Source organism: Prinia subflava, chromosome 3 (assembly GCF_021018805.1).
Source record: "Prinia subflava isolate CZ2003 ecotype Zambia chromosome 3, Cam_Psub_1.2, whole genome shotgun sequence".
NCBI classification, from domain to species: Eukaryota; Metazoa; Chordata; class Aves; order Passeriformes; family Cisticolidae; genus Prinia; species Prinia subflava.
In genome coordinates this window covers 50,039,162-50,183,340 of record NC_086249.1, presented here as the reverse complement: position 1 = coordinate 50,183,340, position 144,179 = coordinate 50,039,162, and the positions used below count along the sequence as shown (strand labels likewise).

The window sequence follows — 144,179 nt, the reverse complement described above, 5'->3', positions numbered from 1 at the left end:
TGTCCTGTTTTGTGCATCTTCTTTTTTTTTTCTTTTTCTTTCATAATGCATCTTATAATCTTCAAATTCTTATGTCAAACTTAAAATATTCAATAGGGATCCTACTAAATAGACTCCTGTAGGATTTTCGATTTTGACCATCTTTAAATTATTTTCTCTCACAGCATTCTTTTATGAGAGAAAGATATATTTTTCATTTCACACATGGAAAACGAAAGCATTGAGAGTCTAATGATATTGTGGGAGGAGTGGCAGATTCCGACAAGCCCTGTCTTAGCCTTAGGTTTTGGAAACAGTTTAAATTTAAAAAATCACTACGGTCTGCAAGCTCTTATGATGGCAAATCACGACTATTTATAAAAATGAATTTGTATTAAACAGTCAAGACGCAAAAGATGAAATACCTTAATCTGAATTACTCATTATGCAGTATAAAACCAAAGGGACCACTAGTCGATCTGCCCAATATAAAACAGTGCAGGGCATTGAGGTACCCATATTAAAACCAGTGCAAGAAATAATATTGATTTGGAGTCAAATGTAACTTACCACCAAACCCACAATAACGTACAGAGTCTTTTCCCTTAAACCCTGAGTGGTAACCTCACCCACAGCAGAAACTCGACACGTTTTCAGGGAAGGTGTAGAAGACTTCTGCCTTGTGGAAGTTTGGTGTTGCTTCTATAGGTCTTAAAGTGAAGTGTCTGTTGATCAGAAATCCAGCTTATCTTTCCAGATCTCACTTCAGCCGTGAGAGGTTTATTGGCAGCTGGGAGATGCCAGACCAATGTTAACCCCATGGCACCAAAACAACTCATTGTAAGACAGCTTGTCCTGTTTGAGTTATCTCACCAGTAAGCAAGCACTAAATAAGCTCTTGGCAGGGCCTGAGATGCCCTGCCACAAATTAATAGACCAAAAACATAATTCAGGCATCCAACATCAAATACACATGCAGTTTAGAAATCATCATCCCCAAGTCATTACCCTTAAGGCTCCCACTTAGAATATCTTAGAAATTCCCATATTTCAACGATTCTTTACTTTGTGACCTTTAAAAAATCTTCCCAGGCAACTGATGCTGAATTGTAACACATCTACTTTAGGCACTCAAACTCTAAAAATTTTGAGCCACACAACACCTAGACATTAAATAAAGCTGTTCAGAGACACCAGGCACTCTTTCCCTTAAATTCCATGGGGAATTTGATCTTACAGACTACTGCTACTCTAGGAGTAAGACAAATGTGCATATTAAGCTTCTAGCATGGAGGACAGAACTTGAAAACAAACAGAGCTCGAAGACCAAAGATTAATTTGAACACTAATATGGTCACTTCTGTGATTGGGTTTGTTTGGTTTTTTTCCAGAGCTGACTCTCAGATATTTTTTTGCTGACTTTATTAGTTCATCTAGTTAGGGAATAAATAAAAACAAATTATGAAGTGTTTAGTTAGGCTGATAAAGTTTAGGTGCTTACATTTGTCAGGCCTTTTCTCTGTTAGAATAAGATGTATCTCAATATATTTACAGTTATTTCTTTTTTAATTGCAGTTTTAATAAGCTCAATAACTTTTATTATTTTGAAGGAGCATGTCATGAGGCAGAAATGAATGGTGGCAGTAGAGGGACAACATAATAGTGGAAGATCAATAGAATTTCAGAGACATTTTTTCCTCAGTGAGGTGGCATCTATGTATTATTTTCCCAAGTTTTTTTTCCTTTCTCTCTTTCTCAGATGATCCTAAAGTCCCACATGCTATTACACAATAATTCCCACTTTGACAATTATGTCTTTTCAATGTGAACATGCTGTTCTGAGAAGTTCATTGGTTTTTTTCCTAGTAATATTTATTTAAAACTACATAGGCAATAATAATGCTTCTTAAATTCTTCCATGCTTTACATATTTTAACAGCCTTTCTGAGTTAGTAAGCCTGCACACTTATACCTCATAAAATCTGAATCTGAGCTAGAGTATGTGCCTGCTTTTGCTTTACTGAAATTTGGAGTTTTTCTGCTGGTTTCCACAAGAAAACAGTTTGAGGCCTAGTTGTGGATAAAAGAAATCATTCTTTAGCCAGTACATCTCAACCAGTCCATAATAACCTGTTGGGGTGAGAAAAGTTCAAGCCAAAAGCTGTTGATTTCCCTAGAGCCAATCAAAATGATAGATGCAGTGGTGGAAGATCACAGCTGACTGGGTTTAGTCCTCTCATCACTAGCTGCAGATGGCATGCAATTTAGGGATGCCCATTTGGTAAAATTTACCAGTTTCTCTTGAGACCACGCATATGGGTTTGCATTTAAAAAACAATTGTATCAGAAGTAGCATTTTAAACAACAGATGTAAGTATTGACAGTGAAAGAACGCCCAAAAAGCAGAATATATCCGCACCAGAGAATGGAAAGAACATGTGTTATGCTTTACAGAACTCCACTTGACGTTTTAACTTAAAAAAAAAAAAAAAAAAGGACAGAAAATGACCATAAAAACACAACTTGCCAAACTTCATAAATTAGATACAAGCTTTTGTCTTTACAGTTTATGGGCTTTGGGCATTTGGCTTTTTTTTTCCAAATTTGTATTTCAAAACTGCAATCTCAAATCCTCACATAGCAAAAGAACTGGATTCAAAAGAATTATGAGTTGGGTTGATGTCTTTGCTTGCTTTTAAATTCTAGATTTTACTAAAAGGAAGCAGATTGTTTACTGTAATCTTTCCTTAATTCAGAGCAGATCTTTTTCTAGTGTTTAGATTTTGACCGAATGACTAGTGCAGAATTTCAGTCAGTTGCATGACTAAAATAAAATAAAATACATTAATAATTAACCGTGCAAAGTTATCAGTAAAACAGCTGTCAGGGTAAATCATGACACTGAACTAAGATAGTTAAAGAAACAGTTATGTTCCCTGTAAAAATCCACAAAAGCCTCCAAAAAACTCAATTTATATAGCACAGCAACAAAATCACTTTTGCAAGTAATCTGATTTCCTTTTTTCTGTTTATGTAGTTATGAGCACTTCCTGATGAGAAACAGCTGTTTATTCAACAATGTAGGCCAATAAGTCTCTCTATGCTAACACTAAAAATGAGAAGATAACATAAGTAAGAGGTTTGAACATGTACCTTTCACAGTGATTAGTCCTTCAATGACATGCGTATGTATTCCTTTTCTCAGTCCCCTGATTCAAATAATGTGGGCTACAAGAAGACACAATAATTATGTCATCAGAAAGTAATATTCATAAGTTACATAACTTTTTAAAATGGTAGGATTTGGTTTGGTTTTATTTGTGAGGTAGAAAAATGGGAAATGACTGTTCTACAGATTCAGTGAATGTGAAATTGTTTTTTACAAAAGAGAAAACAAAATTATCTCAGTGATGAAATATTTATAACACCATTATGAAAGGAAAACCATGAACAAGCAACAATAGGACCTTTAATATTCTATATTATGAAGGCAAATCAGTTGCTGTCATCCACTTCTGCTATGTTGTTATGTATATTTCGACCTAAAGCATTTTCACCTTAACCTATTGCCTTGGCAAACTGCTAACAACTTTTGAGCATGCTAAACTCTGTAAGTAGTCTTCATGTGTCTAGAGAAGGCAGAGAGAAAAGCATTGCTGTGGAAAAAAGAAGAGAAATGTGTAAAAATCTAAAAAATCATTTAAAAAATGCTATTTACAAGTTTTACTGGTTTTGTTGGCTCAAAGAGAAAAGTGTTAGAAGAGCTTATGGCTCAAGTGTGAAAAACATACGAGCTTCTTAATCTAATACAAACCAGATTCTGAGAACCATTACAGATCCTACAATATAGTCTGTACAATCAGGTTAAAAAAAGATAATGTTTTGAGAGAACAACAACATTAATTTAATCTCTGATTTCAGTTACCTTCTTCTGTTGATACTAAATAAATAAGACTAGATCCTAATCTTTTTCTTTTTTTCTTTTTTTTTCTTTTTTTTTCTTTTTTTTTTTTTTTTCAGGTCTGTTTTTTTTTCACCTTCTTAAATACCTTTGGCCAGATATGCAGCTGGCAAGGACTGGAAGAGACAGACAACACAACCAGTCTCCAGAGCCTGAGGCTGGGTCACTTAATGTTAAGTCATCTTCAGACTGAGATAAAACCAAGTGTGTAAGGCTATGTATAAAGAGAGGGGTAAGAAAGAAAAATAATGTAGAATAAGAAAGACACATTACAGGTAGTCAAAACTGTTGATAAATAAAAACTACATATTTGAATTTACACAAAATAATAGCATTTTATGAATTCTAGAACTTTGTAATATAGACAGCCTCATAATTATTAATCTATACTATTATTGCTTTTTAAATAAGCTGATTAAGATCTTTTGCAAAATATGAAAAGAACTGATGTGCCAGTGAACTTCTGATCCTTTTGTTGATGAAGAATGATATAATCAAGGGAAACAAACTCATTGTCCTGAAGGCACCAAGCAGTCTGGGAGTACCTCATAGGTCACAACAAATGGAGCATACCACAGACAAGGAAGGAGGATCCCTGGGCTTTAGAATCTTGATAAAAATGCCTTTTAAGACCTGTTAGAAATGTATTCAGTTATGTCCTGAAATACATCATTTCCATGTCAGAAAGGGAGGTCATTAGCAAATCAATATTGGAGGGAGACCTTGCAGGATAATTGAAGGAGCTGAAGGGAAAGGAAGCAGAAGAACAGTGATGGCCTCTATAAGCATCCCTCACTACATCAAGGTCAACATGAAAACTAGATTTGCCTCTCTATTTCTAGGATGTTTTTGGTGCACAGCTGTTTGTGGAGGAGATACCTTGATCTTTTGTTTCCTGAAAGAACTGGGGTTACCAGTGGGATTATCCACTACAATTGTATCATTGACTTCAACTGAGGTTTTGTTCTACACTCTCAACTGGCCATATTCAAACCAGAACCCAAGCATTTAAAGTGGGATAAACAAAATCTAGATACTAAAAATACAGTCACAGTCCAGCTTGTATCTGATCTCACAGGTGACCCAACATCCACAGATACTCCAGTGTTAGATGATCAACTCTCCTATTTGTCTAGGGACAGGTTCATCCTGCCTACATCAACATGAAAATTAGGCACCTAACCACCTTAGTTATCCTCTTTAACAGTTGGTGACATATAGATGCCCACAGAGAACAAGTCACAATCCTAAGCTTTAGATTCTCTACACTAAAACAGATCAGTTTTAAGTGACTGGAAAATTCATCACACATAGATCTGGTATTCAGATGTTAGATGGTTTTCCTATTATGTTCATATTAATGGTTCAATCCAGAAGATTTCTACAGAACATGTGTAACACATCCCATTAGAATTGGTTTCATCCCAAAAGGTAAAGTCAGAGCTTCATCCTTAGTTTATAATGGGCTAAGTAGTAGTACCCCTCCTTCCCCTTAAAAGCAGGACACATGAGCTAAAATTCCTTCAAGTCTGGTAACTTTCGATCACAATCCTGTCATGATCCAACCCAAGGTCCTTACCTAATGGGATATAGTCTTTCTGAAATATTGGTACAGACATTCTTACTGTCGACACTGATCAGCAAGAAATGCAAGATTCATTGGCACTGACAGTGTTTATTATATGTCACCTGCACTGCCTCTTTTCATACAATTTTTTCCAACATGAGGCACCAGTAATATGAGGCTGCTTAACATCTTTTCATTGATTAGATCAATATCAGCATCTAGACTATTGTAGCTGTCTCTATTAAACCAGGTGAGAGATGTTTTAAAGAGAATAAAAGGAACAAGTTTGAAAATTGTTGATGGTAGGTGTAGCACAAATTATTTTTAATATTAAAGATAGACTAAGGGAATAAAACTGACAGAATTGGTTAAGAAATAGAAAAGGTGACGATTGAAAAAATGCCAGTGCATTAACAGAGAGGTGCTTCATGGTTTCATATTAAACTCCATGCTTTTTAATACATTTTATTAATGATCTGAAAGAGAAGATTGTGCAGTGAGGTAGAAAGATGACACAAAGTTGTCAGTAAAGACCAGAAGGTTCTGCAAAAATCATTAGCAAAGGAAAAACACCTGATATCTAATTTTAAGCTTCCTGGTTTCACAAATGATAATTACTTGAAAACTACCTAAAACCGTTGGAAGTAGGAAGAATTTGCTGCAGTGCATTTCCATGGCTTCTGGGATCTCTTTGTATCCCAGCTGGAACATAGGAACTCCTCAGACCTAGAAAAGTCTGTAAATAAGTTAATGAAATATTTGCATCAAAAATGTCACCGAGCTATTTGGAGGAATAGCCTGATAATAATTAATGTGGTAAAAACTAAGAGGTTTTTCCATGAATCAGAAGTGTAATCTTAATTCTAGCAAGTGTTGTACCAATTAGTACCTACCAGAAAGATTGTTTGGGAATTAAAGCATGTAGAAGAAAGGCAGCAATAACTAGAATTCAGAAAAAGAAAATCTAAAAAAGAAAAGTAAGTTTGGCAGAGGGAAGATAATACTGAAAATCAGCAGAGAATTAACTTGCATATTAAATTTCTATCATGGGTGTCCTTATAGGTTTTAATGGCCTGGATCAGTCTCACCTGGCTGCTCCACTGCCACTTTGACCACATGCCCAGGAGCCAAATTCCAGCTCAGCCTTGGGCCTCCAAACACTGCCTAGGATACATTATAGGGGTTCCTGTTGCCAGCGCTGCCTCCTGGATTGACCTCATCCTTATCCTATGGGTAGTTGTCCCATGGAGGGATCCCTTAGATGTACTCTCTATCTTGCCTCAGAGCCTGTCTCTGTCCCATGCCTTGGTGTCCCTGATGGGACCCTTTGGATGATTTCTGGAGCTGATGGATTGATTGGCATGTTGGGAGCTAGTGATGGACATTGAAATCAACCTGTAGTTCTGCCCACTGTGATCAGGACCTCCAGGACTGCATCCCATAGCGAGAGCACTGCCTGCTACAGGGTCACCATGGCTCCCTGCTGGTGTTACTTCAGCCTGCTGCTGCCATTCCTTATTCATCTGGGAAGCAAATTCTTAGATGTCTATCTTTAGAAGATCCAAATTAGCCTGAGACCCCTTGTTTAGTCTACAAAATAGCCTTATTCACATTAGTCTGTTATGGAAAACATCCAGAACTGCCATTGGCTTGGCTGACAATGTGAAGGGGTGAAGACCTGTTGGTTTGTTAGTGTTTGAGACTCTGGAGAAGAAAGATATATAGTAACATGAGAATAACTCAGTGTTCAGACCAGGGTCTGAAAAGTGTGTGCTAAACAAGGCTTTACATCACTCATTTTGAATAATGGCAATAGTCAATGAACATCATCCCCAACTTTGTATTAAGTGAGTGACACCATTGATTATGTCAATGAAGGCAGTGCCACAGGAGGAGATCCAGTTACTGTAAATGATAGATGCACCCAGCTTAGGTTTGGATGTTTAGTGATTCTGTTCTCTTGAAATTAGTGGTTTTTAAATGGATAAATTGAGTGTCCTTGAGAACATTCAGGGAAAGATTGGTTCCATCTATGTGTAGACATCTAAACATAAATCTGATTTAAAGTAACCTCATTACTGTAATTTTGCAACTTTGTATTGTTTGATTTTTATATTCTTTATGATTATCTTTCAGATATATTTTTTTTCCTACAACATATTCAATATGCAGATGAACCATTATCTGTTAACATCCTGAATTTTATTCTAAAATGTGAAATGGATTTCTTCTTCCTATTATTGTACAGTAAGAAAGAATCCCAGCCATTACTAATATCCATCACATAATGCTTTATATACTCTTTTCTTTTCTGGCTTCATATACTTATCACTTGATGAAATGTAACAGTTGTTGTAAATATGATCCTCCATGGTCACTTTTTCAGAATTGCTCACATTTATAGCAAAACATTAGGGTCATATGAGAAGTTACAGTGCAGAAAACAATTCATATCTTGTTTACTCCTGGCTTTTTCTTTTACTTTCAGGCAACTTTATGTATCTGACACTGTACAACTTGTTTATTTTGCAACACCATTGCATCTTTCACAGCTGTCTCTGTGGAAATCTTGGTTGCAGGTTTTAAGGTTAAGTTCCTCTTAAAAGCTGCATCTTTGAGAACTCATTACCATGCACAGTGGGCAATGATTATCTTTGGGTATCACTACAGTTATAAACAGACTTGCAGGATTCAACCACTCACCTTAGCTTTACTATGACAACTGTAGTACACTCACTTTTTGACTGAAATTAGTTGGTAAAAACAACAAGACATTACAAAGATTTATGCTTTAAGTCATAGAGAAAGATAAACTATGTCCTTTCTTGTTCCATCAAAAATCTTCCATTTATTTTAAACTCTTTCTAAGTGTCTGAATCAGTTTACCTTACCCAAAAACTCAAACTGTGTTTGGGCAAAACCCTCTCTCATAATGTGGTGCAGATAATACTGAACTAGTCCAAGTTTGCATCCCAGTCTTCCAAATCTGACCAATCCCAACATCTGAAAATGAACCTACTCACCAGAGACAGTTTCAGATTCACGGGCACACTGGAGGCAATGCTCCACAACTGCTCCTGAAGCCCCAGCGCCAGAGTGGCCACCAGGGAGGAACTCCCATCTGGGGGGAGGGCCCAGCAAGGCCAAAGGCTACTTAAACCAAAGCATGAGGAAGCATAAGTCTTGACCCTGCCTCCTTTTGGAAGTTATGTCAGCTGAGCACCGCTGGAACCGGGAGGGGTGGCTATATTTGTTCTTTCCATGTCTTTCCTGTCTTACTGGCTTTTTCCTTCTAATTCCCTCTTCACAGTGTTTTGAGCAACTTAAAATTTAACAGGCTTCGAGTTTGCTAAGTTGAATGGACAGAGCTAATGCTTTCAGATGTGTTTTATGTTGAATGAACGCTGCTCTAAGCTTTTACCAAAGTTGTCTCATTGTCTAAAGTTGCCAATAAAGTTTTTTGTTTTGACCACTTGAGAAATACCTTGTTGGTATTTCTTCCACAAAGCTAATTCAGAATACATAAAAACCACACAAGCCCTTTTAAGAGGCTTTTTGAGAGAATCTTTGGGGGTCTTACATAAGGGTAAGGCAAATAATACGTAGAAGGGACTAACTGAACAGTTTGAGCACAAGTCACTGTACTTGGCCCTGGAGAACAGGAATCACTCCCTTGCAGTGTGTAATTACTGCTATCTTAATATCATCTGGGCTACGCTAATAGAAATCACCCCAAGTCAAATTTAATGCCTTATGTTAAGAGAAAAACAGACAGAAACATTCATTGTGTTCAACTTAGGGTAGAACAATGCTTGAGTTTTATACAGAAAGAAGTATGCATCATATAAGTAAATTTGTATATATTTATTTATATAACACCAGTATCACACACCATCAGAAAATATTGTTTTCATTCAATTAATTTGCATGGGCACTGTGGTAGAGTACATAATTTATCATTTCTTGAATGAATGAATCCATCTCAGGTGGGAGATAAATAATTTCAGTACTGAGTTCAGTCTATAAGGTGGCATTTGTGAAAATCCTCCACGTCTCCCAAGAACATTAGTGTCCCCACAGCAGAAAGCAAGAGATGATGCATTTAGAACAACATCCCATAGGCTGCAGTAAATGATTAGAGGAAGATGACAAACAAGACAAGGTTAAGTGACATTTTCTCTGGTCTTGCTTTCCTGTTCCAGGTATCAACTGTCATAGGTTTCTAGAACTGGAAGTTTCATCCAGACCTCTGTCTTATGTAAGTACTAACTGAACTTCACCCTCTCAACATTTTTGGCATTTTATGAGATTTACTGAGTTCCTGTGAAAATGAAATTCACTTTTTAGTTACATACTGTATGAAAAAATACTTCTTTTTGATCTTTATAAAGATACTGTTTCTTTATCTGCTGAAGTATTTGTTAGATCTTAAGTTATGAACAATTACAAATAAAGTTCACCATTTACTATATTTTTAAAATTTTATTTCTTTTTGAATATCTATTTGACTGTTTGTCTTTTCCTTAATCAGCTTTTCTCAATACCCATTAATTTACAATTTCTGTAGATGACATTTTCCCCACTCTCTTTTAGAAGGCCAATTATAAAACTTAAGTTTCAAAATCTGTGGGAGATACCCTACAACAGGCATCTACAGGAGCTGAACTCTAATCTGAACTATCTCTCTCAAGACAGCTGCTTCCCATCTTAAGACAGCATAGCATAACAGTCACTGGAACTCAGAGGATCAGTTTCCCATCACTTCTCTGACTCTGAAGAATTTGGGCACTGGTTCTCTTTCCAGATCATTGCACATTCTCCAGGCTGCAGTTCTCGTTTCCAGACCTTATTCTGAGACTCAGTAAATGCAGCTGTTCTGGAGCTTGCAGCTCCCAGAGATTTTGTGGTTTCAGAGTTTTTCCCAGAGTCTTCTGGGTATCCTGAAATACAGTTTACCTCTTCAAGAACTTGTCTGTCAAAGGAAAAGATAAATTTTTTACATAAATGAACTTTTTAAAATAAAAATAGTTATCTATACTTCCTCCATCATGAAAGGAAAGAAATGATGCTCAGGTTTCTTGTAAACCCATGTCCATCATCACTAATGAGCACTTTTAGCAGACAGATCAAAGACTTGAGGTAAGAATGGAGAATGCCTTCTCTCAAATCTCCAGAAAAGAATCCCTTTGATAAGTTTTGTCATGGCTGGTCAAGACAAGGAGAAACATTTGCTGTCAGTCTTGCTTAAGAAGAGTAACCTGACTGACAGCATGACCACTGCAGGTAACATTAGGCATAAGACCGTTCACAAGGTGAAATAGAGCATAGTAGCTTGAAAGGATATAGTAAAATCCTTAACAAATACACCTTTGAAACACTAAATGTGTTTGTTCTATAAATCATGTTCCTTCTGGTTTCTGTGAAGTATCTTGTTCTCATGATCCTATGACTCCTTATCAGCCTGGATTCAAAAACACTCTTCTTGAACTTCCAGCATGGGGTATCCCCTGAAGATATCACTTCAAGTATTCTTTATTAAAATACTTTCCCCCCACCAAACCCACCCCACCTGCCCCTTTCATAGGCAAAGACTACTTAGCAGTGGGATTGTGGGATCCAAAGGGCATCACACAGCCTGTAGAGGAGACCTGAGGCTGAGGGATTTGTGACCCATGAGACCAGTGTATTCTGAAGGACACAGCTAGCTATGAAAAATAAAAATGTGAGCCAGCCTGTCCCTTAGGGTTCAGGACTGCCCTCAGCCCTGTTTTGTTTAGCAGTATTGACATAAGGTGCATGATGTGGGTTAGGGAAATATAGACAAGTGAATTTAGAGAGGAAGAAGTTTTCTGTAATATTAGATGACAGTAGCCTCAAATGGAATATTTTAGCCACTGTATGATGCTATGCCCTACCATATCATAAAAGCTGATTTCTTTTTAAGGTAATTTAAAAATGGAATTAATGAGGAAAAAAATCACACCCACAAAATGCCTAAACATTTTCTTTGACATCTGTGTGTTTATGTACTCTTTGTATAAGCCTAAACTTCTGGTGATAACAGGCATTCAAAATCTAAATTATACAAAGAGCGGGATACTATAAAAAACATAACTACAAAAAAACCCCAACCCTAAGGATTAGTTTAAATAATGATGTATTTGTGTTGCATAACCAAATATAATGGTCAAATATTTATGAACAGAGTAAATAAGCCCATCCAGCACCTTTGTTTATAACACAAAAAAAAGTGTCAAGAAGCTTTTTGTGTAGCACTCTGATTAGATGAATCTGTGAACCTCCTGACTTTCTGGATCAGAGCAGAAGTCTGTTCAACATGATGTTCTATTCTGACATGTCCAGTGTCAAATGTTTCAGTGGAAGCAGCAGTAGTTCCCTAGAGTGAAAAGTTACTGCTCATTAAAGAGTTTTCCTCTTGCCTGTTACAATTTGGAAATAGCAGCATGCTCCAAGATATGAGATTATCATAAATTCATCAGTGCTGAGGCTGCAAAGCATTAGTGTAAACCATCTAGTTTGTCCTTCTGCATATTGCAGAGAGCCTTTCTGTAATCTTTCTATCAACTATCACTAAATAGCATAACCAAACCATTGTGGTTTTGATCGTGTTTAGTATGTAAGAAAATGTTCTTTATCCAAGTAAATGAGTGAAACTCTTTTCTTGGAGTTGACAGTAGTTTCTTCTTATTGCTATAATTATTTTTTTGTTTTTAAGGAACAATGATTTGTATGGTTGAATAATCATGTCATTATTATTTTAAATTATAATTTCATTGTTGTCTGCTTAATGTTCAGTGATTGTTCCTACTGAATGCATGTTATGAACAAAATTTTTCTAAAGTGACTGATTACTTTGCAAGACTAGAAGCTATTTATTTAGGGAAATCTCTGTCATTTACATTTCTGCACAGAAAATTTCCAGAAGCTAATCCATCTTCCCAAAATTATTTTAAAATTCCTTATTCCTGCAGTCTACAATGCCATCTACCAGAAATAAAGATTCTTTCCTGAAATAAAGTGAAAAAATCCTGTATGACTCTAAGAGCTGTGTCAGAAATCTGAAAGGAAAGGCCGAATGGCAGTCTGTCTCTGATAAAGCCAATGCTGAAAAATTGTTCTTCATTTGCAGACAGGATATGCTCTGAAAGCTTTATACAAAATGAAAATGCACCTTCTATTGTGGAGTAATAAATTTATTTTGTTCATAGTCCATTTCTTTCTGTAGCACAGTGTTAAAGGAAATAAGTGTTCCGTTCATCCCATATGGCATGTTAGGGCCCATATTGTGCCATACTAAGGATGTATTTGCAGCAGGATCAAATATTACCCAGCAAAAACCTCTGACTTGCATTTTTAGCTACATTCTAGATCTAGTACTAGCCTGGAAATAATTTAATATGCTAAAAGGGGACTAAGGAAAGGAAGAAGCTGCTTGCTTTTACGACCAAAAAACAAACCACATGAACGGAAGAAGAGGAAGGAAAAAAAATTGATGAAATATCTGAAAGTTTGATAAAAAGTTGCTGAAGGTTTTTCCAGTTTTGTCTACAGAAGAAAGAAATTTGTTGTAGTGAGTAAGGCAGACAGCAGCTGTCAAATTTCTAAGCACTTGAACCCCTTCTTTGGGTGCTAGATGAGAATGTATTCTCAGGGTGAAAACAATGTTATCATTCTCGAGTATCTTTTCCACCATAATGTTAATGCACCTTTTGGACAGTTCATTAGTTTCAAGAACTAGTCATGCAAATTAGCCTAAACATCTTATTTTGACTTGCCACCACATTCCTGTTAAAATAGATCAGATCATTACATTAATTCATCATCAAGTGGCTGTGAGGTTCCAGGATTCCAGAAATAGTAAACACTTGTGGAATCTACAATAATTGAGAGCAACAATGAATTACGTTTTAAGTGCTCATCAAGGTGAGAACAAGGCACTTCATGACTCTTCACACACCCTCGTTAGGAATGTTGCCAAGCTGGGAGAATGTCTATATAAAAGGTGCTATGAGTGCTTTTGTGCTGGAGGAAACCAGTGATTTTTTTAGAAACATCTCTCCTAGATTTTTTTTTTTTTAAACAAACAAAAGAAGTGAAAACAGATTTCTTTGGATGGAGATTTGTGCTAAACCCTCTAATATATAATGCATTTGTATTCAAATTTGATAATGTAAAAGGTGGTGTGGATAGCTGCTTCATTTTCTTTGGGGTTCAGGCAGGATGAAATCCTGCATTTAGCTGCAGCTTCCTACAAAAATCTTCCCTCAGCAAGGCACAACATCAATAACTTAACATTGAATATTGCAAATAAAGCAGCTGTTGCTTAATTTGTCAACACATGTATATGCTATAGAGCTGGTAGAAACAACATTGTAGAACAACTGTCTGCTTTTTTCACAGTTCCACCCTTATGAAATTCAAGGAGCTGAAAAAGTTTGCCTTTGGCTTTAACAGGACATATTGGCAAGACATAATTTTTGGAGTATCCTCTAGCTGGAAACTTCATTGCTTGGTCTTGAAAAATTCAGTTATCATTCCATTTGTAAAACCTACTTGATCTCTTCTTGCCATAAGAAAGATATCAGCTTAATCACATGCTAAATTAATTGTGTGTTGCTCCTTCGTGTTAGCTTTGCTGGTATTCCACTATGCCTGCAACCCAATGATTTTGGCCAACAAAGTCCCAAGGGATCGAAGGTGCTGTGTAGCAACCAAGATGCGAAGGATTTGATCACTCATGCCAGGAGATGATGACAGGAGATCCAGGACATGGCAGGGCCTCATCTTTGCTTTCCCACCTGTCCTGGTTTGAGGGGAAGTGAGTTTTTCAGGAAGCTGAGGTCAAACCAATCAGTGGTCAGGTTTGAATGTTGGCACCTTCGGTGGCCACTGAGAGGTTGGACACGCCTGTGAGGACACAAGGGGTTAAAAGCAAGGACTCCCAGAGGGACGCCCTCTTTCCTGGCTCCAATTTCAGCAGTGGAGCATCCTCCTCTCCCCTGCCCAGGCTGGGCGGGGGAGGGGAGCCAGGTGGGCCTGGCTGAGGTAGGCCCGGGCCCCAGGGGGTGGGAAAAGAGAGAGAACGGGACTGGAGCTGGGCCAGCCCCATCCAGGATGGAGGGTGGAGAACTCTGGAGGTGCCTTCCATCCCTCCGTCCCATTCCCCCCTCTCTTGTCCCGTCTGCCCCCGCCCAGGGAGAAGGTGCTGAGCTGTGTGTGGGAGCTGCCGGAGCCTGCCAGTGCCTGAGCCTGTGGCCTTGCTGGGAGATACAAGCTTTTAACTCTTTCTGAGGCAGAAGAAAACTATTCCCAGACATTGATTCTCATGGCTGGTGGTTTCAGAAGAGGGACAGAATTGTTTTCAGAATTGGGACAGCCTGGGATCGAGATGATAAAGGACGATGGAAAAGACCCCCAGATCAGCTAGAGATGAAGAGGAGTGGCCCTTTGGGCTGGACTTTTCCTGCGTAATGTTAGCCATAGACGGACCCTGAACTCTCCTGTACATAAATAAGACTGTATTTGGGTGGATGCTTTTTGGTTCAAAACCAAAGACTTTTTGGCCTGTTCTTGGAACCCTCGGCCCCAGGGGTAAATGTGGGGGGGGGACTGCTTGTCCCAATATGAGAAGATGGCTGGCTTTTGGTACTTGTCCAAACATCCTTAAAAGAGCCCTATATGCGGTTTTGGTCCATGGACGGCGGTGAGAGCACTGGACATGGAAAGGAGGGTGTCACCCTGGCAGACTGCCCCCGCGCGGTGCCATGGGTTATGTGGGAACAAGGGAGTTTGAAAAACCTGTGTTTCCTGTGGGGGTCTGTAGTACAAGAGAGACTCCTCTCTCCCTGGATGGATTGAAGATTGTTTTTTTAAAGGATGATGATTTTGATGGGGACCCAGGGTTGTGGAAGGTTTAAGCAAGTAAGACGAGGGTAATGTGCAAGTGTTAACTGTTGAGCATGTAAGGGTTGGAAATAGCGGGGAGGACAAGAAATGTTCTGGGAGGTTTTCATTTCTGTTTCTGGGTCTTTGGGTTTTCTTTTCTTTTCTATTGTCTGTTGTTATGTAGTTTAATAAAGTTGTATTTCTGTTTCAAGTTTGGGCCTGCTCTGCTCTGTTCTTGACCACATCTCACAGTAGCTCATTAGTAAAAACATAACTCATGAGTGCACTGGCATTTGGACAGCGCCAACCCATGACACCACCCTTGCCCCTTCATCTACTTCCCAAGGGTTTGGCCAAATCCAGAGCCTCAGGCAGCATTGCCCACAGCAGATTGTCTTCCTCAAGAGTACTCTGGGCATATGGGGGCTCAGATCACTCTGGGAGTGAGAGGGACAAGAGACTGCCACCAGACTGCCATCTTCTTTCCAGACCCTGGAGGCCATGAAAAGCCTCCAGTTCCTTCTTTATTGCCCCTGGAACATCAAGAGTGAAAAGGATATATACTGTTTCTAAAATCTCTTGTTCTTATAGAAAGGTGTGGGGTGGTTTTTTTGTCTTCTAATGGTTCTCTCTAACTGTACTGTTGTAAGTGGCTCCAGGTGAGTGGGCTAAGAAGTTGATAGTAATAATTATTGAAGATGTTATACAGGAAGCATTAGAATAAAATGATGTTTTAAAAATGTGTATGCTGCACTGAATGCAAATTGCATTTCTAAGATGCACAGGTCCTTCTTGAGTGTGGTCATATATTATCAGGTGACTTCGAAAAACCTTGAGAAAGCATAATAGACACAGAGATCCACTTTGAGATAGTCTGAGTGGAAATTGCTTCTCCTTTTATTCTCTCAGCAAAGAAGACAAACAGCTTTAGAAAAATTTTTGAAAGGTTTTGTCCTATAAAGATAAAAATCCAAGGCCTCCCACATATCTTGTTTCTTCTCTTTGCAGCTGACATGTTTTGGTAAATTATTAAGTTGACAGAATACTGAAGCTATTGAAACAAAATTTCAGGCAGAAATATTACCACAACATGGTTTTGGGTAAGGAAATCTGGTATTGTCTCTCCCTGGAACTTCCCATCATTCTTCCTCTTGTCTTAAAAAAACTCATGAATGGCATGCTGTGAGAAAAGAAACGGACAGAGAAAAACTTAATCATGAGGTGATGGTACAGGACATCTGAAATACTTCTGGATGCCCATGTGTATTTAATTAAATTCACAGGTTTCTAGATGTTAACTGCATTCAGAGAGACCTATTAGCAAAAACGAGTGTATGCTCAGAGTTCTGACTTAACAAAGGCACCACAGTTAAGTGAGAAAAAAATTAAATACAGACATGCTAAGCATATACTTGGTCTAATGAATAAATCTTTGAAAGCAATGACTGGATGTGAAACAGAAATAGTTTGTTTAGTCATTTCAGGTTTAGAACTAATATTTCTCTAATTTTTGCCTGAGTTTGATTTTGGAAATGTTGGAATGTTGACCTTTCCAATTTTGGAATTGGAAAGGTCAGGCAATTTCTACTATCTGTTATTCTCTCTCTTTCCTTGTTGACAATGAGATTGAAATGCTGTTGTGCCCAGTTTTGTGGTGGTTTGATCTGATTAAAGGCCAGGTGGCCAAGAAAGCTGCTCTACCACTCCTCAGCTGAACAGGGGAGAGAAAACATGAAAGGCTCCTGTGTCAAGATAAAGACAGGGAGATATCACTCACAATTACCATCAAAACAGGGCCAATTTTGAGAAATTAATTGAATTTGTTACCAATCAAAATCAGTGTATGATAATGAGAAGTAAAACAGAATTCAAAAACACCTTCCCAGACTTAGCTTTATGCCTGACTCTTTTTCCTCAGTTCCCTTCAATGGATGCCCCTGAGATGGACAGTGGGGGTTGTAATCAGTTAATCACATGCTGTTTCTGCTGCTGTTTTGTCCTCAAGAAGAGTCCTTCCCCCTTCTCAATTGTGGCATTCCTCCCATGGGAGACAGTCCTCCATAAACTTCTCCAATGGGAATTATTCCCATGGGCTATAGCTCATCCCTCCATTAGATCCTCTCCAATTCCATTTTTATCTCTCTTAAACTGAGTAGCCCTAAACCGGATGTGGTATTTTATATTTAAGCTCATCGGTGCTGAGTAGAAGGGGAGAATGACTTCTCTTGATCTTGTGGCCAGAGTTGTATATGTAGTACATAACAGTTGCATACTCAGTATGTAGTTTGTCTTATTTGGAAAGAAAGAGCACCGTGGAACTGTCTCCAACCTCGTGTACACCGTAATCCTCAATCTCTCTTCAGAAGGGCTCTAACTCACCTAGTCCCTTCCTAACCTCTGTTAATGTATGGCATTCATTTCTCCCTTAAATCAGATCATTTGGCTTGTTCTTATGGAACCTCAAGAGCTTTCATTTGCTCTGTTGCTGAAGTTTATGGCAATCTCTTTGGATAATGAAATTTTTCATGGCCACAGTAACCCTTTCCAGTTTATTTCATCTGCAAATGTTCTAAGTGCACACTGTGCTACTATCAAGGTCACAGAAAATGTTGAATTTAACAGATCTGACCATGGACTTCTATGGTACTGAGCTCCTCTCTGATCTCCAGAAAGACATTTAACCATTGGTCATTGCTGTGGCTGAGTCCAGTCAATAGTCAAACCCCCCAAAAAACCCACTCAACTATTTTCTCAGCACGTACATCCTCATCTGTAGAGAATGACAAAAAAACCTCACTAAAGTCAAGGAAAATTTCATACAACATTTTGTCTTCTTGTGTACTCAGTCATTAAATTGCACACTGGTAAAAGACTTTCTATGCACACTTCACTCTTGAAAAATCCATGCTGACTATTTCTGATTACTCCTCTTATCTTTCACGTACTCGGATGTGGATATGAATTCCCAGAACATGTGTTTCTTGATTTTCCCAGGGACTGAGACCAGCCAAAGTTTATTTGATTCTATGATTAACTTCTGAGCTGTCTTTAGGCTCTCCTAAAAAGTCACCTAGCTTTCCTTGATATCCTTCTCCTTCATGGCAGCCGCCCAAATAGTTCCCAAGCAACATCCTGATTTAGAAGAAATATGCAGTTGTAAAGTTCAGAATCCAAAATATGCTGCTTGCCTTTCCATTTCACCTCCAGGTCCTTAACTTAATAATTTTGGAGACACTGCAATTCAGGCCATATCTAAGACTGCCAGCAGGTCTTCCCTATTTGTGACTAGAGCACTATCCCTGGTCATCCCAGCCAACACTTGCATTAGGAGATATGCTAGAAGTATAATTACACCATTCCTGGAGAGTTTTGAATTTTCCCTGAGGATATGAAATCTTTCCCTGGCTAGTATAATTACACTGCATGTAAAAAGAATACATGGTTAATGAGAGACAAAATTTTACATGGGTATAAACTACTGTTATTCTCTTTTACAAGACTTCCAAGAGATACATTTCATGGCCAAATACAAGGAAGGTTTTTTACCTACCAATTACATCTCACACAGGGCAGTGTGGTCACACAGGGCAGTATGTGCATTACAGGTTTTTTTTGAGATTTGCTTTCTAATATTCTGTAAATAATTTTCATTCACATAGTAACTGTACAAACATTTGTTATAATGAAACTATCTGCATGAACAGAAACAGCAATTTTCCTGAAGAGCTTCATTGTATTTCTGAAGATAGGAAACCTTTTTTGGCTAATATAATAATTCAAATTGAAATCTGGTCCAAAAATCTGCAGAAGTAAATATAACTTATCTACAAAAACTTCCTTTGAGCCATTAATAATCAATGACATGTTGTTTTGCTTCCAATCCAAAAATAAGCAGCTCAAGGCAAGACAAGATCTCCATTCTTCCCCAAACCAGGATGGCAGTAGAAATGCGGCTTTGGATGAACCCACTTGGAGCAACAGTAATAGTTTCTTCTACTTCTGGCAGCCATGTAATAGATGCTCAAGGCTGTGGAATACTACAGTTGACAGAACATTTGGAAAGAGTCCATATAAACTTAGAACATAATTTTCAATTCATCTTAGTATAAGAAGGAGGAGAATGATGACTTCCCCTATAAACTCTGAAAAGGCAGGGAACTTACTGAGTGGAATAATTTTGACTAATATTGATTAGTTTAGTGTTGACATGGAAGAAAAGAACAGTATCACCTGGTAAACAGTCTAGTTTACTTGGTAGAGCTCTCTGTTTTCCTTGGAGATGTCCCAAGAATTGGTTAGGGTGAGTTCCACTTAGCTGATTGGATCTGGCACAATTATATCAGGTAGTAAAATATTTTTTATGTACACTGAAAATCCAGACTAGCCAAGATGTAAATCTCTCATGGTCATATATACTTAAAAAACCCTCAGTGGTTGTCATAAAAGAAACCATAGTACCTTAAAGGAGCAATAAAAGTATAATGTGTGAGAAAATTTACAAAATAATTTGGATTAGTAATGTGGGCAGAAACAAATAGCTCTGTTACGCTGAAATGCTGATTATAATCCAGACTTTTTATTGTGTTATGATAAGAGTATTTAGATTATTTATCTAGGTTTCAAAAATATTTCATCAATATGAAAATGCAAGCAAAAAACATCTACAGGGAAATAAATAATGTCTAGATGCCATTTCAATATTTTTAAATTAATGGATGCTCCAAAATGTGATTAAAGATGTGCAGATGAGAATAAAAAGTTTTGATTAGCTAACCATGTAGTAGTATAGAATTTGTCCTTTGTTATAGGTGAATACATCTATGAAAAAGGTTTGTCTCAGAATGTAGTTTAGCTGAATCTGTGTAACTTGGTTTTAAATCTTTTACCTTCATGTGGTTCTTCTCCTTGAGTGCATGTGTTGCTAGATTTTAAATTTTAATTTTCACATTCCATTAAAAGGCACTTTTTTCATGATGCCACTTTCCTTAGTTACTTAGAAAGCCAGAAGAGAATATATTTCTTGATATTATTTAAAACAAAACCCTTGGCTCCTATAGGGATTTTACTGTCACACTCATTCATGTTCTATTGTGAGTGTCAGGTGCTAGTTTTGGTATCCAACTTGAGATAGAAATAAAGCTTAATCAAATGGTTTTATACAGATTTTTTGTGCAAAGATAGTTATAAATGATCTTGAATATTATACATGGAGGTCAATTAATTATCTTAAATCAAGACTAGTAATTACAGTGATATACTACCTATTTATCTAAAATGTTATTAAAACAATATTCTTCCTGCCAGAAAATGTGACTTTGAAAAATCCATAGTTTAAGCAACTATCTGAATCATATAACCAGACTCAATTACACCAGGTGGTATTGACTGATATATTTGGTAATGTAATAGAGATGCCAACTCTGACAAAATTTGTTAGTTTGAAAATAGGGCAAAATGCCATTTTATTGCAAAGCTAATGAAAAATATTGCTTACAGAATGATGAGACCCATCAAGTAGATTTATAGTGTACAACATTTTTAAGATCTCAAATATTTCAAAGAGATTGGAAGGGCAATATGACTATTGTCTACTCAGTACAATGAACCAAAGAAAAAGGATCTTTGACATTCAGACTTGGATGGCAGAGGGCTAGAAGCTTTCTGAATAGTAGAACTCTCAAAGAGAACAGGCTGTTTCTTGGGCTTATGCAGACGCTGTCATGGCTGGACCACCACCTGGATGTTTTGCAAGCTCCACAATTCAAAGAGATACTGCTTGTGGGGATTAAAGACTGTGAGTCGGATTCAGTGAACCCAAATCCCAGCAGAAGTTTGGCAGAGGAATGAGTCAGTTCCTGGGATGCCAGCATTAGTGGCTGAGGTCCAGACACTAATCTCAGATGCACGGCACGTGTCGCCTCCTATCTCGATTAAGCCACGTCTGCGGCTTGCACACACAGCGCGTAACAGCAGATTTTCCAAGGCATATGCTGCTTCCAGGGCCATGCGTTTTAGTTTAAAATTTGGTCCATAAGGTATGAGTAGTTTGTTGTTTTTTGGTTTGTTTTCTTCAGTTGTTTGATGAAGAAATAAAAAACAACAACAAAAAAAGAAAATGAAAATTTATTAACAGAACTCACCCTGTTTTACCCCTCTGGCTTCTTCATCTTTTATTCCCCACCTTCAAAAGGATTCAATTAGAAGCACTAAAGATGCAAAGAAATTAAAGTAATAATAGAAGCAGCACAGGAAGATTATTTTCCTTCATTTGTTCTTCGGTATATGTGAGACATGACAGGATTCGATAAACTCACAAGTATTTACTCTTTAAGCTAATTCTGCAGTGTTGTAAAACATGCAAACTGCAGGCTAGAGAGAAATAAGAGAGTCAGCATAGCAAAACTCGATTAGAAAGTTTGATTTGATTATCTGTTCCTTATTTGCATCACACTGCTGTTTCACTCTGAGCTACCTGACTGGAATATTTTCACTGTAATCTGAGTGTGGAAACCAAAGCTATCGGCAGAATAACAGGCTGCAGGAAGCACAGTGTTTTATGCTGGAACATTCCAGCACACTAATTGCTACTTTGAAAATCATATTCCAAACATTTTCTTGCTTCATTTAATCTCTTGGTTTCAGTGGAAAATATCCAGAAACAATGCAGTTGAGCTTGAAGATGCGAAATGGGAGACCAAGTGGCTGAAAGGTACCGTGTGAGTGGATTGATGCAGTGCCTTAATGGACTGGCCTTGAGCTGTACAAACTTCATGGTGAATTCAGGCAGATTAAAGAGAGTGAGAATCAATCAGTTTCAGATGGCTCTAAAAGTGTCAGTAAAAAGGAAGATGGTGGTCCACTCGTTGTCTAAGACCTACATGGAAGACCCTCTTTTGTAATATAAAAAGACTCAATTAGAAAGGTTAGTTTGAAAAACAAGGCAGAAAACCACCTGACCCTTCTGTTCTTAGAAGAAAGCACATTAGCTAAATGATTTTGTGCTTAAATTTTTTTTTTCTTTTTTTTCTTTATTTCTCAGCAAGTATTGATCTCATTCTCTGTATTGCATTAAACACCCCAAAGTATTATCAGTTGCATACTTAGCCCAAATTGGGAGAGCTAAGTGTGACACTCACTTAAAAAAAGTCCAATCATATCAATTTTTACTTTTGGATAAGCTATTTTTAACCTTTCACATTAAAGCATGACAGGACCAGAAAACAACCTACTTTTGGATATTTTTTATATTAAGAGTCTGTATAGGTTACGTGCCAGTTTTTAAAACCATGTGCCTGTTTTGCTTGTGTATAACCACCAAAAAAGAAACAAACATTTGAAAGGAAAAAGACACAACTCTGCTTCTGAGGTGATGTAACAAAGAATGATCTTTACTGTCAGTGTCCCTGATTTTGCATAAGCTTCTCTCTTGCACACTGTCATCATATATAATGTAGATGAGATTGATAGGGCCAGAAATCTTTATTTATTTATTGTATAAGCATAATACCAGCCACCTCCTGTTTTCATTATACCAGTCTAATGCCAGCCATTTCCTGTTTTCATTAGACCATTGTAATGCTAGGCTCCTACTGTTCTCATTAGTGCAGGACTGTGTAATGGCAACCACCTCATGTTTTCATTATAGCAGAACTGTATGGTGCCAGCTGCCACTTATTTTACTTTACAGAAGAGCACTTGAATAGTCCATACTTTTTTCAAGAGAATATATACAGAAGTGTCAGGAACCCTAGAGATCTAAGGCCCCTAAGAAAATTGTGGGAAATACCCCTCCTGACAATTTTGTTGCTGGAAGAATTGTCAGAGTTTATACAGTGTGTACAGAGAAGAGGTCAAAGGCTGGGGTTTAAAAACTATTGTGGAACAGGTTTAAATTCTAGGAACTGCCTTTCTGATCAATAACCTACCTGATCTTCCTGAAAAAGATAAAAAGGTGGTTGCAATAGTTCAAGGTCTGGATTAGAATAATAGGAAAATGCAAGTTAAATTCCTGGCTCCAGTACACATTGCCTGTGGAGACCATAACCTATAAATTCTGTCATATAACTCCAGTTGTGACTGGTATGGAGATAATAAGATTCTCTCTATCTGAAATATTGTTTTGTTTTGCTTTGCTTTGCTTTACTTCTATAATACTTTTACAATATGAAACATTTCACTGCTTATCAATAGTGTTAAAAAGAAGCTGTGACTCCTCTACGGTCTTCAAATGCTATTGTAATGATACTAAATAGTACTAAGAACTGCCTGATGACAAAAATCTTCAATTGAGACTTATTAAAAATATAGTTTGGAAGTTGAAAGGGTTCTGTTACTAAGGTACAGTTAAGTTGTTGTTACACTGAAGAACATTAGGGCTATATTTACTTTTTATAGTAGGTATCAAAATAAAATTTCATCTAACTAAATATATATATATATATATATATAAGGTGTTGTAAAACTATTTTTTTCTGAAAAGGTATTCTATATTATTTTAAAAAGTTTTTATTTAGATGTTCAGGTTTCTGCTCATATTGAATACAATATAGATGTCAAATCCTCCAGAACATCCCATTATCATAGCTCTGTAAAAGCTATGTAACTTCTATGTGGATACTTGTAACATCCCAGCAAGAACATACCTGGTTTCCATAAGGGCCCTGCAGCCCCAGTTCTATAATGAATGAATGAGCTGCGTATTGATTACGAGGTAGAGCCACCACATCTACTGGCACACACACATCTGCTGCCTCTATTCTGAAGCCTTGGGAGCTTCAAGTGCTCGCTATCAGGACCAGAAAAAGCAGCACAGTGAAGGCCATTACTCTGTACCTGACCAAAATTATCACTTCTGCACAGTGACTTTGATTTTAATTATTTGTGTGATGCCAGCTTGTCATGTTTTATCCGTTGTATGTTTTAATGATTTATAGCTTCACTGTAGCTCAGGAGGGGAGAAGAAAAGCTCTGTGGATATGTATTATGAAAATAAAATTTTACTGTTACTCTAAATGCTGGTTGTGGGGGGTTGACCTTGGCTAGACTCCAGGTGCCCACCAAGCTGCTGTAACAGTCCTCTCCTCAGGAGGACAGGAGAGGGAGAAAATAAGATGCAAAAAATCCTCATGGGAAAAGATAAGAGCAGTTTAATATAGCAAAAGCGAGACCATATGCATTAGCTAAGGAAAACAAAAGATTTATTTTCTACTTCCCATCAGCAGGTGATGTCCAGTCTTTTTTGGGAAGTAGGACTTCAGTACATGTAGCAGTTGCTTCAGAAGACAAATGTCATAAATAATGGATCCCTCCAGCCTCCTCCTTTCTCTTAGCTTTCATATCTGAGAAGACATCATATAGACTACCCCTCTGATCATCTGCCCTAGTTATGCCCTGTGCCATGGTCTTTCCCACCCCCAGAGTACTTTTGGGGGTGGGAGTGAGTGTGGAATGTTGGGGAGACAGCGCTGAGGCTGAGCCAGCCCTGCTCAGCAGAACCCAAAACACCGGTGTGTTATCAGCACCTTTCCAGCTACCAGTGCAGAGCACAGCACTGAGAGGGCTGCTGGGGGAAATGAACTCCATCTCCACCAGCCCAAATACCCAGCCCAAAACCCACTGATTTGTCTGGGAGAAAAGAGCTCCTCAAAAGTGTTTTTGATCTGTGTTTCCAGTCTTGATGGAAAAGTTGTGTTTTCAAGAAAAGAAGAGTGTTCTTTGTCATTCTCAGATTGCTGTATTATTAACATCACTGAATAGAGTAATTGACAGATGTGTATAAGTGTTGCTAAAATGATTAAAAGCTCGGGAAATCATAACCTGTCAGTGTTCTCTGGGAAACAGAGACCTTTCCATCTGTTAGGGGACTCTGTAAAGGAATGTAATGAGTCACCTTTAAAATGACAGCTGCCACCTTAGGATTTGAACCTCAAAGTGCAAAAGTATATTGAAATACATATAAACTGTCAATCAATATATCCTTAATTTGTTATTATTTTGATCACCTCACTCTGGGCAGGGTGTGATAACTTGTAATTTTTCTATGATCTGTAGTGTCTGGATTAGGTCCAAGTCAATTGGAAGACAGTTATGTTTAGCAATGTTATAGTTTGATAAAGCACTATATCCCCGCATATGTCTTTGCACATTTTCTTTCACAGCCTTCACAATGAATAAAATTTTACAAGGATAATGGCATGTGATAGCAGCACATTTGAAAATTACTTCTGAGTTTTGGAAACCCAATAAAATGGAAACTGAGTGATGGAACTGAAGGATGAGTGGAGTTGATACACTTTTTGTTCGCTTGCAAAAATAGTATAGTCTACATGTACCACTGCACCTTGCCCTTTCATATCTAAGTTGTTTTAGTAAATGTAAGTGGTTTGTCATTTCTTTGCTTGTACCATTTTCTCCGGTTTCTGATACATTTTCTGAACTAGGGCAGGTGGAGACATAACATTTTTTGTGATATAAAATTCAAATTCCGTTATGCTAATGGACCACTAAGAACTGAATTAGATTAAGCTCTGGTGGTAAATCGGCAATTATACTGTTTTTTCTTTGTTTTGGTTTTTTTAATAGCAAGATTCCAGCAGAAATAAAATTCAGTGGTAGTCACCACTAGAGGAGAAAGCCTGGGGCTGCTGATGTGCTTTACTGAATTTAGTATACATTTTACCACCATTCAGATGCAGTGTTTAAAACCAGGGATGCTGAGCAAAGTGTTTTGAGTCATCTGGTAACACAGTATATTAATTACAGCTCATAATAACTTCCATTTTACATAATTGTTGCATGGTTGTACATGTTATGCCAAATAAAATCCTCAGTCTTGACTGGTGATTGTGATTAATATTTATGCTACTGCTAAAAATGAGCATGCTTTTAGCTTCACTGATGCTGAAGATTTTCTGGATTATTTATAAAATGCAACAAAAATAATAACCAAAGAAATTCCCAAACTGAGCAAACAGGTGGTTCTTCAAATAGGGTTCTGATTTTTATCTGTCTGCAAGAAAGCATTCTATGCTAACAAATACAGGCATCGAACCAGGGATTGGTCTTTCTCCAGACCACCCTTCAAGGCTTGGAAGTGTCAACTAGCATTTGCTAGTATGCCTTATAAACACTCAGGATGAAGGGAATAAAGTGAATGAGGGGAGCTGGCATGCACTTACAAGAAACTATGGGATTCAAGATTTGGCAGCTGCACCTGGTGGCTCCTTGCAGTTGCGTGTTGTCATTGCCCATAGAAGCTTGAAATTTTTCCAGGCAGGAGGTGATGTGAACATCACCTTAGACTACAGGAATTACTGGTTAATGGCAGAACTGTCTCAGGTTTACATTCTTGATCCCACAGTAAGCTTGGCAAATCTCCATGAAAGCTTTTCGAACAAGAGTGCCTGAATCAGACGTCCTCCAACTGTTTGTACTTCTCCTACTGTTGCCATAATATGATGGGCCCTTGACATTTCACCTCTGCTAAAGGGATAAGATGTAACAGGAACTGGAAGTCTGCCTAAAGCATAGTATTCCTTTTCCTCCTCTATCTTGATTTCCACTGCCAGCAACATTAACACTGCAGCTGCATTAGTTTTACAATTTTGGAATGCACAGAAGGTTATTAATAAGTGCAGAAGTAGCAATCTTTTAAAAAGATGATTCATTTGGAAATTAAAGGACTAATTATGCTTGCTATCATTATACAGGCTTTACCTGGGTTTCTAAAACTTCCATTACCCTCTACTGTTGTAGTTCACTGGAACTATTTAGAAAAAATGGTGGTGGATTTATACTCATCAATAGTGTTACTCAACTGTGTTGTGGAGGGAAGAGTGTTATATGTAAGGCTATGTTTAGTATTTTTCCTGTTTTTTTGTTTTGTTTTGTTCTGTTTTCTTTTGCTTTATTTGTTTGCTTTTGTGGAGGACGGGGATGGTTCTGGAAAGTACTTTTTCAAAACTGTTACTTTTTCCAAAAAGTGGATGTTCTTTTCCTTTAGAAGGATTGCTATGTCTTTGACACTTTGACACGTCCAAAAAGATGTACTAACAAAACTGAGCTTTTGCCCATATTGGATCCCTGAATGAGTTACCTAAACAGATCCTGCTAAGGTGACATCAGAGCACTGAGTGGCAGTGTGGCAGTGAGCTGCCATATACCAGGGAGCATAGTTCACTTGCACTGGCTGATGGAGGTGCAAAAATTATTATGGAAGCATAATTACCAGCCTCTGGAGTCTCTTCCAGAAGAATACAGCACAAAAGAAACCTAGAGTCTGACCAGGACCCTTATTCTGGTGCTCTCCACTAGTACTACAACCCTTGAACTGAGGCAAAGCCACAGTGCTTTTAAGAAGCTTATCTTGTGGTCAAAGATAAAGGCTTATTAACAGTTGCTAATCTCTGTTCTAAATCTCTTATAATACAATGGTACTATAATGTTGTTAAAATAGTTTTGCATGTATTCGTCTCTGTTGTATTTACTATATTCACGTAGTATTCTACAAATCCTTATTAGATGGTATAGGAGTGCTTATATTACTTTTGTTCTCAATTTAAAATGAGGCACAAAGGAGTACAGAATCATTCATATAGCCAATGCATCTTCAAGCATAGAGACTCAAAGGGTATTCAGAGTAAATTCAATTTCTCTTCTGGTCTAAGACAGTCCCTAAACTCATAATGAAATATATCTCATAATGAAATACCACTACTTTCAACTATGTTATAGTTAGAGGATGTTAAATGTATTAGTTAACCAGAATACACATATCCGATTATTTGTTATAATTTCAGCACAAAAAATCCCAAAATAAATATTTTTCACTGAAGACAAAATGGCTATATGTTTAGTTTTCAAGAAAAGATTATTATTTAGAGCTGACTAGTTTATTGCATTACTCATAACAAGATTCCCCATTGAACTCACAAGAGTGAATGAAGAATTTGTTCATAAAAAATATTTAAATCAGAAAATAAAAATATTGTTTTAATATAGTTCAGCATTTTTAATCAAATTTTTAAACCAAAGAACTTCAAGAAACAAATTGAAGTCTTATCTACAAATATTATGATGAATATTTTTTATTATATGGTAAGAAGTGTGAAGACGAATAAGAAATCTACTCTAAATTCTCCACATTAGATAAATTTTCAGTGTAAAGAATTTTAAATTGACATATAGAAAGAAAGGAGTGGTGACTGATAGGGTCACTTGTAGAAATCATCACAGCATGCAGCATCATAATTGATGCCTGTTGTAAAAGTCTTAAAGAATAATGCATGGAACATTTTCCTACAGACAGTAATAACAGAAATAGGTGTCATTTCCTGATGGTCAAACATGTACAGTGTTTTTATTTCAATGCTGATGCCAGCCTAGTGATCCATTTTTATTGCTCTCAAATCAAATCGTTGAAAAGACTTCTTCTGTGTGTGATTGCCCTTAAAAAGATGGAAAACCTACAGGTATTACAAAACGTAATCGCAGATTTGTTAAGGTGTATTTCTTGTTGCAGACATTTCTATACTGCTACAGCAATCAATTGATTTCCAGATACAACTTCTGTGTTGCTTTTAATTTGGAAAACATTGAGGATTACTGGCCAACTGTTCCCCTAGTTCCCTGGTAGCAGTTCAGTAGGTGCACTACAACAAAATTTCCATAGAGTTAGTGTTCAAAGTATTAAATAAAATATGTTTACAGAAATGGAATTTTCATTATTCCTTTCTTCAGTAGGTCAACATCTGAATCTGCTGTCCAATCATCTGTGTTTCAAGCTAGTCCTATACTGTTATAAATTTCAGAATTTTACAGACATTTTGGAGTCTTGCCCAAATCAAAGGTCTTATCTCTAATGTAAAGAACTTAAAGGGGGAAACCATGTCAGAATACTATTTTCACAAGGTAGCAAAGGGCCCAATATTTGATTCATATGTTTTTAGGAAAAAAAAATTCTTAAAAATATTAAAAATAATTTGTCGCCCATACAGAGAAAAATATTTCCCCAAAATTTGAACTAAATATCTTTGAAAGCCAGGCATTATCAGGAACCATCAACAATAAATAAACCAAGATGCTGTGCTCTTTTCCCTGAATCATAACATATGCATTATGGAATATACATCTCAGAAAATTCTTAGATGGCTCATTAATTCCCTGATCCATTTCTTCATGCACTACTGAAACTAAGGTGACCTTTCACAAATCAAACTATGCATACAGCAGACAGTTGTCCTTTCTACGGGAGAGATTTCATTTTTAGGGAACCATTACTAACTGAAGAAATAAGCTTTCAGCTGCTTTCGTGTCTTAAACTCAGTAAAGGATAAGGATAGGGTATTTATCCCATGAGTGAACACCCTGAAGCAGTAATACGTGGTTGGCTTAAAGGAGATATAAGAATCTCTGTTTGACAGACTGGCCACTTTCCAAATGAGAAATCAATGACTCTGTATTCTGGGTAAAGAAAAGCCAGCATGGTTGATGACTTGTTCTACATATACTGTGGATCCAGCCAAGCTCTGAATCACACACAGTTGAAGGCAATAAAAGTAACATCCCATGTCCAGTGAAGTCATCAGCAGCATAAGGTACACTCTGTCAGGACTCTGCACAGACAGTGGCTTGCTAGATTTTGGAAATCAGCCTTTAGAAAGACAGATATATGTAGTGGGGAAAAGGGGAGATAACGTTGGATTTCAGTGCCTAAGATGGGAAGCTAACTAGATGCAGGCTGGTTTTGTTTCTGACAAGGAGACTTGCAGAAAAAATACAATGGGCAGAAGTTAATTCTGTCTGCAGGAATAGCACACACTTTTATATTACCTGTAGTATTCTGAACAAACTGAAATTCTATATAGCTGGCAAAAGCAATGTCTATATACTTAATTACTTTTTTACAAAAAGTAAAAAGAAATCCTAAAAAATCTGGTTTACAGGCTTTACACTATTTGGTATGTAATTGCTACAATTATACAGGAGTAGACAGTCTGAGGGATTAATCATGATACTCAAATACATCAAAACCCAAATAAACAAAAGAGGTTAATGAAAGTGTTAAATTATAACAACAAAATCAAAAAATCAGACATAGGACTTAGTAATATTTTTCCCAGAAATTTTTCACATTGTTTACAGCAACATGAATAAAATTACTCCCACTCTTAAGGGAGACAATAAAAAAAGTTAAAAATCAGAACCCAAATCCTTGCATTCTTCAGGTTGTCCTTTTCCACTTGTATACTCAAGCAGTGTTTTGATCTCTCCTGCTAGGCTGACAGTCTTTAAGAATTTACAGCCCCATCCCATTTATCATGTTTCTGGTGAACTCTGGTTGTACACCAGTGGTTGAACACCAGTGTACTAAAACTAAAATATCCTTTATTCAGCTCCATATTTCTTTGAGCAAATAACAGCCTGTAGGGTTTCAGTGCATCACCTGCTTAAAAGATAAACCTACCCAGCTTGATGAAAACTCTTCTCCGCATTCCTGTTGAGAGAAAACAGTTACACATTTCTAATAAATGAAGCAGGAACTGTCATTTTTTTGGCAAACTGATAACTAGCTGTAACAGCCGCATTGCCACAAGTTGCTTTTCCAAAGTAATTACCATCAGGCTCCCTGTGGTATGCAGTGTTTAACACATTTCCTCTGTGTTAATGAATGCAAAAGCAGGCAACACCATATTAGTAATCGCTTTTTATTCGTAGTCCTCATTTTCCAGATAGGTCACATTAAACACAGCCATTAAACAATAGCGGTTGAGAAAATCCATACAATGTATGCTGCTTTTGTTTGGTTTTTTTGTGTCATTCACCAGTCATTGGTGCAACTTTGAGCCATATGGGGAGACAGGGGCTGATAAATGAGAATGCCAACCTGTATCACAATTGGGCCAGAGAAGTCAAAACCTTAATCAGATTTCATTCAATTACACTTCAAGTCAACAAATCTTGATAGCCAAAACTCCCATTTAAATTAATGCAATAATAACTGCTGCCTGATGTCAAAAGAAAGCAATTATACAGTAATGAGTGGGTGTATGTTATGCAAGGCTTCAGACTCCTCCTTGACCTCAGCAATTTCCCTTCTATTTGACAGCAAGCAACAAGAAAGCTTCTTTGAATGGTGTATCTTGCTCCACTATGAACAAAGTTTGACTTTTAGGGGTAACTTGGATTGGGAAACCTCTATTCTTGAGTGGCGAGTCACAGTTCAGGAGAATGTTTCCTCATAAATATGCCAATTAAAAAAAAAAGGGGTGGAAAAAGAAAGGTCTGATTTTGAGTTCTGATTTGAACTCCCAGTCGCTGGCTTTTTTTAATTAAAAAAGATACAGAATGCCTTATTTTCTATTCACAGTGTACAGTACAAAATTTTAGTTGCTTTACTTGCCTCCCTTAACTCCAACTTTCCTTTTCTAATCGTCTGACAGATATTTCCTTTCAGTCTTATAAAGCATGTGTGTAAAAAATGAGAGAAATAACTCATAAACTTTATCTTTCATTGCTGCCTCTTTCTCCAATGGTGATGGTAGAGATACCATGGAGAAAAAAACACTTTAAATTCTTTTGTGTGCAGTACGTCCTTCACCCATAATCATGTTAATTTTGACTGAACCAGCAAAACTACATTGTATAACCTCTGCTGGTTTATTGTTTCATTATGTGTCCATCCTAAATTGTGAAATGAATTTTTTAACCTGGGATAATCTTATACTGGGAAGCAGTATGCCAGAGTTCTACAAAACAAGGCAGTTGAAAGACAAATTAAATAAAAGCAAGATTTCCTAAACTCTTCTATAAAGCTGTGAGTCATGAATTCTGAATTACCTCAGAGTGGTAAATAAATAATCACTACTAAATACAGATAATGTGTTAAACAGCTAAAGCTAGTAAATCACTAGTGACAAAGAGCCTTAAGGTAAATTCCTCTTACATTGGCACAGCCCTTTCTCAGAATGTTGTGGTTTTATGTCTTCAGAAACATACAATGAATTGTACAATTGGTTACTCAGTGTTAAAAGAATTTATAAAATACACAAATCTCCATCACTTGACTGCATTTACATACTGGCTTAGATTTTGCTGAAAAATGGATCTCACTGGCAGAGCTAAAGACTTGGTGCACAGACACTGAAGTGGTGGGCACCACAGAAATACGTAGAAAAGACTGATCAAACAATAAGAATCCTCTTCACTATGGAATTTCAAGCTATCAAGCTATCAAGCTAAACCAATCTTGGGTCTCCTGGCCAAAAAAAAAAAAAAAAATCATATAACACAGACAACACCACGTTTTAGATACATAAATTGTCCAAAACATGGAGAGTAGCTTGATAAGACATGTACAAGATCCTTCCTTTTGCATGTAATTGTGGACACTTTTTAACAGGAGATAAAAGAAAACTGTCAGAATTGGTGTCTCCCAAAGACAATTCATAGCTAAAAACACCATATAAATGCAATCCCAAAATCAAAATAGGCTGTTGGGTCAACTTTTTTTCTTGAACTGATAAAAATCTATGGCTTGTGGTATTTCAGATTGCCAACCCCTTTTATAAATGTTTTTATAGTACAGATTAAATTTAAGAAACCAAATACATAATTTTAAAATAATGCGCCATAGTGGTATTTCCAGCAGAATATCTGAAGTATATAAGGGAGAAAACCTGAGCTAACATTTTATTCTTCTGCTTCTTGTACTGTGGAAGTTTATTTGTTCTTTTCTAAGTTTCATCTGAAAGTAATTTTGAATTTTTCAAATGCAATAAAAACACTCTTGGGAAACAATAACAAAAAGTAGAAACTATATCCCAAGTTATTCTAAGTTATCCTGCAAACATTATTCAGATCAAGTGAAAACCTGACTAAAAAGACCCCCTAGAACAAGCAGTATTTATCTAGAACTGCAGTAAGCTATTGCACATTCTAAAGAATCAGATAAAATACTGCTCATGCCACATTGGCACTGATGTATTTTTCAGCTGTATAAACTTAATACCAAAACTTTGAAAATGGTGACATCTCTGAAGAATTCAATCAAATATCCTACACTGAACAGGCTGGCTGCATATGTTGGGAAAAAAAGAAACCCAAGGAGTTTCCAGATGTTGGTTCAGGTGTAATTTTTGTTATTAAACATGGGTTTGCAATAGAAGCTTCTACAAGGACTTGCACATAACCATGACTGATGGATGTATTTGTAGGCTGTTCAGTTAGCTCCATCAGCTCACTCAAACATATTTTGAACAGATTATGTACTGCAGTACTTCGTAGACCATACATTAAACAAGAGACTTTGCTCTGAGGCGCTGCTTCCCATAATCCATGGGGAAAAGGAAGCAGGAAAAAACAAAACTCATAGAGTTCGACAGCTACTGAGGCAACACTTGCCATTTACAATATAAGCCCAAATATTTTTGCAACACAACTATATATTAATTTAATAAAATACACAATATAGCTCTTATACACTCAACAATTTGGCTCATATGCACTGAATCTGCAATAAATCAATAAAAATATGTCATTTGATGTAAACACACTGAATCTTCTTACATTTGCACATTTAAATGACCATGTGATTTTTGTGGATGTCTGACATTTTCACTTTCCTGAGCTATTTTAGTGTCCACAAATGAATAAAAAAGTGTTAATAATGTTAATTTCTTTTCTGTATTACCCTTAAGGTAACTCCTTTTCCCCCAACTTTATTTCACTTCCTTTTCTTTTTTTTCTTTTTTTTTAACTTATCACTAACTATTTATAGCTTTGTTGGACACTAAAATGCTAAATAGATATTAAATTTTTTTTTTTCATTTTATCGAGTGAGTTAGTTTATGTGTGTGCAGGACAAGATGGACTATATCATTTTACATTTAATCTTAATATGATATGTAGTGTTTCATTAATGATGAGGATATGTTTCCTTGAATAATGATCTGGAATGGTTCTTTTTTGTTTTATCCTTTTTTTTTTCTTCTTTTTCGTATTTGTGGCAGATACTTTGTACATAAATGTTTACCACAAATGTATGGTAATGTTTGGCGTCACTTGGACTACTACACGAACTCTTTATAGGACTTTCAGTAGAAGCCTGTGGTGGCTGCTGGAAATTCACCACAGATCAGCATTATTCAACCCTGTTTTTCTTGGGGTTTATAGGTAAACAGTAAAGTCAGCATCAGCTATTGAGGACAGTCTTAAAGTATCAGAAGTATTTCCATTCCATCTTTCTCACACCTTCCTATCAGATTGTCAAAATGGCACTGTCTTTCCTTCTTTCATTTTGTTCTTGGTGTACTCAACTCTGTCCTAATGAAAGTTTGGTCAAAATGAAACCAGTGTTATCTGTCAAAAAGAAAGAGCAGTGAAAAGAACATACTTGTGGGCACTTCAGATGTTCACTAAAAGCCTTAAAGCAGCATTGGTCTTCCTTCATTCTTGTAATGTTGTTACAACCAGGGAATTTATTTATTTATTTACTTTCAATCAGCAGAAGAGGAACGCAGCTGCCAGCCTGTCCTTATTTTCCCCCCTCACTTTCTGATGGCCACAGGGTCGCTCCCCCGACAGTCCTGCAAGAGCTTATCTATTTCTCTCACAACTTCCTCGGCATCCACCGACTCCCTGCCTAGGTCGCGGGCCGAGCGGTCTAGCTGCTCCAGAACAGAGTCCATCTCGCTCGAGTCTCGGCTCACGCGGGAGTGCACGTCTGCAAAGGCCCTAGCCATCTGATCTGATGCAATGAAGGAAGAGTCCTTTGACTGTTTACTGGGCGATAGATACTGACTGTCAGTTGACAAGTACTGGCTGCTTGGTTCAGCCAAGGCTCCTGATTTCACTTCACAACCATCCAGTGGTCCTTTTGTTGAGGTGCAAGGCTCAATGCATGTCTTGGTTGGGCTGCTCGATGCTGAGGGAACCTCCTGAAGCAGAGGACTCAGGGCACGTTTGGCTTTTAAGTAAGGTTTAACATTGGCAATGAGAATAGTGTGCTCTCTCTTGTCTTTCCCAAATGTACAAAAAGTCTTTTTCCCAGTGGGATTCACAGTTTCATATGTCTCAGTCTCAACATTAGCTTCGACTGTGGGTACAAAGAGATTTGTGCGATAATCTGCATTCTCAGCCTGACTGGCTGCAGGGAACTGTGGCATCCAACACCTGTCAGAATGACCAAGCACTCTGCATTCATCTGTGCAGTTAACACATTCTTCTTGTTCTGCAAAACAAAGGAGAAAGAGAAAAACTCTCATTATAAGTGGATTTATTTAGGTTAATGGATAGGCTATGATCATCACGTGATGGGCTTACTTGACATCTGGTTGCTTAATTATGGAGAAAAAGAAGAAGCTATAATTAAAATATTTCAGAAGGTTTGCATAAACCTGTTAGTTGAGACAATAGATTTATTTAACTCTGTTCTCCACATATTAAAGCATTCACACAGCCGAGTGGAAGTATAAAGGGGTCATTAGAGACTCATTCTCAGTGGAATTGAGCTTCATCTGTAAACTAATCTGCTGTAGAAATCTTTTAGGCTTTGTTCTGTATAACTCATACTAGAAAAGAGTGAACAGTACTTAGGGAACTCAAAAGGAATTATAAGGATTAATTTTTCAAATCAAATAACTGAGAAGTGACTGCCTTTCTGGTAATACAAACACTTCATAAAAATCAGCAAGCTGGGGCTTTTTTTGTCACCTCCATTTCATTTGTAATTGTTATGTTGTGTGACAGTCACAAAATAAAAAGATTTTCTTTAGAAGCCTTCTATTCCTGCTGAGAACAGAGAACTAGAATCTTCCATCAGTATGCATTAAATATAAGCTTGTCAAAAAGTGCATATTGCAATTTTATTAGACATGAGTATGGATCATATAATCAGTTTTCCCCTTTTTTGTTTTGGTGCAACTAAGTGAAAATGGATTTGCTCAATGCATACAATTTGGAAGAATGACAAATGGTGGCACACTATTTGAACTGATGATATGTTCAGATAGGATTTTTATATCCTTATTTCTTTCAAGGGAGATAGTTAAATTAGATTCCTTTGCTACACTTTTAGAACATAGGTTTTGGTACTTCCTGTTCTACAATTCAAAGAAAACATTCTCTTTTAAAAACCTTGCCTTGTGTGTTATTTACATTAAACAGGTTACACTTGGGCCAGTATTTCCTGTCTTATAATTTTGCTCACAACTCTAACAAAGTATTAGGACTAAAAAAATAATAAATAGAATAAACCCTTTTATAATCCCTAGGTTTCAGTTTACTATACATTGATCCTTGACTATTAATAATTTTTCTTTCACAAAATGGGCAGATGGGCTCAATATTCAGTTTTGGAGGAATTTAGAATTCTACAAAATGCATAATTCCAGTTAGACAAAAAACTGGTGTACAAGTTTATACCAGACAAAAAAAGGTATACCTTTAAATGTAAGTATGAAACACAGAGGCATGCAGAACAAGTCTTCAGAAAAGCAGAACAAACATGTTGACCCAAAAATGGGAAGAATTTAAGCAATCATCATCTTTCTAAATTAGAAAATACATTCCTAGTAATCTTATATCACTACCTGATTAATGGATGATTATACTGCAGAAACATGAGAAAAGAAACACCAAAGGTGATCTTTGGGAATCCAAGGGTGTAAAGAGTTTCTCACAATTCTAAGAAGATATGAATAATTAGAACTTAAACTAAAATTGTATTATGTCACAGTGATGTTAAACAGGGATAATTTGCTCAGAACTTATACTTGTTAATGATATAGTTGTGTGAAAGTGTCATTCTGTATATGTGCTCCCTTCCTTGAAGACTTTAAAATCTAAATCTGATGTAAACCCTGAAAAATACCAAAAGCAAGAGAGAATTAGGTACAGGGACAGCAGAACAAAGTGATTGTTGAGGAAAAGGATGTAACATAAAGGCTTATAACATAAAATTCATAGAGGTGAGTCAGCCTCAGCTCTGTACCTGGTAAAATCATGGAACAGATTTTCCTGGAAGATGTATCAAAACACATGGAAGATGGGGAGGTGGCTAGACACAGAAAACAAGGCTTCATTGGGGACAGATTGTCTGACTAATCTGGTGGCTTTCTATGATGGAGTGAATGCATCAGTGGACAAGGCAAAGTCTTTTGTAAGACCTTTGATATGGTCAAATATTGATATGGACACAATATTCTTGGTGTGAAACTGGAGAATGATGGATTTGATGATGGACTGTCAGATCAATAAGGTAGTGGCTGGGTGGTCACATGCAAACAGTTGCAGTCAATGGCTCAATGTCCAAGCAGAAAACGTAATGAGAGGTGTCCCTCCAGGGTCCACATTTGGACCAATATTATTTATTATCTACATTAATGAGATAGACCATGGAGCTGAGTGCACCCTAGGATCGCAGCAAGCTGCGTGGTGCATCTGGTTCGCTGAAGGGAAGGGACCGTGACAGGCTTGAGAGGTGGGGGCCATGTGAACATCATGAAGTTCAGCAAGTCCAAGTGCAAGGTCCTGCACCTGGGTTGAAGTCACCAGCATCAATACAGACTGGAAGATGGACAGAATGAGCAGAGACCTGCTGAGAAGGACTGGGGATACTGATGAAAAGCTGGACATGAGCCAGCTTTTGTGTGTGCTCACAGCCCTGACAGCCAGTTGTGTCCTGGTCTGCATAAACTGAAAGAAAGCAGATATAGATTGTACATGAGGTAGAAACTCTTTGATATGAGAGTAATGAGGCACTGGAACAGATTTCCCAGAGAAATTGTGGATGTCTCATCACTGGAAGGGTTCAAATTCAAGACCTTGAGCAACCTCATCTAGTGATGGACATTCCTGCCCACGGTAGATATTTCAAGGTCCTTTTTGACCCAAACCATTCAACGATTCTGTGATCTCCAAGGAAAACTAGTCCACACACTGTTTTTAGTATCCAATAAAAACTTAAATTATCATGATGAAAAGCAGGAGTAAAATAATCCCAACCTTGGGACTGTAAAAAAGGGGCAGAACTGAGAAGATTTTAAGGAAGAATTTTAAGTTTGTTGTGTTTGATTTTACTTCACTTGAATGAGATGGCATTAGTATGCAGAACTGCAGAGACAACATATGTGTGGCAATTGCTTAATGAAATGGGAGCCATACAAATGAAGGACAGAGCTGTACACCTCATTCCACCCATTAGTTCACCTCCACTAAAGTTCTTGTATCTAGTTTTCCGGAGCTTCTACGGCATCAAACAGCTGCTGCTTTAAAACAGCCAAGGGAAACTGCTACTCTCTCACTCTCCCTCTCTTTCTCTAAAAAAAAAAAAATATCCCCAAACAACAAAACCACCTCCTCCTCCTCCAAAAAAAACCCAAACCAAACCAAACCAAACCAAACCAAAACAAAACAAAAACAACCAAAACAAAACAAAACAAAAAAGACCCCCACCACCCAAAAACATAAAATTCCACAAAACAAACCGAATCCATATATCTTTAAAAACACCTTTGTCTTCCCGATCCTTCAGAGTAGATTTGTGGCAAGCTCAGCCTCTAGTTTTAAAAGTGGATGTACAGAAATAGGAGAAATAGGTGCTTTCTTCAGGATTTTTCCTAACAATATCTAAAGTTATTTTTCTCATATGGAATTCATGACAATTCTGAGTGAAAACTTTCTAGCACTTTTAGAAGTTTACCTAAACAATTAATCAGCTTTCCAATTATCTTTTATGTTGTAAGTTTAGCTATCCTTTGTATGGATATTTGTAAACAATTTTGTTGCTTTATAACAAAAGACAAAAGTAAAACCCTGCTGCATGTCAGCTACCATAAAATGCTCAGAATTGCACAATCAGTGGACCAGTACTTTTTTCTGCTCCTCTCTTGTCAATTACTCTCTTAAAGCAAGGTCTGTCTTTGCTCCTTCCTTTCTCCCACAAAAATACATTACATTCTGTGTTATTATACCACAAAAAGGCCATTTCTAGAAGAAAAACTCTTTCTGGTAGTAGTTCTATGTAATATTATCTTAAAATACATTAAATGAATAGTCATATATATATATATATAAAATTATCTGTTTTGTACATTGACAACACACACACACACACATATATATATAATATAGAACTAAGAAGTTCTATTTTGACACTGAATCTTTTACTAAAACTCGACTGAACTGTATTTGTTTTAAAAAATAAATATTCCCTGAGCTAAGATTGAAACAAACAAACTCAGACAAAAGGTAAAGATCAGAGAAGATCTCAGTGACTGGAAATAAGTACTGTAAAGTTATTCAGTAGGTATTCAGTACTGTGCCAAAAACTATGCTTTGAGATTTTCAACACTCATTAGGTTAAGTTATGTTTGAAGATTTATATTTTTAGCTCTCACATGCATACACATATAGTGCTATGAGGAGGGGCCTCACATAGTGTTTAGAGTATTCATTACTGCCAACAAAAATACAAAGTTTGCTGGCAATCTCTAAGTTAAAGAGATATATATCATATAGAACATATATGTTATGTATATATTGCATGCTCTATGTCCTTTCCCCTTCTCATTTCCTGTATTTGTTAAAGCAATTTTTATACTTGCATACTCACTGTATCGACTCACTTTCCATTTCTGCTCCTTGGACATGGTACCAGTGACTGAATTAAATATGAAGCCAAAAAAGAATAAAAAGAGCATGGAATGACCTTGAATTGAAACCCACCTGCATTGCATGAGCTTTGGTGCTCTAGCCCTGAAAATCTCTGTCTTTTCATTTCACTCTTTTATGTCACATCATAGGGAACAGATTTTGAGTATTGATTATCATACATTATAAGCTGCTTGTCTCACCATTAGCCTGTAATTTTGACTGTTACAGTTAGCACACAGTGAGGAAAATCGAACAAGGATTTTTGTATTAGCAGCAGAAACTACAAACACGAACTATTACCACCAAGGGCCAAATTAGTACATATGAGAAAATAGAATCAATTTAAAGGTAAATATATAAATATATATATGTAAAATAGGTTATATGCTGTGCTGTGCAGCAAGATGTGCTGGTAGAGTGTTACGCGCCATCAGTCTTTATCTCTGTGCTTCTCTCTCTCCTGTTGAAAATAAACCCTTAACAGTGCGTGTGTGTACAATAAATAGAAGCAGTCTAGAGGTTTTCCTAACTCTCTGGAGCTTTAAGGGTAAACAGTCATAAGTGCTTTATGCACTTAGGAGAGAACATACACTAAAATAGAACTGCTAAATTATCAGCCGTAGAAAGAAAAGGAAACAAGGTATCTGTAAACAACAGTCGCCTAGATAGGAAACGCATTCTGGATGGAAATTTAAAGATGGTGTAGGATGAAACTTGTATTGGCAACATATAAAATGTAATGCAAGATATGTATTTTGGTGCAGCAGAAGACATATCTTACATATTTTATTCTATTACCAGAGGACTTTTATTTAACTGCCTTCCACAGGAAGATGAAAGGAAAAGATTCTTTTATTGTGGTATCTAAAATTTCCTACACTTTCTTTATAAATATTGTGAAAAGAATTAATTATGGGTACTGATTTCACCCTAAATATATTGCACTATGAATTTAATTAATTAATGCTTTAGATGGCTGGCTCCTTTCAATGGCTAAAACAGATATCTTATTTTGACTCACTAATTATATGAAATTTGCATAATGATAACAAAGAAGCTCAATAATTATTTTTTTTTAAACAGTGATGGTGGAAAAATTGAGTCAATAAATACAATGTTTTATGTAATTAAACTGGTCCCTAATTATTTAAATTAAACGTATATACAAAGCAGAAAAACAAATGTAAGGTAAACATCAGTATGCAAACTTTTCCAATAAATAATTTATGTACTGTACTTATAGGATGAAGAACACTATAGTCTGTATTGAAGTATTCCATACGATTTAGTACTAAATGTCAAGATTCCCATATATGGGAAATCAGACTGTAAATATATGTATATACACATATGCATATATCCTTTTATATATATTTATGTAAATAAATGAATCCATGTATATTTAAAGTCTGTGTATATTATCCCTATACACAGGCCTGGATTTATAAATAGCCATAGACTTAGACCTACAGCTAGATTTATGCCATCCTATTCTTCACAAAACCTGTAAATTATTTTATCAAATTTTATTTGGAGTTAAACAAGGAAGATAGAGCTCAGATTACTAGAATTTATAAGATTTGAACTGATAGTGATTTAAGTGCATTCTTACCTAAGATCTTCTTACTCACAAATTATTTTAAAATGTAGTTTTTTATTGCCATTTTTTCATCGACAAGGACTAAATAAGAATATGGCTAGATAAGTATATGAATAACACTAAATATTTTAAAATACCAGTAGCTTTTGTTATTTTTAATTGTCCTAGGAAAGCCTGTCTTTCAGATATCCTGTTTTCCTCTTTCAACGGGGGATGTCTAGTTTTTACTACTGCATAAACACCTTCTTCTAACTGACCATTTTTTAAATTCCTTTCTATAAATGTGGAAGCTAAAAATAAGCCTTAATTGTCAGGGATGCTTCATAGGTTGATTCCCTTGACTGGAATGACTATCAACTAACAGGTCCAAATAAAAAATAAACCAGAGGACCCATTTCAAAATGCTGCCTTCTTTTTGAAAGCATGCAGTTTCACAATACCTTTACTCTTGAAATGCTCCATTCTTCATTGCATTACAGAGAACAGTAAAGCACATCTTTGGTGACCCTTTTTTCACATGACAAAGATCTGTCTATGAATGCATACACAGAGTTCACACTGACTTGTTTAGGAGATCGACCCTTTTCACCCTTGATGATGTGAATTTGTGTTCATTATTGAAAAGATTTCCATTTAGCATTTACTCAGTAAAGGAACAAAGTGTAAAATTCTCTGCAGCTTACATTTCTCTGGTCTAACCACAGACACAGTATTCTTTACTCTGAGGGTGATGAGGCACTGGAATAGGTTGTCCCATTCCTGGAAGTGTCCAAGGCCAGGCTGGATGGAGCTTTGAGCAACTTGGTTTAGTGGAAGGCATCCCTGCCCATGACAGGACTGTTGGAACTAGATGATCTTTAAGATCCCTTCCAACACAAACCATCTTATGATTTTATTTAAAAAACCTCCACCAACACCACTACTTCTTTTAGACTAATAAAATAATGTTATGCTTCATATTTTTAATACCTTAAATAGATATGAAAGATCTGTGTTTTCTGTACATATGTGTAAGCAGATGGACAATAAATGCCACATAATATCTAACAGAGAATGTAATTAACTCTGCTTTTCAGAACTTTAGTAATTCCTAAAATATGACCAGAAAACCTCACAGAATTTACATGAAATGGTGGATTCGGGTTTTGTTTGTTTGTGGTTTTTTTTGTTTTGGTTTGGTTTTTTGTTTGCTTTTTTTTTTTTTTTTTTTTTTTTTGAGGTCAGCAATTGCCTTTACTAAAGTACAGGAAAGGAAATAAGTAGATATTTATTACAGGAGACAAATTATGTGTGCTTTGGCATGTCCTAAGCACCAGGTCTATATGACATTTCTATTGAGAACAATCAGCTAAAGCACTACCTCTGTGGTTGGATTTCTGTTTAATTACAATTGATTTTGACATAAATGAGCAGAGATAAACAAATACTTCTATACTTCTCTTGCTGTTACTAAACAGAGCTGTCTCCTATCTGAGTATTTATATTGGCTTGTCTGTTTAAAGGCTCCTTTCAGTCAGGCAAAGCAATTATGTAGCTCAGATTAGCAAAATGACTGGCAGTAAAATGAGAGTGGACTGCCACATTTTTAAACCTCTTGGATCTCATGTTTTCTCCTGATATTATAAATACAAGTTTCTGATGTCTATAATCCTGACACAGTTTCCCACAGGTGGTGCCTGGTTTTTGTTTAGTTGGTTTTGTTTACTTTCTTTCTGGACACAGGATAAAGACAATATATATTTTATATTATTATGACATAAAATGCTTCAAAAGCCATAAAAACATGATGGCCTATGGACTTAATTCTAGTTTACATTTGTCCCAGAAAATAAATGTTGGAGAAATATTTCAGGATTACAGGGAGCACTATGGAAAATTTAAAACACTTCTTACAGAATTATGCTTTAATTAAATGTTTACAATTTAATGACAATTACATATTTTTTATTTAAAAACAATATAAGAGAAAGAAAATATTTGCGTTACCTGAAAATTTTCCATCCTCACAGCGGGCTGGTCCACAGATCCCAACAATGGGTCTTTGGCCTCGGCCTTGCTGTTCTGGAGGCAAATCAGACCTGTGAGTCACAGACAGGGATAGGCTCTGCTTCCAAAACTCACAATAATGTCAAAATTTCTGCAGCAGAAAAACAGCTTCTACCTGTGGTCCAGACACAGCTCACAGCCCTTGAATTTTTTCACTATTTTTCTCAATGGTACAAACATACAATTTTATAGTTGGCAGTGAACTGAAAATGTCTAACTAGTGTAAAGTACATCTCATTTCTTCCTAATGCAGGAGAAAGAAGAAAATGGACACCCAGTCTTGATTTCCAGTATTTCCATATAAGTTGGCTGGCCCTGAAACTTATTTGCAGTGAAAAGACCATACAACAGTCATGGAACAGTCATTTTGGCCTCCTCCCCATCCCACATAAGAAAGTCTTCCTTGTCCAGGGCTGCACATAGCAAATATACAAAGGCTACCTGTGACAGCCCCACATTTAGCTGAGAAGCTACAGGGAAACTTTAGCAATATGACACATTGATGGTTTAAAACTGTAAATCTTTGTTGTAGAGCCCCAAGCTACTTCCTGAGAAAGACGGAAAACTAAACTGCAGTAATTAACAGAAGAGAACAGCCTCGTGGATCTTTCAGAAAGCACATTTTTAATATAGCACATTTTCACTCTTGATCAAGGCAGTGCCAAAGATATTACAGCGGGATTGTTTCTGCACTAGCATCTACAAAAGCAATGACTCTTAAATCTGAAATCTAACTGAACTTGTCTAATCATTTGCACAATTTGCATGATATTCACATTCTTTTTACTAACTTTATTGTGAGCTAGTCATAATTATAGTATCAATGATTTCCATATCTAATTTGCAGCATTTAGTAAATGCTGCATATTGTAGTGTGGCAATGCTTATAATCTAGTCATTAACCAGGACCATTGTGAGCCTGCCTATACAAATATTAACAGATTGTACAGTTAGAGACAAGAGGTAACAAGTGATTATGAAAAACAAAAGCAATGAATGGGAAGAAAAGACAACATTAATGAAAATATAATCATGCTGTTGACATTTCCTAAAAATACCAATATAAAAGCTCCAATTTAAAGGAGCTATCTCCATCTGTCAGACCATCAAGCCACCAGCGATGAGCTATATGTTACACCACTGAACCTTCCTTACCCGTTGCCAATTATCTCAGTGTACAAATCTTTAATTAGAAGGTACCAAGCTTTTAGCTTTGCAAGCTTGCCTCAAATTCGGAAATGACAACTTGTTTACAGATATTGACTGAGAAGATTGCCACTGAGGAGAGAGGCATGACAGGTTTCAGAAGAAATGTCTATGTCCTTTTGATGGCTCTGTTTACACCCTGGTAGACTCTGTGTAGGAGCCTGGCTTTGTCCAAAACAAAATCAATGAAGTAAGGCTCTTTAAATGCTACCTATTTTCCTTTGCAAAGTCTCATAAAAATTATTACAAAGGCTGCATGGATGCCAAACCATTCAAAATCTGGCCAATTTGGTGAAAGAGAGTATTTTCCTCCACCTTCCTGCCAGTATGTCTTGGGTTTACATTCAAAATCTCCTTTAGCAGCCATAATGAGTCCATGTCTGTTTTATACTAATAGATGGAAAACCCTACTGGGTATCATCCTCTGCTTCAAAAGGTTGATGTCGTAAGCAGGTCATATACTTTGAACTTCATGGAAGGTTTACAATGCACCTGACAGAATAGGAGAAGAACACTTTTTATGATGCTGCTCTCAGAAAAGCTTTAGGTTGTCTAGACATCTTAAGGAGCTCTCACTTGGACATAGAGATGCAGAAATATCTTCTTATAAAAGAAAGAAAATTTTAAGAGTTTCATAAAGAGTCTTCCCCATTCTAAGTAACATATTTCTTATATGATTAGAAGGTCCCTTAGACTATTATTTAGGAGATTTCTGGTGTGTTGTTACCACCTTCAAAAGAGATTTGCAGAATGGGATTACCTTTGTGTCACTTTATGAAGAACCACATTCTCTTATCAATTTAAGTTTCATAATGCTATCCTACTTAACTTTCTGCCTGGATGGATAGTGCTCCAATTGGATCAATCAAAAAGGATAATTAAGGATGCTTTTTTCAAATCTGGCTCTCTAAATATAACCAGTTTGGCAAAGAGAATTATGCAAGTAAACAGATTCAATACCACATTTGCAGATTCTCCATAAACAGTGGATTATTTTCTGAAAGACACTTACTGAAGATACCTTCAGAATATTCATATCTTCTTTTTCCCAGATCCTTCATCAAGAACTCTAAGTTACAGATCGCCTTCTTATATTTCAAGGATTGAAGAGATTATAGATATTAACACCACTAATACAGAAAAATCTCTCCTACTAGTTACTATTATGTGCAGCAGTTCAGCTGCTCAACTGAGACTCACCTTTTTACTTGTCATCTTTTCATTTGTTATAGCTTCAATTTCTGAACTGATTTCAGAATACTTTGATGCGAAAAAAGATAGCTTTAAGAAAAATTGTCAATTTGGGGAACTATTTCCAAGGATATTGTCATTATGTGTTCTTTGTTTTCACTAATGTCTTCCCTTTTTAAGCCTAGTAGCTATTGGAAGCTATTTTTCTGGTGTCTAGCAACCTCTAATCTGAGCCACGTTCTTTTAAAAAAGTGTATTTTCGTCTTGCAGATAGACTTAAAAGCTAATTACAAATATCACCGCCAAGTAAGATGCAGTCTGGGTAATTTGTGTTAGCTGTGCCCTCAGCTTACTTATCTGAACATCCTACAAAGGAAATCAGCAGTGAGCCATTAGATAAGTTAAACACCGCTCTGGTAAAGTAAGTAAGAAGATGCAGCTGCTAAATTTAAAGCTGCAGAAGGATTCAGAATAAACCGGTTAACATCAATCTATTGACATCCTTTAAGAAAATCTTTACTCTGCAGAGATGATGAAGATACCACATCCCTAGAAATGGGCAAGATGTTCTATAAAATGCAGTAAAACCTATTTCAGATATAGATCATTGTCAACTTTCTCAGGGTATTTAAAGCAATCTTCTAATTTATTATAACTTATCACTATAATATTTATTTGATTTAGGGTATCATATATGCTTTACAACAGGACTTGATTTTAATGGGTCCCCCTCCTCCCATGTTTTTGTTTTGTATTGGAAAAAAAAAGAGCAGAAGACCTATACAGTTATTATTAGCTTGAATTCTGAGTATCATAGATAATGGAAAGCAGAGAAATCTGAGCCCCAATATCTACTGCATGATTCTGCAAAAACAGCCTCTGGGTTTCCTAATAAAAATGTAACTTTGCTTTGTTTTTCTTTAAGAAGAAGAATTGCTTTAATTCCCAAGGAGACAAAAATAAAGTGCTGTATCTAAAAGTAAGACTCAGCCTGACCTTGAACAAATTCTGTAAGGAATTAAGGTAAGAAAAATTTGTCTTATGGGAAAAAGAATCAAACTATTTTTTGTTGGTTTGTGTCCACCTGTTACACAGGAGCCTCTGCTCAGGCATGGTATGTATACCACTTCCCTGGTACCTAAGGAACAGCCTAGCAGAGCTCCAGACTTATTTGTAAGCTCTCAAGTGACTCTCTGCAGTTCCAGCTGAAGATGGATACAAGGAAGCTAATTTGCTACCACCAAGGGAAAATGTTATAACATAAAAACATTCCCTCCCTTAGCTTCAAAACTGTTTAGTGCCTAGGGAGCCTGACTATTTGTAGAGCTGATACTATGCATATGCTTCCTCTGTAACTGTTACATGCATACATCTGGCATCTGTCTCTGTGTTAAACAGACTTAATTGTCCCCAGTATTATTACGTAGAAACACTCTAACCTAGATGAGTAATGTGAAAAAAATAAATGAAAGGATTATATGATTTTTTTTGTGGCATTGTTTTTGCATTATTGGCAAGATATGCAATGAAATCTTTACTATGGATACAGTAAAAATATTTTAGCTGTGCCCTCTGTGTAACTTTAGGTAGAGATTATGTTCTTGTCTTAGCATGACATTTGCACTTTGTACAGTCTTTTAATCAAATGGGGTCCTTTTAGCTGGAACTCTTGTTTTCTATTTATTCTTCTTTTATTTTTTCCCTTTCTTGGCTGTTTATGACTCCTCTTTTATCCACATCAGACTTCAGAGCTTTTAATTATTTGCTAAACATAGCTGGAATGATTCTGAAGATATGTAATTTCTTTTTCTTTTTCTTTTTTTTTTTTTTTTAAAGTGGTATTAGGGAGACTCTACATGTTGGTATATTATTCAGATCACTGTTGCCAGCAGAGTCAAGACTCAGGCAAAGCACTTGATTTCAGATTTCAGTATAGTTTTAAAAGATCAAAGAGCATGGAAAATCTTGTTCTTTGGTTAGACAGACCATGCAGAACAGTAATACTCTGAAAGATGGAGGTAGCTGCATAGAACTAATACTAAATTGAAGTCCTTTTGAAGTTACTTTAACCTTTGTGTGAATTTTCACCTCAAAATTCCCCAGCAAAGTGAAATAATGCTTTTAATTGAGAAAACACACATAAATGAGTTTTTCCTGTAAAATAAGAGGGAGAAAAAATGCAAAAAAAAAGTTGCTGGTTTGACATCTGATATTAGTCATGATAGCAAAGATGAAACATCTTCAAGACGCTTCTTCTACTAAGCTTTACTCATTTGAGCAGGACTAGAAAACATAGACTTTCCTAATGCAACTATACCTGCCCAAGTCTATCTAGGACTCAGAGTAAAGCTCTTCCTACAGCTAAGATCTTCTAAAGGGTCTGACTTCCTCCTACCATGTGCACTAAACCCTAGGGGGTAGGAAGACAGGCCGTAGGTTTTTCACCCCTCCTGTTAAAGCTTTATTATCATGCAACAGGGAAGCAAACCAGAGAGAGCTTCCATTTAAACTCCCGTTTAAGGCAGAGATCTTGTCAGTCAAGGGACTGAATAAAAGGATGTAGATTCAGATGTTGAATATTAGTTTCATCAGTGATGAAGCAGCAGCTATAAAAAAGAATAATTTTATTCAAGAACCAGAGAAAGTCATAATCTAATTTTTGACAATTCAAATTAGGCTAGAATTCTTTTGTCATCTCTGGAGACAATGGAGAGGGATGGATTCAGAGAGCCATTTAGAATGCCTGTGAAAGGATCCAGGCCTAGAACACTTCATAGGTAGGTCTACCTATCTTCACATACATGGAGCTGATGTTCTGAAGTTGTCTATAACTGTGTTAGGGATATATATCAATTGGTCTGCCTTTTCTTGTAAGCTGAATGAAGCTTTTCAGCACTCAGAAAACTGTCTGCTTTGAGTCTAAGAGCCCAATATTTCCTAAACTAATGTAGGTGGAATTGAGGTGTTTAATTCAGCAAGTACCCTTTTCCACAATGTGCTCTTAATGCACATTGTCCTACCCTTGGTAAGAAAATAGTCCCTTTGCAAACTAATAGCTAAGTGATACCAGGCACATAGAACTTCTGAGAAATCCACAGAATATTTGTCTGATCAAGTTTGATGGTATTTTTCCACTGAGCTGTTTTCAGGAAAAAGCAAACAAATTTCCTTCTTCCCTTATACTGTGCTAGCATGCTTATAACAAGCTACTACTATTTTTTTAAGAATTAAGACTTGTGACAAATTGCTGCACTTGGAATGCCTGAAGGAACACATTAGAATTTGATGTCCTTCATTGCAGAAAATAGCTCGTCCAGACCTCTCATGCAGCTGCAGACTTGCAGACTCCAAGTTCATATCAGAAGCATAGCAGGGAGTTACTTTGCTGATGTACGGATTCTTCCACAATTATAAAAACAAGATATTTGACATGGTGTGAAAGTGGCATTTGATTTTATTTTCATTCCAGAAATTTAGCAAGAGAAATCCAGATCAGATGATCAACTTTGTGTTGTCTCCAGAGCAAGCCAGCACATTGCCAACTTAACCAGAACATCATCCTGTCTCCTGAAGGAATCTGGGGGCAGAGCCAAAACTTCTGTCCAACAATACCTTGCTTTTTGCAGCCCAGGCTGTGCTGGCTCATAGATCTGGCTGAAACCTGAACACAGCAGAGTACTGGACACCTTGCAAATGTCTTGATATAGAGCAGTATATTTGGAATTCCCACCAGTCGCTGATTCCATTCTCAGAAATCTGACCTAAATTTTTTTATTTTAAGGTTGAGTGAGACTGAGCTCTTTCATTCATTTAATCTGTTGCTTTCAAAATCAGCCCAAGTATTCCTTCTTTAAATAAACTCTCAGTTAAAATTTGGCATGTGCTTTTTGATTCAACAACGTTAAGCTGATATTTCTTAGAGAGTCAGACTATGATGATAAACAACTGTCAACAACTTTGTTCATAAAATACCAGTCACAATCCCTTGAAAAGCTGATGCACTTACTTAGCATTTAATTTTTCTTTAAACACAATCAAGTGGAAAACCAATGATGGTAAGTGGATCTGCATTATCAAATGATCTCATGAAATTTTACCACAGATCATAGATTTGATCATGCATCATAGATTTAGGGACTGCAGCCTGTTGGTCTTCTTGATATACAAATAAATTCAGTTCCAGCTTGACATTACAAACTGTCTTCAATGAGTTGATTTGCTGTTCATTGCAGCTGCACTTCAAGAGGTTTTTCAGGGCTTTTACTGGACAAAGAAGTAAGGCTAATATTCACAAGAGACATTGGGATAGAATATGCCAGTGTACATATTTCAGGTATAGACCATGTGTTTTTTTGGTTATTAAAAAAAATATAACTATATTAAAAAAAAAAAAAAGAAAAAAGGTAAAACTAGTATGGGAAAATAAAAGACAATTCTTTGTTCGGCTAAACACTGAATAAAAAGGTCTTACATAAGTCTGATTTTCAAGACAAAAAGAAAAGAGAAAAAATAATATATTAAATTTAAATGTTTATATAAACCATCTTCCCTAAAGTTTCCTATGACTAATTCATTAGAAATTAATTTGTTTGAAATCTTTCTTTGAAAAAAATCGTATCTAAAATAATATATTTACTTTGCTTGCTGTGAAAATCTGTTTTCTAAAACAATCAGCAAATGTTCTGAAATGTAATTGCCTATTAAATTTCAAAGAGGAAATCAAAGAGGGGTAAAAATACAGGATAAAACATTTCACACAGAGAGGGATATGTATATTTCAGTGACTTTTTATTTTCTGACTTTGGAGAGGAAAATAAAGCATTTTCTGTAAGCTTTCAGTGTCCCAGTTAGCCTGTTCTAACTATGATGACAACATGCATCTTTGATGACATGGATGAATACATCTAAAATTCAAGTCTTCCTTCTAGCAAAACTGTAATCCAGTATAGAAGGTCAATGACTATCTGCCTTTGAAGGGCAACTGTTTGTGAGCAGTAAAGAAGCATTTTCTTATTAGGAATTTTCTCTCTGCTTTGCTATCTGATTTCTGCAGGGACACACATCTATTTACCACACTAAATCCTGTTGTTCTTCTTTTGCATGTAACATATTCTTTACTCATTTACTAGAAGTAGACAAACAGAACTGGCTTTTTTTGTCCAGCACTCTCCAAAGACTCAGCCAACTCTAGCTAATCCCCTCCTACTTATTATTCAGCAATCAGTGTCTGCCAATAGGATTTGGAAATCCCAAATGACAGTGTTTAAAGGGAGGGGTTAAATTCAGCTTGTGTAATGCCATTCTCTGTTCGTGGGATAATTCATCATATCCAAGGAACTCGGTCCAAGGAGAGACCTAAGGCTGCCAATTAAAATAAATTAAACTAGATGGACAGCCATCTGAGTGAATGAGTTCTCTGCCATGATCTGAAGCAACTTTATTAATGGTGAGAAGCTATGTTGGTAGAGACAGTTCTTTTAATCTTCTCCAAAGGACCTCATATTCCTTGCAGAAAGTTGTGTTTGGGAGGTCTAGAGCTAAGCTCCCTGAGAAGCAAGGATATTAAGAGAAACCTGCTGGGGTACCTGATTTAACATTAAAGTGAATTTATCAGCTGCTCTCAACTTTTTGAGAGGCTAATTGAATTATCAAAGGCTGCAATGGGGAATGTAAAGCCTTCTGAGAACAGATTTGTAATATAGATAAAATCCTTAACTCATGCCATGTGATTATCTTAAAATGTAGAAACAGCCTGGGTGTTAAAACACACCTGAATTCAAGATTTCTTTTGCCTGTCTAAAGCCTCTCTCTACCCACCAAAATTATGTGAAAAGTCAAGTATTTGGGAAAAAAGACAAAATTATTTTAAAATATCTATTCTGTGTGCCCTTTCAACATCTTCAGGTGTGCTAGGTGGTCAGGGTAAGTTCAATCAAATTTTTTACCCCAGGAACTAGGGTAAGTTTCATTGAATTTATTGCACAACTGTTTACAGCATAAATTTTAATGTTTCAGTTTTTAAAGGCTTTCAGAAAGAATATACAACTTCCCTCATTTTCAGTGGGACCACACATGACTAAAATCAAAGATGAATGCAGCATCTGCATGAACTAAGGTATATAATAGTGATGGAAAAGTTGCTATTAGCCTAGACATTAATTTCATCTGTGATGGTTCAACCTTGCCTAAAATTTTGCAAGATAATTACGTGAAAATTAATTTTTTTTTTAAATTATGTCACTTCCATATATCTATTGGTGTGGAATTATGGAACAGATCCTGGCAAAATAGACTAGTAGATTAGGAGTCTGTGAGTGTGAAATAGTTAAGGACCAAAGGCAATCTATTGTATCCCACTGACATTTTGCAAGAGATCACTTTCATATAAATAAACAGTAATGTTCACAAGGATGTTGGTGGATTTATATCATAAATACAAAGGTTTTTCTACAATATCTGCATTGTCATATGCTTGTTGAGGAACATATGACAAGTACTTAATTACCCGACTGACAATTATAAAATTACTTACAAAAATAGAAAAAAAAACCATGTTAGAATTGAAAGGATGAGTAAAGCTTTCAATAATTTCATGGCAGAACAAAAGATGTAAGACTAATTTGGACCTGTTAACCTCCTATGCTGCGATCAAGTGCAGTTACAACAACCTGGTGGAAATCACTCATGAAGAGGTGAAAAGAGGTGATTGTAAGAAGTGTGAATACAATTCTATATTCATGACAAATTCATTTCAGAGTGCAAGGACATCTGTTAAAATGCTTTCTCTTACCAAGAAGCTTTAGATATTTGAGAAAAAGCAGGTGAAGAATCACAAAAAAGAGGATAATGTATTAAGATGCTGGAAGGCATCAGAAAGAATATATACTGTGATCTTATTCTATGATAAAAGTGTATCCTGTCCCATGAATACAAATGGTGACAATTGTGAGTAATTATTAATTATATCAAGAACCAACAGCTCATCTCTTATGCACAAAGCAAAATATCTGTACCAGTTTCAACACATGCTGTGTTGTTTGCATTGTCCCTTTTATGGAGACCTTTATTTATTTCTGATTTATTTCCCTTTGTGTTTATTTTCCTTCTATGGAGACCCTTTCATTTATCTCCCTCTTATGGAGACCTCCTAGAAGAGTGCAGAATCCATCATTAAGTAAAGTGGACCTGGGACCAGACCAGGAGAAGCCGAGGTGCTATTAGCATTCCTACTTTATTCCTCTAAATAGAAATCTTCTGTTTTTATGAGAAGGGAAAGGGAGAGACAACAGTCCCTGCCATTCAATTAATGTATATTCTTTCAATATATGCAAATTAAATATCTTTCCAGCCTTGCAAAAGCCTCAGAAGTAAGTTTGCTTGCCCTTGATTTTTGGAGAGCCATTTCACTGACAGCTACAGATTTAACAGAATATTCTGTGTTGGAAGGGACCCACAAGGATCTTCAAGTCCAACTCTTAAGTGAATGGCCTGTCTAGCGATTGAACCCCAAACCTTTGCATTTATTAGCACCATGCTTTGACTAACTGAGCAAATCTTAGAGGCCCACATCTTTTCACTTTCCATCTGTCACCAAGGGAAAATTAAACTTTTTCATAATTTTGAATGTGTTTTGCAAGGTTGGCTGAAACTTTGAGCAAGCTGGCCTTGTGCAAGTTTTCTCTGTCTCTGGCAGGGGGGTAGTAAAGTAGATGGGTCTTTAAGGTCCCTTCCAGCACAAGCTATGATATGATTCCTTTATTCTATGATCTATGTCCCACTATTATTCCTATTCATGACAGTTCTGTCCTCCTTGAGCTGCTCCACGGGGCTGTTAGTGTCCCTGTACTCAGTTCTGTTCACTAGACTCGTTTCTGTTGCACTGCATACAAAGATAACATGGTCACAAATAACACATAGTGCCATGAGCAGTGGAACTAATTAAAGCTTCTTTTCTGAAAATTTTTGTATTGACTAATGTCTTGGAAGGCACAGTCTGCTTGAAGCTTTCTAAGTAACTGAGGCATTGTTAATGACTCTCTTCATTCAAGAGTGTTCAGCATCTAATAATCTGTGACATCAGTTTTCCACTGATATTGAACACTTATATAGTCCATTACAGCTGTTTATATCCACAAAATTTGTGGAAACTCACTTTTGAGTCTTGCATCCTTAGATAGATGCTGGTTCAGAAGTTATGGGTAATAAGGGAAATGTGCAGGCACATAATGTAATTTCATGGATTTATTACTAAAACCTCCTGAAAATATACCTAAAAGAAATCAAGTTATTCTTTCCATAATTGTTGTTGAAAGACTGATTTCCCTACATAGAATTTCTTTTTTCCCTTGAATATCTGAAACAGACTTAAGAGATCATTAATGGTACTATAAACTACTTATTGGCCAAGTTTTTCAAATAAGACTTTCTAAGCATGTGTAAAATATGTCTAAATGACTGCTCAGAAGAAGCAGATTATCCTAATTATCCTGAAGAAATTTATTATCAGATTATCCTGAAACAATTCACTAAAATGTCCAGGTTGACTCTGACACTGAACTAACTCCAACACTTCCACTCAACGTGCAGTACTGCCCTGTGTTGTTTACAGGTACACATATTTACAGCTTGGCAAGGAATTTCAGAGGGACATAGGACCAGATTCTGATCCTTGCATGCTTCCAAAGAAGGTGTCTATGTGTGAGGTAGGTGACCAACTTCCCACTCTAGCATATGGAGTCCTACTTAAGAGAATTGACATCATGTGCATGCTAATGTACATATTTACAGTTGATCTGAATCCCTAATTAGGTGTATGAATATGGATCAAATTGGCACTCCAAACATCTAAATATAGATGTGGGTTACCATCTTTTGGCAGAAACACTTGAAAATACTTGATTCCCTACCCTAAATACAGTCTTCTGTATAAAGAGACTTTGCAAAGAATGTTGTCAGTGATTATGAGCAGAGCTGCAGAAGTGGCATCCAAATGGGTTTTTTTTGTTTCTGTGTCAGGGAAAGTCCTGTTTTGATTAATCACTCTTGCTACAAAAATGTGCTACTTTTTTCACAGCAGTTTTCAAGAAAGCTGTCTTGAAATTTCTTGGAAGACAAGCTCCAGCTTGTTGTGCCCAGCTGTGTTACATCACATAAAAACACACTCACACATGATTAATGAAAGCCATATCATCCTACACAAGTCAAGAAAGAACTGATTCAATTCACTTAAAAATTTCTATCCTTTCTAGAAGAACAAAAGATCTCCTAGAGCTACTTTAAAAAATCAAGCAGATTAGCTTCTGTACTCAGCACTTAGAGCAATGCACAAGAAAGAAGTTTTGAGAGATAATAGGACAAAAACTAACCACAAAAGGCCAACATATTTCTATCAGAGCAAAACATAAATATTAGGGGGAAGAAAAAAACAAAATCTGAAGAAATATTAGTGCTAAGAAGCAATTCCATCCTACAGCATGAACTATATTATAGACCTCCAACCAACAATAAATATCACTTATTGGATACAACTTTAATTAAGTAGCATCCAAGATCAGTTCACACAAGGAAGGCAAATTTATTAAAATATTTTTTCAGGCCAAAAATCTTTAAACCTAGCAAGTTTAAGCATGTAATTTTCTACATGAGTAGAAAAAAATCTTTTAAAATGGAGAATTTGTCAATTGGTCAATATAAAGAATTCAAAGCACAAGCAAAAATTTACAAGTCTGTACATAATATGTGATGGCAATCATGCAATAAAGGGAATGTGGGGTATATAGCTGCTTTTTCTACAGGCAAATCCTATTAAAACTAAAATAAAATCAAAAAAAAAGAATCTGTGATCATAAAAATCTTATAGACTGTCTCATAAAACATTTTAAACCAAACTTTTAGTTTATTTAAGTGCTGCTGGTTAAATTCAGCTGTGTTACATATGGCTTTGTTTGGTTGTTTTGGGTTTTTTCCATAACTGATATTAAACAAAAGTAGAAAATAAAATGTTATTTGTCTAATAAGCTCTACACAAGACAGCATTTTAGCACATTTTAACTTGAAAACTGTTTTACCAACATTGATTTGGTTGTAAATATATAGCAAAATTACACAGCTGTAATTGCTTTAATAATCTCAAGTAAAGTATTAATTCTTCTTCGTGGGGAAAAAAAATGTGGTGAATTTTAAAAGATGTCCAAAAGTGGACTCTGGCTAAGGTCTAACTGAAATTGTTCCACAAATCCAGAGTTTTAGTCAAAAGGAGGTGAGCTGAAATGAACACAGCAGAACTGTACACATCTAGAGGATCTCTTTTTAGGAATAAATTTGGATAGCTGTGGTGAACAGGAGAAATCCCTTCTGAAAAGTATATTTGCTTTAATGAAATATAAGCTATTGTCAAATATGTAAAAGAAATATTTTATTAACAACTACTGATATTTATTTATATTTTATTCTTCAGTCTTTTGTTTCTCATCTTGATCTTCTGTTTTTTCTGCCCAGGTCTCTCTTATTCTGCTACTTCTGCAAAATGTATAATGTTCTATCAATGCTATTTAGAGAGGTGGCATATGGTTTCCTGAAGTCACAACAATTTTATTTCTTCTTAAAAAAAAAATAATCCAGAACTAAAAATAAACCATAGAATTAATCTCCAAATCTGAGCAAAACCCTGAATGGTTAACACCTTTGGTTGTTTTAGTTTGAATATTTTAATGAATTCTGTGGGTTTCCCTCATGAAGTACAGATTTAATAAACTCATAATTGTGTAGTGACTGCAGCTACATGACACCAAATGAGAGTCAGTCACATTCATTCACATAAGCAAAAAGCAGTAATGCTGTTTCAAGCTTTATGGCTTTGGTCAGGTATAGAATTTCTCCCAGCATGAACAGGTAGACTGTAAATGAAAAACTTTCTCATTCTCGTCTGAAATTTGTGTCTTTCAATAAAGTAGGTAATAATAAGACAAAAATATTTCATGCTTTAGCAAAAACTGCCTTTTCAATAAATTTAGACTAGGTAGTAATGAACTATATTGTTCAAGGTTTAATCTGTTCTTAAAAAAAAGTGGGAAGTCATTCTTCTGCCCTGCTCTCAGGTATTAAGTCCGTACATCTTTTATGTTGACAGTTCAGCTTCAGGCTATAAAACAGAAGAACCTGTTCTACATCTACTATTTAAAACAAGAGCAGAAAAACTAAACCTCCATCAATCTGCTGTCTTTGTTTTATGGCTTATCTGTGGCAAAAAATGAATCATAAGAAAGATTTGTTCTGATTCTACAGACAGATCCATCAACCTGCAGTACCCGTGAACCATGCATTCCTGCAGAGATTGGTGCTAATGATGTAGCTGGAATTTTAAACATAATGTAACATAAAAATACTGCTATTCACTTGCAATCTTTAATAAGAATATATTTAGAGAAGGTGCATGCACTCAGCATACCTAAAGTAATACAGGTTCACAGGGTCTTTTTTTACACATCTTTACTTCTTTCAAATAACATGCTTTCTTTTAGACCTCTATCAGGACCAAAACTAAGACAGTGATATCATTTTGAACAGGTTTTTTATGTCAAAACGTCTTAAATGCAAAATTAATACAAATATGCAGTTTCTTCACCAAATTATTTGTAAGGTGTTGAAGAAACAACTGTCTATCAAGCTCTGACATGTGATTTTACAAAAAACAAACCCTACACATCTTTATAATCTCACATGTAAATTTTGGATCACAAGAGAAGACAGCTAACAGATGAAGTATTTGCTCACCTGAAAGAAGCAGATCAACAGACTGAAGTCTACTTGTGATGGTATGTAGGGTGAGGATAGCAAAGGAAAGCAAAGTCGGGAATGCTTGAAAAATAAAATATTTTTAGTTAACAAGAAGAAAATTAAACTTTGGAGAAAGGATTCATTTCACATCTGAATCCCTCTTCCAAAATGATTTTTGATTTTATCTTAATCCTGTGAATAGCCATGTCTGTAAAAGTGTGGCAGCAATTGCAATAAAGCACATGACTCTTTTAGTCAAGGGCCACTGCAGAGTGTACTCAGGAATAACTCTTACTCAGGTAAATAATCAGGGTAAAACAGAGTGTACAGTGTAGCAGTGATGCAAATGATTTAGTGTAGTGCCAACATGTAATTTCAGCCCCTTTTTTAGATAGCTCTGTCCAGAAATTTCTTAATGCATTCAGATCCAGTGCCAGAAAATATCAACAAAGTGGAGAAAAAAATTGAGACAGTACTAAAAAATTGTAGCTCTGCTGGCTTTGAAACATGACACAAGTGTGAGAAACATAGAAAATATACACATATAGTTTGATGGCATTTATTCTGTAAAGATTATGAAAAATATATCTTGCATGGATTATTTGGATATTTGCAAAGGATGAAAAAAGCAGCTAATTACATAAGCTATCAACAACTTCCCATGAAAAGAGCTTATAGGGTTTCTGACCTGATATGATATTCATTTAATCTAATTTATGAAACTGCTTGAGGAAACATTCAGCTGCTTTCTTGAAAGACTGACTTGGGGATTATTGGAGCTGTATAATTGTTCAACTGATCAGACTTAAAAAGAAACATTTTGTTTTACATTAATCTTGCAGAAATGGGCAATGAATTTGAGAAATAGATTGCTGTCTAAAAGTCTTGCCAAAAAATGTCTAGCTGTGAGCAACTTCAACTATTTTTTCTAACAGTCTCATTTTCTTATTTTCAATCTTTATTCAACATCTGTTTTCTCCCCTCCTCTGTAACATAATTATGCAGAAATCCAGCATAAAACAGGTTGAGCAGTTAATAACAGGCAGCTTAAACATTTTTTTCCCATTGATGCACTGCAGATGTTTCCTTCTTTTTTCTTTTTTTTTCCTTTGGCTTCTCATCTAATTTGAATACATTTCTATCATGATCTTGATTATGCTCTCATAACGTATGGAAGCACCTGAAAGGAAGTCTGGAAAATTCACATGTTTATTGGTTATGTAGCACATTTAGCAGGACAGCAGAGTTTGTCCAGATAACGTTGAAGGAATTTGACTGAGATCAGTAGTCTGCCACAATAAGAAATACTTCCAGACCTTTTAAAGATATTCTATATAAAGGTTTGTAGTCTTTCAGCACATGTCTATGTATATGTATTCTTTTTCCAAGATAAGTTCACTTTTCTTTTTATTTGATATAAACTTATCTCAAAAGTAGTCATGGCTCCATGATAAATATTCCTCATTTTGCAAATACTTCATTTCAGTAATTAGAGCTTGACATCTATCCAAAAACAAGAGATGGCAAAATCTTATGCTGCCAGATATTCAAAATGTTCACTAAAATATAAGGGTTTCTCCATGCAGAGGAACAGGTACAAGATGCTTTTTTCCCCCTTAATTTCCAAAGGATATTCTTATTATGATAAAAAAAGGGAATTCTAGTTCATCTGGAATAAAAAAATATTTTAACATGTTGAAACTAATTTTGGAAAAAATACTAAAATTATAGGAAATTTTCAGTTCACACAAACAAAAAAAAAGATACAAATTACAAAAGACAATGCTATGCAGAAATAGAATGAATTTCATTTCATGCGGTACATGTAAACAAAACACAGTGAGTGTAATTTTGAATGTACAGCCTATTGTAATTAGAGGATTCTATCTTCAGGTTCACATAAATACTTTAATTGGAATTATTCCTTCAATGTTGAATGAGTTTATAGAAGATGAATCCTACCAAGCCTGGTAAGGGTAAAAATTTTCCCTATGGGTTTAATAATGTGTAACTGGTCCTGTTTGAAAACAGGACTGGACAACTAACTTGGGGTTTTTTTATTCAATCTGTCACTGATTTAGTTCTATATTCTTGGTATGGCAGAAAACTATTGCATATTTTCCATATATTCTGGATGCTTGTGCAAAAATGTTGATTTTAACATTTTTCAACCTATCTGCTGCATGAATTTTTTACATCTATTTGCACTCCATATTTAATGCATTATATACAATATGGATGAGATACTACCCTTTGTTACTGAGACATGACATAATCTGATGGCTGCTGCTGAAGGAAAAATATTATTTGCTTTCATTTTTCTTACAAAACATGATGAATAGTTAAAAATTAGCACAAAAGACACATGTAAATTTCTAGTTTATCTATGAAACATTTATTCTTTAAGAGGGTCACAAACCTGCAGCTTCTAAAATGTTGTTTTAAAGTATAAGAGAAATTCTACCATTGAATAATGGCATACCTAGTAAAGTAAGTTTGACAAAGATGAAAAAAAGGATGTTTCTTAACTAAATATGAGTTTTAAAGAAATCTGAAATATTAGTATCTTTTTGAGGGGCAGAATTACATTTAGGAAAGTTACAGATTATGAAATTATTTAATTTTCCTTTGTTTCTCTGAAAGATGGCTAGTTTGTCTCCAAGGCAGAAAGTTAACAATCATTTTCAACTTAAAAAGTAACCCCAAAGAACAGAAGACCAAACCCAGAAAGAAATACCCAACCAAAACCAAACTCCAATTTCAAATGCCCCTTTTTCAAAAGGTAAGAAAAAGCATCTGATATTTTTTAACAGCTATTTAATGCTAGAAGCTGCTTTAATAATGAGAGACTACATGGATAGCTTTTGTAATGTGCCCAGTCAAGTTAGCCATAAATATGTGCATACAAAACAGATAAATTCTTTTGTAATGCAAAATATTTCTTTGCGAAAAAATATTATTTTCATGAAGGAGTTCTTCAGTACACTTGAAAGGCCTATCTTGGTAGTTGCACTTTTAAATTATCGAAGTTGCAGAAAACTCTTGTTGTTCCACACCGTCCTCACCTGCCCCCAGCAAAGGAATCAAAGCAGGAGAGGAAGGCTGGAAGCAGAAGTATGTGGGAAGAAACTTAAAGACATCCTGCATCCTGTATATCCCAAAATTACCCTGGAAATCTGCTTAGAACTACCTGCCATGGAGTGTGTTGAAACTTACAGTGCCCTCATACATGCCTAGAAAATTGGAATTCTAGGAATTAATCCATCTAGACTGCAATTTAATGAAGTTTGTTAGATTAATTGGGGGGTGGAAAGGGAAGAAAAGTGAGGAAGAGAGGAAAAAAAATATAGCAGCACCCTCAAGACAAACACAAAGAGCTCTTTTATACAGGACTGACAAGACTCTTTATGGTAGAGATTTTTCTGCACACCACCATCATATCTGAAGGGAGCCTACAAGAAAGATGGAGAGAGACTATTTACAAAAGCATGTAATGGCAGGACAAGGAGGAGCTTCTTCAAATTGGAAAAGAGTAGCTGTAGATTAGATATTAGGAAGAAAATCTTCACCATTAGGGTGGTGAGGCACTGGCACAGCTTACCCAGAGAAGTTGTGGATACTCCAACCCTGGAAGTGCTCAAGGACAGGTTGGATGGGGCTCTGAGCAACCTAGTTTAGTGGCAGAGGGAGTGGCCCATGGCAGGGGAGTTGGAAGTTTTATGATTTTAAGAACCGTCCTGAACGATTTTATGATATTGTGAAAAGTATATTTTACACAGATTTAATTTGTCTGTTCTTTTATTTTTCCTTCTCTTTCGATACTTGAAATTCAAGATTTTTTCCTAGTGTTCACCAACAACAGAGATTTTCTAAGTATTGTTTGGTAATGTTTCATGTACAACAGTAAAAATATAATTACTACATACACAAAAGATGACTGCAAGGTTCTACCAAGCTATGATAACTCTCAGAAATAATGTCTTTGTGGAGGGAATTTTTCCTGACTTTAAAATATGTTTTTTACAAAGTTGACAAGCCTCAGTTACAGTTCGCTTATATATAATTTGAATTCTTTCCAATATTTGTGCTGTTCTGTGTATTCTGATAATTGCCTTCCTCCTCATGAGATTTGTTTTCTTACCTCCAGATTTCAGCACTTTAGGGTTTTCTGACGTTGTTGTCAAAGATCCCCAGAAAAAAAGTTCCCCAGTTTTATCTGTTAACTGCTGCTTGAATCTTTAGTCCTGTATATATAACGTTCTGTACAATGCTACTTTTACAAAGTTATTATTTTTAATAATAAATATTTTAAAATATTTATATGTTTCTATACAGAACAATCTAGTCTGGTATGGTAATTTAAAATAATAGTGCCTATTTACAAATATTTTAATAAATAATAGAAAAAGAAGATAATTGATACATTGTTTATAATTGAATCATGCAAGGTCTCAAACTTCAATATAGCTATTCACAAAAAGTAATGACATTCATCCTTAAGAAAATGTAAATCCAAAAACATCTGAATTATGGCCTTTGCAGCTCAGGAAGACTAACAATGTTGGCTGGAAGGTGGCTGGTTCCAATACTAACTGGAACAGACATTTAAATAAATCATTTCCCTTTTCTTTGCAAAATGAGTATTTGAAAAAATGCTGAGATTCACCAACTGTAATAAAACTGACATCCTCTATCCAGTCATCTAAATCCTGAGTAAGCTCAGGAAGATGTTAATTAATTAAAAAAAATCTACACAAGTTTAATATTCTTGAAAACTCATTCTGGACTTGGGTCATGGACTAGACTTGGCAGTACAGTGGGTGTTGATCTAAAGAGAAAGATAAGACATTAACTGTTCTTACACTTCTCTTCTTCGGCACGTTAAATATTGTCAACCACAATATTTGACTTCCTTGATCTATCTAGCTTCCTTGATCTAGGGAGAACATGCTATACCTTTGTGTCAGAAATGAGCAATGGTAGTACCTAAATAAGACCTACACTTGCAGTGAACAGTATAATTACCAGTGTACCTTCAGGTCTTACCTAAATATCATCATTAGATCATATATCATGTATATCACCTGATATAATTCACACAATATGGACTGAAAAGCGAACAGCTTGCATTAGCTGACAGCTTTTTCTCTCTTTATCTCAGGAAAATGATACTACCTTCACCAGGGAGATACTTGGAAAACATCAGCTTATGAAGGCATATTTACTAGTTCAGCAGAGCAAATGGTCTTAAAAGACTCACAAAGGTATTGTGAAACTCTCACAACTATATTCTAGTCTCCTGGGCTGAAATTCTACCAGTATACAGAATAAAATAATCTGTGTTCTGGGAGGGCTACATTGCTTAGACATGTAAATTGAGAAGTTGGTCTTTTTATGCTCCCTACCTAGTCTGTGGAAAAAGAGAGGCTCTATCAGAGAGAATTTCAGTTTAAATTCTTAATATAGAGATTAAAACACTATTTAAGTAAGCTGCTTTTTTTTTTTTTTCTCTTTTGGCTACAAATACTTTGGAAAAAGAATCTTTAACCTAATGAAGTTCAAAGAAGCCAAATGCAGTGCACGAATACTGGGAGATGCATGGATTGAGAGCAGCCCTGCTGATAAGGACTCAGAGTTTCTGTGGATGGAAAAGTGGACGTGACCCAGCAATGTGCACTCACAGCCCAGAAAGCCAATGGTGTCCTGGGCTGCGTCCTGGTAGCCTGTGGCCAGCAGGACAAAGGAGAGGATTCTGTCCCTCTATGCCACTCTCACGAGATTCCACCTGGAGTGCGGTGTCCAGCTCTGTTATTCTCAGCACAAGACATGGACATTTTAGAGAGGGTTTAGAGGTGAGCCAAAAGAAAGTCAGGGGTCTAGAACACCTCTTCTGTGAGGATAGGCCTAGAGTTGGGTTCAGCCTGGAGAAGAGAAGGCTCCGGTGACACTTTACAGCAGCCTATCAGTATTCATATGGGGGTTTATAAGAGAGTTGGAGAAAGACTTTTCCTAGGGCCTGTAGTGACAGAATCACTGTCCAATGGTTTTAAACTGTAAGAAGATATGTTCAGATTAGATGCAAGAAATAATTTTTTCACAATGAGGGTGCTGAGTCCTGTTTTTTTTGGAGGTTAGACTAGATGATCTATAAGTGTCCCTTCCTACCCACACCATTCTATGATTCTCTGACTACATATGTCATGCATCTTAACTTTAATGTCCTTTATTAGTATGAAGTTGTCATAAAAAACAGCCTATACATCCTTGGCCAAGGATATATATGTATATAGCCAAAGAGCAAGTGGCAGGCCCTCGTTCCAGTCTTCAGTTCTCTGTATGACATACCATCGTTCAACCAGAACTACAAATTTTAACAAGAATTGGAGTCCTTTGGGACATAGGATACCAAAAATGCATTAATTGAATGGCACACTCAGCTCTTTTCTCCTTCTAGAGAGAAAATGAGAGAACTTAAGTCAAGAGCTTAATACACTGCTGGGAGGTACTCAGAGACAGCTGTGATGAGTATAAACAGAATGAACAGAAATATCTAATGCATAATAAAAGCAGTGTAGGAAAATTGACTTTCAGAGGACTACCTGCTCTTTTCATGATAACTTGGCAGTAAATGTGCAAGGCGTGTGCATATATATATATATATCCATATATATATATATATATAATCCTTTTTTTCCACTACACAATAATTATAGCAATATAGCAATCTCCTCTTTTGCTCTGTGCCCATTTGACAAGCATGATTTCTTCAGAGGTAGATACATGACTTTCATTTCCAAACTGAAAATATGGCTGAAAGGTCTGGAGGCTTCTAAGTTACTACACTTTGTAAGAACAAACAAGAAAACTAATCGTGATATTGAAATAACTACCATGAACAAAACTAGCAACAAACCATCCTGCTGGATGGCAGTACACTGGAATGAACACATCATGAAGATTATTACATAAAAGATGAAGAATGAGGTGGATCACAGAGCGCAGTTACTGTAGCACTTCTCTCTTGTTGGACTCTTGTTTTAAAAAGTAAATTTAAGAAGCAATCTACAAAAAAAAAAAAAAAAAAAAACAAAAAACCCCAAAAAACAACAACAAAACCTTAAAAGATGGTTAGGGCAGAAAGGATCTGGGGCCACTAACCTTGACAGAGGTGTGTTTGCCCTAAGCAGTCTTTGTGCTTTCGTAACATGAGCTACCAATGTTCATTTGGAGACTGAGATGCAAATACAACCACATCTCACTCATGGACTAGTACTCATGTCTTGTTAAATGCACCCACTTAGTCACTGACATAGACTTGCTTTCCTGATGAACCTTAAGAGAGAATGTAATTATTCAAATGTGAAAACTCTGTAGAATTTTTTTTTAAATTCATGTATTCCAGCAATTTAGGCTGTGTCCAGGGTGATCATGTAATCACCTTCAAGTGATCTATAATCTATACAGAACTGCCAAGAAGTTGCAAACTTAGACTTCTAAAAAAAGTAAACAAGGACAATGCAATATGCAAAATATTTACTGGACATTAAAAAAAGGTTAGAAGTAATGTTTCTGATCAGAGGGGAGTGTCACGGTTTAACTCCACATGGCAACTAAGCACTACTCAGCTTTGCTCAGTCACTCCCCACTGCAGCAGGATGATGGAGAGAATTGGAAAAAAAAAAAGTGAGAAAACGTGGGTTGAGATAAAAGCAGTTTAATGGGTCAGAAAATGAAAATAAGTTGCTGCATAATGGAACTTCTCACCACGCGATGACCGGTGCCCAGCCAGTTCCCAAGCAGCAGCCCCTGGCCAGCTTTCCCCACAGTTTGTAAGCTGAGCATTCCACCACACAGTATGGAATATCCCCATGGCCAGTTTGGGTCACCTGTCCTGGCTGTGCCCCTGCCCAGCTTCTTGTATCCCTCCATCCTTCCCCTTCCGGAGAAGCTGAAAAGTCCTTGATTTTGGGTAAACACGTCTTAGCAACAACTGAAAACATCAGTGTGTCATCAACATTATTTTCATATTAAGAACAAAACACGGCATTGCACCAGCTACTAGAAAGATAATGAACTCTTTCTAAGCCAAAACCAGGATAGGGAGTCAAACTAATAGAATGAGGTTAGCCAGAAAAAATAAAAATAAGAAAGATAAAACTGTGTAGGGAGAAGTGAAAATATTAAAAATACATACCTTATGCAAAATGAGACAAAAGGTGATCAAAAGGAAAAATGCTAATTATAAGATCAGAGGTAGAAAAAACATACCCTAATTAAAAGGTAATTAGAGGAAAAGGTGAAATAACAAGGTGAAAAACAATATATGACTATCAGGAACGATTTAAAATACTAAATGATGTAGAAAAACTGGTACTGTAAGAAAAAGTTATGCAACATCAAAACACACGAAACCGAGGGAATGTTAAAATGCTGAGGGAGTAATGTAATGTCATGATTGTATCAAAGGATGGTGGTAAAAATCAAATAAATGTAAATAAGAATAATGATGAAGATAACCGCACAGATATTTTAAAAATAATAGTCAGGAACTAAGAACTGCTGTGATGGAAACAAAACAAAAACCAGAAAAAGAACAATTTGATCCACTTGAAAACACCACTAATATCTGTGCAATCTGACTAAATGTATACTTCCTAATACATATTTTAGTGTCCATCAATAGCAGATAAAGTATTATGCAGAAATGCATGCATAATAATAACACAAGCCTAAACCATTCAGCTGTATCACAAATAATAATTATCTGGGACACTAAAAGATCATGGCAAAAGCTAATCTAATAAGTCTTCCATTATCCTTTAATACTTTAAAACTGTGCCGTGAGCTAAACAGTTGTCAAAATTGAGTTCTGTTTACACCGAGCTGAGTATCAGTGAAACAGAGATCACTGCTGAGCTCTAATTACAAAAACAAATTGTTCTCTCTGTAATCGAGCTGCAAAGGTTAGTCTGCTTCTCCTTCTGCCCCTCCCCCACTCCCCCAACAGATTTTCTGCTTATTGGAGAGACAAAGATGGATGAAAGATCATATGTCATTTTTTGAGCAGACAGGAATTGTATGAGAGGGGACATGACACAACACCACCAGATAATACTGATTAGCTGCTGTCTTACAGGGATGAGGTCACAGAGAGTCCAGTGACTACTTTAAACCAGATATTGTATTTCATTTTAACTCAGCTAATGGCATACTCCCTTTTCTCCAAAGTGCAGTGGGTACCAGATAGGTGCAGTCCTTGGCTATCCTCCTTCTGAAGGGAAGTACGGACTGCAGAATTTATCCAGAGAGACATAGGGAGTGTCCTCTACTCAAGTTCCCATGGACTTCCATCCTCCATGATGTATATGTAAGAACTGCAGTTGTACACACTCCACCTTATGCAGGCGTGAGCTAACTAAGCATCTGTGGAACTCTAACTGGTGTGCAAGTCTGCATCAGAGGACTGAGTTCAGATTTTGTACAGTAAAGTTCTGCCCATATGAATGTCCAACATGAATAGAAGTAGGAGAGCTTACTTAATATCGTGTCTTCTAAGTTTTTATTCATTCCTGCTGGGACAGTTAGGGTTCTATTTGTTTTACTGCAACAAAGTCTTACATTCATAGGCAGCTTGATATCCAGCTCCTCACTTACCAGCTGTCTTGCCAATAATTTCCTCTACCACAATCACAGGTTAGAGAGTGTCTGACACCAATATAGATTTTCATGTCTGAATATAAAATGCTGATTGTGTTCTAATAGCCATGGTCGCCTGTGCCACATCTCTACGACACGCAATCCACTTGTTGAAAGAAATGTTATTTCAGTGCAGCTAAATATAACACTGTTCCACAGCAGGTATCACTGTGGTGAGAATATCCCATCGCAGTCAGATGGTAAAAACTTGTTTTACACAAGCCAGTCTCTGCTTGTTCTCTGTCAGAGAAAATACGTTTTGCATCATCACTTACGTTGTTTTCCTTTTCTAGCATGATAGCTACAATCTATTTCTCAACTTCGAGGCCCAGGGACTGAAAGTATCAAAGTAGGAGGAAAGAAAATATGCTAATAAAAATGCAGCACCAACCCATCTCATGAACAGAACGAGAGTCATCTTTGATTTCCAACATACTTAGAGCTCTTTCCAAGACAGCTGCTAAATTACTACTTTAAAACACTGAAAGCCCGCATGAGAAAGGCTCCTTTTTTATGAATAACTGCTACCTAATACACACAGCCTAGCTCAGGGAAGAATTCTGTTTCATTATGGCTAGTACTCAGTTCTGCATCTAGAACTCAAGTCAAAGGAAAGGTTATGGAGAAACTTGATTATGATGGCAAAGCGTACTATTCCTTTGAATGATAAATTACTAAAATGAAAACAAAAACTGCAAAAAAAGGCAATTAAATCTACTTAATTCAACATCCTACAAAAATCACAAAATCACCTAAAAATCTAAGGCTCATTTAAAGCAAATGGAGTGGGTCATTAACAGCTTATTGAAGATGTCAATCAACTGGAGATGTGGTAAGAATTTAAACACATGTAAGTACTGGCAGTCGTCATGCCTGATTTTTGTTCTTTTTGTTTTATTAAGGAGAAAAATTCTATCTTGTGCCCTACTGGAACTAGAAATTCCTCCTAATGTAGATTTGCATTTGTAATTCTTTCATAATGTATCTCCTCTAATATACAAATATTTAGAAACTTCATGCCTTAGGAGTGGATTGTCCACTTACTTTATCTAGGGTAACTAAATAAAAATAATTTTGCTCTTATGAATTTGGGATTTTTAAGATATATGACTAGGTGTATTGCAATGGCATGTGTATTTCATTTGTAAAATTTGACATTTATAGATTTAGGAATCTTTAAAATTATTTTTAATTTGTTTGTGTAGTACAAGTCTGAATTTTCTGCTGGGAAATTAATTATTTCACAGTAGCCATTTACAGTTTGCAAGAAAAATGCATTATTGTTTCATGTCCCTCCAATAATTTTAAATAGTAGAATAGAAAGCCATTACTCTAAAAAAAGTAAAACCAGCAGAAATCTGCACTACATTCTCAGCCCAGAATGATGAACTATTGGGTATTTACTAGAAAAATGGGACTTGTAATCTGGTTAAGTCTGTAAAACAAACATAAATCACTACATAATGAATGAGAGTGGAATTTCTAAGATTTCATCTGTAAATACATTTTATAAATAAAATATGTACTTTTAGATGCAAAGCAATACATACGCATTCATATTAAGAATTTAATGTCTCATCCTTTACACAATAATAGTTTCCATCTTGTCGTTTATCTGGCTTGGTAACTTGAAAATCTGACCTACTGCTTAAACTTTAAGGCTTATGCTTTTTGGATACACAGAATGAACATTCATTCATTCTGTGTGCCAAACAAGTAGCTTACAAGAAAAAGATAGAAAAAACAAAATTGCAGATAATGTAACTAGTTGGAGATTATCTTGCAACATCTTGCCTATATGTAGCAGAAATTATTATTCAAAGGGTGTGATTATTTTAGAAGACATAAGGATAAGAATAATAAGAAGACATAAGAAGAATAGAAAGACATTTATCTTTTTTTTTTTTTCCTTTTGCAGAGTCAGAGGAAAAACACATAAAAATCTCTGTATCAAGACATGGTTTCAGAAAGCTGCTTAACTTGTAACAGGATAAAGTGCTGCCCACTTCTTCATTTGCTCAAAAGTAATATTTTTACTCAGATGTGGAAAAAAAACCCCATGACATTTGCCATCTTTTAGTTTTGCTTTAAGCAGTTTTGCAGTGTGGTTTCACAATTTTTTGGGCTAGGAAGCAGCCCTAGTGAACACCTACCTTCTGACTCAAGCAAGCCTATCCTTTCTTTAGGCTGTGCTTCTGCAATATGTAAAACTAAGCCAGATCATTCCTGCCTGGAATCTACTCTGTTTCTACGCTGTTCCCATTGTACGGTGAGTAGGCTCAAGTGCCTAAAAGAACATACAAAAATAATCAGTTTACCTTCCTGAACTAACATGCTGAAGGATCACAAGTCCTCTGTCCTTTAAAATTCTTACCTAGAGAATGGAGAATGTACTGTATGGAACCAGGATGGTTTAACTGATTTAAACCAGATAAAATTGTGAAAGTAACTTTCTAATGTAGGAGAGATTATGAGAGATCTCATCCTTGCTCATCAAGAGCTAATTCTTATGGACAGTCACTTGATTTTTATTGCTCCTTTTAATGTTAAAAGTTACCTTCTTCTTTTTGAACACATTAATGCCTTCCTAGGAATGATCCTTGCTGGGATCACAAGTTGCAAGCTTGCCACATGCATTACAAAGACTGTGTAAGTGGTGCTGCTATGGGCCACAAACTCATGGAGCCCAGCCCTACATCTTCTGAATTAGTGTTGTCACAAAACTGTCACAAAGTCTAAAGGGTAAAGAACACCTGATTCAAGGTCAGCCAGCTGAAGAAGGATGTGATGCTGGAGGAAAAAAGAATATCCTGAATATCTGTATGTTTGGAGTATTTTCTGTTTCCTGTAAGCATATATCTTATGCTTATTCAAGTAGTACAAAATTTCAAAATCTCATCAGATATACAGAGAAAGGAACTGAAATTCCTTGTTTTTATCTCAATAAGCATTTTCCTTTTTTTAATGTCAGACTGAATAGCAATCATTAATGTGATAATTTTGTCTTGCTCATACTGTTGTACCTAGCATTATGCAGAAAACAGGCAGGGACGCAAGCATAATATGCACAGAACACAAAAAAGTTAATTGTTTAAGAGGACAAGCCACCTCAATGTGTCATATCAATAGCTCACATTTTCCATTGGTTCTCCATTTCTTCTCAATGTTAGTTCAAGAACCTGGCCATAATATTTAAGGCTTTGCTGAACAGGATACATCCGAGGATAATTCTCTGTTCACTGCACAATAAGACAGCTGTGTCCCTCTAGGCCACTCTCATGAGTGTGAAGCTCTCAAGACTAGAAATAAAATGTTCTCAGTTGATGTCTGTCATTTGATGGAAAAGACACATCACAAAAAATAAATAGGGGCTCCAGTCAGATTCTTCTACACTGAGGAAGCAATCAAAGAACAAGAACTAAAGTAAAAAAGCCCAGAAGTTTCACTGCAGTGAATAAAAGCAGCCACATCTGTTAGCTACAGGTTGGAAAGTCAAGCCTCTCATTAACAGCTCCACAGCTACATCAAATTGCAGGGTGTGGATCTGCTGGGATATACCGTGCCTCCTGCCCACATACCTAATTCCTTCTAAGGCAAATCAGAGTGCAATGAGATAAAAATTATTCCAACAGCGTTGGGGGGTCCCATCCAGGACACTGCCTCAGTAAACAGTTGAGCACAAATGAGTTGAGCACATCAATATCTAAATGACTGAGGTAGCTGGCTCTCTCTGGCTACAAGAAGAGGCACCTGGAATTGTGATTAAGATTTAGGTAAAATCTGAATCCTATGGACTTCAGCATACTTTAGTTAACAAAATTAATGTTCTGTACCTTTAATTGTCTTTTCACAAGAAATATGACTTCAATTTTTTTTTTTTAATATCCTAACACTTTTCACAAGCAAACAGGATGGATTTTTTCCCCTTCATTTAACACTGTCTTTTTTGATACTGTCATGTTTTTCATTATCATTATTTGCCCAAATTCACCCTCTTTGCACAATATTCCTTGAAGTATTGGGAAGAGCTCCTTTGGAATTAAACCCATTTCTGCTGGGTAGAACAAATGGCAGGATATGCTTGAAGAGTTACACGGCTGGCAGTCACCGCTGAGAGTAAAGCATATAATGCTAACTCTCAGCATGCATCAGGGTGGAATTCAAGCTCAGCTGAACAGAGTTGCAGGTATCCTTGTCTACCTTTGAGCTGTTCAGCCTGACAGAGCAGTGCACCATAACTTTACATTCAGACCTGTTTTGTTCTTTTCAGTAAGGAAATCCTGAATACAGCGTGGATGGCATCACTCGTTTGAATCAGCAAGCAAGCTATTAACAGGCCGTCTGGGTCAAATACTCCACAAGTTTCAGCTGTTACTGTAACCTTTTTGTAAAATGGAAAAGGAAAGAAATTATCTTTTCCTAAGGTTCCAGATGAAGGAATTTTAAATAAATATATATTGTAATTGAATGAGAATCAGAGAAAAGAAGGCTAAGCCCCTTAGATAAACTGTAAGACTCCTATTCTTGTCTGAGAATATGAGTGACACTCTGTGGAGCTCAAAATGTTGATTCCTTTTCTATGGATCCTTTGGCTGCATGTGGCTTAATAAGTGTCAATCTGCACAGCAGAGAACTGTCTGTTTAGTGTAACAGCCCTACCTATAATTTCCATGCAGCTGGAGTCGTGCTGAGCACACCTTTGGCCTGATCCAGCTCTCATGTTGCAGACGTGATTCGGAAATCAGCATAGCCAGGATTCATGGCTGTGTGATCCTTCTAAGCATAATGTTCTTCTTGGATTTTACCTCGAACCTTTACAGAAATTCTGTGAAATGGACCATTGGTGATTACACAGGGACGTGACTTTTCCGTACTGCAGGGTAAAAGATTACAAGTTGTGCCTGTGGCCAGGCTACTGAGGTCAGTTTGAGGGTCAGAGAGCCCCTGACACAGGAGTGTCATGGATTATTTGCACAAAGTGAGAGTATGAGGGTGTTGTCTATAGGATCTGAGCAATGGGTGAATGAGGATGCATTACTAACATGCTTCTTTCATGAATATAATGACCTTGTGTTTACCAGACTCCACCAAGAAGCTGCAGCAATCCCCACAAAGCTCTGGCAGCCTAGTCAGGTGCTACAGCAACCCAAACACATCCCACTGCAGTCCATAAAAGAGGTTTGGACATCAGATGGAAAAGAAACTTAGGGCATTGCTTTGATGAAAGACCTCCATAATGAACACCAGAGCATGTAAAAGCACACCTACTTCTGTCTGAGGCTGCACTGAAACACTCTGAAAAATTAATCCTTATCAGTTAAACAGACAATGAAGATTTGCTCAATTGCATCAAACCACTAAGTCAATATTCTTATACTTGTCTTGTTATACTTTTACTCTTTCGTTACTTTTTTTTTCTAATTCTTATTCAGATCTAAATGCCCTGATTCTCTTTACTGTTACTCACTTTGGCACTTTGGATTCACTTTGGATTTAAATTCAGGCAAAGTGAATAACTGTACTTTAAGCCTAAATAAAGATTAAAAAAAGTAACTCAAAATGATTTGACTAATCCACCTGTAATGTTAATTTGGACAAGTTTTCACAACTACCTCACCATAGAAAAATATAAAAAACACTAAGATTTTTTGCTAGATTGAGGGAAAAAGTAATACTAATGGAAGTTTGCATTCCTAAGTAGAATTGTGCAACGATAGGGTGTGAAAGATCTCTAAATGTATTTTTCCAAGGGTGAGAAAAGTCAAAATGACAAAAGGGTAAGGTACAAATCTAAAATAGTCATTTGGAAAATTGTGTAACAAGGGAAAAATAAAACTATGATTGTTGCCTTTGATATGTGATATTACTCGTATACCAAGAAAAAATAGATATTGTCTGTACATGTACTTAAAGAGGTTATTCTTAGTATCCAAAACTCTCAGGAAGAGTGAGAATAAAAACCAGAAGGAGCTGAAAATAGGAAATTGGTGGCAGTCATCAGAGACAACCAATATAAGGTGTGGGTGTTTTTTCCAGTAAAAAGGAAGCGCAACAGTGAATTTTACTTGAACATTAGTTACAGGTATAACTATAAAGTCTCTCTCTCATAAAAATTCATTATGAAGAGACAGACGAGTCAATTGAAACACAAGCAAAAGATAAAATTCAAGATGAAAAAGAGACAGCTAAGGATCTCTCTTTGATTGATTTGGAAAAAATGTGTCTTCCTTTTTTCTTTTCTGTCTTACTGTAATGGCCTAAGAAAGAACTGAAAATGACATCACATTTCTGCCCCATTTGCACATTTCTGTAGGATGCTATGTCTGCTTTCTGAATTTTAGATGCTGAAGCTCATATACTCTTTTGGGTTGAAACTTGATAAGAGAAGGGTATACTTTAAACAGCAACCAAGGAAATGTTTGCAATGAATGGAACATATTCAAGTAGACTAGGTATTATGCAAACCAGCAGAAGAAAAAGGCTGGTGACATTTGAATTGTCTATGATAATGTTTTTTAGATGGAAAGCAAGTGACAGGTATAGAAAAGCATGTAGTCTCAGATAACTTGTCAGCTAGAGTGAAGTCGCAAACTGTAAAGTGAAAAAGGAAAAAAAAATAGGATAGAGTAAAAGTTGATGGTATTCAGAGCGAGAATAGTAAAGAAGAACTTCAGTAAATAAAATACTATTTGAAACAGGCACATAAAAATTGGTGGCCATACCAAAATCAAGAATTTACTTGATTCTACACTTTTTTTTTTTTAAGTTTAAAAGATAAGGACCCTAGCAGCTGGTTCTAAGAGAGGAATGTGATGTCAAAGATACCTCACAAATGCAATAGAAAGAAAATAGCCAGTATAACTCAGCATAATTATAATTCTAACATACAAATGATATAAAAATAATGAAGTACATTGCACTTACAAAAACTAGTTAAAGGGCTTAAGAGAGGACAAATAGTGCTCACTTGATTTGCTTTTTAGCAGTCAACAGACCAGGTGGAAAAAAGTAACTATAAGTAACACTGTAATGCTGGCCACGAAGCTCTCAAATGTAGTGTCTACAGAAAAGAGATAAAGGGGAAAAAAAAGGCTACAATATCATTTAACTGAAAAAGAAAAAAGGAAACTACTTGAACACGACAAAGCTTTTTGAAAGGAAATTGAAGAGGGCAACTAGAAGACTAAGTCCTTGCAGATAGCATGACAGACTGCCTAAACGTACTATATTAGGAATTCAGAGAAACTGTATACCACTTATCAAAAACACTTTTAAAGGACAAAACAATAGCCAGCTTGGTGAAACAGCACACTTAAAAAAGGCCATTAAGAGTAAAAAGATACTCTTAAAAAAATCAAAATTGTGAACAATTTATGATGAGAAAAAAGCATGAAGTCCAACACATAATATGTTACAATACCGTAGGGAAGTATGAAAAAGGTTTTGAAGACTATTTGTTGATGACACAGAAATTAATGTGAAATTTTATCAAAAAAATCAGAAAAAATGAAAGTCTGCCAGAGAATCAGTGAGACTAACCACATATACAGAGTGCTGAAAGAAGATAAGGTCACAAGTACTCATTCTTAAAAAAAATAAAAAATAGATAGATAGATAGATAGATAGATAGATAGATAGATAGATAAATAGATAGATAGATAGAGTTTTGAAAAGAAGGAACCCAGGGTGATTCCTCCAATGCAGATATTTTGGGGATAGAAATGAGTCATTAAAACTGCCTGGAATGAAAAGATTAATAGGGTAAAATGATTACTAACAAATCAGCAGACCATATGGAATCCAAATATGAAATTGGAGAATTGTAACACTAACACTTAAATTGGCTTTGGTACCAAACAAAAGTGAGTAGCAAAGTCTGAGACTGTGAAGAGCTGCAGATGGGTGTCATGCAATTGAATGACTAGAGTAAAATGGCACATGAGATTTAGTGTTAACAAATGCAGGTAAAACATGTGATGGAAAAGAGTAACAACTCTCAATACTCAAGAAAGGGACTCTAAAACTGATCTCTGTATTAGTCTGGACAGTTAAATGAAGGTGTCAGCTCATAATTCATCATGACAGTAGTTAGAATAAGAAGGTATTTTGGAAAAGAATAGAGATTAAACCACAAAACATTACTCTTAATTCATAGCTGCTGTATCTAGACTTCTGTATTCAGATTTGCTCATGCCATGTTCAAAAGAATATAATAGAACTGAAAAGACAAAAAAAAGCAGCAAAGATGATCAAAGTTATGAAAAGGCTTTCAAAAGAGAAGAGATTAAATAGACTAAGGTTTTCCAGCTTGAAGAAGACACAACAAAGGGAAGATATGAAAAGATTTTTGAATCGTGATTGTCACTGAGAAGTCTAATGGGAAACAATTATTTACTGTTTCTCCTAAAGCAAGAACTAGGCACTGCCAGTAAAATTTCCAGGTGGGGGGTTTCAATCAAAAGCAGTGTGTTTGTACGCACACCAAAGTTGTAGAGATTGTTCTGCAGGACAAGCTAAGTGTCCGTAACACTGTTATACAAAGTCGCTGAACAAAAATCCTCACAGGTTTGATGAAACATGTCTTATTTTCTTGCATTCTTTTCTTTAGGCCCTTAATTGCACAATTGCTGTAATTGTCCTCAAGTCGTTGTGTAAATGCTGGAGTAACAGGAAATTCCACAAGGTGACACAGATGTGGCATTTGGGTGGATGATTGAATTACGCTCAGCTGCTCCAAGTGAAGGGCGTACATACAGTACAGCTGCCCCAGACTGCACAAGGAGTCAGAGGCTGCTACTCCAGGTGTAACTTCCACATCTCAACCCTTTCTAGACAGGATTGTTCTCATATGCTTTTAAACCCGTACAGATTAATATCTTATGTACCAAAGAAAATGTTTAAATCAGTGTGGTAGTTGCTGAATCAGTGCTTGCACTGCACCTTCCCAGCAATTTTTATTACTCTTGCTTTCATATCCATTATTCTGAATGTCAGGAAGCTATTTTTAAGTACTAGCTTAGCTCAGTTTAATAAAAGATATTAAATTATTTGTACCAAAAAATTAAAAGAATTCCTTATTAAGAATTTCGTTTCATAAAATCAAATGCATGTGTAGCTAGCAGCATGACTGCTCCCGACAAGCTACATTTTACAATCTACACTGCAATGGTGTAATAAACACTTTTGCTTTCCTGTTCTGTGAAACAGATAAACTTAGAATATTTTCAGAACTACAAATTTAGCTGTAAATAGAAAAGCATAAATTATTATATGGGCCCTTAATCTAAATTAAATTTCCCATAAATTCTGAAAGAGCAATCTGTAGTAATTTTAAATTGTCTAATTAATATTTTCACAAGAAATCACTATTTTTTTAGCTTAAAATGGGGGGAGGGGGATTTGTTTGTTTGTTTCATAAACTGCTTCTCTATTTTATCGAAGAAACCAACCAAACAAATGTTTTGTTGTGGGTAAAAAAATTGTAAACTGAACAACCAGAAGAAGGTACTCATATTTCCCAGTGTAAAGGAACTACCTTGAGAGAGGGAGACAGAAAAATAATCCAGATTGGTTGGTTACTCCGCTACCTGTTTTTTTGTTAACAAAGCTGAAAGAGCAAACAAAAAAAGCAGAAGACAGTCCTAAGTATTTGAGTGATGTACAGTATAGAAGATTTACTTTCTGATACAGTTCTGAGAGGCACTTGTAGAGTTAAAGGGTTGTTATTAGGGTTAATCTGTACATGAGAAGGTGTGTAACATATTCCTGACAACAGTGTTCAATTTGTCAAAAATGCAGTTCAGTCTTTCTCTGTGTGAGCCTTGCAAGAAAGCAGACTATGTTCTCTATCAATGACACTGATGCTGAATAGCAACTTGTGAGACCACATCTATATTGTGAAGCATTGCTGGTAAAGATATGTCTTCTAGAAGTGTGAAAAAATATGACAACCCCATTTCTCACAGCTATTTGGCAGAAAACTCTGACATTCACATAGTTATGTGACTATATATTTAGTTTAGTTTATCTCTCTCAGGGGCAGAGTGCACAAAGGTTAGAAGGAGACCTCTTTGTGCCAGAATGTGCAACACCTCCAGCAGCTGGCTCTGGTGACGGAGTTGAGAGGAGAGTGGCAGGTGTTCTCATGCAGATAAACCTCACCTTGCCATCATAGTGGCACACCCTGCAAGTGGGTGTGATAAAACGGGATAGACTTGGAGTATCTTAAAACAAATATTTGCTTAGATTTAATAGGATTGCTACTGTATGTTTATGAATCTCCAGTAGATTCTTAAATGTATTTGCTGGGGATTAACAGCTTTTCCATTGCTATTTAATGAACATACAAGTACTGCCTTAGATGTTATAAGGAGCTAGGCTTAACAAGTTCATGAATTACTTCCATTCACCAAATGATAAAAGTTTACTGAAGATTAACATTATGTAAGGTACAGCTATTTTACACAGAGATTAATCCTTAAATTAATATATTAATTCATCCCTTGATAGTTAATTAACTTAAATTAAAATAGTTTCAGCAGCCAGATAAATAGGTTAACTTATTTTGATTTTAAGAAGTCCATATAATCCAAGACTTTTCTTGTGAGTCATTTCAGTAAAGCATTTCAGCACATAGGCTTTTTAAAAGGTTGATCTCAGAATTCTAATTTTAAACCTCCAATGCACTATACTCCATTGCTTCTGGCACTATCAATTTGGCCATAGGAATCCAAACCAAAAGACAAGTTGATAAATATTAAGCAAAGCATAAAAAATAATGCACCTTACACAGTAGTCCAATTTTGTGAGGGGAAGAAAACAGTTCCCACCTGCAAATATGTGGAAGAGGGAACAATAGTCAAGCAAACAGAAATCAAATTTCTGCCGTGGAAGAGATATTCAACACCTCCACAGCATGACTGATGAAATGGGAAAGATTTGCAAAATAAATTCATGATGATGTCTCCAGAGTAAACTTGGGTTGGAAAAATTAACACCTGTAACACAAATAAGAAACACAGAAGCCCCAGACTGGAAATAAACAATGGTCAGTTTGCAAAAAGCTCATTCCCTCAAAACCTGAGAAGAAATTCTTCTTTCCTAGGTTTTGATATATACAGTTATTTATATCAGTTAGTCATCTTTTACTGACAATAAAGAGGATGTGATTCATCTTAAATGGATAAAAAAATATCAATCATACTCTAGAAGTATCTCACTCTCCTCAGTAATTCTACAGAGTCCTAATTAACTAATTAACTATAAAGAATTAGGGCAACTAGCTCAGATGTAGGTGAGATGGTAGGTGAAATGATAGGGACAAGGTTCCTGAGAACATGTGGCTGCTCTTTCCTTCAACAGGGCTGAAAATGTAGAGGTTGGGGAAGCTTTTTTTTTTTTTTTTTTTTTTTTTTTTTTTTAACTAACAAAACCTTCAGGTCTTTCCAGCTTGTTGTATTTATAGCAGACTAAATATATAGAAGAAAAACTGTTTCTTAGTTTCAAATCTATTTTGGAAATGTAAAATTCAGTCTAAATGAAGAAGCCACTGACTAGAATATCCCATATTTCATTAGTATTTTGAAAAGTACTTTTAGCTGTCTTAAACTTATCATTTTCTTAATTTTTTCCCTATTTTCCAGAGTATTATGTTCATACATCTCAAGGAAAAACATCATCTAAGTTTTGTGAAAACTTTATTTTTAATACAAAGGCTTATGCAAAAGAATTATATTACCTAACATTGGATTAAAAATACAAATTTATATTATGTAGATTTATAAAAAAACAAAACAAAAAAAGAGCATACTTTAGTGATTCAGTATGGGTAAGGTGGTAAAGGTCTGCTTGATGAATTTCTGCAAAAAAGCAAGCACCTGTCTAATATGAAATAATTCCAGTTTAGAAATATTTAAATGTAGCATTTCTCTAGGAAAATTACAAATTTTTATCACTTTTGGCAGAGAATTAAATTTAACAAAATTACCTCTAATAATTTCTTACTTCCTAGGAAATCTGAATGTGTTTTGATTGTTTATTTGGTTTTCTTTTCTCCTCTGTCAGGTTATGTTCCACCCCCTTAACTTCTAAGTTAATACTTTTTTCTTTTTCTTCCTCTAACTCTCACTCTGTCTTTCCAGACTCCTGCATATCAGAAAAAGATGTTTAATAGGTTTACAATAAATCTGAGCTTCTACTGACATCTGAATCTATGTCTTTAAATAATTTAAAGTAATCTTTAGGTTCTGAATAGCAATGAAGTTCTCAGGTTTAAATACTGGCTTATTTTGAGGCTTTAAATACTGGCTTATTTTGCCATACTTATGAAGGTTACACATCTCCTGAAATCACTGTAAAATAATGGTGAATTAGTGATTTGGGTAAGATTTCTCAATAACAAAAGGAAGGTGAGTTCACACTAATCAGTAACTGTCTAGCCTGTAACTGGTAGGCTCCTTTCCTGTGCCAAAATTTTAGCAACATTTTTCTGCTACTCTCCATATAATTAGAAATAAAAAGTTAATTCACAGAAAAGAAAACATATAAAATTAAAAATAAAGGAATGAAAATATGCATTAATAATAAAGAATGATTAAACAGACTCTAAATGTAACAAAAATATAGATATTGTTGATGGCTTTGTATAAACAAAAGGTATCAATAAGAAAAAGTCACAATTTTATATGTCATAGGCTTAAACACCTTTTGGGATTTTACTTTCACAATCAATATAATGAAGAAAGAAAATTTTGAGGGAAGTTTTATTTTGGAAGTCCAAACTACTTTACTTGTTTGTTCATTGCAAACATGAATGACAAAAATATTCTTTTTTTTTTTCTTTTTTTTTTCCTCTTTTTTTTTTTTTTGTTTGGCTTTTTCTTGTTGTTGCTGAGGTTTTTTTCTGGATTTTTTGTTTGTTTGGGTTTTTGTTTGTTAGTTTTTTTCCATCCTGCTCCACTCCATGTACTTCCTCTCAAAAAGAAGTAATTTATGTGAACTTTTTTTGCAACAACAAAATACCATAAGGATAAAAGACAAATTTGACTTGCTTCAAGTCAAATTACCAATGTTGAAAAGAAATATGACTACTTAAAACTAATCAGAGACATGAAATGCAGCAATATTCCATAAGGTGTAGGAATACTCCAGAGAGTGTAGGAATATTCATATTCAGCAGCACACACAGATCCCATATACGCTTCCCAGGGCCATGAAGATTACAGATGTGCTGCAAAAGTCTCTCCACAGGGTCCGAACATGCACAGTTCTGTTTCTGTTTTTTAAGGGTTTTTTTTGTTCTATTTGATTTGGACCTTGAAAGGTTGTTTGGGCTCTGTAGCTGTATAGAGATCTTGTCAATGCACAACCTAAACTGCACTTTTTATATAAGAACTGTATTCATTTGTTCAAATAAAAATTGGGTCAGATACATTATTAAACAGATATTTAAACACTTTATTGTAAAGTACTGCTTTTCAATTATATACACTATTTTAATCTGACAGCTTTTGCCTCAGAGTTATTATTCTTTCCAAAACAACTTTTATGGTGAAAATTGAGTGTTTTGTGTAAACAGGTTTGTGAATTGTTCTCATAGTTGCAGTTTTAAAACAAGCAATGTTAAAATGCTGCAAAGCATTAAATTTTCAATAATGTTAAGGTATAGATTTATATAGCTTACAAAATTAAGTTTTCAGGGATATCAGTTAATGTCTTCTTTTTGTATTTATGAGTATGTGTGTGGACATATATAGACATGCACAGTACATATGAATATGCAATATTAATAATAATGCATGGATAATAAGATATAATAAAGGACCATGCATTTTTATATGTAATTACATGAACATCCCCGCTAATTTATATGAAATAATTTATGTATTAAAAAACTGGAAGAATAGGGTCCTAAATTTAAAAAATAACTGTACTTGTCTTAAATAAAGGGGTATTATCTGTGCCACAGTGTGACTTGGTTATACTGGGCATATGCTCTTCTCCATTTCATGCTGCAGAGGGGAGCAGATGGAATTAAATATAGCTTGGCATGCAGCACAGGGGCAGCCATGGAGCACTATTTTTTAGTACCACGCAGGCATTACCAGCTCTATATACATTAGAGATGAAACACAAAAAAGTGCATGTCACCTTCAGGAAAGGGTAGTAGTCAGGGAACATCTGTTATACATGCAGTGTTCCCTGTAGAAAGAACTGAAACAAGATGAAATATGCATCAAAAGTTCCCTATGCACTGAGGTACATTAAGTCCCTTTCAAACCACATGAAGCCCACTTGGGGAAGGGAGGTTATTTGAGTGCAGCAGCTGGAATAGAAGTAAGCAGCAGCAGGGAATAGAAACCAGCTGTTCTGCCCTTCTGGAGATCAGACTGGGCAGTAGGTGCACAGAGGCTGATACAAGGCATGGTGTATCACTGAAATACAGGGACTACACAAAGTTTCACTAAGTTCTATTAGTTAATCGTTCTGCAGCTCTGTCTCTGAGCCAGGAACACATTAAATGTTGCATATTATTGTCGGGAGGTACTACATAATCCACATTCCCTGCAATTCTCTACCATGGTGAGTTCTTCAAGACAAAGAAGATGTTCACAGAGAAGACGCTGAGTAACAGATCAGAGCAAATATTCTCATTCAATATGTTTTACTCAGGATTAGACAGTGCAATATATTCCCATATTTAAATTTGGCATCATAAAAAACAGGACTAGAGTGGATCCTCTGGCCCTGGATAGTTTAAAATAAATCTAGATTATTACTGACAAATGTGCATTTAATCTGTTTTAAAATCTCCAGGAAAGGGTATTCTTTAACTTACAGGGGTAGCCTGCTTCAGTGCCTACACATCTTTATAGTTAAGCTCTTCCTCAAATATAACTTAAATACTTCTCCCAGAAAATTAAACAAAAAATGGAAAGAAAAAGCAAGCACCATCCTATTTATAACAACTTTATATACACAGAGACTTTTATTATGTTTCACCCCAGTCCTTGCTCATTTGAACATGCAGATTCTAAACAAACACTCTTTTCAAACTTCACCTACAGGCGATGTTTCATAAACCTCTATTTTCTGCTGTTATTATAACTCTTTTTTGATTTTGAATTCTGCCAGATCTATCTCTAAAATATGCCCACAAACTGTGTACTGTGGATGTATCACTAATTAGAGCATGCTGCAACTCTGGCTCAAATTAAATTAAACCAAGTTTCTCCCTCTGGAAACCACAGCATAGGAGAAAAGTAGTAGGTAAACAGAAAAAGGGCCACAAAAAGGACTGTCTCTATTAATGTGCACAGACTTTACGAGATACTTTTTGTTCTAGAAGAACAAAATACAATTAGTTGTATTCCAGCTAAAGCATTGCTGAATGGAATAATTAACTCCTATCTCTTATTTAAGACACTTATCTTTTGTATTTCCCAGCTGGACATAGAACCATTGATAAATACAATCATTCAGATTTCAACTAATATGTGTCAGTAACTGTACACAGTTATGGTAACTGTAGCTGTAGAATATTGCTTCTTTTTGGTAAAAAAGAATGTGGCTGCAATATGCAATGGGATTTTGTTAAATCTTGTCCCCTATTGCTGTTTATCATATCAGTATTTTCTGCTCAGAGATACATAATAAGAGGAGATAAAATAATAAGAGGAGATACATGAATCATAAAATGACTATTTAAAATGAGGAAGAGAGAAGATGCATTTATTTTGTCTTCTCTGTATAACTGGATAAACACACATATCCTCATATAGATGGGGAGTTTTTAAACTGTAATTCTGTATAAGCTTAAGTAAAAGAAACCTGTAAGTACACCATTCAAGGATGTTTTCAGACAGAACAAGAGTCAGGAATAGACTTTCTAGTCCTGTTACAATAGTTTCTTTGATATTAAGTATTCATCCAATATATGAATATATGCCCTAAAATATTCATTAACTAAAGCAAGCACAAGTAGAGAACATCCATTTATCACCCAGAAAAATGCATAAAGCCCGATACTATGAAAACTCTCTATTTTCTGATTTCCTTGTTTCAAAAGTTGTTGATCTTTCTATGCCACCACTTTTCTTTCAATTTATAAAAAGAATCTGAAAAGAAGAAATGTTAGCTGAAGATAATGATTTTGACATAGAAAGACCTCATCTTACTGAGAACTGCAAATCCTTCTCTTGCTCTTCTGGTGGGAATAAAGTGAAAAAATAACTTATGGATTCTAAGCCTTCCAAGAACAAACTGCAGTACAATAACTGTGCTCAGCCCCAGGAAAGGCAGTGTCAAAACAGAAAGTACAGAAAGGATGTAATGAGATTTCTACTAGTGACAGGGGAGGATATTCTGCTTTGTTGCGTCTGAAGTAAAGCAGAAAGAGATGAGCACCAACAGCTACAGCACCCAAATATTAGAATCTCAGATGCGAGACTTATGGTAATAGACCTGTGATCTTGAAGTGCATGGTATGAATTAATTTGCAAATAAGCTCATCAAAGAAAACTCTTCTGAAATTTATGAATAGCTTTATTGGTGCAGTCATGAACTTTTCAGATGTTAGTAAAGGCATTTCTAAATTGACTCAATAGTGAAGCATCCAAAGAAAACAAAACAGTTCAAAAATATATATAACTTTCAATCACTCAAGTAATTTTCAATTATAAAATAAGTAGAAATAATTTGGAGGAGAAATGAAATTACCTAAAAATGTAGTATGACACAACAAATGGTGCATGGATGAAGTTGTGCTGAATGGCTGCAATCCCTTTGTGTCACAGTCACATCTTTGTGTGTACTGATGGAGAAAGCTCTTTCTGTGTGTTTTGAAAATCAGTTATAGAAATTTGCCCCCCTAATCTTTGGCTAAATACATTAATTGTGGGATATGCTGTTCACAAAATTTTACAGCTACCAGATATATGATGGCAATAATCTGCCAGGTGCTGAAACATGGACCTGATTAAAAACCTGGTTTGGCAGAACACAGTGCCAGTTGAAATGCAGGATAATGGGCAATAACAGGCAGCAATAATAGGCTAAGGCAATCTGATGCAAACTGTATTCACTGTCACTTCAGCTGCCAGAATGTTTGCACCACTTTTCTTCTTTGTATTAACAGAGGCAGAGAAGTCATGAGGCATTAAGTGAATCTATCCCTTCTCTGTTGGGATGCCACTTCACTTCTTTTTCTGACTTTTCTGTTCTTTTAGGACAAAAATCTGCTTTTTCAAACTTCTCCTTCCTTACCTGGATAGCATTGCTTGAAAACCAAAGCTGCTTGTCTACTTCTGAGAAAAGCACACTATGGTAGAGCTGTGCCTGGGAGCCCTCCACCTCTAAAGAGGAAGCACCAAACTGGATTCTGTTTTGAAGCAGTCACACAGCTTCAATCAGAAACCTGGACTTGGTATAAAAATAGCTGAAATCTAAAAGATGAACTTAAATTGACTGGTAGACTAGGAGATTGTCTAAAAATAGAACCTAAACCATGAGAGATATTCAACATAATACTCTGAGTGAACAAAGTTGGCAGATGTGACAGTTTTCTTTATTTTGCCTAAATCCATCATATAATTTGGTGTAAACATTATACAGCAAAAGATATGTCATAGATTAGGTATTAACATGAGAAAAGCTGACCATCATCTGTACAGCAAAGGCAACTGACCTGTATTTTTCTCCCTAGTTCATTAACTTTGGTTAGAAGGCAGAATATAATTCTGATCTCTCAAAAATGGGGAACTATTGAAAATTTGCAGTCTAGCTCAGCCCAGGTAACAAAATCTTGCAAAAGTCTTACCTAGATCATCTTTAAATGCTTGAGATCAAGACACTTAGAACATTTGAAACTTCTATTATTTTCCTCTGACTAAAAATGAAATATATCAATTTAAAAGTTTAATCCCAGTCGAAGTTTTAATATTACCATTCACAAGGACTTATAAAGAGCATGAGACCAATAATAACGCTGCTAATTCTCATACATTTAGAAGAACTGTTTCACTGAACAAAGTACTCACAGCAGAAAAAATCTGAAGTAATGTCAGTGGCTTCAATGTCATATTGAACTCACTGCACACACCAGAGTAGATATCAAAGAATGGTGTTATTCTTCAGAAAACTCTGCACTTCTACCTACATTTTTCATCTTAAAATCTCCTTATTAGAATACGGCCAAAATCAAACATCTCCAGCTTGTTGATAACAAATTTGGTCAATCAAAAACAGTTACAGAATAGATAAGTTTTCCTCGATTTATGCTAATCCTCATCTAGGATCATTCATGTGCTTGCGTAAAACACAGGGAAAAAAAAAAAAAAAGAGAAAAGTATATAGGAAAGAACAAACAGAAGCAGAAAACTCGAGTCTCAAAATCTCATTTTGTGTGGGCTTCACCCAACAATTTTCAGAATTTACAGTTCTAGAAAGAGATTCTGCTACTGAGACATACCAAGAAAAGGAAAGAGACCCTCACTACAATTAAGTTGTGTACCAAACTCAAACTCATATAGCTTTCCTGAAAAATAATTTGTCAGATTAAATTGAAAAAATAGACACTGTGTGCAAAAAACCAGCAAGCTAGCATCTTACCTGACCATGGTAAGTAAGCAAATTAGAAAGGATGATAGTGCTGCACATAAAGACTCTTCAATGGTGTCAGAGCAAGAAGGGTATTCTGACAGCTATTTTGAGCATAGAGAAAATGTGACATTCTGTACAGGGGAAAAAAACCTATGGGAGGAAGCATTGTTGAACAAAAGATTTCACAGGTTGTGTCAGTTTCTGGAGACTCCCAGCCTCCATCAGTTTCTCAGAAGAGGCCATCACCAGTTTTGCAAACTTTGAAAAGAAATATTTCTCCTCAACCTTCTTTTCCTATTATTTCATTAAATTGATATATTCATGAAAGAACTCATCATCCCCAATGGCATGGAAAGCATTGGTGATGATGTCAGACAGCAGAAATGTGCTTGATGAACTTTCTGCACTTCTCAGTCTAGACTGAGTCTAACTCAGTTAAACAGAATGGTTTTTAATTACCCAACAGACTCTAGCAAGATTATGCCAAGAAATTAATGGATAGTCCAGAAAAATCTTGGTAATTTTTTTTTTTGTAATTTCTGCTCTGCTGCAGATGAATAATGCAGGATGCTTGATTTCTAGGATCAGTCTTGTTTAGAAATGGAGACTACAAATGAACAAGTTACTACAGACATGTTATGTGAACATGTTCAGTGGGCAAGCACAAGGGGTAACTGTTCATAGAGAGTCTCCAGAACTGATATAATTTTTATTCCTAAGATTTACATGCAGAACCACATCAGTTGTGATGCAAATGTATTTTTGTTGTGATGAAAAAAGAGCTATTATATTTTCAAATTACACTTAGTATCACTTTTTTCATGCAGATACATTAAATTCCTTTTATACTAGTAACAATACCCTAGACTAAAATGGTGCTGTTTTGCAGAGAAGCCTGATGAGCAGCCTTAGTCCTAGAGGAGACTCTGACAACTACACTGAAGAGTTTCATTTTACCCTTCCTCCAAGCAGTTGCCTCTGTTTTTTTTCTTTATTCTCACAATCCACACTATTGTTAATGAGGCAACAGCATGTGCAGAAATGGCTTTTCTATGGGATGCGGGTGTGAATGGCAAGAAACTGTGTAGAAAGAAAAGATGCAACGCACAGTGATAAAGCAAAAATTCAACAAAGCTACTGAATTTGGAGATATTTAATCCCTTGAAGTTTTTTGGACAAAGACATGAAAGCGTTGTTTTAGACTAAAACAAGAAAACACAGACAGAGAGAAAAAAGAAACCATAACTAAAAAGCAGAACAAAAGAAAAAGAAACTAAAAATTCCTGAGAAAATCTAACAAAGACAATAATTTATGAGTAACTGTAGAAATGCATAACTCAATATTTTTTACTGATTATAAAGTAAGCATATGCAAGATTCACTAAGAAAAGCATAAAATTAACATCTTGCTGTTTTACTGCTCCCTTGTAGATATTATTGTTTATGTTTTATGGGTTATGATATAATTTTCAGCTTTGGATATCTTTCAAAGAAATATAGATTATTGCTGTTATTCTTAAACCATACTTAAACAAAACAATTACTCTGTTATTTAAATGCAAAAAGTGAATATTATGTGCTAAAACTTTGAGTGAAATAAATAGGTAATTTGACAGTTGTGTTCAAAACTATTAATTCTTGTAAGACTTCTAAGTAGGGTAATCTCATACTGTCCAAACTAGTGATAGGGTTTAAAGTATCAGCAAAAGAAGTGGAAAGAAAGACAGGTAAACAAAACAAATTGATCCAAAACCATTCTATTAAAAGAATAGCAGACATATGGAACAAGCTGTTTAGTAAGACAGCTGATTAAGATAGCATAAGTAAGCTTAAGAGACAGCTAGATATTCTTATGCAGAAAGTGGCTTGGATATCACAGCAAGAGACTATAAGGCCAAGATAACTAAAGTGGGACGTGCTTATTGTAACACAAGACTTACTGTAACAATAATTTTTACAGTTTGTGGAGCTTTTTCTGCCATTAAGGCCATTCCATAAGTATTTCATTAATTATGAAATTAATTATATCTAATTTGCATTGTCTTTCTTATTTGGGAAAATGTTTAAAATCTCTACCAGACAAAACTTGCTATCTGGATAAATTTTCCTTGAGATCAAGTATTTCAATAGTGAACTGACAGGCTCTATCATTCAGTGTTTTCATTTATCTAATGACAGTCATAAAGTAAGCTTGATTGCTTGCCATCTCATGCTGAAATCAGAAAACATCTTGTCTAAAATTTATTTTTCTTAAAATTTGCTACTTCTCTGTTACTGAGAGAAGCACAATTGCTGTAGTGTTACCAAAACACTTTTCATCTCATTATGGCCTTTTAATTTTCAACTATCTGGGCTAGAGTTGATCAAAACTGTAGTCAAATTACTGGTACAATTATAATTCTTATTACTACCATGGGTATGACAATAGTGTTTGGAATTAAATTAAGAATATATCAAACTTAAAGTTAACTCACTTTTAAATGAGGATTCACACATCAAGATCCTGAGTTCGCAGTTAATCCAGATAATTTTTCAATAATTTCATAAGGTTTAATTACTAGTGTTGTTCTAATAGCAGAGGCTAAAATATTTTAAATATCTTTAATAAACAATAATCAAGCCTAGAACTTGGCTACAAAATAGTGAATTCCCATTCCTGCATACAACCAGAATAATGACAGAACCACAACTTCTGATATTGCTTCAGGCATTGCTGGAGACAATTGTTTCTAGTAAGCTTTCCATCTCCTTTTCGCAGAAAATAATTTTTCTCTAAAGAAAAATTCAATTCTTTTTCTATCCTAATCACATATATCATATTTCTTACCCTCCTTCAACTTGGCTTATGACTAGAGAAAGCAATTTTATTTATCTTCTTTCAAAAGAGAAATATTTCATTGGGCTAAGAAACCAAATCATACTAAGTTCCATGACAAGTAATCATTGATTTCATTGGGAACACCATAGAGCACCACATTTGTTACTACAATGACCTGAAATCCCATAATCCCATAAGGTGCCCGATGGAGGTTCTATTTTCATAATATGACAATAATTTTATTACAGCACACTAGAGACAGAAGAGTTCATTCAAGCAAATAAATTTATATCATTACTATATGTAATTATATTTGGGGAGAACAAAAAAAAAAAAAAGGAAAAAATACTTTGTCTCTCTATCATCATTATTTTATTTTTTTCAGAAAAGAAATTCACATAAACAGCCACTGCTGTAGTTCAGTGGCTGACAATACTTAATGTCCACAATTCAATATATATTTAATAGGAACATGAGGAATTCATCTGAGTGATTGGAATAAATTTTCTTGATGAATAGGGCATCTCACCTAGGTATAATGACAAATGTAAACCCGCATATAACTCTTCGCATTATAATGAAAATAAGCAATGGGAATAGTTCGCTTAATGTTCTTACTAGACTGCATATATTTTGACCAGAATTGGATTTGATGCTGCTGGACAAACTGCAGTATTATGAACATCGGCCATACAGTCCTTTTCTAAAAAAGCACACATTTTTAATCTGAGTACTAGATAATTTCCTAGTGAAACCTTAAACATTTTAAAGATCTTTCAGGGCTATACTTGATAGATGGAAATCCAGAATTTTTGTCTTTGTATCACACAAAGCTGAGAGAATAAGACACACGCTCAAATAGCTTCTTTAAAAAAAATCCTGCACTGCATCTTTATACAGATCAATGTCCAATTATAAGCAGAGAGTTGCTGTGGCAAAAGGTCAGGAAAGAAATAATCTTTCTGGCATTTATTACTTGGAAAATAAGGTCACATATGAGGTCAACCTATAAATGTATGCAGAATAAATTATACTGCAACATTCTAAATATTTTGCACTGCAAAAATTATACTACAATCTCAACTTAATCAGAAAAATGAAGTTGAACATGTATTTTCTGATGACTGCACTACAGATCAGACTAAGCTAAGAGGTGAAAAACCCAGGTCTAATTAATCTACAACTAACAAAAAGCTTATCATATATTTCTGCTTAATTAGAAACACAAATTCTTATTAAAGCTGACTGATTTAATAATTTCCTAACTATCTTTAACACTGAAACAACCTCCCCACAACAAAGTAAAATAATGGGAAATATGCAAAACATTTAAAAATCATTCAGTGATGCACTTCTTTATTGCTTACAGTGTAGAAGCAAAACATAAACGTAGAGAATGCTGGAGTGCTTTGTCTGTCTGATTCTCTCTCAAAAAAAAAGTGTATCTTTTGAAATAAAAGATCTCCTAATTTGATAAAACACATCTGGGAAAAAATTAATTGGACACAGTTTGAGGAAATAAATATGCTTGTTTGTCAGAATGAATGTCGGCAGAGAACATTGTCATTGTGTTGATCTAAGTCATTTCAGCTGTTTCACAGACAGTCTTATTCTTTTCTACCGTCATGGGATGTGAATGAAAGTATATTGAAAACAGGTTGCATTAGTATTTGACACTTCTCACAGTACTCTTAATTGTGAAATCAACATTACGAACAGGAAAATGCATCCATGAAATAAAAAAATCTTCTGATTCATTTTTACTCTTGTCTTTCATGCGAAACATTTTCTTTCTCTTTACTCCAATCTACATGAGGAATGTAAATGTCTGGTGTTCTTTTATCTGTTGAAGTCATGTCTAGTTTGAATTTCCAAATCACACTTTGACAGAAGGATTGTGTATAATATATCACAGGCAATGCCAGTGGAGATAAAGTGTATTCTAATCATTTTCAAAAGTACTGATTTTTTTTTCTTTCTTTTCTTTGATTTTTTTTTTTTTAATCTGCTTTGGACACTTGTGGTTTCATTTCATGTTCGTTCTGAAAGATACTGTGTTCTTTGCTCTGGGCTAGAGACAAGATTTACTGTTTTCTCTGATAATATTATCAGTGGGCTATTTTCCCTGATAACCCACAACTGCAATACTAATAGGCTGATAATGACTTTTTAAACTTTACGCTTCTGTAGACATTGTAGGCTTCACTCACCTTGTTCAAGTGGCTGGCTTTTAGTTGAAGTAGTTTTCATCTTGAGTGCCTCCCTAACAGACATGTCACAGCAGGAGCCTTTGTTAGTGTCTTGGTCACTGTCAGCCTGATCACTGTCCCCATGCCCGCTGTCCCTCAAGCTGGCTCTTTCTGGATCCTTGAACGTGGAGCTACTGAAAAACATATTTTTTAAAAAAAAAAAAAAAAAAAAAAAAAAAAAGGAGAGAGAGAGAGAGAGAGAGAATGTTGTATTTACTTGTTCTAAGTTGAATTGTACTCTCTGGCAAAGCAATTTTGACAAGAATGCAAATGGGGAAGCCAAGAAAGTTATTTAATAGGCCTTACCTTTGAACAAACTGCTGCCTGCTGCCCATGTAATTGGGCTCTGCGGGAAAATTGTCTGTCTGTGAAAGAGAAGGAAAAAAATACGTATAGTTGTACACTGGACAAATCTCCTGCAGAGCAACAAGATTTCCTAGAGGAGAAATGATTAATAATTCAAAAATTCCCTTAATCTTCAGATTTGTATATTTTAATTAAATTGGAAAATGCTGGCATGTAATTATGTGCTCAGAACAATTAAATGATTCCGGTCCACAAATTACCTGCTAAAGTAAACAATGAGGCTCCAATAAGTGGCATTCTCTGTTAGTAACCTGACAGATGACACTGTTTATGCTTTTTCATTAGATAGATATTAAGACTGATGGTTATTGAAAATGAGAGAAAAAATTACTCTTGCATATTAAAAAAGTGAATTATTCAATAATACTAATTTTTAATCATAATTACATCATCTACTGGGATTCCGAAGCTCTTACTTCTGTAATACAGTTTTGTATATTGTTATATTACACTTGAATTAAAAAAATAAACAAAAAATCAAGAAAATTTATGGATGATTAACTGTGGGGTTTCTCAGATGCTACTGGAAAAATGAAAGTATAAAAATATTTGGATTTTCTCTCTTTAATTTTCATCAGTATTAATAGCTGTGTCAGAATAATGAGAACCACACATGCAAACAAGAACATTAAATGATCACTGTTGACAAGTAGGTCTTAAAAGAAGATACTTTAAGTCTGTCATGTATATTTTTAGCAGCATGAGCCAAGTAACTGTAGAAGCAGAAGTATTAAAAGGATCCAGATCAACATGGAGTCCTGCCAAAGGGAACTGAATTCCCCTTGTATCATTAGCTGAAGTTCTTTGGGAGAAAGAGAGACTGCATCATTCAGAAATCTCCGCATACTGTACATTCACACACGTCACTTCTTCTTGCAGCTGACCTAGCGACAGAGCTTCTACTGTTTTCTGCACCACTTCACATCAGAGCACTCTGCTCCGCAGCAGCTCCGGCTTTCGCAGCAGCATCCAGCGGGTCAGTGTCCGCAACACCGGCAGCACTCCGTTAATGAAGCTGAGGGCCAAAGGTTTAATGTCACACAGCAAGGGCTTACACAAGTGACTGGGATCTTGGATATTTGGGGTTCCCTGCCACTCCCCACATCCTTTTTTTGATCTTTGTTTTGGTTTGATCAGTAGGAGGTAATCAGAAATATTTGCTACTTCTTGTGTGGTTGGAATATCTGAGCTTGGAAAAGAGGCAAAAAGTTTTATCCAAAATTTAAGTTGCTGCTGTTGGCAACAGATATTGGGCAGACATCTGTTACTCCCAAGGGACTTGTGAAATAGATGTGCTTGTATACCACGGATGTCTTTTGTGTTTTACAGAAGGGACGGAAAATATAGAACCATCTTCCATTCAGCATGTAGGTCAATGTACATACTTCTAGTTTCTAAATCCCTTAGTTCAAAAAATAAGATTATAACAGATATTTATGTTCACATCCGTCCTAGCTTTAGTATATGCAATTAGAATAAAAGTTCATCTTCACATTTAGTATGTATCAAGTTAGAAAAACAAACTTTTGAAAGAACTGAAAAAGGAGGTGTATTTCAGCAGTCTTATGTGTAACTCTCAAATGCAGCACATCCTATTTTCGAAGCAGATATAATTCTGCTGTTTCTCTTCTTCTCACAAGTTTTAAGCTATTTTTGTGCAGCAAACCTACCTGATATATATACAGTCATATTCAATCATTATAGTACTTACAGAACCCAGTACTTTTCAACCTGAATAATCCTTTACAACTGCAGAACTCATGTCTGTTTTCTATGTCTAATATCTCAAATAGAGATATCCAGGAAAAGTGACCTTATGCTTTTACTTACGTAAGACATCTGTCTCCTCCTAAACACAGCTGCTACCAGAATCAACATTTCCATTTTTCATGACACTAGCAGTCAAAATGACTGCTATAAGCTGCCTTTTTATTAATTTTCTGCCATTAAAAGTCACACTTTTGCACTGAAAATAACTCCTCCTTTTTGACGGTGCTAAGCACTTAACTGTAAACTGGACTGCTGTAAAAACCCGTCATACTTTTTGTCTCTGCTTTTTCATAGAAAAAAAAGCATTTCATACATCCTGGATGAGCCAATACACAGACTTTAAAATAGAAGATATGACCACATTTTAATTGCAGAGAAATTCTTCATTCATGGCAATCATTAAAGACCTTTAACTAGATAATAATTTCATCAATTACCTTCATACTGTATTTTGCAGCAATACAATGAATAGGATGCCATGTTACAGCAAATTCATTATTACAAAAGAACAAATGTAAGTACTTGATGGTCATATACAGACACAGAGCTCAGAGTTGAATACTGTTCTTTCTGCTCTAAAAGCATTAGGCCTTCTGTGAATTATGAAGGTATGATGTTTATTTTGAGCTGGAACGGCACTCTAGATACAGGCAGCAAAGGGAGAACTGTTTCCTGTTTGAAAATATCTATTAAAAATTGTGATAATTAAAAAATAATTTAATGTTAAGGCTTGGCAGTTTGGAGGAATCTTAGAAATGTAAACATCTGCTTCACAGTGGATGAGAGAGAAAGATGAATGTCTAACATGTCTAACTCCCCTAAAATATTTTTTTTTCCTATTTTAATCCCAGTTGAAGTGAGAGGTCATATACTTAAAATTTTTACACTTTAACGTCTATGGAAGTGATATTACACATTCCAGCTCATACATTAATCATACCTCTTTACATTGCATAGCTGTAACTCTAAGAAGTGAATACTGCTTTAAAAATCTAAAAAACTTCTTGTTCTTCTCTGGATTTACAGCCCTTTCTAGGACAACAAAATCACCAAAACTCTGGACTTCCAGTTTTAAGGTAGGTTGCAGTTCACCTGCAGAAAACCGCCTAAAATCTAGTGAGCTACAATAGCTAATCAGCCAAGATCCCTCAATGTGCCTTCGGGAAATACAAAATATCCCATTTGGTCATCTAGCATTAGGTACATAATACTCCTGGCGAGTATTACTGGCATAGGGGAATTTTGACAACCAGTAAGATGTCCAGTGCAATAGCTAAATCTAAGTAAGATCATGTCAGATCACAACGCATCATGTCAGAAGTGAATTGCCTGGAATTGCAGTCTCATGATAAATAACCAAATATTATTCAAGTGCCAAAGTCATTAACCTCTTGAAGAACAAAGTAAAACTCCACCCTCATTCTCATCCTCCCTCCAAAAAATCTCCAGGAACAATCTATCGATAAAAGTCACCAGAGTTAAACAGTAAAAGAAATGTTTTCTATCTGTGATTCAAGACCGAGGGATGGAGTATCAATTAGGTCACCGCAGAACAGGTTCTTCAGTAGCAGGACGAATGTTATCATAAAATTAAAACAAAACCAGAAATGTCCACTGCCACCAGAAAATTAAAGTCTGTCTGTCAACCTAACTGTCCAAAGGCACCTTAGAGAAGTGGTCCTGGTTTAATGACTCATTTTCACAGATTAGAGGAACTAGCTCATTTCCAGTGACTTTATGCTGTTGAACCATTCAACAGATATTCTTTTTTGACAGTTGCTACAACAGACCTTTACAAATACTTTCTTCTACCTATCTGTATAATATGTGACTCTCGATCAAATATGAAACTTTAGGAACCCTGTTGTTAGTATAATGTTGCAGAAAAATGTCAGGATTTCTGTACACACATTTGATACATTTTTCTCAGAAGTTGAAGCTCATTAAAAAAGCCATTTAAAAAGAGGTCAGAATGCATAGAAACCTTTCAAAAAGCTGCAAAAATTTAAAAAGAAAGGGTTATTTCCTTTCAGAAAATATTGTAGAGTTTGATTTTGTTACCTTTAACTTCGGTGAATTGAGAAGAAGGAAAATAAAAGAAGAGGCAAATTAAACCTGTGCAAAAATACACTTTTCATAGAATCATAGAATGATTTGTGTTGGAAGAGACCTTAAATATCATCATGGGTAGGTATATCTTCCACCAGCTCAAGTTGCTCAAAGACCCATCCAGTTTGGTGTTGAACAGGTCCAGGGATGGGGCACCCAGAACTTCTCCGGGCAACTTGAGCTGGTTGGATTTACTGGTATGGAATTTCAAATGTGACAATATAATTGCTAAAGTTCAATAATGGGACTTTGAAAATAATTAGCTGGCCAGTGTTTGCATGAACAACACATAGAATATCTTTCCAAGTGCCATCAACTGTCTACAAAACTATTCAGTTTATTGCACCTGTCAGGACTTGTATATTGTGACCACACGAGGACCTAGATAAACTAACATTGTTGCCAAATACAGCTCTCGCAAGGTTTATTTGAAATATTAAATTTTATAGACTCAGAAATAAAACCATTCAAAAGTTTGAAAGTCAACTGTTAAATTTCTACTAATTAATTCTGGAATGGCTATGGTTTCCAAAAGTTTAATTTAGAGAAAGGAAAAGGAAAAAATATAGCCAAGAACAGAGTATGAAAATCAAATTCTTCATAGGATCCATTAACCTTAAATAAACTCATAAGAATAAAAAAGTAAAAACCTCATCACTGGAAGCAGTTTGAATCAGCCTGGGCCAAGCATTACAGAATGAATTATGGAGAATATTTTTAGCAATGAGCTATATTCATCTCTTATCCCTTTTTTATCTTTTCATAAATTCATGTTCACAAGGTATATGTGTTTACTTCTGTTGAAATCCTATGATATTTTTATAAATACAAAGCAGTTCTATTGTGGTTCTGCACATACTATTTTTTTAAAAATCCAGGACTAGAATTACAGCACTGTATTAATCAATCAGATTTCAAAAATTCTGCTATTTCTCAGCAAGAGAACAGTAGATGACTTCACAAGCTTCTGCTTTCAAGAATTCCTGCAAAAAGCACATTTTCTTAAAAATTAGATGCTCCTCATGATTTTTCTTTCTCTTTACTTTAAAAAAAAATTGTCTCACAATTTTGAAGATTTCTAGCAGTATTTGCTGTATTCCATATTGTTTGAATAAAATTAGAGAAAATTAAAAGAAAAAAGCTGTGCAATTCAACAGGTCTGTCTAAAAAAAATCAATGCCTACAAAAAAAAAAGAGGAGGTGACAAAGAAAGAAACAGGGACAGAGAGAGAAATTCAGTATTTAAGTATTCTTGACAAATTGTGCCTAGAAATAATTGTCATATAAGGGAAAGATGTACTCTAAAATATGAAAAAAAGACTTAGACATTAATCAGTTTTATGAATATTAGAGGACTAGAATATTCATAATTTTTTCTCAGAATTACAAGAAGAAGTATCACATTTTCTGAAATGATTTAATGCAGCTCCATTTTATGTAGGTGTTCATACCTGGAACTATAATAAAGCAAAATGTCTTTGCTGACTCTAACTTCTTTTTAATTAAACATTAAATGCAAAAATGAAATGAAACATCTCTCACCTTTATCAGACTGCCACTTAATATCTAATTCAAGCATCTTCTGTGCCTTTTCTTGAAAAGCTGAATTCCAAGTATTCACCCTTCCCCCATGAAACAAAGATCTTATATAATGGCAATCTCTTCTGGAGGCAAAAGAATTGTATTCTGCCAAACTGAGTTTTGAAAGAGCAGACAATTGTCTTCATTTTGTTAGGAACAGTGTGGGTTCAATATAGTACAATTTTTCACAAAGACTTCTCAGTATAAGACTGCCAGTGAGTGTGTATACTTAGCCTCAAATAGTAGTTTTTGGTTCCACAAGATTTACTTCATTAAGAAAATTCATTATCCCAAAAGCAAAAACAAACAACAACAAGACCAAAACTGGCCATAAGTTGTTTCACTTTTTTCAAGGACAAAATTAAATAGGACATTTTTAAAAATATTATCCTACTTTGTACTCTCCACTCTCATCCCTTTGAAAAAGCTTTTGAGATGTAATTTATATGACATGTACATATTTGGGAAATTTCACACTTGCTGCAAGATGTGTATTTTGGTGTTAAAAGTCCTACAGTGTGTTTATGTGAATTTCTGACATACATAGCATTCTTCAAAAGCACATTGTAAACACAGCACAGTAAAAACAGTCAAATGCACAAGGCACTATCATTCATGAGGCTTGCTGCACTCTTTATTAAAGTGTTGGTTGGTGGCTCGTGTTTTCTCTTCCTCTTGAATGAGAAAAGCAAAACTGTGCGAGGAACAGGTCCTGAGCCCTTCAGTCAATTGCACAGTGATTGACTTCTGAAAAGTGAAGCTCTAAGGACAGACAGTATCGTGCCTTCCCATAAGCAAAGGAATGCAGATCTCCCTGTATGAATGCCTAATCCATGCACTGTTTTCTCTTAGTAACTACCGTATTTGTTATCAAAATAAATTATTGTTGATTTGTTGGTTAAGGTGTCCTACTAAGGTATTGTAGATTATTTCAATTGTTTGTACTACTGGTTTAATGAAACCAACTCTTTGTTAAATTTTCACAAGAGTTTATTCTGCAATGTACAAGACACTAAAGATGGCAGAAACCTGGACTGTGGGAGTTCAACATAGTGCAAGGATAAGAAATCACAAGGCCCAGACAAGGTTCTCTTATCTCACTGATGATTTCACCAAGTTGGAAGACTGAAGAAGCTAAAAAGGTCATTATAGAATGGCATAATTTTAAGTGATCCTGGTAAAAAAAGTAGACCTGAGTGACATTCAAAAGATAAGGTGAGACCCGACCTTAATCAGGTTTTTTTTTATATGAAATAAAAGATTTGAGCATTTCAAGAACAAGCTTGTCTCTTTGTCGTCAGGGAAGTCAGCTCAACAGAAGCCTGCAGCTCCTCTACCAGTGCTGGATGTGTGTTTAAGGTCAGACTTCTCTCTGTCTAAGAAAGATGTGGCAAAGAAAACCTGTGGAAACTAAACCTAAAACTTTCTCCTACTGAAAAGGGAATCAAGATTTTCTGGACCAAACTCAAATTGTTGGTTTTTTAAACAATGATTTCATGTTTCTGAGCCTTATTTTATTTTGCACTGGAGAAACATGAAATGTAATGAAATGAGCATGACGTCAGAAGAGCATGTGGAAAGTTGTCAAATGTGACTAGGAAAAAGGAATTGTAATATGAGCTCTAAAGCTGAACTACTTTTTGGAGAAGATGCACGATAAGAAAGTAGGAAGAAGTGCCAAACATCACACCTCATAAAGAGCTCAAGCTGAAAATACAATAACGCTATCACAGCGTCAATAAATAAACATAATGAAATTCATGACACATTATTGCATTGCTCTGCACAGCCACTATTCATTTAAAAATGATGAACACATTTTAAATAATTCTCAACTTGTCAAATGCCTGTGAGTGGTGCTGTTAGACTGGTTGCCATAAGAGGCATTTGCAAAGGTCTTACAAGAGAGCTTCATACAACTTAACAGCAAAGCAAAGATGGAAGTATGGAAAGACAAAACAATAACTACACCTGAATCTGCTAGTACAGTTGCATCCAATATATTTACACTGCTCACCAATGATATGTACTTACTGAAGATACTCTGTCAATAAAAACCACATTAAGAACCTTTTGAAAGAGCTTCCCTGTCAATTAAGATGTAGATACATTCTATCGCTCCAGTTTTCCTGTCAATTTAATGTACTGGATCATATTAACAGTACTGGCTTGTCAATAAGGCAAATCCGAATCCTATTAATAGAGTTACAGTGCCAATATAATCGGCTTCCCATTTATTGAGCTTCCTAGTATTTGGAAGAGCTGTGAAATGGGATTATAAGGTTAGGTTACATACATCTGTCTCTTTATTACATAAATATTTCAGGAATTGTATCCCGTTGCGTAAAGAAACACAAGTAACCACTTCTTTTCCATTAAAAAACTTCAGATGACAGAATAGTATAATAGTTTGCCATTGCTGAGAAAACATTAAATTATCCTCATTTATCACAGTTTCCTGCTTTCACCAAGTAAAACTGCTATTTTATGAGACAGCCTACTTGTGTGCCACACATATAGAATTGCAAAGAGAAGTACCCACTTTACCCCCGCTCCCTGCAAAAGATAATATTTGCTTCAAAATATAAAAGGAAAGAGATAAAAAGTATTTTGGAAACAAAATACAAAGCACTCCACAGTTTCAATCTGTTTTTAGCCCCTGTGCTGTGCTGTATAAACTTTGTGAAAATGAAATATGTAAGTATAATTCTAGTGTAACAAAAACACCTGGAAATAATTAATAAGAGGTATTAGTTCATGCATTAAAAAAAGCAGAAATTCAACAAACCTTCTATTCAATAGAAGTCTTAATGAAGTTGAACATTAGTTGCTTTCAACCACATTCAATGTGAAATAACTACTTTTACTGGATTAGCAGAATATACAACAGACCGTTAAACCCGATTATATTAAAAAAATAAAAAGAAAAAAGTAATTGCATTAAAATATAGTTGGTATTCTCTTATCAAATAACCTCTCTAGGTCTGACTTGAAAATATGGATTTTAAAAAAAAAACATGTTTCAAAAATGACAGTTAAGGGTCAATGAATCAAGCTGCCCATTATATTTTCTGGTAGCAGATGGGTGCAATGAAACCTAATGATTGAATTTGAAATGCTTTAATGCTCCTTTTATCTATGGCTCCCACCATGTTGAGTCTACCTTAGTATTCATAACAGATACTATGTTTACTGCATAACAGACTCAATTACAATTAGCTAAATAGAATGAAATCTGAACTTACCGCAATATCCAGTATATTCATATTCAAGAATATCATACCATGAACTCTAAATAACAATACATGTAGGAGTGTGTCTTTGACAGCATTTGTAGGTTGGTGGTTTTTTAAAATTTTTTTAAGATATTTTAATGTTTTCTAGACTTAATATGAAGTCTAGAAAATAAAGGAAAACTTAAATCAAAATTATAGTAAAAGCTTTTAAAATAGTGCCTTGAAATGTAAGAATATGATCAAAGTATCTGTTTAGAATTTAAAAATGTTTAGAACCCTTTTTGTCTGCATGAGAATAATCATATCTCTTCTTTCTTTCTTTCTGTCTTTCTTTCTTTCTTTCTTTTTCTCTCTCTCTCTCTCTCTTTATCTCTTTCTTTCTTTCTCTCTTTCTTTCTTTCTCTCTTTCTTTTTCTCTCTTCCTCTCTTCCTATCTTCCACATTCTTCAGTGCAATTTTGACATCCTGGCATTTTTTAAAAAAATTTTGAGACACACCTGAAAGCTCTTACTTAGCAGGCATTCCCAGTGAATCCGGTATGCAAAGTGAATTTGTCCTATTCTTACCACTGCTTATTTCCTGCTTCTAAAAACAACATAACCCAAATGTTTTCTGAACAGATGAAAGCTTATCAACACTGTAGTACTGGATGGTGGAGAAGAAGAACAAATTATGGCCTTTTAACACTGTTAATCTGTTTTGTACTTATCATATTTAGTAAGGAGAAAACAGAGACAGTGGATATTTAAAATCTGTTAACTTTGTGTTAACATCTATCCAGTATGTTTACCTTTTTCTGTCCAACCCATACTCTCACTGAAGGCAACAATATAACTCCCACAAGCCATGACCTGAGGTCCAGTGAAATCAATGGGTGTTTTCAAACTGGTTTCAATAGCCCTTGGATCAGTCTGCTTACTTCAATTACTGGCCAGGCGAGCCTTTACATAGCAGGCTACATTCCCACAGGTACATATGTTGTATGCTGAAGAAAGTTGCATTTGAACAGATTTATAATTGCAATGACAGGGAAAGGTGACTAGCTGGGCAGCAAGCACTGTATGTGGCACGAAATTCCAGTTCTGTGTTTCTTCCCTACAGAGTGAAAGAAATCAGCAACAAAGATGGAGCAGGATTTGGTTCTGAAGCCACACTGCTTGCACAGAAAACACACACAAAGAAGAACACTGAAGCTTTTTTCCTAGGTGGCAATCAGAAAAAAGGGGTAAATCTAGATCACCTCCTTTTCTTTAAAGCTGCCACGTTTTCCCCTTTCTCTTCCTAAAATCTCACACCAGAAAAACAATAATTCCCTCAAATTCCCCAGGAATTCAGAAGAAAATCCTAGGTGTTAAAACCTACAAGTTTCTGTCTAATTTCTTATTTAGGTCATGCAAATCTTTATTTCAACTTTTTGTTAAAAATACCCAACAAAGTATTCTCCAAACATTTTGTCACAAGATACAAAGCTCTACTTTCACACAAATACCTTTACATAATTATTTCCTCTAAGTACTAGGAAAGCACTAAATATGTTGCAAAAATAATGGCTGAATTTATGACAGAATAGTAGATCATCAAGCTTTACAGACTCACACGGCCATACAAGGAGATTTTCAACTGTAAAATGGTGATGAGTTGATTTATTATTTGTGACATAAGATAAATAATTTAGGCTTGCACAAATTTAGCAAGAGGTTCCGTCCCTAAATATATTTTAAAGTCATAACAGTCATGTGTCTATGATGAGGTACCTCATAAAATGGAAAATTTGATTGAATACAGCATTACACCACAAGTATAGCAGCAGTGGTCAAGTAGACTTAGACAGAAAAAAAGCAGGACTATTCTAATATAGGGCTGTGTGCAGGCATCTACAAGTCTGTCACTTCAACGTCAACCTACTGCAAATGTAGAGTTCTGATAGGACTCTACATTTAATTGATTCAAAACAAGCAAAAGAAAAAATAGCTACCCTTCTTTATAGGATCATCACATCTAGGACACAACACTCAACTAAGAATTGCCACAGTTAATCTCTAACTTCATAAGTACTTAAAAGTTGACTTTGACCTGTAAATTCTTAAAAGACTGGGAAAAATTGTTCTGGATTGCCCTTCTCATTATGGCGTGCCAAATCAAGACTCTGAAACCAGATCTTTCTGTATAATTAAGAAGATACACATAAGATATGGTGCCTGCAAAGATCCCAGAATTAGATAAAGTTATCTTTTAGTTCCGAAGCAGTGTTATTTTGTCAATATCTAGGACACTGCTGCGGGTTTCACCTGGGATAGAGTGACAGAACATGAATGCTAATATTTGACTGGGATTTAATTATGGACTTCCTCTCTAGCTAATTAGCAGAATTCTCACCCAGTATGTGAGCACCTTTTTTTAAAGTGAAATGCATTGAACATCAACTAAAGGATGTATATATATATTACTTTTCAAGGTTATATTTATGACCTCTCAAAGAAAATAGCTAATGAAACCTTCTTTAAATAATGTCCACATCACAGAAGTCCCGAAGTTGACATTCAGAAGCTTGCGCATGTGGAAACCTCTTTCAAAGTGGAAAAAGAAAACACTACAGGTGCAGTGCAAGTAATTTAAAAAAAATCATGCAAAATGAAAAAAAAAACCAACTTGGGATTGTTCATACTGCTCTTCCTGTATAGCCAAACCAGATCATGTATAACGCAGACTAATGCTGCTCCCTGCAGGTGGATCATGAGCCCACATGAAGCCACACCAACTTCCAACTTCACTGGAATTCAACATGGAGTTAGGTGCTTAGCTGCAGAGAGTGATCTCCAGGGGCACAGCCTTTGCATGCAATTCATTTACTCATATGCCCTCAAAACTTGTTTTAAGGAGGAATAATCCACTAGAAGATGCATTACTTCCATGGAAATTTGTTCCTTTACATAATTTCAGGGCCATCTTAAGTTTATTGGTGTTTCATCGCATTGTGCTATTTGGAATAAAAAAAAAAAGCTATAAAATATTAAGGAACTACCATATTTTTCAGTTCACATGCACCTTTATTAACATCTTGATATATTCCTAAGAATGATTAAACTTGAGGTTTTTGGTGTTTTTATTTAAATCTTTTGATGCATAAAGCAATAAAATAAAAAATGCCCTTCTAAACGATGCTAAAATCAACAGCAAAATCATTCACTTTCATGAAAACAGAACTAGTATCGTGCTCCTAGGATACTGTGGATCACACTTTAGCGCAGAGACTTGGCAAGGCACTGGTATGGCATCCTAGTCCTAAAGGTTTATAGCAGCATTCCCTCTTTAACCTTAGCCACAGGATAATAAACAGCACCAATATAATGATAGTCCACGCTACCAGGAACCTTAAGAATATGCAAGGAATAGACTGGCAGGAATTAATCTGGCATTTTCATATATCTGCCCAAGGGAAGTATTGTAATTGCAAAAATTTACTCTTAGACTGCTGAGACTCATAGTAATTATGTTTCTTTTTTAATAGAAATAGCCACAGGTAGTAACAAATTGGGTTTTAAGATGGGGAACTGGGCATGCATTCTAACCCAAATTACTGTGTAATTGTCTTTATTATAAAATACTATCAAAACCACAAAACTTAAATCGGAACAAAAACTTTCCCTTAAAAAAGTCTTCTCCTGCCATGGCTATTCAGCATGTGTGCCTATTTCTTCATCCACCAACTAAAATCTATCTAAAATTTATCTAAATATTTTTGCCATTGCTAACAAAAGTTCCTGAAGCTTACTTGCTTACTTTTACTTTTTTTTTTTTTTTTTTTTTTTTTTTTTTTTTGTAGAAAGAGCTTCCTATTGCTTTGCAAGTAGGTCAAAATTTGGAAATCCAGATACTCATTCCTAAGTTTCCTAAGTTGCCAGTATCAGGGGATGAAGGAAAAATTATTTGAGGTCTACACACACATTAAATGAACAGAAATTAAAATTTTCTTCAAAATTCTGGAAGACTGTTTGAAATAAAATGAGCCCAGAAAAGTACTTAAAATTAGTTATTTCATACTTGAAGGTATTATTATTTTGTTACATCACATCATTGCAATAATGAGAGGCATACTTTTGGGAAAGATCATGTATATGGTGGCCAACAAAAAAATAACAAAATAAATTGATACAGTTCTTTCTGCCCCTTGCAATACTATCGCCTGTTACACCTGAATAGAAGCTACATGTGGTTTAAATAGACAAAATACATGTAGAGACTGAGACAAAATGAAGCCTGTATATTAAAAGAAATAACAAACATCTTGTTTTCACCTCCTTTTCACCCAAACAGCTACAAAGCTGACTGATACATTTCTTGCCTTGGAGTTATGAGATGGAAATTATCATGAGCTTTTTAATAACTAACACAGTTCATGGAATCAGTCAAGTGATGTTTCTTTTCACATGTTGCATGAATTATACTTCCTTTTAATCATCACTCTCAATCCTGAAATTTGATAGCAGGATTCCATCACGAAGTAGAAAATGAGGTCCTTCCTTACCAATACTCTTACCTCAGGAAAAAAAATGACCACATCATTTGTCTCTAAACTTGATGCTTCCTAGTTTGCAGCAAAAGGTGCAGGTTTTGACAGCATCTTCCAAAATGCTGCTATACAGCTCTGTGCAGATCATATACATATACATATAAAAAGGAAAAGTTAGATGCACATTGCTCATTAATAATGCCATTTATCCATCTAGATGGTTCTTTTGATTCCATTCTGCTCTCTTTTCTATGTATGTCCACATATGCATGCATACACACAGTTACATTATCTGGCCCATAGCCTAGAAATAGAATAGTTTCTAAGGCTTCATGGTTGTCATTTTAAAAACGCTTTTAATTTCATTATTTCCCAAGCACTCTAAATTCCACTATATTCTTATTGTCATTTGATCCACTGAAATGATGAAGAGATCACAAAAGAACACACTTGGTACTTTACAGCTGTGGCTGGATAATCTGGCTCATGATCATCAAAGCAGGATTGTTTTTATGATCTTCAAATCTGCATATCAAATTACTCAAGTCTCTGCAAGAAAGCAAGACATCAAGACTATCTCAACACAATATGAGAAAATGTAGTTGGAGGCTAAGTGAAACTAGCAGCTTTTGCAGCTTTGCAGTGTTCTTAAAGCAAAGGAGAGAGAACACAGACTAACAGATTCTGGGCTGAATTCTGTATATGCTTAAGCACATCGGCAACCCCACACCTGTAAATGATCTATTTAATTTTATGGTTCTATTGACCTAAAGTAAAATGATCACTGATTAAGTGTTCTAAGGCTCTTGCCCTGAAAGAAATAATATTAATTTAATTATACATATATATGTATATTTCCACAGGCCTCAAAATTACTTATGCACTGACTGCTTTTTTCTAGATTTGCACAAAAAGAGCATTTTTGACTCTGCTGGTAGTCACTCAAGTGCTGAATCTGAGGTACATAGTTAAAACAATTTTATTTTCTTTGTTACTTTTAAATTTTTATAGAATTTAAATATTTTCATTAAGAATTAATGAACATTTGTTTAGCCCACTTCAGCTTACCTTTTTTTTTTAAACTGATTCGTAGCTAAACAATCATAAGTGGTTGCTTAGCAATCAGCAAAGAGCGAGACAGAAATATAGTGAGTAAAGAAACTGACTGACGTGTTCTGTGTTTGAATCATAGTATTCACTAAAAACAACAAAATAACACCAAGAGAAGTTTAAAACAAAATTCTCTTAATAAAAAAATACAAATAGCTGTCTTTAGGAACAAATTGTGCATTTTAAAGCTACAAATTGTAATTCACATGTCTGCTGCTATAAAAAAAAATCCTGTAGCTATTATTAAAAATACATTAAAATCCTTCAAATGTTCATGAAACCATTATTTACCTTTTGTTTTAATTCAATTGTCAACTGTGCTTCCAATGATTTTAAAAACAGTATATATCTACAAAGCAAGCAAGAGTTTACAGCTTTGAAGACTTGAAATTGATTTTTAATGCACCAGCTTTCAAACACTACAAAGGCTGCTCTCTGCTGATAAAGACAGTAAACAAGAAATTGTCCTTTAAATGTTCCCTTTAATGTTTTTCTTTAATTAAAAATCAATCAAAAAACATTGCCACATGAAAAAATTAAAATTAAGACATTAAAAATGCTTTATGTTTTTGACACGCAACACAGCCAAACCAGAATGAAAACTTATGATGTTACTTTTGTTTACTTGTATTAGTTTAGACTTTTTTTGCACTGTAAACATTGTTAATCAAAAAATAAAAGCATGTAAAAGTAGTTTATCACTTAGCTCTTTTTATGGAGTGGGAATAGGACAAAATTAAACTAGAAATTATAAAATTACTAAAATAAAATACTTTTTAAATACTTTAAGATTATTTTAATATATTCCTATCCTCTAATCAGACCAGAGCTTATTTATGTAGATTAGTTACATCTAGAGCCTCATTTATCTAACCTGTATTTATTCTTTGATCACAAAGCTTGTTAACTTAAATGGTCTTTTATCGTTATTATTCGTTTTCCCATAATTATGCAGTTTAACTGCCTGATTTTTTTTGTTTTAATAAATATATGCACATGCACCAATCATATTCAACACTATTATGTTGGATGCTCAATGAACTGTAAGAGCCATTTCAATATAATAAAACTGCCTGGAAGTGTTCCAGGGCAAGGACTGGAAATACGAGTAACCACAGTGTCACTAGAACTAGTACAGACACTGCACACATGTGGTACACAGAACAGTAGATACTCTGAATCCTTTTCTGAAAATAACTGTGCATGAGTGTCACTGCAAGAACCTACAATGCATCGATTAGAGGTGCCACCCACACAGCTGAAATGATGCATTTGCATCTCATGACAAGACTTTTCCTATCCCCTTTGGAGTTCTCTTTTGGCAGGCCACAGAAACTGCAACACAAAGCCACCCAGCAGGGAACAGGATGAGATTAGGAACTTTTCTGTTATGGGTTAGAGTATTTTATGAACGTGAGAAATTCTGATCTGATACATATGCCACAAAGCCAGTAGAAAGGTCCATGGCTAATATCAAATATCTTAATTTGGAGGGCTTAACATGCCTAGACTGCTTATACCTTACTATATTGAAAATAGACCAGATTGTCTTGAGGGTTGGAACAGGAGACATCTCCTCAGTGAACCAAAGTGAGATACAAATTGATCTTTATGCTGTTTCTCTGTACAAACACTAATAAGTGGCTGAAACCATGCAGTTTTGTCTTTATATGTAGAGGGACTCCTCAGTTTTGAGGACAAAAAAAAAAGAGATCTCATGTCAAGAAGTGGATGAATTGATCTGCTATCCTTTCTGCACAGGTAATACCACTACCTCTGTGGAAGCAGAAGAGTGGGAGAAAAAGATGGTTCTCATGTGACCTTATTAAGAAGGAAATGTATCAGCAGCCTTTGGGATTTAGCTGGAAAATATATGACTGCTCAAAAAGGTTATTTAAAGCACTGTCTAATATCCTAATTAACGGGAACATTCATAAGAATTTGCTTGTTCTTGAATGTAGTACTTAATACTGAGTATTTTATCTAAAATGCTTAATAATTTATTTTTTTCTTTCTCATAGGATTTACAGTAATTAATCCAGAACATTGTTCTGTTAAAAAGAAAAAAAAAATCTACAGCAGGCTGAAAAACAAAGGTTGAACTATGACAAATAGATTAGTAGGGCTTAGGATGCACCCTGGCTAAGAATTATGGCAGCTGCACATACACACTCTGTTTCATCTCATCAACTAGCAGTGACTAGTTAATATCCTTGATGCCCCCTTAAAAACTTAACAAATAAAACACTTAAACTCAAGAAACCTTTTTCCCCCAGTCATTTTGCCACTCTCTTCCTAGTACCTTTTGTCTATTTCTTTTCTTTTCCCTCTTTTTTTTTTTTTTTTTTTTTTTTTTTTTTTTTTTTTTTTTTTTTTTAATTAAGGCAAGAGGCTGCAGTCCCCTGAGAGTTTTACTTGTTTCCTGGATTTTTGAACCCTTTAGCATTAATTTTACCACTTCTCTTACAGCTGAAGTAGCCATACAATTGAAAGCATAAAGCTTTCAGGCTATCTGCTGCAAAAAATTGTCCCAACTGCTCTGCACTGACCTTTTGGCATCAGAGGATTGCTTCTATATTTTACAGATAAAAACAGAGCTGTGTTTCTGATCTGGTCAACAAATTCTTGTTTAAGTTCTTACCACTGATTTTTTTTACCTATAGAAAACATTAATACTAGTGTCAAAATGTCTTTTCTTCATACATGCAGGTACTGCCCAGGCTTGAAGAAGTATCTGAAGAATTCTGCCATGCAACATATATGTTTTCCTCAGAAAAAAGCAAACCAAATCCAAAAACGAAGCCACATACATCCACTTTTTGTATGTAGAATAAGTGTCTTGCATGGCAAAACCTAAAACTAATTTAACTAATTTAACATTTTTAACTTTTGTAGAAACAATGATAGAAAGAAAAATTAGGCATGATATTTAGAAACATATATGTAAATATTAGCTGGTATGTTAATGCTTCCTGGGGCGGAAGGTAGTGAAGAGAAAGAAAAAAAAATGCTAGGGGAAAAAAGACAAAGAGAACACTATTCTATTTTTTTTTTTCTTCTTAAATAAAATCTCAGCTGGTTTACATCCAGATGTTGTGACTCAGGAGGAATTTTTTAATGACACTTCTGTCTTATCAGAGAAAACAGACTGTATCTATGCTTTGTTAATACCAAGTAAATTTGTGAATATTTCAAACATACCTATTGCTAATTTTCCATGTCAAAATATTTGCAGAGTTTTAACAATAATGTTGTATTATTCAACATTTCAAATATATATGAAAATGTGGTAACCTATGTTCAACAATATGTTCAATAGAGTATTTGATTTCTTTTCCGCTATACACATGATTATGCTGGGTTGACCATTGGACTTGATCATCCTAAAAGTATCACCCAACCTAAACCATTCTATGATTCTGTGTCACAATTCACATAATAGTCACAAAAACATCTAAATTCCAGTTTTCTTAATTGTTTGTAAAGATGCTGTAAGAAAAAAAAATCACAAAAACCTCAAAATGAAGGGCCCAAGCACCTATTCTTAGCTGCATTCCATAGAAGTCTTAGTCACAATTCACTCTTGAACCACTAAAATCATTTATGAAGTCAAAATTATGCTATTGACTGAATTATGAGTAAGAACGGGCCTTTTCATCAACTTGGGGAAGGTTAATAGAATGTTGAGAAAATATGTTATTGAAGATAACTCTTCCAAGAATTGATTGATCATTGAAATTGCACTGGTAACCACAAATTTGCAGATATCTTTCCATCTAAGTTTAGGTAGTGACAGTGAACACAAAGATGTTGAAAGCTCAGACAACTTTAAGAGCAGTTGAGAGCTGTGACAGTCAACCTTGCATAACTTGTTCCACGTCTTTAATAAAACAGCAAGTTCTACAGAGATATTATTATTCTTAGTTTTTTGTTAACAGGAATTTCTGTTCTGGAAAGACTTTTTCATAATACGTATATTTCACTTTAGGCTCTTAAATTGTTTTCTTCTCTATTTTTTTAGTTGTTCTTTATTACAGCTCTTCATCTTTGAAAGTTCTTTAGATTTCAAATGGGCATGTATATCAAGAATGATCCTTTTAAAATGATAGTGCTATAAATATCGCCAGCAGGGAACTCAAGATCAAGACCAGAACAGATGCAACACAAAAAAGGAGTTCAATTCTTCTTCCTCTGTCTATTACAGCAGCCAGTGCAGATGCTAAAGTGAGCGGTGTGTTGCCAGATCTTGTCCTAAAATCTATGCACTTTGTGTCACTATACTATGCAGTGCATCTTGACAAAAAAAAAAATAAATGAAGCTTCTTGAAAGCATAGGAAAGGTTTTGTGCTGGATTCTTGCATAGTAAACTCTAGGATGGACTTCATCCAGTGAATGAAACTGAAGTTGCAGAACACTAACACAAAACCAGGCTGTACACAAAGCTCCAGACTGCATTTACATAATACAAGCATAATAAGATGAGTTATTTTGCAAGACATCTAGCCTTGCAAAACACTGTTAATGCTACAATAATGATACCTAGGCAGGTAATTTAAGACTTGCATCTCACAACTTAGTGTCTTTAGATAACAGCCCTAGAATATGAAGCTGTGAATCTTTGGAATAAATAGAGTACAAACCTGTGAACTTGCAAATGTTTAGAACTGCTCTAGTATGCTCTTAATGCAAAACATTACTTGTACTGATTCTAGTGAGAATGGAGAATAATACTCCTCAGCTGAGGTAGAAGATATAAAAAATAAAAAATATATATACCTCTGCTTTCAGATAGGAATTTAAATCACTGAGGATGAGTGCAACTTCTGCGACACAAGCTGCTTCTCCTTGTATGCAGAGCTACAGATTTCTGCTTGTAATCTTGAAATTTCTGAGCAGAAGTTTCTCAAAGTATGAAATAGCATATTTAAAGACAGAGCTGGAGCACTAATATGGTCCACTTTTTTAAAAATTTCCTTGAAGACTAGGGACCCCTACTACTAGACACCTGGCAATGAAGCTGCACTGGGACTTGACATTAATCTATCAACACATCATGAACATCAGGTGCCAGAAGTATTAAGAATTATCTGTACTTTATCTAGAAATGCAGTGGGAGTGCCTGGTACAGCAGATATAGCAATTCCCAGCTTGAGAGCTTCTTTCAGCACAGTCATTCATTTTTAGCTGTTGTTTAACAAAAGCTGTGACCATCTCTTTTTTTATTCACACGCACCCTATTCCTGATACATTTACAAAACTCCCCAATCATAATTATTGCACCACAAGTACAGCAATAAATAGTGTCTGGGATGATTAACACTACTTGCATATTGCAAATAGTTTTCTACACTACTGATACGTCACTTTGAGGAACCGATTTCTGGAGTCTACTTGTGTAAAGAAACTATTTGTTTTCTTTTACACATCCACTCTAACCTATTGGAAATCTGCAGGAAGAAGTTGTGACTTGATCACACAGGGAAAGGCAAACTGACTAGCTCTGAATTTTGATAGGAGAGGTATACATATGTGTATGTTTGTATTTTTTTTTTCTGATGTCTGCACTTCAAAATAAAACAAAATTCTGTTTCTTTTAATCAGGTGAGTAGGTCACCAAAATGAGATGATCCAATTTTTCCCAGTAGTCCTTAAGGGCTAGAGAGAACAGAAATCTTCTTTCAGCCATGTTGAGTTTCCATTTTTTCCTGCTTTCCTTCTCTGCAATAAAAATTAATAGTTTGGATCTTAAATGATTCAAAGGTCACATGGAATTTTGACCCTGGTAATGACAATCGTGCAGCACTGCCCTATATTTAAATATTTTAACAGACTTTTGTTTAAAAGCACTGTTTCTAAAGTATCATCAGAAAATGACCGCTGAAGTTAAGAATAATGAAACATGCTAAAGTGTAGATGTGTAGCTTCCCAGAATGTTACTAAACACTATTCTTATTACACATCAATCTCAGGTGCACATCAAATCACAAATTTTCAGAGGGTCTAAGAACTTGCAAGTCTCTTGCACCAACAAAAGCTGAATGTGTACAGCATCCTTGTCTGTCCATCCAACATTTCATACATATATGTATGTAAGCATGTTTAAATTATTTAATTTTTACGGTAATGAAGAAGTTCATTGATTCATATATAAGTAACACATGCAACTGCAGTACATAAGTGGATGCTACAAAGTGGTGAGCAAACACCCAAGCTGTCAAATTGTGTGATTAGTGTGTAACAGAAGTCACTTAAAGAGAGGCAAAATTATCCCACTCTTACCCATATCAGGAAGTAATTCATTCTAGTGCTGGTCCTTTTAGGTCAGTCTAAAACCCCTAGTCACTAAATAACACTTTACTCCACAGGTATTTGTTGATGTAAATTGGGCTATCTGTAGAGTAAAATACTATTCATGAGGAGTAAGAAGACCGTAAGGTCCACTGGCTTCACTAGATCTTACTAGTAGGTGAAAGGAAAAAAAAAATGCACTCCTAATAAGAGTGAGAAAATTTAGATCTTACTGAGAAAGAAATTATTTATTTGTTGTTAAATATTTATAGAATCAATTAGATGTACTAAGTAATAATATAATATTTAGCATGTATATACATCTCTGTAGATATTTAGTATGTAATATATATAAAGTTTTAAAGAGAATTGTGCCATTAAACAGTTGCTGAGAAAATGAGAATGAAGAAATGCAGTTCCATTGTATGAATTACATAGTGTTTATCATGTTTCAAAAATATATCTGCAAAAACTAATGGGAGCACTTGTTAGGGAAGCCTTACACAATTATTTACCTTCCCCTTACTGAAGTACTGAAGAAAACTGCTTAACTGGATTGATGAACTAAAAGAAATGATAAAGCAGCTGGATTTTGGTGGGGGGTTTTTTGTTTGTTTGTTTTTTTTAACCACTGCCTACACTTTTGATTGCTAACTGTGTAATTTACATATGCCATCACAGGTTTCTTGGAGTGATTAAAGATATAGTAGATCCAGAGAGAGGGCTGATCCTTTACTATTTCTCCTTATGTCTGCAGTTTGAATTTTACATGAGGCAGAAGCACAGGACCAGACATAAAGTAGTGCCTACATTCTAAATGCAAATTTTATATAAAATTTACTCTAGGGATGTGGAGATGGAGAATACAAAATGTATTTTAGTAATGCAAAAGTACAGTGAAGAGGATCAATTTTTCCCCTCTAGCTACTTTAAATCTGAGCCTTTTCAAAATAGAAACCATCTACACTGTTTCTTACTGTGTCTGTTTTGCCAATACAGCTACATAATATAGCATCAATAAGTATGTTTGAACAGGCTGTACACTAGGTAAAACTGAATGTTTCCTAATCTACTGACTGGACCATGCAAAACTCCAAAACACTGTGTAGACAATGAGGGAAAACAAGACCAGCATTAGATATACCAGTATATGTTTTGAGGAGTTTCAGTTAACATTTTCCATAGTTGTCATAATGAAAATTCTTATAGAAACCACAACACACTTTTTAAGGGAGGAAATTCCTCTTTTAGCTTTATATAGATTTCAGGAAAAAAGAAATCATGATTGATCTTATACAGTGAACACTGTAAAAAAAGAAGGAATCATATTTTCCATAGGGATTTTACACTACAATTGAAACTTTACTATTCCGTAGCATCAATACATTAATTAATTGCTTTATATAGACATTACATGGTTGTAGGAAAGTATAATTTTCTGTCTTTTAGTACCTATTACACTTGTCAGTAGGAAAAAATGTGGAGTGCTTTTTTTTTTAGCTTTCTGACAACTCCATTTTACAGTAAAAAAAAAAAAAAGTTGACATTACTTAAACAAGTGTCATGGAAAGTTATTTGTTTTTTAAAGCATGAATAATAAATCAAATTATCTCTGGTTTTGCCCTAACCTAAACTCTTTCCTAAAGTGTCACTTTTTGTTAAAATCAATTTCAGATTTTAAGTATTGCTCCACTCACCTAATTGATAGCAACACAAATTCATGATAGGCATAAAATGAAATTGTTTCTGTGGACACAACTCAATAGTCACTTGAGGATTAGTTTACAGTGACCTTGTACAGGCAGCCTTTTTTTTATTTTTCTTTTTTTTTTTTTTTTCCCAGTTATAAATGTTCCATTTCCAGGTCATTGCTTACTTGAATTTTGGTTCTTTAAACTGCCAATTACCTTTGGTCATTTCTATTCAGTTTAAAATATTAGATACAGCTGGCAAGCAGAACATTTGGTGTTCACAGATCACAGGGCATGGTAACTCCAAGGTATTATGAATCTTCTTTAGGTACATCAAGTGACTACAGTACAACTTCTTTCCCACTAGCTGCATCCACAAAATGAGTCTGTGTCACTTCTGATACACTCAGCTCATTCCCCTATGACTCAGAACAGCATATCAGGAGAACCACAGGATAAAACAGATATGACATTTCAAATATATTTAATAGTCATTATCCAGAGCCTGCTTTCAATCTGAACGTTAAAAATCACTTTGGAACATACCTGTAGTGTTTGAACATTAAGCTGCATTAATCATGAAGTAATACTTTAAATTAAATCAACTGGAGCCAATTTCTGCCTTCACCTTCACTATGCAAGTTCACTGCTCTGAAATAAATCTTCTGAGTTTGGACTTCAAACTACCTGCTAAAAATTAAGTCATTCTTTGATTAGTACCCTATATCCAATGGTCCAAATTCTGCCATTTCTCACATTCACAAAAGTAAGTAGAGGACAGTGTGGATATAATTGGCCGCAGAATTCAGCCCAGCTATAATTTCTAAATGAGCTTTGGTAGAAGACAGAGCATGTAAGTCTTTCACTATAAAGCAATCATCAGTGTTGACTCAGGCTACTGGAAATCTGACTAGTTGTTTTGCTGGTTTATGACAGGATGTGAGTTTCATTAACATTTGGAGGTAGGAGGGAGTCACCACATACATTTTCTTTCTATTTGACTAAGCAGAATTTTCAGCACTGAAAATTTAGTTGTTTATGGGGAGAGGAGGAGGCAATGGGGCCCCAATGATGCTGTCAAAAAAATACATTTATGGATATATATTCTGAAGAAGGAAATTTTTAAAAATTAAAACGTATGTATTAGAATGATAGCTCATATTTATATACAAGATCGGAGGGCTATAATACACTGTTGCAATAGATGTCCTCAGTGTGCAGTTTCTTCCCTGTCCTGTTAGTTACTGCAGGTGGTATGACCACTTTAGAAATGCCATCCCTCTTCTCCACCCCAAACCAAAGAGAAGTGAAACCTGTGGAAGTGCCCATCTCTGTCTGACAGTCCCCTGGGAAAACACCCCAGCATGCCTCAAATGAACTAAATGCCTGCCTACACTCTCACATGCACCTCTTTGGCACTGCCATAACTCTGTGTTTCAGTGGGCATTTTCTTTTGAATCACATGGGAAACATCAATGTGACAGCAGAACCAGACCCACCAGATGTGGTCTGGTTCAACTTTCATTAAATCCACCTCTCTTTAGTGACTTGTGTTGGTCCCTTCAGTGGTGCCTTACAGCAGATTGCACTGCAGACAAAAGGGAAAGTTAAACCAGTGCCTAAGTGAGGTCCAGGGTATTCTAAAAGTCTCCTACCTGAATTATGGACATCCGGCTCGGGGGAGCCTCGCTGGCGTTAGTCCCTTGCCCTGTGAAGCTGGTGTGGCAGCCCACATGTCCCTGGGGTACAGTCAGGTTGTTGGAGGCGGGCTTCAGGTACATCACCTCAGACCTGGGAGAGCTGAGGGGCAGGCGGGTCTGGTAGTCAAAGTACATGGGTGAGGTGGCCAGGGATGGGCTGCTCACCACGTTCATGACATTGAGGGGACCCCGGCTGTCCTCGCCCTCACTGGGCACCAGCATAATGTCATTCTTGCTGATCTTCTTCTTCTTGCCCTTGCCCCCTCCACTGCCACTGCCTCCTCCTCCCCCGCCACTGCCTCCCCCTCCTCCCAGCTGAGGGTGGCTATACTCGGCAATGCGACAATTATAGGTGCGGATCTCCTTGTTCTCTCGCTTGCACTTCACGGCAATAGTGATCATGGCAGCCAGCAAGATGATGGAGACAGTGCTCAGTGTCACAATCAGCGGCAGCGACAAGTCCCAGTGTGGCCGCCGATGCTGCTCGCCATTCACCTGTGGCTCGCCAGCCTCTGGCAGGGGCCCCGCCAAGGCCCTGACTATGAGTTTGGCCACAGCGGAAAGGCTGGGCTTGCCATGGTCACTGACTTTTACCACCAGTTCAGCCACAGGGCTGAGCTCCTCCCAGTAGGGGTGCAAGGTGCGTATCTCACCACTAGTGGGGTCCATCTCAAAGAGGTGCTCCTCATTGCCTTCCACAATCTCATACGTGAGGCGCCCACTCTCCCCAAAGTCACTGTCCAGGGCGCGGACGGTGCCCACGGGGTAGCCCACCCCAGCATTGCGTGGCACCTGCAGCTCAGCAGTGTCATTGATAAGGGCAGGCAGGACGATGAGGGGTGCGTTATCGTTGACGTCGAGCACAGTGACACGCACTGTGGCATTGCTTTCACGGTGGGGAGAACCTGAGTCTTTGGCCAGCACACGGAACTCAAAGTGCTTTGTCTGCTCATAATTGAAGCTCCTCAGGGCATAAATAGCACCATTTGTGGGGTTGACAGAGACATAGGTGTAGATGGAGACATCTCCCACATGCCCAGGCAGAATGGAGTAAGACACTGTCCCATTTTGGCCCAAGTCAGGATCCTGGGCCAAGACTGAGCCTAGGTACTCTCCAGGGATGTTGTTCTCAGGCACCTGTAACACATAAAGATTCTTGCTGAAGCGGGGTGGGTTGTCGTTCTCGTCAAGGATCCGGACAGAAAATGACTTGGTGGAGTTAAGCGGGGGATTGCCCCCATCACGTGCCACGATGGTCACATTGTACTCGTCCTGTGCCTCACGGTCCAGGGGTCGGTCGGTGACCACAGTGTAGAAGTTGTCATAGTTCTCCTCCAGGGTGAAAGGAACGGCACCGGGCCCGCCACCACCGCCCAGAACCCGACACTGGAGCTGCCCGTTCTTGCCCGAGTCACGGTCGGTGACACGCACCAGGGCAATGACAGTGCCTGGTGGGGCAGCCTCACTCAGAGCTCCCTGGCGAACGGAGACAAAGCCGATGGTGGGAGCATTGTCATTGCGGTCGATGAGGCGGACAGTGACCTTGCAGTGAGCAGGGATGGGATTGGGCCCCAGGTCCCGAGCTTGGACATCAATCTCAATGAGGCCACTCTCCTCATAGTCCAGGTTGCCCTTGACACGGATGAGGCCACTCTGTGGGTCAATGCTAAACAGGTCACGGACGCGGTCAGGTGCGTAGCCACTGAAGGAGTAGAGAACCTCTCCATTGGTACCCTCATCAGCATCAGTGGCATTGAGGTCGATGACTGCTGTGCCCAGTGGTGCGTTCTCTGGCAGCTCTACCACATAGGAGGCTGCCTCAAAGATGGGGCTGTTGTCATTGGAGTCAATGAGGCGCACATTGATCTGCACCGTGCCTGAGCGTGGTGGGTCACCGCCGTCCAATGCCGTTAGCACCAGGGTGTGGTGACTCTGCTCCTCACGGTCTAATGGCTTCTGGATGACCAGCTCTGGAAATTTTGTGCCATCACCACGGGACTTCACATCGAGGGAGAAGAGGCCGTAGTCATCACGAGTGAGCAGGTAGGTGCGCAGGCCATTGTCCCCTGCGTCTGGGTCGTGGGCGCTGGTGAGCGGGAAGCGGGTGCCTGGTGCAGCATTTTCAGAGATGTCCATGTCCACCTGGTCAGACGGAAATGATGGTGCGTTGTCGTTCAGGTCCTGAATCTCCACTTTGATCATGCAGATCTCCTGGTCATTGGCGAACACCTCAAGGGACAGCTGGCACTTGGCGCTGCGCCGGCACAGTGCCTCACGGTCAATGCGCTGCTTGGTGTAGAGCAGCCCGCTCTCCCCGTCCACGTCCAGGAGGTGCGGCGCTGAATTCTCCAGCACCCGGAAGGTGGACTTGGGGCCGCGGCCGCTGCCGGGGCCGCCACCCGGAACGCCACGCTCCGGGGGCAGCATCCCGCCTCCCGCCGTGCCTGCCGCCAGCCGCGCATCGCGCCCGATGTTCCCGATGACCGTGCCCGCTCCCTGCTCCTCCGGCACCGAGTAATTCAGGTTCTTCAGAGACAGGGCGGGAGCCCAGCAGAAGAAGAAGCAACAAATGGAAAGGTACATCCCCGAACAGGGGTGGGGGCGGCAGGAGCAGCAGCGACGACCAGGGTTGTCCCCGTCTTGTTTGCCTCCTGCGTCGGGGTTGTTCTTCCTCCCCTGACAGCTCTTTTTTCCTTCCTTTTTGGTTTTGATTTTTTTTTTTTCCTTCTCTTTCCCCACCCCTATATTTCAAGTTCCTGAACCTGTTGCTCTAAAACATCTGCAGAGACACAGGATGAGAGGCAGCAAATAGACCATGTAGCTCAGAGGGAGGGAGCAATCGGGAGGGGGTCAGGGGGAGGGGAAGGAGCAGCTTCGGCAGCGTTTCAGTAAGAGCTTGCCGTGCTTGCAGTCCCCTCGCAGTTACTTCGTCTGTCCAACTTCGGCACTGGGAGGGTTTCAAAAATCAGAAAATTTGCAAAAGATCTTCTCCTCTGGGCATGCGATATGTTCCCGATCCTTGAATCCCCGCAGATGTACAAAGAATAATAAAAATAATAACAATAATAAAAAAAACCGGCGGCAGTGGTTGTTTTTCTAAAAACGATAAGACATATTCTTTAAATATGTGTATTCATATATACATAGGGAAAGGGGGCGGTCACAGGTCTGTAGTAGACGTAAAAAAGCTTATTTGCTAGTCATCACTTGTGATGCGACTGATGGAGTGGAGGGGTAGGAGAGAGACTGAAGGGAAAAAAAAAAGTCTCAGCTTGTTGTTGAAGCCCTCGTCGTGTGCAGTGAGCGGCAGTGAAATGTCTGATTGCACCGCGGGGTTGTTGGTTTTCAGGGAGTGTTTTGCTGCATTTAGAGATCAAATCTTGCATTGCTTGCGGCGGAGAGCTGCATCTCGCTGCCGTCGGTATTTCCCCCCTCTCTGTCTCGTATACCCTGGGTCACTGTTTCCTTCCCGAATCAGAGGGAGAGGGAATGAGGATTGCAGGGCAAGGGGGGGAAAACAAAACACATTAAGAAAAAAACCCAAAAAACCAAAACCCAAATCACCACCACCCAGTAAAAATTAGTGTTCAGATTTATAGTTTCCTTTCTCTCCCTCTACTACCAGCCTCCCACCCGTCCTTTTGGGGTGAAAAAATCAAGAAACCCACCAGCTGACCTTCATCACTAGCAGTAAATATATAATTTGAGAGAAAGCTCAGACCGTGATCCATCAGCAGCACACTTGGGTTTCTTTAAGACAGGCCAGTAGCCGCCGCCACCACCACATCCTTTCTCTCCGTGTATCTATACGTGTGTGAGTATGCGTGTCTGAGGAGCTGCACTTTTCTGGATGCAGTTTAATTCCAGTTTGCTTTTCTCTCCAGCCGAGAGGAAAGCAACAGGCAACTCATGGCTGGACGCATAGATTAAAAGAAAAAAAAAAAAAAAAGAAAAAAGGAAAAAAAAAAAAAAGGAGCAAGAGGGGGTGGGAAGGCGGCGGGGGGAGAAAGAAAAGCCACCACACACACACACACTCTCTCTCTTTCTTAGTCTCTCGCTAAAAGGGAAACAGTCTCTGTATTCACAGGGCTGCGCTATCAAGTGCCTCTCTTTTCTTTCTATTCAGCGTCTCCTTCCAATGACACTGCCGCCTAGTCCTCTTCATTTAGGGGAGGGGAGAAGAAGAGGAAAAACAATCCTGCCGCTGAATAAAGTAGGAGATCTTTTAATCGATTTATTCTCTTATATTAAAATCTATGCAGTTCCGCGATCAGTGTGATGCATTTTTTGCAGTCCTTTCAAAGCTTTAACAGTCTCTCTCAGTATCTTGGTACAGAGGAGAAGAGCGGTAGCAACGCCAGATGCGTTCCCCCTCTCCGATATACACCTTTCCTAGCGATATGGTGTATAGGTAAATACTGGGGAAGGGCAGTAAAAATGTATTTCAGGTTCTTTTAACAACCTGAAATAAATGAATGGCAAATCCAGAAATGCAGGTGTTTCAATCTGCTTGGATGAGTCAGATCCAGCGGAACAAATCACATTCACTATCGCCTCATGTTCCTCCCTTCACAGACATTAGTTGCAGCTTCTTCCTAACGCTTCTCTGACTCACTCTATAGACAGGAAAAAAATTTAATCAGATTTATATTTTGGAGAGGGAGGAGAGAAGAAAGAAGGAAGGGAGAAAAAAAAAAAAAAAAAAAAAAAAAAAAAAAAAAAAGGAGAAGGTGGGGGTGTCGGATCCAGCTACACTTTTACTATACCTCTTTCTCCGGGAGACTGAGGATCAGGAAAACAAGGCTGTTATCCACTCTCTGGCACAGAGGCGCGTCTGTCTCCTGCTTTGCTGAGTGTTTTTAACCACCTTTCCTCAGTGTTATGTGTGAAATAAATCAGAGATCTTTCACATTAAAAGAAAAAAAATAGCAACAAAAACATAGGTTTCCAACACATAGCTCACAGATCTAGTTCCGAGTCTCAGTTCTGCACTGTTTTTTTTTCTCCTTTATTTGAGTCCGGCCCCAAAGTACACAGTTAATTCTGCAACGTATGGCAGGGAGGCTTTCAAATGCAAAAGAAGAAAAAACAAATATTCTTCTCTGCCTCATTGATGGGTGGCCCCTTGCAAACAGACGGTCGCCAGTCTTAGCCAGGCAGCACGCGGAGCGAACGCCGATCCCTGATAAACCAGATCCATTTCACCAGCCGCCCGCAGGTAAGTGGAGAATTCAGTGAAAATTCAACAGTTGGAGCCGCGCTCTGCCTCGCGCTCTCGCTCTCTCTCTCTCTCCCCCCCTCCTCGCCTCCCTCACTGCAGCACTCGCGGGGCCGCCGCGGGGCCGCCGCGCCGCGCCGCGCTCGCCCAGCGCCGCTCGCCGACTGCCTCTATTCACCTCACGCCGCGGCTTAAACATTGATACGGATTCCCCGCCAGCCAATCGGCGGCGGCGGCGCCGGCCGGCCCCGGCGCGGCCCGGCCAATGGGCGGAGGCGGGCGGACGGGCGGGCGGGGGGCGGGGCCGCGGCGGGCGCTGGGTGTCATTGATTAGATCGGCCCGGAGGGGGACGCGGGGCGCGCGAGCCGCTCGCGCGGGCTGCGGTCTCTGGGCGCTCGCGCACCGCAGCACCGCGCCCCCGGCGCCCCCGGCCCCCGCCGCTTCCTCAGCCCCGCCGCTTCCTCCCCGCGGCCTCCCCGCCCCAGTATTTATTTATCTCTGAGACGTGGTAACAAGTCCTCCGCGGTGACGGGTGCGGAGGCAGAGGGGACGCGACGCCCCCGAACTCGCCCAAAGCGAGGGTGAGGACTGGGCTCCCCCGCCCCGTCCCCGAGTGGCCGCCGGCTCGGGGGTGCGCGGCGAGAGGAGGGGGCTGTGGGTGGGGGGACAGCCCCCGCCACCCCCGCCCCGGCCCTGCGGGAGCCGCCCCGAGCGGGTCTCGCCCTCCCCGAGGGGCAGCCCCCGAGGGCGGGAGCGCATCCTCTGCCCGCGGGGAGCGGGGCCGTGGCAGCCACACCATAAGGGGCCGGGGGCCGCAGCAGCGCCCGCCCCCGCCCCGGCGCGCAAGGGAGGCTCCCGGCCGGGGGCGGCCGTGGCGGGGGGAGCACTGAGGCTGGAAAGGTGCGTGCTCGGATTGCCGGAGGGCCGGTCTCGACCCGTGCGTACGGAAATGAAGCTGCCATTTGTGACGAGCGTGTAAGTAGCAAGAATCATTTAGGGGGAAAGGAGAAAAAAAATTATAAAAGCAAAAAAGGAATAAAATAAACTCTAGAGCACTTACAAGGCGCTTCTGAATTATTTTAGGAGCGTCTCTTAAAAGAGCCAGTTAAGGCAGCTGCTCGTTTGCCTTGCTCAACAGGATAACCGTCAGCCCTGAGTTACTATGTCCACAAATATAATTTGACTTGGAAAAAGTCTTGCAGATTTATATATTCAAATAAGTGTTCTTTCCAGACCCATCTTCCCTTGCTGAGGACCTCTTTGTAGCTGTGAAACGGATAGTTTGCCATCCAGAGCGAGTCTGCTGGTAACCGTTACAGAGCTAATGCCGTGTTAAAACGCACTGTATAAATAAACTACACATACATTAGTGGCAGCAGAAAACCACTAGTCCCAGCCGAGCCAACTTTCTGTGTGAGAGCGACGGACAGATGAAATAAAGGATATGTTTACAAAATGAGCTTTGCTTTCTGCATGAGGGCTTCAGATTGGCTGAGGGAATTTGGCGTGTTCGGCTAAGTCACGTATTTGGAGAAGTTCCCTATAAAAGCAGCACAGTATGAAAAGTGGAACAAACACCAGCGTAAGCCCCTAAGCTATCAGCAGACCTCGTTTGACTGCAACTTGAGTCCTCTGCTTTCGTCTCTTTATTCTGCAGCTTATGCCAAACCTTCAGGATGTCTCAGGATATCCAGAGATTTTTCCACGCCAGTTCTGCTAATTGAGGGGGGGAGAAAGGGTCATTGCAATTATGTGATGGCTCCCTCTAGCGTGCCAGAGATACTGCTGCATTTGGGGTATATCCCGTGTGCGTGCGTCCTGCGGGCCGTGTGTGTGTATATACTTATATAAATAGGTAAAGATATATATACGTACGTACTGTGGGCTATACACTGTGCCTAAGTGTGTACACATGTGGTAACACTAGTTTTCTTTCAGAGCATGAAAGCACCAGCAGGAGTAAAAAAAAAAAAAAAAGAAATAGTTTGTATTACAGTGGCATGTAATATGTAATATATTTCTGACAGTGTTTCTCATGTTTAGCTTAAGAAACAGCCTTAAAACTCGGGATTTTTTTTTTTTTGAGGATCTAGTTTCTTCATCATTTGTTTTCTCCAGCCTAGTGAGTATTTTTTTTTTTAATATGACTCAGCATTACACAATAAATACTCTGACTCCACAGTGAATTCAGTACATTTCAGGGCACTCTGCAGTTTGTAAAACAAGTACTCAGGACTCTGAATTAAGGGAAAAACTATATAACCCTTTATAAAAGTAACTGGAGTCTTTGCTTGTAAAATCTATCTTTTTTTATCAAACATCTTGCAGCTTACAACAATCCATTGATACCAACAACATGCATGGAATACTTAGAGGAAAAATAAATCTGAAACATCAGCACTGGATCTTCAAACCTCTGACTGAGTGCCAGGTGATAATGATGAATGAAACTCCTTGCTCCACAAGTCACTTTGGTTTTGTGGTCTTAAGTTCAGCAGAGCTGCATTTTAATACTCATTTTCAGGTATGGCTGATTGTTAATTATTTCTAATAATTTCTTGGAAATCATACCATCTTGGCATCTTTACAAATTGTGTCTCTTAAACCCAACAGAGGCTTAGATGCCTAACTGGAGAAAATACACATGAAAAAATCCTGTCTGCATATGAATATATGCCTCTGTCAAGCTGATGTTTGTTGCATCAGACAGTTTATAACAACAAAATGGCATTTATTGATTTTAATCCACCTGTGCAGGTAATGAATATTTTATCAGTTCGATGATTTTACAGTACATCTATAATACTTTTTTGTCAATTTTTTAGCACACATTACATATTTGATAGCTTAGACTATCATCATAATTTCATATTCATTCATCAGAAATTGTTCTATTTTGTCACTAAGAAGAGTTGGAAATTAAGTGCATGATGGTAAACAATACCTATACATTGTGTCATATTACTATATGTTGAATATATAGTTTGTATTTATTGCTGAAAAAACAAAGAAGAAAACAAAAGAAAAAGTGCTTATTAACAATTTGGAGAGAAAGCTAGACTGTGGAGAGGCTAATGCATAGAAAAAACACAAATCTTTAATAATGAAAATACACATATGTATTGCACTGTCTGACAAATCAAGAAAAGCACATTAAGCACTCTGTATAAGAGAAGCTCAACAGAGGAACAAAGTCCAATACAACAGCCTTAACAATTAACTATATATGGAGTTAAATTATGCTTTGGAAAGTTAATTTTCGTTACTCACAGTGTTTGTTTATTGGAAGCTATAATTTGATGTTAACCAAAATAACAAGTAGTAGCAGGACACATCTCCAAACATTTTTAAAATTGATTTATTGAAAACATAACAGTATTCAGTCTTTTTTTTGTGAAGTGTTCATGATGAAATCTAGCACTTTATTATTCTATCTTTAGCAAAGACAGGTAAACCTTTATTCTTTCCAAAAAAAAAAAAAAAAAGGAAATAAATATGAAATACCCTCGATCAGAAGTTTTGAAGTGAAAATCTATTGTCTTGGCATGGAGGGTGCTTAAGCATAGCACAGAAATCTCAGAACATATATCCCTAAACAACAAAAAAGAAATAGGGAGGCAAGGAAAAAATCAATATAATTAAATGTCAAGGTTCAGTATTTAAGTTATTTGAGCCTAAAATGTATCATTGGGAAAGCCCAGATCCAATCAGCTTGAGAACAATAGAAAGAAGTAAAATTAGAAAGGCCAAGGAGCAAATTTGAGGAACAAAGAATCCATATATGAGACGATTACCTGCAAATAAACAAACATGTGCTTTACCTGTGTGAGAAAGCCATGACACAACTGTCCAGCCTATTGTTTAGCCATATCTATAAACCAAAAAGTACTGCAGAGAAATTATATTTCTGTACTCTAATACTCATAGCAAATGAAGACATTTCCTCAGGTTAACTTTTTTTTAGTAACAACGATGAGATGTGGGTGTGTATAAAGTGTCAGTGGTAATATTCTTAAAGAGCAGAAACCATCTAACTAAATAGTAGTCATCTATCGTTCTTACAGAACCTGAAAATGAGGTAAATGAATTGTTAAAAATATGCAGCCATTAAGATCAGTTACTACATCCGAGGATTAAAATGTACAAAAATTGTTTCTGTTTAAAAAAGACTAAAGATATGATCAACAAATTATGGTGTGGGAAGATTAACTTTTTGTAGCAGTAGTATAAAATGGGTTAAAATAACAATTAAAAATAGAAGTTGTATGACATCTAGAGAAAAGTAAGAGAAATACTGTCCAGAAACTCAATGAAATCGATAGAAACCGTTCCACTGATTTGATTCATCCCACGGGGGCAAAGTCATAAAACTTGATAAGACTAAAAGCCCATTCTTTCTGTTTGTTAGTATTGTTTCAAAGTTGTAACAGAATAGATTAAACCCCTTTTGTTGCTTTGTATGTAAGCAGTTTCATGTCAATTTAATTGTGAGGTCACATCAGCAAGACATGTAGAAGAGAGAATTGCTGAGAAAGGGAATACAAAATAACAGGGCAGTAGGTAAAGAAAGAAAAAGGGTGTCTGCAAATGATGTTAGTGGGCTAATGGGAGGATAGGACCCAAGAAGAGAGACAAGCAGGAAAAGGTTGTTGAAGCAGGGCACAGGGCTATTTAAGGGATTGAGGCAAACAGAATTAGTGAGTAGGAACTAAGTGTGAAATTCTCACTGAAAGAGTTGATACCTATGGCTTTCATGTAGCTGGGAATATTATGGTTACAGTTGTACCTGTGTCATTTTGGAAACAAACAAGCATCCATATTCACTGGGCTTACAGAAGGGGTAAGTTTTAGGCCATATGTGAGGTTCATAGGATCTATATTCTTATGCCTCTTTTCAGCCACATTATTTAATGATTATTTGGTATGATATACAGAAACATTCTCTGCTTTTTTTATTACAGTGAAAACAGGGCACACTGAGCTAAAACCCAGCGTATTTCAAACAGGCTAAGAAGTTTTCTTAATGAGTTTTTTTTTTTTAAAAAGCAATTTCTTTAAGAGCAATTGAAATACTGAAAACTGGTTTCCTACAGGTGTGTCTTTTAATTTTCCCTCTGCCACTACTACCAGATTCCTCCTGTGTCTGATGGTTACCCTGCAGCTATGAGTGGCTGGCTGAGAGGGACATGCTGCTGGGCCAGGCAGCAGCTGCCTGGAAAGGTACAACAGCTACCTTTACTTCTCTCAGAATATTGATTCATGTTGCATACATACCAACTCACTGAAATGAAATTTAAACTAAAACCACCTTTAAATCACTTGGAAATTTGATTGAAATTGTCCTGTAGCTCACAGAGTAGCTGGGTGGAATAACGAAGAGATAGAGACACTCAGATAATGCTCAAGGGGGCTGGTGTTATTACTTGCATAGCCTCCTTTAAAAAAACTAAAACATTTTAATGAAACACTTCAGCCATTTGATTATAATGTGATGCTAGTGCTGGAATTAGGATGTGGCATAGTAATGTGACCATATGACTTGGCATGTTAACATAATGTACACACTGCCAGTGCCAGTGAGATAAGAATATACTGTAAATGTAGACATGAGATCTTTTAAAAAAGAAAAGGAAATATCTGTATTTTCAAATAAATTATATTCTCTGAAGCATTTTAAAACTTTCCTGAAGCAAATATTTGATGGATTTTTCTTAAACCTGACAATCTTTGTCTGCACAGTAAATTACATTAAACCATATAGAGATCAACAATATGCTTTGCTTCACTGAATAATGAAGTACTTCACTGATGAAAATCTGTTTTGTGAATTATTTGTGACAAGTTTGTTAGAGATTAGAGCACATAGACCTGTCATTAATATAATGATTTAAATATTTATTTAGAAATTTATAAATATAATTACATTTTATTAAATACTTGGTTTAGTAGATGGAATTAATTTGATTGCAGTTATTGTTAATGGTTAATGTCCCCTATGTCTTTTAAAGATTGTGTGGCAGGACAGGACAGGTTTGCATTGTCTTGTCCCCCTTTGGCTTAGGCTGCTCTGGAAATATTGTGCCTTCCTTGGGAATGGTCAAATAAATTTATGGAAATGCAGGATGAAAAAGAAGAAGGAGAAAGGGGGAAAGAAAACAAAATAAAGAGTGAGCAGAAACTACAATAAATACTGAGAACAGCTGGGAACAGAACTACTATATAAGTCTCAGAGGGGAAGGGAAGGAAAGAAAATACTCTCTTGGGCTTGGGGAGTGGAGTGTGCATAACCTGCAAACCTGCAGAGCTGCCAGGCTGGGACCATCCATGGACAAGAATACCTGGTGTCTGACATCAGCATGAGCCAGTGGATGTTCGTCTACACCTTTTCTATTCTGTCTAACTTCGGATGTTTTATCAAGCTTTGTTTTGGGTAGAATTTTATCTCTGAGATTTAAAACTTTCTTGGGAGTGCTGATAGTGCTAGCTTTAAAGATAAGGTAGAGGCACATCAAGCTCAAAGATCTGGCTAAATGATTTATATTTTGCAGATAGAAGTACTGATAAGAGATAAAGTTGGAGAACCCAAAATCATAGAATCACAGAATGATTTGGGCTGAAAGGGACCTTAAAATTACCTCGTTCCAACAGCCATGCCATGGGCACAGACATCTCTCACTAGATCAGGCTGCTTAAAATCCCATCCAGCCTGGCCTTGACTGCTTTCAGGAATGGGGATCAGCAAGTTCTTTGGGCCACCTATACCAGTGCCCCATAACCCTCACAATAAAGATTTTCTTTCCTAATACCTAATCTGAACCTACCCTCTTTTGTTTTAAAGCCATTCCCCCTTGTTGTGTCACTAAAGGCCTTTGTAGTTAAAGTACTCTTTCTAGACATATCTGATGATATGAAAGACCAAGAAAATCAAAGAAAATGGAGACTCTAACAAAAGTCTTCATAAATATATTTTATGAGAGCTGTTTAAGGGCAAAATCGGGTGCTGGAAGAACTCTAAGAAAAATACCCTACCTAGGAGTCTTTAAGGTTATTCTCAGCGAGATTTGGTATGGAACCAAGTATTTTCCTTCTCTTCATTAAAACAAACAATATATCAAACAAAATTATTGACCCAACTGCATCTAAGAAAGCTATTGGATATTTCTCATGCTTCTTATGTAGGAAGGTCCCTAAGAAGATCATTATATTAATAGTAAGTAATAGTAATGAATAGATTGGAATTCACTGAAATCTCAATATAGCGTGTCACTGAATCTCTTCACTCCTCTAGTATTTCAGTATTACAGTTGCTTCGGAGCTAATGTTTACTGGCCGTAGCCAAGGAAGTGTGGTAAAGTTCAATGCATCACTTTCTCCTCACAAAGCACTACTTAGAGGTTGAAACCTCTAACATCAGTCAGACATGTCAGCAATTTTCATGTGAAGGAAGACCAATGTCTTCGGAGCTGATGCTGCCACCTTCCAGTATTGATAGAAAGCAGAACACTGAGAAAGACTCCAAAATAATTACGTGTAAAGTACTAGGTAATTCTCATCCAAAGAAATTCACCTCTGCTAATATTCTTACAATTACTCCCCAGGTAGGATGAAGATACCATCTTTTAAACTTTTGAATTCCAAGTGCAGCTGGAAATCAAGTTCTAGTTTCCAGAAGAGAGTAAGCCTGAACTATAAGTGCCAAGTAATCTGTGTGTATAAATTTGCAGCAGATAAAGTTCATACTGGAACAAAACCAGTAACAACAACAACAAAGGAATTAAGCCATATTGCTGCTAATTATTTTATTTTTTTTCTTTCAGTTTAGTTTTTCTGAGCTAGCATTTTTGCACCCCCTGGCGAAATTTCAAACTCTCCTAAGGGTATATGAAATTTCCTATACATTGGACACTAAAGATTCTACAAGCTAAATTTACCTGTTATGCAACCCTTTTGTTTCCAAAGTATTCCCTTATTTAGTTGTGCAGTTAGTAGCTCTACTTTAAACATGACTGATTGCAACTCAGTAAACAATTCTGTTGCTAAATCTCTCAGAGAGATGGAATCCCATTTACTCTCTCCTAGCTGCAATTTCAGGAGATTAGAAGGAAACAAAACCTAAAGTGAAACAAACCAACCCAAAACAGTAATGAAACTGCCTTTGCGTTCCATCCCAAAAGTTCAGGGACACAACTAGGAATAAATCGTGATAATAAAAAATCTGTTGAGTCAAGTGTTAAATTTGTATGCCTTTTAAAAAGGAGCAACATCTTTAGACATTTTGTAGCTGAAAACCTTTCTTTGCCAGCTTACACATCCATTTGAAACCAAGCATCCAGTTTTGTTCCTGCTAACCCTTTTCATTTGTATACTCCTGTGTGAGCTCCAACATAAACAAGACTTGTAAACAGCAGACTATGGATAAGCTTTCAAAATGTTGTGTGGCATTTTGCCCACATATCTGTCAAGTAAAAGGTTAGAATCTTCACTTTTTAAGGAAAAACATACCAATTAGCAGCAAGGCAAGGCTGTCTAGAGCATGAGGTTTTCAAAGTTTGACACGTCTGTAGGTGCAACACAAGCCACTTGTTTGTATGAAGCTCCCTTTCATCTCCTGATGGCAAGAGAGAATCCAGGGAGGGGTCTGCCTATGAGGAATTTGCTGTCAGGAATTACAAAATGAGGTTCTTGCCCAGTGTATCCAGTATATCTACAACTGGGTAATGGGGTAGGAGATAAGTGTTTTGCCTTGTTTGACTACCAAATTGAGATCTCTATACTAGTTTCAGTGGCATAATCACCAACTAGGATTGTCAAATACTCCTATCCCCAGTGTGCAGGAAAATAAGGGAGACTTGAGGGCTTGCTTCCTGGCATGGGCTAGTGTGACTTCAGGTCACAGCAAAAGCTGGAGAGTGATGACAGCAGCCTGTGAGGGGCCTCTGGTCCCTGTCCTGATGGGGCATTGGCAGCTGGTGCTCAAGGCCATGCAGTACTTTGGCTTCATCCCCTCAACACATTGGCCATTTGAGATAAGCTGAACTGACAGTTGGCTGCCAGCACACAGCAGTAGGGGTTTGTGCCCCCCTTAGAGCCAGGGGTAAGCAAGAGAGGAAATAATGTTTCTAAAAGTCATAATTCCCTTCTCTGTTTGCTCCTGGGATAGTGCTGCTATACATCCCCCTTTCTGCAGGCAAACTGTTGTCTTACAGTCTTGTCATAAGTGATTAGTCAGAAGTCAGTGCTATAAAAAAGCCAGAACAGAATGTAATAACCAAGGTGCAAAATTAACATTTAAAAAACCCTATAACCTGCTGCAAAAACAAAAACAGATCCTAGAATTAAAATATGAAATACAGTATCCTTGAGGCCTCTAAAAACGCTTAGTGAATTTTTCTGTCTTTTTGAAAGACATATTAAACAGGCTTGATTTTTTAAAACTGTGAAGTGTCTGTGTCCTGAAAATTAGGTCCTTTAAGGTACCTTAACGATGAGTACATAAAATAATTTTTTACTCTTTAAAAAAGCACATATGTTGGATAAACTATGCAAAAAATAAAGTAAGACAAACAAGTAAATCTATGCAAATATAAATCTTAGCTAGTATTTCTGTCATTAATGTTGATGTGTTAGGTACCGAAACAGGTTTAGTTTTATATAAGAAAGTGTATTCATGGCTGCTGCCCTGAGGAATTTAGTGTCAGTAAATTAACATAAATGAATTGCTACAATTTTCTGTTTTATTATAATTTCTAAATTTGTTAGCAGACTTAACGGTTTTACATACATCTAGAGATAACATCTGAATTGCAAATAAATCACTACAAAATATATGTTGCAGACAGTTTTATTTAATGTGCAGAGGCATTAAATATTTAAAGGGCTAACTTCTGCCATTTACCTCTTCCACTAAGTGTGTCCACTGTAGTGCACAAAGAAGGGTCTACTATATTGGGAGGGGTAATATTTTAACGTAAGGTTTGTTTTACACTACAGGTATTTAATGTAGAGCTGATGAGTCAGTTATGTTACTAAAATAGCATTGTTATTTTAAATACATTTATTTAGATGTAGGGACTATATAATTAGGTATCTTATCCTTTTTTTCTCTGTATTTCTTAATAGCTAGTTCCTAACAGTTCCTAAGAGTTCCTAACAGTTTAACATGCAGTAACTTGTATCAAACCTAAATGAAATGCTTTTTGAAGGATTGTTCTTTAGAGCTTTACCGAAGAAGTAAAATTTGCTTTTTTAATTAAAAACTTATTTAAAAAGAAAAACTAAGGGTATATAAGCATCTCTAAGGCACAAGAACACACCATTTGGTTATGGTGGATGATGATCCAGGATCACTTATATCCTCTTTTGTGTAATGCTGTAAACACACCCTCACTGCCTGGGAAACTCTGCTAGGGTACTGCAGTGCAGCCCCTCTGTAATGCTCGCTGACACCTGATGTCTGAGGGCCCAAAGCCTGTCTCAGAGCACACCAGTCAAGTTCAACATCTCACCCTTATTTGAAAGTACCTAATGACTCAGTGTATCAAAAAGACTGAGTCCTTTCTGATGACTGGTTGACAGTTTTGGGGTTTTGTCTCATTAGAACAGTCTGACATGAATGTAGTTTATCTGGAGAGGGACTGACTCTTATCTTTGGTGGACAGACTCAATAAGTGGAATGAAATCCCACAAGAAACAATGCTCTCTGGTAGATTCTAATACATGTTGTCCTTCCAGTCAGTGGACCAAAAAAGAAAAATGACAATAATTAGTGTTCACACCTTATCATATAAAAGGAACAAAGATGGTTAATATACAGAGTTAGGTAAATACCAATATGTTGGGGGACTTAGTGCTGTGCATAAATGGCATACATTTAAAATTATTAAATCACTTCACAGTTGGCTACCATAGTTGGCATAGTTGGCTACCACTTACCCTTCCGAACAGAACAAATTCTCATTGGGTTTAACAGGTCCTTTCCAGTATTAAGCATATTTATGCAATTAATTAGGAAGAAAGAGATGATAAAAACATGACCTTTTTTCTTTCTGTGGAGTAAATATCAGGTGTCAATATTAACAGTAATGCAGCTAACATTTCTAATGTATCAAGAAAACTATTTGGAATATTGACCTATGGAATAAACAAGTATTGAGATTTTGTCATCTCTTCTAAATGTCACAGCACTGAAAATCACACAGGGAGAAAATTGGAATGTTAAATGGAAAGCTGCCGTGTTCCACATCAACAAGGAAACTGAGACCCATAGGCTAAACAACAGTGCTTGACTCTTAATCATATCCTAAACAAAACTGCTTCCTTCCTTCCTTCCTTCCTTCCTTCCTTCCTTCCTTCCTTCCTTCCTTCCTTCCTTCCTTCCTTCCTTCCTTCCTTCCTTCCTGCCTGCCTGCCTGCCTGCCTGCCTGCCTGCCTGCCTGCCTGCCTGCCTTCCTAAAGACTTTTGCCATTCACTACAGAGGCAGCAAAAGTACACACTGTGGTACTCAAAATAGGGGTGGTTTTTAAAATCTTAGTATAGGTGAGCACAACAATGATTTTAGTTTGGAGTTAATAATTTGGAAGATTTCTACCATTCTAGATAGTAAAAAATTATCCTAATAAAAGGTAATGTAAATTATTTCAAATTAAGTATGTAAATATACTTGGCTGCCACACTGAAATTCTGCTTTTATTTGGGTCAGAGATATACTGAAAAAGAAAAGATAGTCTGTTTCAGTGAAATTTGAATTTTTAATTTCTTTTTTCAAGTACAGTACTTACAATCAAAATATTTAGATTTGGTCATTATCAACACTAACTCACTAGCACCACAAAGTGGGAGTAGAGTCTCTGGTACATTTTTACTAAAACCAGTGCAATTACACCTGACATTAACAGGTGTGGTTGAATATAACAACATGTTTTCGTTATAGGTGCCAATATTTCTAGCATTGTTGGTGTATTTCAACAAAAGAATAATAAAAAACCTTCTACCACCACTGTTAGAGCAGATAGATAAATAGTTGGCGTGTGTCTCCAGATGTGTAGAGTATGTGTCTCAAATGTGAAAGCATGTCTGAGTTTAAGCAGCTAGTGACCAGTCTTGCATGTTGAGCTCTCAGTCAGATTAATTCCTATATCACTTTATAATGACACATTTTTATCTCTTTTGCTGTTCAAATTACTTTGATAGATTGGAGAGGGAGATTGTTTTCCCACAGTAGCATCAGATACAGACTTTTATTTATTTATTTATTTATTTTTCCCATTTGTCTACATATTACAGTTTAAGAAGCATACTTTTAATTAATCAAATTAATTACATATCAAGATGCAAATCTTGTGTGGCCAGATTTTTTTGTTATTTCTTTTGTTAGTTCCTTTCCTAGCTAAGCTAAAAGAAATGTATCACATACACTGCATTTGCTTCAGAAAGAGTTACTGATTTGCTGCTGCAAGTTTTTCTTTACATTTCCCACTGCTTCTGTCAATAAAACTGATAGCAGATGCCCTTAGATGATATTATAATAACAACAGCAGTAAAGATTTACAAATATTAATTGAACTGACAATAGATTATAGAATCTTGTTGCTTAATAGCTGAATTATGGGGAAGATTTGTATGATAAACAAGCTGAAATGCCCCTTGCCTGAGGAAGCTCCTAGGAATAAAAGGTTCTGTTGTGTCTGTGGCTTTTTTTTTTTTTTTTTTTTTTTTTTTTTTTTTTTTTTTTTTTTTTAAGGAGGAAAGAAATCAAAGTGCTGCCGTAAACTTTTGCCCAACATTTTTAATTATATGCCTTGTCTATAATTTCTTTCCATGGTCCACTTTATTTTTTTTTCTGCTTTGCAGATTTAGGTGTATCTGTCTTTTTTCAGTAGGAGCTGTTTTGTTGAAAGGCAGCATATTTATTTCAAAATTAGCTGTGGCTCAAGGCTCTTGTGAGAAAGTCACAGAGCTCATTTTTTCAGCCGTCACACCTTAATGAGACTCAAAAGTATACTTTACTCCACCATAAAGTCCAGGCTGTGGTTTAAATACATATCAGCTGGTTGTGGTCAGCCTTCAAAGGAAAGGCAATGTGGTGAAGGAATCAAATTTGTCAATTATATATGACTCACACATAGTAACCACTACTCCTTTCCTTTGCTGCACTATAAATCTGGAGAAGAAAAGAATTGGAGACATTTCTGTTGTTTACTTAGTACAGATATATTTAAAATGCTACTTTGTAAATTTATTTACAGTGTGAGGTAAGATGATGAAGTAAATTTCATAATTATTTTGTCAACTTCATTGTTATACCTCCAACTTCACAAACACCTTTTATTTTCAAAAACAAGCCTCTTGTTCCAAAGCACTCATAAAAAAATTACACAGAATGCTCAAGGAAACATGAAAGAGGAGTGTTAAGTTGGTTGGCAGGTTAGAGCAGAGAGGATATTTTAGGCACTGTAAACAGTTTTGGGAATAGAAGAAAGAAGTCATGCATGATATATGTAAGTGATACAGTAAGCAGGACTGGATCAGAGGCAGGAAAGAATAAGGACTCAGTCCACTGGTAGACTAAGGCAGACTCTTGCAAAGCCTCAAAATTGTGGAGGAGAAATTTGACCTTGTAGAGTAATGAGACAGAAAACCACCTGAGGGACTGAGAGAGGACTCGACATGATCAGATTTGTGAACAAGAAAGATAACCTTGGCCGCAGTGTTTGGAGTGGACTGGAGGAGGGAGATTAGAAGGAAGAAGGTTATAGTGGCTGCTAAGAGGTCACAGCAGGTAAGAGATAATAAGGCATGAAGCAGACAGGAAGAGATACTGTACATAAGACAGAAGAGATGATTTGGCCAAGGAGCCCAAATTCAGATATTTGAAAGTTAATTATGTAAAAAGAAAATGTAGTCAAGGCTCCTGCTGTGTTTATTTACTATTCTATTGACATGCTGCAGCCAACTAAATGTAGAAAAAGTCACAAAGCTTTCTAGATCATCTATATTGTTATCTGCCTCTATACATTCACAGGTATTGGCAGGCAGCTATTTTTATATTTTGACTGTAGAGAAGGAGCATGGAAATCAGGTGACACATGTTTATTTTGTTGACTCTACTACTGATTAGGCCTGTGATCTTGGATAGGTGTTTTCTGTTTGCTGTGCTACAGTTTTTCTGACTACAGTGGTGAAAGCAGTTCTTTCCTTTCTTTGTAAATTCATAGATGGAAAAGGATAGATACTGTTCAGAAGACTTAGAATTCTCTGCAGAACTCAACTCAGTTGGAAGATACCATCAGACCTCTCCACACGGACACCTTCACAACAACCACATGGGTAGCAATGATCCTTTTGTAGTGGCATCATCCCAGTGCTTAATACTGGTGTGGGTCCAGATGTGTTTGGGGTTGCAAGAAAGTTGAAAATGACTGTGCCCAAGCAGGAAGTTTTGACTGGAGGTGTCACAGATCACCAGTGTCTGAAGCCATCAGAACCAAAATATATTTGCAGACACACTTCACTTACCACTTGGCTCTGTGGATTACATGTGGCTTTGAAACATGAGCTGTCAAAAGATGGTGAATGCAGTGATGGTATTCTTCCCTGAGAACACTTCATTCAACATGCCAAAGACTTTTTTAATATACTGGTAAAATAAGACATAAAGCAGACAAAATACTTGTTGGGAATTTCACTCCACTGTATTTGGGGTGTCACATTCTAGTTCAGAAAAACTGCAGACAACAAATGATCATGCCATAGAAGACAGAAAAAAAAAGGCAGATTAACCATAAGCCTAGAAAGAAAGAGCACCTCAGCAGTAAAGACAGACATAATAGTGACTGTAATTTTTGCTAAATCACAGTTAGACTCTGCACTGATGTGTAAAAGCAAAAAAGGATAGAAGCTGGTAAAGGATATTGTTTCCTCTGAGGCACTTCTGCCTTAACAGTGTTCTTCGTAATGCTGGTATTGAAGCTAAGACCCCAAGAGGATGAGGAAAAGAGGCAAGGTCCTTCACTATAGTTCTGAATGTGGCTATATCTGCCAGCTTTTCACCAGCTGAAATTCTGAATGCCGGAATTCCTGTGGAGATGATTTCTGTGGCTTACTCCTCCTAGTTTTCTCCCTGTAAGAAACCTGTTGGCAGCATCCACTCTTCAGATAAGTCAATATTTAGAAAAAAAAAATTGAGATTAATAGCATTTAAAACATTAACTGCACATGAAAGAATAGTCTAGTAAATATCTTTTGAATTTACCATACGAAATCCTGTTGTTAGAGAGCAGAAAATTCTTAGAGGGATAAAGATCACTCAAGAAGAGATCTTTCTAATGTGGTAAAGAATATAATACAGAAAAAAAATCTGTTGAACATGTAAGATAAACTTTTTGACTTCCTAAATTAAATTGTTGCCATTTTCTGCTGAGACAATTAGCAGGTGTCAGTTAGAAGACACAGTAGATTACGTACCCAATTACTTTCTCTTTTTAGACAACAGTTTGCAGTCACAAGAACGTGTGAGGAGTTTTAATCAAAGATTAGAACTTTTTAATTAAATACAACCGTATGTGACTAGTCACTTGACATTAATTACTGTTTTAGTTGGATTCCTTTTGATTTGTAAAAGGCCCTGAGCACTGCAAAAATTATGTCACATCATAGAAACTGCTGATTATTAAAACAAAAAGTTTTCTTCATCAGCCCATCACTCTCCTGAAAAAGAAATGTAATTTCAAAAGTGAAACGGCTGGCTTAGAGGAGACCAATGAGTTTTGAAAGCAAAATAGCAGATGGTACTTCAGCTGACTTCCCTTAGAAGGGACAGTCTGAAGGCACTTAATTGTAATGATTGATAAGGTCTTCTGCCAATGCTCAGCAAAACTTTCAAGGGGCCAAACAGCTGGCATGAGGTTCATGTGGAGTTTTAACTAGCTGACTACCCTTTGGGGTGTCTTAAAGCTAACTAGCATCACTGATATTAATAGAGGATATCAATCAAAGTGAAACGCTTTTGCAGAAACTGATCTGAGACTTCAAGTAATATTTTAATTTGTTGGCCTACAGAGAGGAGGATAAATGTTAACAGTGTCCTTGTGAGATAACTTTAAATTCAAGTCCAATGGTGGCATCAGTATTTGCAAGTCCTTCTGTGATTTTGGCTTTTTCATATACTCCACTTATTCAGAGTGGGAACAATGACAATGAAAATCCTTATCTGAACAGCCTGCAGAAAGAAAAGGGGGAAAAAAAGAGAGAAAGATATAAAAGGAATAGGAATAGTTCTTAGCTCATGTAAAGATTAGAGGTGAACTTCACACACATACTCAGACTCACTATGCTTTTTGTGGTAAACTTTTAGAGAGATTTGTCTGTCTGAAGGTGAATTAAGAAAACCCCTAACCTGCAGTGGCACAGTGCAGTTTCTGAACATGGGGCTTGAGTGCATGTATCTGTAGCTCTTTTCTTATCCTACTGAAATGGTGCTCAATGACAAGCTGCAGGGTCTATCTGCCACAGAGCTTGTTCCTTGAGATGACAGCTTGCCTGAAATTCAGAGTGGGCAATTAATATCTCACGGAGATAGTTTGGAAATGTTTGAACCAGTGATACACTAATTGCCAGCACTGCCAAATACAAATCTGGACTTGTGTGTCCCTGTTTTTCCACAGTCTAGTCATACTCATAAGTTTTAAATTGGCAAAGCAATTAAAATCCTGTTTCAGACCCCAAATTTAAAAAGCACCGAGACTCTTTTGTGGGCAGAAGTATTGACATGATAGAAAGAAATAGTATTACTTGGAACTAGCTAATCTCCACAAATTGATACCAGATTTACATGCAAGTCTGCTCCTTCTTGCCATCAGCACAGGAGGTTAATCTGCAGTTTGAGTAATAGTTAAATGGGGTAAATTTATTCAGTGGAAAATTGCAGTCTTAGTTTATAACCTGGTCTGAAACTCCACAGATCAGTGTTAATTTCTATAACAGTCTTCCTCTCTGACTGTGAAAGAAATGTCTTTCAATTTTTTTGTAACTCAATTTTCTCACTATAGAAATATGTCAGTACCTTTCTGCTTCACTTAGTAGATGGCAGGGCTCTGAAAAGAAAAGTTATCTGTTACTGGTGCAGTGCCTGGGACAAACAGATGCTCCTAAATACTGTCATTATTTCTAGCATAAATTGTATTTATGCCTATTTTTTAGTTTAGCCTCCAGCCTGCTACAGTCTGAAAATCACTATGGAAACTGTGGTAGTGAATGTGGTATTTAGCAACCAGTCTTCATACCATGATTAGGTTAATTTTTTTCCGAAAATGATCTAAATCACTGTATATTTCCTATAGGAGTGAACCTCTCCTTTCCTGGACAGCAGAGTAGACTCCATTCAAATAAAAATATTCCATTGAAAATGGAATAAACTATCAGCTGTGTATGAAGACAAGTACTGTAGGAAACTTTAGGTCTAGAATGAATGAAAAAATGTGTGCTTTATTATCAAAGAGATACTGTTTTTCAAGGGAAAAAAAAAAAAAAAAACACAACACTGAGGAGAAACACAAAATTATCATAGCATTTTGTATTCACTGCATCAGTTATTTCCCAAAGAAAGCCTATCAGTTAAAATGATGAATTTTAACCTTTACCAATTCTTCTAGAGAACATTCAATTTATATTCTTCAGGCACTTTGCTAGTTGTTCACCATACTGATGCAAAATTACTGTTTTTGTAATATTTATAAAGATCTAGTTACATGTTTTCAAGGACATATTTGACTTTTTTTTCCCCAAATCTAAACCCTTTAATATAAGTTAAGAAACAAATGAAACAAAAGTTAACATACAGTATACTTATATGCTTAAATACATTAATATTTAAATAAAGCATTATATTGAATAGAATTGTGGTGGTCAATAGAAAATACAAAGGTCATATTATCACAGAGTACAAAAAGCTTTAAGAGATGAATACCAATGAATAAACATTTCTGCATAGAATCTTTTTTCGTTATTGCTCCTATGAGATTAAATAATACCTATATGAAATCAATGGTTTCAGACTCCCTTTATGAAACCAATCCTGTAACTGCTGTTGGCAGAACTAAACTTGAAAAAACAAACAAGCTAGCAAATAAAGAAACAAAAAGCTCCTGGTTTGAATTTAGGTTGAAATACTGAGCTTTGTTTAATTTGTGTCTCAATTTCTGAACCTATGAAGTCAATTTTTCTTTAGCCACTTTAGGACTCTGGGCACCCTTTTTAAGAGAGCAGTAGTTTTACAAATGAATATTGCAGCCCTTGATTACTGCTGCAGTGTTTCAGCATTAGATGCTATCCTTGCTCTGCAGTCTAAGGTGTACTGGGTGATAGGCCTGGGATGCAAAACTGCCAGCACACTGAACTAGGAGGTGCTGTGTAAGAGCGCCAGGAAGAAATGGGATGACCTAGATGTTTACTTGCCTTCTGTTTAGATAATTTTTGTAGAGTAAGGATAACAATTGTAAATTCTTCAGAGAATTTTCTTTTATTTTTTTTCTTCCTTATTTTCCATAAATTCACTTTTCAAAATTACGTTTCTGTTCCTTCAAAATGACTGGGCCATGTGGATCTCTGTAGGAGATTTTGGATTTTTTCTGGAGAGCATTCTGAGCAAACACAGAGATAGGAAGTGCAGGGGTTTGCCAAGGGTGAGAGAGAAGTACGAGGCGGTGAGAGGTACAGAAATGAATTGGTATCCTGCAGGTCAGGAATACTGAAAGCATTGTTAGAGGCTTCAGGGATGACAGAAGCAGTGTCCCTGCTAACTACAGAGGTCTGTGGATTTCTCCTGCTGCGAAGCTTCCAGAATAACTGAAATAAAGTGTAGAAGCAAGGACCTACCTTTAAGATCATGGAGGAACTAAAGTGAGGGAAAATGGTTTCGTTTATAAGTTGATAATTAAGTGAACTTCTTTATCATCCTAGTCATTTGGAGTCTTTCTGTCCAAAAATTTAGCTATCCTAGCTGAAAGAACTGATGAAGCCTGTATTTTCAGTGTCTTTCAGAGAGGTCACTCTAGCAGAAAGATCTAGACTAGTTCTTCTCAAAGATTTGGCTCATCTGGGGTCCTGCCAAAGTTCCTGTAGATATTCCAGTATATCTGAAATACTCAGAATGTGTTTCAGGCTTTGCTGTGAAGCACAGTGAGTAGTCTCTGTTTTATGAAATTTTAATCTAATTATCAAGACACCTACTAGTTTAATGCTGTGAGAAGTTTGGTGTTAATATGCATGGCCTCCGGCAAGAGCTTAGTTATAAGGGGGATATTACCAGTGGAAATGTTAGTCACCTCCTAAGTGAGATCAGAGATCTGCAAATGTCACTGGTACAAAGCTTTCCCACACAGGTAACCTAAAGCAGTAGTTGTAGCCTAAGAATAAGCTCCAAAGGAAAGCTTGTGTGCTAGTATATGTTTTTTGCTATATCCCAGGAACTGTATTTTGCTGAATTTGACACCTAAGAACAGAATATACAGATACTGGAGTATTAAACAAAGATATTTCAAGATCAGTCAACTTGAAATTATAAAAATAAAGGTCTGAACATCCTTTCCCTTCCAATTTGAGAAGGTAACTCTGTGACACACTTAGCTGCCTGCATGAGGCTGGATCCTCACACAGAAGTCTGTCTTTCAAGTGAGTAGCTCAGTGTTTAGAGCAATTGCCACAACAGCTGGAGATTTGGAATAAAACCTAATTCTTCTATTCTGTAAGGCACTACACTGAGTAGAGAAGAGTCAGATTTGCATTCTGGTCTGTACCCTTGCAGTCACCATAACTTTTTTATCTAATGGCACTTTAATGTAAATTGGGTAGGGAAGTCAGTGCCCAGTTCCCCCTGCTATTGAATACTTCAAGCACTGTGCTGTATTCTTCCACAGCTGTTGTATGTGAGTGTAGAAATCTTGCTTGGCACCCACCTTTTGAATTCAGTCCAAGCTCTTCTGAAGAAAAAGTCTGATTTAAGTTATGTGCTCAGTTCTTTCCTCAAGTTAGTTTGTATTAAGTTTGAGAACCTGCCGTAAAATGAACAGCAGTTGATTTGACTATCAATCATTTAAATAAATTTTTGAAAAAAGTTAATGTGTATTTTTTCTACATTTCATTATTGTGCAGAGGGGAAAAAATCTTTCTGTGACAATGACAGAAGTGCACAGATCCATTTTAAGCTTGGCTAACTGACACAGGAAATATTCTATATCTGTGAGTAGATAGCCAGCAATTTATTCATCCACATTAGGAATGAACAAGAAAATGAAATAAAAATTCTCCTGCAGAATTAACAGAAGTTCTCAGTTTGACAGAGGGGATGAAACTGTAAGACAATAACACTGAACATGGTGATTTTCTACTGCATTTACCTCAGGCAATAGCACAGTGATATTTAAACAAGTTAGTAATTATATGAAAGATGTCAAATAAAAACCATTCAAAATTCAAATTTATTTAAAACTCTGAGAGATATGTTAGGGCTTCTAACTTGTATAAGTAGGTAATACAAATCCAAAGACAATTCTTTTTCAGGATCTCATAAGAGTTGTGGGTGTTGCTGGTAAAACTTTGGTAAAAAATAAAGAGTTCTTAGATCTAGGTTTACTTTGATGTCTCTCATTACATGTCAAAGTCAGTACATAGTACTGACATCCCTTTATCTCTAGGGAGATGTTTCACCCTATATTTTTGCCAGTCTCTGTAATTATTAAAGGGATGGATGAAGAATACATTTTAATCCCTTATATGGGGTACATAGAAGACAGGTAAAGAATTGTGCTATTTAGCACACCCCTGCACTTCAAGTGGTGCAAGTAAGACAAGTCTGCAGCTTTTCTAAAGTACTGCATCCAAAATGTTTGTACTGCAGATTGCTTGAATTAATGGTTTAACTCCACAGATTGATCCATACTGCACTATACTGCTTCCTAATGTAGACATACCTTCTAATCCCTGAGTCTTCCATCAAACTATTATAAAGTTATTAAATTTAGAAATATTGTTCATGGGCTGCCACTGGGTTTGTAACTTTCATTTAAAAACAATAAATAAATAAATGTTTATATTTTCTTCCTTTCATAAGCTGCTAAATTTGTGTCAGGTAAAACTAAATAAATAGGCTATCTCAGTGACATCCAGACAGTGGTATGTCAGAGCTGCCACCTTTGCACATCTTTGCACAGGGTTTTTTCCTCAAAACAATCTCTTCTACAGTTTGAATCATTATCTGAAAATACTTCCGTGAATCAAAACAACAGGGATTCATGCTTTAGAAAAAAGGGTTTATGTTAGAAGGAAAAGTATTAAGATCCAGGAACATCACTGATAGGAAATTTATTGGTATTCCGTTGAGGACCTTGATATAAACATCATAAACAGCATTGTGAGGGATCACCAGTTCAATGGAAGATCATGATCTGAGAAGAACAGAGTATCATGGATAACTACAGTGTTGAAGGAGAATGAAAAATAGTTGTATCAAGTTCAGTGTCATTATCTTAGACGGCAGTAAAGTGGGAGCTAAATCAGATGCAAGAGAAAAAAAAAAGAAGCAAGAACTAGTCTGTAATAGTCTATCAGGGAACAATACTCCCTCATGAAGCAATTACAACCCTACTATGTATCAGGTAAAATTACTTCAGTAGAAACAGAAGAAACAGATAAATAGTAATGTCTCCATACAAAGACCCCTAAGTCTGAAATTTTAATTTGTATTTAAATCCTACAAACTGCTGAAAATATTCTTAAAATACAAGACATTTTGCAGGATTGTTTTTTCTAAGAAGCAGATGATTTGGAGTCTTGAGATTCTTTTCTTGAAGAAGGAGAATTTCCTATGGAAATACCGATTGAATTCCTCCATTAAGGTAAAAGAAATAGGAATATAAATATTTTATGTGTAGATTGTTGAAGACAAATAAAAACCACAGATCATATGCTGGAGGCAAAATGATAAGAAGAGAACTACTGATAGAAATTATCACTAATAGAAATTATCACTATTCTCCTTTGCTTTCCATCTGCTGGCCCAAATAATTGAAAACTGTAATAAAAAGTAAACACATATGTGCTGATTCTGTGTAGGAGAAAACCACCAAAAATGAACATAACTAGTGGTTAGGTCTTCCGTCATTGTTTGTGTATCCTTCTCCCTTGGCCCTTAGACCAGAAAATCCCTGTATACCAACTACAAGTAAACAAAAGACACAGTTAAAAATACCTGTAATAAGAATTAATTATCAAATTAGAGTTCTCAATATTCATTTGTAAACAAAAGACTTGGAGTCAAAAGAGCTAATGTTTGAATTTCAGTAATGAAGACATAGCAAGTAGGAGTGACATCTTCCACCTACACAGCCTTGTCAGCCTTGGTGCATTTAGAATATGCATAATTCAGAGCTCTGCAATAATATTTCTCTCCAATAGGTCTCAAGTCTGTCTAACATCAAGCCACTATCATGAGGTTAGGAACTACTGTCATGCATGAGGTGAGTCATTTGCTGCTGAGATCTTGAAAGTTAGACTAGTCATTAACACATATATTTTTGGCAGCCTTAACTGTTCCTGTATCACAACCCAGAACTCTAGGAGATAGAATCTCTTGGCTTACTCAGCAGAAACTTCACTGCTCCCTGTATACTCACTGTGGCATTCCTCACAAGACAGAATGAATTGTGTTTGTTCAACACAGCAAAGCCTTCAGGCCAGACCAAATTGTCAGTGTCTCAGAGAAATGCTTTGGAATCATCTTGCCATGAACATTTTATCTTTTTTAGAGGTAGGGGACTTTTCCTCTTGTGAACAAATCTTATTGTTCCTTGATTTGGAAGAACAAGGTTCAAAAAGGGAATATGTTTCAAAGAGCTGCAGCCTGTAGGCAAGTGGACAAGCAATAAAATCCTGCTTATTCCCACCTCAACAACTCTTAACACTAGTTGAAGTCAGGCAGACACCCTACCCTAAGTGATTTTTAGACTGCGTTTTATGTTGCATGCAAATGATAGAGCATCGCTACAAAACTTGGAAATAGTTTTCTCTGCTAACGTGTGAATAGATGATCATAGAATCCTATAATCATTTGGATTTATAGGGGCCTTAAAGTTAATCTGTTTCCAACTCCCCTGCTGTGGCCAGGGACACCTTCCCCTAGACCAGTTGCTCAAAGCCCCATCCAACCTGGTGTGTTGCTCCTAATGAATTTGTAAAATCCATTGCCCTTTTATGTCTCTGTTTACATTTCTTTCTCTTTCATGTCTTTTCTTCATCACAGTTTTTTGTGGCACTTATTTTCTGCTTCTTCCCAGAATTAAAACTTCACTAAGTAGTCCAGAGGAG

At 36.5% G+C, this 144,179-nt stretch overlaps 1 protein-coding gene across 2 annotated transcripts; it reads right to left on the bottom strand.

Moving 5' to 3' along the window:
• Positions 1-31,117: 31,117 nt before the first annotated feature.
• PCDH17 (protocadherin 17) lies at positions 31,118-120,937 on the bottom strand. Of its 2 annotated transcripts, XM_063392193.1 has the most exons (6): positions 120,371-120,937; positions 115,560-119,069; positions 91,549-91,607; positions 91,204-91,376; positions 43,651-43,725; positions 31,118-35,640 (listed from the first exon to the last, which is right to left on the bottom strand). In XM_063392193.1, the coding sequence occupies exons 2-6, from the start codon at positions 118,185-118,187 to the stop codon at positions 34,958-34,960; spliced, it is 3,618 nt and encodes a 1,205-aa protein (XP_063248263.1). In that variant the 5' UTR covers positions 118,188-119,069; positions 120,371-120,937; the 3' UTR covers positions 31,118-34,957. The 2 variants fall into 2 exon arrangements, with proteins under 2 accessions (XP_063248263.1, XP_063248262.1); XM_063392192.1 differs by having other exon boundaries at positions 115,560-120,937.
• Between the last annotated feature and the right edge of the window lie 23,242 nt (positions 120,938-144,179).

Bases quoted from the DNA above. Each gene is read 5' to 3' on its own strand.
- PCDH17 (XM_063392192.1), bottom strand. From the start codon at position 118,187: ATGTACCTTTCCATTTGTTGCTTCTTCTTCTGCTGGGCTCCCGCCCTG. The intron at 91,608-115,559 runs GTAGGAGACTTT...TCTCTTTCACAG, and splicing joins GCCGGATGTCCATAATTCAG to ACAGACAATTTTCCCGCAGA. The intron at 35,641-43,650 runs GTAACGCAAATA...TTTGTTTTGCAG, and splicing joins TGAGGATGGAAAATTTTCAG to AACAAGAAGAATGTGTTAAC.